Here is a 144,179-nt window from a genome sequence, read left to right on the forward strand (position 1 = left end):
CATTATTTTCTAACATTTTTGGGCATTTTTTAACATTTTTGACCATTTTTGGTAGACCCCACTCATCTTTTTTACTATTTTTATTGCTACCCTCGGCGTCTGCCACCAGCCGCACCCCTCTGCTATCATCAACCTCCCAAATGAACACCCTTCACCCTCCCTTTCTCCTCTCTCCTCCCCAACCTCCCATTCCAGCATAATCTCCATGGCCAATGCCTGGCCCACCAGCCAAGTCCTTTTCTAGGGCCCCTTCCTTTTGCCCTTTGGTTAATACCCCCATCCCGAGGTAATGATTGTTTGTTTAACATAATTGCCTGCATTTGTACTTGAGCATAAGGTTACTTGATCTATTCACTTACATGTATAATTTGTCTTTTAGTGCTTCTTTCATTAAACCAAATTGATGTTCATAATAAACCTTCTTTAGAAACTTGGGGTCATGTCTTTGCATGCCTTTGGGAATTTAGAAGTGAGGGAGGTTTTTGTCTTGTGCAAAACTTCCTAATATTTAAAGGTAAAGTAAATGATTCACGTAAAATAAGCAACGAAAAAACATTCAATAAAGAATAATTCCTCTTGGGGGTTATGTACATGCATGCCCTTGCAAGATGTTGCACAATTCATTCATACATTCTCATAAGCGCGCAATATCATTTGTAAATATATATGTTAAATCCCGAACAATAAGAATATTCTTATAAATTGCATTATAACTATTTTTAAAGAAATTCTCATGGATCTCAAACAAAATTGATGTCCGTAGCCTATAGTTCAATGAATATACTAATCCATATTCCCATTGTCGCTAATTTATGGTCTAATATAACTATAAATTACTCATAATTTTAGATTACCATGCACCTCTGGAGTGATAAAAGTAAGATCCCAATTTAAAACATCCCGTAATTACCTTTCTCTAAAGGGATTTGAAATATATCAAACAACAGATTATCAACATACTATATAATCAAAATTTATGATCAAGTGATATATAATCTATGAAAAAAAAAACATTTTAAAAATGAATAACTATTTATAAAACAAAAAATTTTAATTTTCGACCTATGCTTCTTTAATAATAATAATAATAATAATAATAATAATAATAATAATAATAATAATAATAATAATAATAATATTTTTAATTGATAAATATTATTTATTTGTACAAAACATAAATGGTTGGTCTTACTACAAATTTGGACATGTTAAGGTGATAAAATATTTTCTTAGAACTTTTCTTAAAACCTATATAAACATAAGACAAAAAATAATATAATGAAAAATTATAAAATAAATAAACAAACTATACACTAATTAAAATGAATTTGAACGAAATAGAATCAAATTTACTACTTAATTTTTTTCATATTTTTTATTTAAATTTTCATTATATTTTATTCTTATCATATTCTATTTCGTAAACCAAACATGAAATAACATGTAAAGCAATTTGAATTGTCAGATTGACAAATGATAATTTAGAAAATGCATCCAAATATCTTTTACCAACATATCAAAAGATTTAGATATATGCAAGGGTTCCTGCATCATTCTAGACGTGAGCAGGTAAAGACGTTAGTCCAGGAAATTAGGATTAGATTAGCAACTTGGAATATAGGGACACTTACGGGTAAAAGCATGGAAATTGTGGATACAATGATTAGAATAAGAATTAATACAATTTGCCTTCAAGAAACTAAGTGGGTGGGGGAGAATGCTAGAGAAATTGATAAATCAGGATTTAAATTTTGGTACACTGGAAAAGAAAAGCATAAGAATGGAGTAGGCATTATTATATACAAAAACTTAAAAGATAGCGTTGTGAATGTAATTAGAGTAAGGGATAGAATTATAAAAATCAATATGGTATTAGGACAAAAGATAATAAATATCATTAGTGCTTATGCTCCTCAAGTTGGCTTTGCAGAAAATCTTAAGGGACAATTTTGGGAAGATATGGATAGTATTATACAAGGCATACCAGGGATTGAGAAAATATTTATAGGAGGAGATCTGAATGAACACGTTGGAAGAGATAATAAAAATTATGAGATGATACATAGAGGATATGGATATGGAGACAAAAATGAGTCTGAGGAGATAATCTTAGACTTTGCTGTGTCATATGATTTTAGTATAATGAATACTTACTTTAAGAAGAGAGAAGAACACTTAATAACCTTTAAAAGTGGACAAAATAGAAGTCAAATAAATTTTTTTTTTTTTTTTTAACTAGAAGGGTAGATCGTTTATCATGCAAGGATTGTAAAGTTATTCTAGGTGAAATTCTAACCACACAACATAGAGCCTTAGTGTTCGATATATATGTATTAAAAAATGGAAGAAAAAAGATAAAATAAATCAGTGTAGGAGAACTAGATGCTGGAACCTAAAAGGAGAAAATATAATACAATTTAAAGATAAAATGATCAAAGATGGGGATTGGACCATAGACGATGGGATAGATACAAATACCCTTTGGAATATATTAGTTAGCTCTATTAAAAAGATAGCAAAAGAGGTTTTAGGTGAATTGAGAGGAAGATTCTTGAATAGCAAAGAGTGTCGCGACGTCCCGAGAGCGCGAGTGCTCCGGGCGGCGAACTAAAAATCAAGTTTTAATTTTCAAGGAAAATATGGAATGTCGGAGTCGCCACTAACCTTTAGTGTGGTTAGAACACGTGATGACTACCCCGTTAGGGGTAAAATAGGTCTACATTACCAGAGTTAGGCTCGAGAGTTCGGTTACGCGAGGGGAAGGTACGAGCACCCCCTACGCGCCCGTTCTTACAAACGGTACCTAATTAATTTGAAATTATCCCTAAGTTAATCTAATAAGTCCTTAAATTACTTCTTTTTGTGAATTTATAAATACCTATGAAAAATAAATAAATAAATAAATATATACATATATTCCCTCAGATCTTAAGGTACGTAAAGCCCGAAGGCTCATACCCCCGCAATAAAATCATAGGGATTAAAAATCAAGAAAATACTTAGGAAAGTATACTCCCAAATTTTGGAAATCTTATAGATTTTTTAATAGAAAAATACTAGCATGGGAGGTTTCAATACGTGATAATAGGATAATCAACAACTACTAAAATATAAAAAAAAAAAAAAAGGTAATAAAATACCATATATATTGAAAGTACTAAAAACACCCTAATATGTAATACTAAATATCCTAAAGATACCATATGAAGTAGTACCCTATATGTTAAAATACTAAAAATACCCTAATAGGTGATGGTAAACATAGTAATAATACCATATAATTCATAATTATGACAATAAACATATAATATGAACTTAAATACTAAAAAAAATACCATATAAACTAATAATAATACTAAAATGCCATAATAATAAACTAAAATTATAAACTACATTATAAATACCACCATAAGCATAATGTAAACATAATGATAAAGATAAACCTAATAAACTACGCCTAAAGATAAACATAATAATATATAAACATAGTAATACCTATAAATACCACAATATATATTAGATGAACATAGGAACAATATAAACATGATAATGAACAACATACCAAAACATCACACGCTAATGAAAATACTACAATAAAAGACAACTATATTCATTATTTAATATACATTAATATAAACAATAAAAATTTAAACCTAAATTAATACTATGACAAAAACAAACCCTGCAAAAAAAATAAAAATAAATAAATAAATAAAATAGAATAAAATAAATCAACGTCAAATATATATATATACTTATATGAAACCTGAATTAATATTATTGCAAAAGGTGGAAAAATCCTGCGAAAAATAGAATAATGTTAGATATACACATATATAAAGCTCCACTTAAATGTACAAAAAGAAAATAATAATAATAATAATAATTAAACTTTACATGTCAAACACTAATGAAAATACTACAATAAAAGACAACCATATTCATTATTTAACATACATTAATATAAACAATAAAAATTTAAACCTGAATTAATACTATGACAAAAACAAACCCTGCAAAAAAATAAAATAAAATAAAATAAATCGATGTCAAATATATATATATATATATATATATATATATATATATACATATATGAAACCTGAATTAATATAGAATAATGTTGGATATACACATATATAAAGCTCCAATTAAATGTACAATAAAAAAAATTAAACTTTATATGTCAAAACCCCACAAACAGGCAGTGTGTGACTGTGTGAGTGCGTGTGTGTGTTTTGTGTGTCTACATGCAGTGGGGCTTACAGAGGGGGCCGGAGTTTGGGTCATGGAGCAAAGGAGACAGTCGGAGTTGGGGTTGGAGTTGCTGGGTTCGGCTTTGCTGGTTCGTCGGAGGCGGTGAAGGCTGGCGCAGAGGTGCTTAGGTCTCTGGTTCGACGAGGAGTTGCAGAGGAGGCGCTCACGTTGGCTGGTATGGCAGTAGAGATGTCGATGGTGGAGCTGTGGTCGGGTCTGCACTGGTGCTGGCAGCAGGAGGTTGTCGCGGCTAGAGCTGTGTGGATTTCTACAGAGGATCTGTTGTGGACTTCGGCTGAACAGAGGGCTGGAGAAGAGGAGCAGAGTAGGTGTTGCCAGAGGGAATGGCTGGAAAGTGGGGAGCTCCGGCGATTGCAGAGTGGGGAAGGATGAGGATGGAGATGGTGAGGTTGAGGGAGATGGGAAGCAGCCGTCGGTGCTGTGTGAGAATGAGAGGGAAAAGAAAGGCAAGGTTGTTTTTTTTTTGCTGTGCGCTGCGCTGCCCCCTTCATTGGCAGTGTGCCTCATTGCCCTTATATAAAAAAAAAAAAATTGAAAACCCTAAAACCAAACTTCCCTTTTTGAATTTTTTTTTTTATGCCTTTATTCTTATAGTAATAATGAAAAAGGAAATAATAATGATAATAATTATCATAATAATATAAGTATCCATAAGATAATAATAATAATACTACTATTAATAGTAAATAATAATAAATAATTATGGTAAAAATAAAAATAATAAAGATATTATCAGTAAAATAATAATAATAATAATAATAATAATAATAATAATAATATATCAAAAATAATAACAATAAAATAAATGGAAAACAAAAATAATTATAGTAAAGTAAAAATAAAATAAAGATAATAAAAGTACTAGTAATAATAATAAAAATGAAAAATAATAATAATGATAAAAAATATACCCAAAATAATAGTAAGGTAACACTAATTATAATACTAGTAATGAACAATAATAAATAATATAATGAGAAGGGACTCCTTTGTTCTGTTTGGTTAGGGCAAAAATAGGGTGTCTACAAAGAGAGTTGGTGGTGGGATAAAGATGTACAAAAAAACATAAAGATAAAAAGAATTTGGTATAAAACGTGGCAAAAATGTAGAAACAGCGATAACTTTGAAAAATATAAGGAGGCAAGAAAAAAATGCAAAAAGAGTCGTTAGTTAAGCTAAATATAGATCATTTAATAGTTTGTATGATAGATTAGGTACAAAAGAAGGGGAGAAAGATATATTTAAACTTACTAAAGTTAGAGAAAGGAAGAGCAAGGACTTAGCAAATGTAAAATGTATAAAAAGTGAGGATGATATTGTCTTGGTTAAGGACGAAGATACTAAAGAAAGATAGCAAAGTTACTTTAGTAAGTTTTTTAATGAAAATCAAATAGAAGGCTTAAATTTAGAATTATCAAATGAGGAAAAGACTAAAAATATAAGATTTATTCGCAAAATTAGAGTTAACGAAGTTAAGTTTGCACTAAAAAATATGAAAAATGGAAAAGCTATGGGACTAGATAACATCCCAATTGAAGTTTGGAAATACTTGGGTGGTAACGAAATTATATGGTTAACTAACTTATTTAATACAATTGTGCAAACTAAGAAAATGTCTTATGAATGGAGGAAAAGAACTTTTGTTGACCTTATAGGTCATACCCAGTTTTGATAATGACAAATACTACTCTTGGTATTTGATGATTTTTAAATTTGTGTGCAGGAGCATACTAAGCTCGATCATGTTGATGGCATGCGGCAACTTGAAGAAGAATGAAGACCCCGACGTGTTTATCTGTTGTAATTTATATATTTATATTCTTTCGAGTCTTTAATATCTATTTAAGCCAAGGTCTGTAATAATTGATACATATCATGCATATAGGAACCATAAGCTCAAATGGCCTTAGACAATACTTCGGTCGACCGACTTGGGACTAACTCAAAGACTTTAGAAAGACCATAGGTCCCTACACTTTAATAGCACATGAAATCGGACCTTAGCCCAAAAACCATGAGCTTTTGGGCAACCGAACTTGGCAAAGCTTATTTGCCTCAATCGACCAAATCGAGGAAAGTCAGTATCGTTGACCTGACTTCGGGCGACCAAACTAGAATGAGCGTATCTTCCTCAGTCGACCAAACTTGTTTCTGACTTTCCCCCAACTGTTCGGGTGCCCTATTCACGTGTAAAATACCCTCGAGTGACCAAACGTTGTTGTTCAGGCTATCGAAATTATGTACAGGTGACCGAACCTTGAACGATTGGAAAATCGCCTGGTTCAGCCAACCAAACCTTGACCCGGGCACCCAAACTTCAAAAATCACCTTTTTTTCGTTGAGTCTGTTCGGGCGACCAAACTGTGGTTCAGCCACCCGAAACTCTCGGGTTGGCAAATTTTTAACTGAGGTAATTTGGGGTTAAATGGGGTTAATTTTCTAAAACATAATTAAAACAAATTTTAAAATTACCCATGAGTCCTCCACAGTCATAATTTGCCCCTTCTCTATATATATGCCTTCATTTGCACAAATTAGTGGGGATTAGCATATAGTATTAAACCAAAACTCTATCAAATTTTCAAATCCTATTTTGTTCATACTACTCTCATACACTCTCTATCATACACCTATTTCTTTAATCATCCAAGCCTTGTGAGAATGCCTTGAGTGTTTATACTTCATTTTGCTTAATACTTTCTTTTGTATTGTTTGTTGATTGATTTTGATATTGAGAGTCAAGCATAAGTTTTCCCACTAATTTAATCTAATAAATCTTGTGTGGGGAAAACTTTGAGGCTTGTGGGGTTTTGCATTCATATTGCAAGGCACCTAAGGCTTTTTTTTTTTTTTTTTTTGTCGTGCAAAAATATTTTTTACAAGCTTTTTCAAACATCTCTTGTGTTAAGTATTTTGAGAAAATATTTTTGAGATTGTTTGATTACTCTAGCTAACATCTTTAAAACCTAAAGTTGATATTGAGATATATTGTTTATAGAAAGTTTCAAAAAAAATCTTGTTGATACACTCTTGTGCATGATTGAGCATAGAAATTATATTGAGTGTTGATTGCACACATATACATCACTGAGCTTATAGTTCCTACATCATTGGTGTGCATTGATTATATTGTGCATAGTGGTACATGCTTGTGTAAGAAGCATTTTCGTGTATGTAAATTTTCATATATTTTGTATTCCAGGCGCGGGCCTGAAGAGGGAGACTAGCCCTGTTGAATAATCCCGGATTGGCTTAGACCCGGTTAGGAAAGTTGGTGCACCTTATTGGTAAGGTGTAGGTTGAGGTCAGCCCTGCTAATTGACCTGGTTGTAATCGGTGCTGCTCCACCCGTTAAGTGAGCATTAGTGGAATCCTCGGCCTTACAAGCTAGAGGCGGGGACGTAGGCACAGTTGGCCGAACCCCGATAACATATCGTGTGTGCACTTTACTTTTTCGTAATTTATTTTCTGCACGTGTATGTTATTTTATGAATGTTGCGCATGATTTAATTTTCGCATATTATCTATGCATTTGGGTTTACGTGTATATAGAAAGACCCTAGGTTGTGAAATACTTTTGTTGGATTAGTTAAACCTAGGACAAAATTTTAAATACCTATTTCACCTCCCCCCCCCCCCCCTCCCCTCTTAGGAATACACCAAGACTAACAATTGGTATCAAAGTCTCATAGCATTAACTTAAACGTTTTTGCTAAAGATCGGGATGGCTCACATTGCTAAAGATCGGCATTAACTTAATGGTGTATCCTCCATTATTTTGTGGTGTTGATTACACTGCCTAGAAAATTAGAATGAGCACATTTATAAAATCAATGAACTGGAGGGCCTAGCAGGTGATTGTCAAAGGAATTTGTATGCCTGTAAACGGAAATGATACTACTTTAATGCATGCAAATTCATATGCCATGGACATGTTATATCTTGCATTAGATTCTAATATTTTTGTTGAGTTTGTGGCATGTCAGAGTACATAGGAGATCTGGGTTAAGCTGGAAAAGAGATATGGAGAGACCCAAGAAAAGGAAACCATCACTCCCGAGGTGTAATGCTCATATGATCAAGGAGTGGTAAGTGATAAGGAAATTGCATTAACAGAAGAAGATGTATATGATTCTAACTCAAACTCAATTGATGATTCTTACATTAAATGTTGCGATATGTTAAATGCTGAATCTTTTGTTGAATACCATGATAATTTTGTTGATGATGCAAGTGATGCTTCTTATGTTGAATGTTGTGTTGCGTCATATGATGAATCATCTAATATTCCCTGTGATAATACTGTTGACATTGCATGCAATGATTCATATAATAACTATGATATATCGTATGATGAATCATGTGCTGAATTGATAAATGAAAGCATGCCTTCGTATGAAAAGTTAGATAAAACTATATTGAAAATGAATAAATTTCTAGCGAAATTATCTAAGCAAAAATCCTATTTGAAAAAGGAAAATAAAAGCATGGCAAAGCAATTAGGAGAAATAAAAGATTATTATGCCATCTCAAAAAAGAGAAAGATTAAGAAGATCTTAAAAATTATCTACTTAGAAGAATAAATGGATAATTATTTTAGGGTTACACAATCCTTAGAGATTAAAAAGAAAAATAGTTTCAAAAAGGATTTAAGATTGTCATATAATTCCCACTATCATGCCTCAACAAGTAATCATAAGAATTGCAAGCATAACCCTTCACATATTTACAAAACTTGTTTACATTATAAAAGAAAAGGGCACAGCCGATTTACTCTCTCATCCAGAAGTGCCAGAGGGTTAAAAAAATAAATGATGTGGGTAATCATGAAATCAAACCCTGTAGGGTCTAAGGAAGATCGGATTTCAATAGAAATTGTATAAATATTTTAATCTTCCCTTAGTTCCTAGGTTTAGGGGTAGTGATGACCAAAAGGCTAGAAAGTGGTATATGCCTAAAATGAAATATCTTAGTATACACATTCATTACATTCCTCATTATACTAAGAATCTTAGAGTTAATCAAGCCAATATGAAAATTCAAGAAAGATATCCAATCCAAGCTTAATGCATTTATATCACTGTGATTGGGTAAAATATGAAAACTTTGGCTATTGCATATCAAAGTAAAATCCACTTCCAAATGGACAATACATCCTGCTATAATCAAGATTAGAGGCATCCACTAGGAGATTGGTCCCTTTGAGTTTAAATTGTAAATCCTTTAATTTTGGTTTAATCCCTCCATAGGAAATCTTTACCATACCACGATCACATCAGGTAGAGATTTTGTCTATTCCTTGGTGTGTATCCTTACTCTAAAAATTGTGATCATATTTAAAGGATACTTTCCATCGTTCCAAGAGCATTGTTCATGAAATTTGTATACTCATAAACGCTCTTTGCCTAAGTCGTTGGACATATTCTATTCCATGCGAATATCCTGAATCTTGTCCACTCAAAATGAATACTCTTCAAACTTAACATAAATTTTAATCCTTAAGAGTATTAAATTTATTCTTTTCACTTCATAAGCTCTCAAACCTTAAACTCAAATATTTTAGAGCTTCATCTAATTCCATCAAGAAGAATGGCTAAGTTGGTTGCACTAGGTCTTAATCTAAATGAATGCATAAACTTCAAGGAGACTTATGCACATACATTTAATATTCATAGCCATTTGAAATCATGCCTCTCACACGCATTGAGATTCATAAGAAATGAGGCAGTTATAGGCTTTTTACATTGAAAGAATATTGATTATGACTTTTTGGTCCAATAAGTCTAAAGCATTCACCACCAAGATTAAATCAATGATAATCTTAAGAATCTTGGCTAAGATATTTTGAGATGAAAAAGGTATAAAATGATTAAGTGCATAACTCAGGGGGAGCATTACTCTTTGATGGTTATATAATATAAAATGCTCTCACATTTTTCTATTTCATGTCTAAATGTCCATATGAGTACTCCACTGAATTCCTAACTATCCATAGTAATTTACTGTTCATGGTATCTAGTTGGATGGTTTACATTTTATATGGACTATTGATTATACTACTAGAATGCATGCTTAGTCTAGAATGCCTCCAGTATGGCGGATCCAGTAGATGTGAATTGCATGCTGGTAGTGGATTATAGGTTCTTGCATGCTTGAATTGAATTATATATTACTTGCTTGAATCTATTAGGTATAGGTTTTATGGGAAAATGTCCGATTTACAGACGGCATGTTGCCAAAATTTCGATAGATTTTTTCCCAAAGTAAAACCTTGTATAAAGATGATTATGTTAAAATTAATGTTAAAATATTTTTGAAATGATGAGTGAAAATCAATTGAATAATTAAATTTCATCCTGGCATAATCATCAGACATTTAAAGGAGCTCAGCTCCATCCCTATAGAAAAGGCTTAAAGAACTCATATGCATCAATTCGCTTATTAAAATATTGAGGCTCTTCTTATATCCTTGAACATTATATCATGCACTTATTCGAAGATTGACCTCAAATCCGGCTATCATCAAGTGAAAGTGAAAGCAGAAGACGTATCGAAGACGGCCTTCAGGACCAGGTACGGGCATTACGAGTTCCTTGTTATGTCGTTTGGTCTAACAAATTCTCCTGCTATATTTATGGATTTGATGAACAGATTCTTCCACCAATACCTAGACCAGTTCGTTGTTGTTTTTATTGATGATGTACTGGTCTATTTGAGGAGCTATGAGGAGCATGAGACACACTTGAGGCAAGTTCTACAAACGCTACGAGAAAAGAAATTATACGCCAAGTTCAGTAAATATGAATTTTGGCTTAAGAAGGTTGTGTTTTTTGGGGCATGTTATATTTGGAGACGGTATTTATGTGGATTCTAGTAAGGTTGAGGCCGTAGTGAATTGGGCTAGACTGAGGAACGTCTAGGAGATTAGGAGTTTCTTAGGGCTAACTGGGTATTACCATCATTTGTAGAGGGATTCTCAGTGTTATTGGGGCCTTTGACACGACTAACTAAGAAGAATGTAAAATTTGAGTGGGACGACAACTGTGAGCAGAGTTTTCAGGAATTGAAGCAAAGATTAGTCACAGCACCAATATTGGTCATCCCATCAGGGGGTGAGGGGTATGTCATTTACAGTGATGCGTCCTTGAAGGGACTTGGTTGTGTATTGATGCAGCATTACATTGTGGTGGCATATGTTTCCAGGCAGTTGAAAGAATATGAAAAGAACTACCTTACACATGATCTTGAATTGGCTACAGTAGTACATGCCTTGAATATTTGAAGGCATTACCTATACGGAGAGCGGTATGAGATCTTCTCCGACCATAAAAGTTTGAAGTACTTTTTCACTCAAAAGGAACTTAATATGAGGCAGAGAAGGTAGTTGGAGCTAATTAAAGATTTTGATTGTACGATCTGTTATCATCCAGGGAAAGCAAACATGATAGCTGATGCGTTGAGCAGGAAGTCCAGGGAATCAACGTTGGCGACTATGGAGATCCAGTATCCGATCATGATGGATCTGGAGAGACTCGGCATCGAATTAGTTGAAAGTGGTTCTCAGGCTCACATTGCCAGTTTAGTGGTGCAGCCTATTCTGTAGGAGAGGATTAAAGCCAACCAGAAGGAAGACCTAGAGTTAGCAGAGATGATAGACAGAGTACAGAGTGGTCAGGGGGAGGAATTCAGTATTGCAGATAACAAGGCTTTGCGGTTCCATTCCAAATTATGCATTCCTGCCGATACTGAGATCAGAAAGACTATTTTAGAGGAGGCTCACTGGTCTTTGTATACAATTCATCTCAGTAGTATGAAGATGTACAGGGATCTACGAGAGTAGTACTGGTGGAGTGGTATGAAGAGAGAGATCACCGAGTATGTAACCTAGTGTTTGACGTGCCAGCAGGTAAAAGTTGAGCATCAGAGGCCAGCAGGGCAGTTGCAGTCACTATTTATCCTAAAGTGGAAGTGGGATCATATATCTATGGACTTCGTGTCAGGATTACCGACGGCGTTACATGGCCAGAATACCATTTGGGTGATTGTTGACTGTTTGACTAAGACAGCCCACTTTTTACCTATCAAGATCAGTTACTCCCTTAACCATTTAGTAGAGATCTACATTCAGGAGATAGTTTGTTCTCATGGGATGCCAGTATCGATTGTGTCAGATCGAGACCCGCATTTTACATCACGTTTCTAGAAGAGCTTGCAAGAAGCTCTAGGGCCTCAGTTATCATTTAGCATGACGTTCCATCCTCATTTAGATGGGCAGACTGAAAGGACGATACAAATATTAGAGGATATGCTCCATGCATGCATATTGGATTTTGGGGGTAGTTAGACTCAGTTTATGCCGCTGGTAGAGTTTGCGTATAATAACAGTTATCAGACCAGTATTGGCATGGCACCATTTAAGGCTCTATATGGTAGAAGATGACGTTCTCCTTTATTTTGGGATGAGATGGGTGAGTGGCGAGTTGTGGGACCAAAGCTAGTACAGAAAGCATGTGATAAAGTTCGACTTATCAGAGATAGAATCAGTGCGGCTTAGAGTCGACAGAAAAGTTATGCTGATAATCGCCGCAGGAATCTAGAATTTGATGTAGGTAATCGTGTGTTTTTGAAGATAGCTCCGTTGAAAGGGGTTATGAGGTTCGGCAAGAAAGGTAAACTTAGTCCTAGGTTTATCGGTCCATTTGAGATTCTAGATAAAATGGGGCCGGTTGCCTACAGGCTAACTTTGCCACCTATGCCATCAAGGATCCACGACGTATTCCATGTGTCTATGTTGAGAAAATACACCTCAGATCCTTCTCATATCATCAGTTATGGTGAATTAGAGCTCAGTGATTCACTAGTGTATAAGGAGGTACTAGTATAGATTCTAGATAGGAAAGTACAGGAGTTACGTAACAAGGAGATTCTTTAGGTAAAATTTTTGTGAAGGAATCATACAGTTGAAGAGGCTTCTTGGGAATCTAAGGAGCAGATGAAGCAGAAGTATCCGCACCTATTCCAAGAAGTCTAAACGGGTAAAATGTAAGTAGTTAGATAGTATTTCTTTTGCAGGTACATGTAATGGTTTAATTAGTGTAGCATTTTAATTTTTGGAGAATTTTTCTTTTGTATATGTAATCTCCTAAGCCTCGGAATGTAACCACGGTATTCCTCCACCATAAGTGAGGGTAAGTAATAAAATAAGTAGACCGCTTTGTTTTAAGGGGTATTGAGTTATATGAATAGTAAATTTCGAGGAAAAAATTCTATAAGGAGGGAAGAATGTAACAACCCGAAGAATAATGGTATTTAAATAATAAAAAGAAAGGAAAATGGAAACAAGAATAGAAGGAGGCAGCCAACTTCGTCGATGAGAAGATACCGAGAGAGGGTTTTTGGTGATTCTGAATTTTGTCGACGAGGAGAGAGTTCGTTGACGAGTCTTCTTCTTGGCCTCGTCGACGAGATGACGTGGCTCGTTGACGAAGGTCATTGTATAAATAGTGTTAAACGTGATTTTTCAGTCCATTTTTGCGCAGGAACCTCTCTTTCTCCTCTTCCTGTAGTTTCCCTCTCTTTTTTCTTAATTTCTAGGCCAGATTTACGCCGGTTCGATGATCTGAAGCCACCACGACACTCCTGGGAAAGTTCTCTTTAAATCTGCTGGAGTGGATCGTCGAAGGGGCTGAGTTGGAAACCATCCCAGATTCAGGGTAAGACTTTCTACTCAATATTTGTCTATTTGACAGATGTAGAAAGCATAATATGCGTAGTAATACTGAACTTTAGTTCTGGGGAATGTCATTTTCAAGGTGTTGAACGAGGAACCCTGTGGGTGCGGGGCTATTTGTTTTAAGGGATTTTCAGGACTCAGGTAAGGGGATAAACTAAGCTAGTATTTTATGAAAAATATGTATATTATTACAGCATTTGACTTCAGGAAAATAAATATTTAATTATATATGTTTTATATTTGGGAAATATTGTTGAAAATGATGGTATGTTAAATATACGAAAAAACCTGTTTCGTGTGGCATGAGTGGAAAATTATTATGAAATATTGTCTTCTGGGAATATGATAAAGATATGGATTTTTATAATGGAAAACCGGCGTACGGGCCAAGATTTTTATATGTTGACGGCGTACGGGCCGTGCTATGGTAAAATGTGAAATACTGGCGTACGGGCCAATGATTTTCATGATATACATATATATATATATATGCAAAATGATATGATTGATTTGATAATTAATGGTATGAAATATCCATATATCACAATTTCAATATATGCTATATGATATTAGAACCTAGTTGGCTTGGTCTAAGCTAGTACTTGTACTGTACCGTTGCTATGTGTCCATGGTCATCATGATCATGATATTTGTGTTAACGCCGTTGTACAGAGTGGTGTGAGATTAGATGATCGATGTGGTTTTTAAGAAGTGTGTGAGAGTCCCTAGTGTACGGACAAGGTCCGGCAGACCCATCAGACTTACAAACTGTACTTTTGACTTTGGAATGGTCGGCCAACCATTGTCAGGTCCTGCCTTCTGGCCTTACAACCCAGTCATGTGGGGGTAATACATGACAACAGTCAGCTAACCTACCAAGAATGTTTTTGTATTATTATTATATAAGATGAGTTATGCTATAAGAATACAGTATGCTCTATCATGTTGTGATTATACATGTTTTCCCAGAAATATATATACAGTTTTTCTAGTTATGTTCATGATTATATATATATATATCACAGAAATGCTCATGTTGTCACATACTAGTGTTAGTTTATTTCCCTTACTGAGAGGTGTCTCACCCCAGAATTTCATGAACTTTTCAGGAGCCTTCTATGATTTGATATGGAATGTTCTTGGGTCATGAACATTATTGCATGCCTTAATATATACTCTCTGGTGCATCTATGGTCTATAGGGACAACTATACTAATTAAGTGACAAATGTAATTGACAAATACTCAGTATAGTTGATTTTAAAAATTTGGATTGATGGCTTATACTACTAGGCACAATGAAATAATTCTCTATCTAGTATAACTAGCTTATTGTATCTAAGCATGAATTCAAATCGATAAGGGGAGCATCCAAAATTAAATCCCATTCTGTTATGTTCTCGAATATCTTCAGCTTAGATCTGGCTTGAACTCTTTGTGGCATGTGCCTAATTGTTAGGATTTTATTGAATATTTTAAAATGAAAATATATTGATTTGCCACAAGTTGTTTGTGTTTGCCAGTGATCCTGCATTTAAATTGTCTGAAATTTTTAGGATTTATATGGTTGTCATATTCTAGTTATCTTATGAAATTATGCCTAAATGTTAAACCAGAACATTGATGCTTGCTTGTGCCTTATTTTAAAAGATCTCTTTTCAGCAAGCAACCCCCAATACCTTTTTGCAAATATCATAAAGGGGATATATATTTATTATATACATATGTTAGAATTGGTGTATTGCCAAGAGGGGGGGTGAATTGGAATTTTAAAATTTATCACCTAGGTTGAACTGGATAAACAGCAGTATATACACAACCTAGGGTCTGCCTATTCAATTTCCAAATGCGTAGATAAGTATAAAGTGAAATTTAAGTCATACGCATCATTCACCCATAACATACATGTGCAGTAAATATAAAGTGCGAAAATATAAATGAACACACGATATGTTATCGGGGTAGCTCACTTAAGGGTGGAGCAGCACCATTTACAACCAGGTCAAATTAACACAGGGCTGACCTCAACCTTAACCAGGTGAATTAGCGGGGCTGACCTCAACCTACACGCCTTAACAGGACGACGCACCTAACTTTCCTAACCGGGTCTAAGCCAATCCGGGACTATTCCAGGGCTAGTCTCCCTCTTCAGGCCTGTGCCTGGAAATACAACCAAAGTGTATTACAATGAAATGGTACAGTGATTGTGCTTTCAAGTAAAGCAGATATGTACCCAAATTCGCGCAATGATATACACCACAAATATGAAATAATTTGTAAGCTCAATGTGGTCTAAGATGTCAACTCTCAAATAGATTTACTATCGTTGTAATGAGTGCGTGAGAGTGCAAACCTAAATGATCTTTGTATCACAGGATATTCAATTTAAGTGCTCAAACAAAGATATTATCCAAACTTCATATATTTCAATCAATAAGTTTTCTCAATACATACATGTATATGAAGCTCTAGAAATATATGAGTTTGGTTTGCAAAAAGAATTTAATCTTTGTATTCAAGTATAGATATATATCAATGAATATTGCAACAAAGATTTTTTTCACACCAACAAATATCTCTTTAAAGATTTATCAAGACAAAGCACATTAGATATTTGAAAGTATTTTGAAAATGTTTTGCAACCAAAAACAAATACAATCTTCTTAAGATGTTGCAATGAAGGTGCAAATCTTAGAAGATTTATCAAAGTCTTCTTAGGATAGACTTATTAACAAAGTATCCTAAGAATACTTGGGTTTAGCTCTCAATGAAAATAAAACAATCAACTATGAATGGGAGAGCAAACCTACTAAATAAGAACACTCAATCGACATACAGAGGATTTAGGAGACCGAAGAATGTAAGCATGAGTGAATGGGGATTGAATATGAGTATTATAGGGTTTTTATTTTTCAAAGAATTTTCCCTAATCAAAGTGGCTAATCCCTTTTCTTAATTTTCTCAAATGAACTCATATATATAGGCAAGGGAGAAAATATGACCGTTGGGGACCTATAGGGTATTATTAGAAAAGTCTAATGATGTTTAAGGCATTTTAACCCTGTTTAGAAAAATATTAACCACGGTAAAAATAGGACCAACCCGAGAGGTCCGGTCGACCAGAAATGGTTCGGTCGACCAGGACTCAAGTGGCTCGGTCGACCAGGGGCATTTTGAACTGAGTGGCTCGGTCGACCGGAGAGGGCGATTTGCCAAATTTCCGAGGTTCGGTCGACTGGGGCTATTTTGAACTACATGGCTCGGTCGACCAGACCTTTGGGAATCCTCCCAAGACCCTTCGGTCGACCAGGTAGTTGGAGTACAAAGTTGGTCGGTCGACCGAAAGGTCAAACTGTTGACTCCCAAGTGGTTCGGTCGACCGAGGTCAAATGACCTGTAAGTGCTCGATCGATCGGACCTGGGTCAAATAGTTGACCCGGACCGGTTTCGGTCGACCGGGCCAAATTGAACTGAGTTGGCCGGTCGACCAAAAGTGCACCAAGTGTGCATTTCGGTCCCTTCTTGCAACATTCAAACCCTATTCAAGTGCCTATTACATACAAGTGCAAAAGTGAGTGTCCTAAGGTCACTTGGGTCCAATTTGGAAACACCGAAAAAGTCCAGTGTCGGTCGACCGAAGGTCGACCGATGGTTCACCCTAAGGTCTTTCTATGGTTCGGATTGAGCTTGCAAATTAAATCATGCATGTGATGTGTGTGAGCTTATTACAAACCGAAAACCCTAATTATTACAATTAAGAGTTATGAAATTGTCGTCTTCAAGCCTTTCTTGCTTTGTGCACATCTTGATCTTATCATTCTTGATTCCTGCACACAACTCAAATGTTTATTAGATACAATGAGTATTTGTCATAATCAAAATCGGGCGTGACCAATAAGGTCAACAACATATATATTTTTGCAAAAAAAAATTGCATAACTGGTTCGGTAACTTCATATGAAAATACATGCGAACTTGTTAGACTATTTTTATGATCAAACCAATTATTTGATATTATATGTCGTGTGCTTTAAACTCAAATCTTCCACAGGTCTTATGATATGTTTCAATTGCAATGGTTTGTGTATATTTATGGTCTAGCCTTCTTTACATGTCATTTAAATCATTTAAATGACTAATTGTATTGTTTGTGTGCTTAATTGTTATATTTCATACTTTGTCATTCATTGTGCATTGTATGATTATATTATCTTTTTGGATGCTGAAAGTAATAATTTTTTACCATACTGAATTGTTTGAGTCAAGTAGTTATGGATAAATTGTTAATATTAAAGGTCAATCAGGTCATTTCTATATAGGTATTTTTGGGAAATGCTCTATTTTCAAACGGCATCCTGCCGAATTTTCTTAAAATTTTCCCAAACCATATTTTATATATGAATGATATTTTCCTCTTATTTGCCTATATATACTTAAATGTTTATCTAGGCCCATTTTTCTATTGCCAAAAGGAAAAGAAGTAGGAAAGTATTTGTCATCATCAAAAAATAGGAGATTGTTGACCTTATAAGTCATACCCGATTTTGATAATGACAAATACTCTTCGTATTTGATGACTTTCAAGTTTGTGTGCAGGATCATACTAAGCTCGATCATGTTGATGGCATGCGGCAACTTGAAGAAGAATGAAGACCCCGACGTGTTTATCTGTGGTAATTTATATTTATATTCTTTTGGGTCTGTAATATCTATTGAAGCCAAGGTCTGTGATAATTGATGCATATCATGCATATAAGATCCATAAGCTGAAATGACCTTAGACAAGACTTCGGTCGACCTTCGATCGACCAACACCAGGTTTTTTGGACTAACTTAAAGACCTTAGAAAGATCCTAGGTCCCTACACTTTAATAGCACATGAAATTAGGACCTTAGCCCAAAAACCACGAGGTTTCGAGCGACCAACCTTGGCAAAGCTTATTTGCCTCGGTCGACCAAACCAAGGAAAGTCAGCATCATTGATCTGACTTCGGGCCACCAAACTGGAATGAGCGTATCTTCCTCGGTCGATCGAGCTCATTTCTAACTTTTCCCCAACTGTTCGGGCACCCTTTCACGTGAAAAATACCCTCGGGCAACCAAAGGTTTTTGTTCGGGCTACCGAAATTATGTACAGGCAACCGAACCTCGAACGATTGGAAACACCTGGTTTAGCCAACCGAACCTTGACCCAGGCACCCGAACTTCGAAAATCACCTTTTTCCATTGAGTTTGTTCGAGCGACCGAACCATGGTTCAACCACTCGAAACTCTCGGGTTAGCAAATTTTTAATTGAGGTAATTTGGGGTTAAATGGGGTTAATTTTCTTAAATATAATTAAAACAAATTTTAAAATTACCCTTGAGTCTCCAACGGTCATAATTTGCCCCTTCCCTATATATATGCCTTCATTTGCACAAATTAGTAGGGATTAGCAAATAGGATTAAGCCAAAACTCTCTCAAAATTTCAAACCCTATTTTGTTTATACTACTCTCATACACCTATTTTTTTGATCATCCAAGCCTTGTAAGAGTACTTTGAGTGTTTATACTCCATTTCATTTTACTTAATACTCTCATTTGTATTGTTTCTTGATTGATTTTGATATTGAGAGTTAAGCATAAGTTTTTCCATTGATTTAATCTAATAAATCTTGTGTGGGGAAAACTTTGAGGCTTGTGGGATTTTGCATTCATATTGCAAGACACCTAAGGCTTTTATTTTGTGGTGTAAAAATATTTTTTACAAGCTTTTTCAAACATCTCTTGTGCTAAGTATTTTGAGAAAATATTTTTGAGATTATTTGATTACTCTTGCTAACATCTTTGAAACCCTAAGTTGATATTGAGATATATTATTTGTAAAAAGTTCCAAAGAAAAGTTTGTTGATACACTCTTGTGCATGATTGAGCATAAAAATTATATTAAGTGTTGATTGCACACATATACATCATTGAGCTTATAGTTCCTATATTATTGGTGTGCATTGATTATATTGTGCGTAGTGGTATATATCTGCTTGTGTAAGAAGCATTTTCGTGTACATAAATTTTCATATATTTTGTATTCCAGGTGTGTGCCTGAAGAGGGAGACTAGCCCTATTGAATAGTCCTGGATTGGCTTAGACCCAATTAGGAAAGTTAGGTGCACCATCCTGGTAAGGTATAGGTTGAGATCAGCCCCCCTAATTGACCTAGTTGTAACTAGTGTCGCTCCACCCATTAAGTGAGCATTAGGGGAATCCTCGTGCTTGAGAGCTAGAGGCGGGGAAGTAGACACAGGTTGTCGAACCCCGATAACATATCGTGTGTGCACTTTACTTTTCCGTAATTTATTTTCTACACGTGTATGTTATTTTATGAATGTTGTGCATGATTTAATTTTTGCATATTATCTGCGCATTTGGGTTTATGTGTATATAGAAAGACCCTAGGTTGTGAAATACTGCTGATGGACTAGCTAAACTTAAGACAAAATTTTAAATACTCAATTCACCCCCCTTCTCTGGAATACACCAAGGCTAACAACTTTAATACCTATATACAAAAATAAAGGAGATATTCAAAATTGTAATATCTATCGTGGAATTAAATTTATGAGTCAATATGATGAAACTATGGGAAAGTTGAACAAAGATTAAGGTTAGAAACGAAGATCTCAGAAAATCAATTTGGTTTTATGCCTAAGAGATCTACCACAGAAGCTATTTTTCTTTTAAGATTAACGGAAAAGTTTAGGGAAAAGAAGAGGGACTTGCATATGATATTTATTGACCTTGAGAAAGCATATGATAGGATACTTAGGAAAGTTCTATGGTGGGTTTTAGAAAAAAAAAAAAGGTATATGTTGTAGGTATACTAATGTTATTAAGGATATGTACGATGGAGTAATGACTAGTGTAAGGACTATAGATGGAGAAATTAGAGAATTTCCAATTACTATAGGTGTATATCAAGGATCTGCTTTGAGTCATTATCTTTTTACTTTAGAGATGGATCGACTGACTAAGAGTATTCAAAAGCAGGTTCCATGGTATATGTTGTTTGCAGATGATATTGTATTAATTGACGAAACTAGGGACGGAGTAAAAACTGTGTTAGAATTATGGAGAGAAGTTTTGGAATCTAGAGACTTTAAGATAAGTAAAAATAAAACAAAATATATGAAATGTAATTTTACTAATGATAGGATGAATATTTGAGACAAAGTTAAACTTGATGATGAAAAAATAAATAGCACTTATAGATTTTGGTATCTTGGATCTATTATGCAAGCTGAAGGAGAAATTGAAGATAATGTAATGCATAGAGTTAAAGTAAGTTGGGTAAAATGGAGAAGTGCTTCAAGTGTGTTATGTGATCGTAGAATACATTTAAAATTGAAAGGGATGTTTTATAGGACAGCTATAATACCAGTTATGCTATATGGATTGGAATGTTGGGCGACGAAAAAACATAATATTCAAAAAGTAAAAGTTGCGAGATGAGAATGTTTAGATGGATGAGTAGTATAACATTGAAAGATAAATTAAGGAATTAACATATTCGAGGTAAGTTAAGTGTAACTCTTATAGAAGATAAGATAAGGGAGGAACGACTCAGATAGTATGAACACTTACAATGTAGGTCACATAGTGCACATGTGAGGAAGAGTGACTTAGTTACTGTGGGAGGGCAGTAGAAGGGGTAAGGGGTAAACCTAAAATAACTTGGAAGAGATAGTGAGTAAGAATTTAATATCCTTGAATCTATCAAAAGAAATAGTCCATGATCGCATAAATTGACAAAAAATGATTCATAAAACCGACCTCACTTAGTGGGATTAAGGCTTGGTTTTGTTGTTGTGTCGTTATTCTATGAAAAAACAGGAAAAAAAATTTAAAAGTATATTCAATTATAATTTTTTTTTTATTTTTTGTAAAATTATTTTTTCATATAATCAAAGGATATCACCTTTTTCTTATTTTTCAAGCATTTATATATAATATTTTTTTAGTTATTTGAAAAATTAAAAATAAAAAATAAAATTTATTTTCACAACTAAACATACATTTATGCACACACATACACTAGTCGGGACCATGTACTATGCATGAGATATGATTTTATGAAATAAGTTTTAACTTAAAATTATTAAAAATAGGGTTATTTTTCTATAAATAAATAAAAATTCCCATTTCATAATATTTAAGTCATAAAATTAATTTAAATCACATTATTAGGAGACTACTGAAATTTCAACGACATTTCCCCTTTAAACTGGAGCACCACCTTGCCTTAAATAATTTGAAATATATATATATATGAAATAAGTTAAGTTGGTATCAAATTCTTTTAATAATTTTAAAAATTAAAATAATAATCAAATTATTTTTCATAACTAATAGTGCACAGTAGTTCTAAACTTCTTTTTTTTTTTTTTTTTAAATAATAATAATTTTCAATACATAATATCTAGGTAAAATTTTCATAAAATTACTAATATTGAATTGGGTAGGCAACCAAAAAAAAGGGAAATGTAAGAAATTGAATACATTTTCCCTTGGAAACACTAAGGAAAGAAACATAAAAGATGCAAATAGCATTTTTTTTTTTTTTTTTCTGATTTGAAATTCAAATGTCAATTAATCCTTCATGATTAATTATTTAAGAAATAAGATGCAATACACGGAAGGAAACTTGCATATTGAATAGATGCACAATCGATCATCTTTTCTTTAGCTTAATCAAATAATAAATAAATAAAAGAAATAAAACTCAAAATTCTTATTTTCTTTCAAATTTTATCTTCTATTTCCCCTTTTACCAAAAGTATAAAATTTAAATGAAACTAAAATAGATTGAAATATCGAAAGTCTCTAATGGGGTAATATGCATTTGGAATCTTGGTAATGCAAATGTCATAAGAGGAAAGAATATAATCATATCATTTTATGCATGTTGTAATCCATAAAGATCAAATTTATATAAATTCCCGTCAAAATGATAACTAAATAAATAAATACAAAGATAAATAAAGAAAATTTGGGAAAAGGAAAAAAAATGAAATATTCATAAATTGACACAGTTAATTGTCATTTGGAAATTTGCAAGTCACGTATACTCTGAACTCCATCAATTCCTATTTGTATGAAACTATTTTCACAAAATAAAGTTAATGCTGCGCAAATCTTTCAAACATCAAAGACAAATATTTCGTTCATTTCTTGGGTTTCAGCAAATGACAAACAATGCATCATATTCAATAAAAAAGTATCATTAGTAAAAGACAATAAACAATAACCTATTTGCATTTAACTTGCCCACTGGTACAAATGTGTTGAAGGCGTTACCCCAGTAGTGGAGGGGGTTGACGTGTATTTTTTACCCTTCTTTACTTTTTAATTTCTTTTCCCAGATCAAATATACACACACCAAAAAGAAAAACCTGCAGTTTCTCATCTTTTTTAAAAAAAAAAAAAAAAAGAGAACAATATAATTGAAACTTCATTTCTTGCATGACAAAATCCAAAAATTAATTGTTTCCTCTGAAGGGGAGTTATATACATACAACCTTGAAATGCTGAATCTGCACAAATTGGGCCAAATAGATTTACATAACTCGCACAGAACAAAAATATTAGGAAAAAAATGCAGGATTTTATATAACCGAGACAGATGCCATCAACTGAAGCACAAACATACTGTGCTGGTTGCTTCACTCGATCTTCTCCAGTACTTCCAACCTGGTTTTTCGCTTCCAACCTTTCATGGTCGCCACCAGGTTAATCAGCCCTGTAATCTGATTTTTACTGTACTCCTGCAAAAGGGGAGAGTGGAAAGAAGAAATTTTCATAGCTGTTGAGTTGTTTGAGGTATGGAAAGAATTTCAGGTACCATTTCAATGTCTGGCAATTGCCTTACCGGATGAGCTCGTGCCCAGTGCACATATTCAGTTTCAGGAAGGTAATAAGCCTGTTTAAAGAAAAGAAACAGAACATGACAATTAACAATCATGATAGTTCCTTAGGTGCCTTGGACACTCCTAAATAAGGGAAGCATCCATCCCAGACACAGGCCCAACGCACATCCTGTAAGGGTGTAAGAAGACATGGAAAACCAAAATATAGATAAAACTGAACCACATTTCCTTTTGGTTCAGTCCTCCAGTTACACAGTGCATTGTGTGCATCAAGGGAGGGTAGGGCCCTCATCCCCGTGACATTAGATGGGGGACAAGGGCAAGGGAAGTTGGGTTCAGCTCATCCCATATCGGAAGTAAGAGGGATGGTTCCCCTACTGTAAATTCCTTTAAACCTCCTCTTAGCTTAAGCCCATCTACTCATCTGCAGTCAACTCTTCCAACCCTTAATATTTTTGCACTTCATATTATAAAAAATTTTTGAAACGTCAAAAGTTGAACCAAAACCAGTTAACCAACTGTTAGTCTTTTAAAATATAATTGCCACAGGTTCGATTTCAGTGTTAAACTATGCAAACCAAATTGTTTGGCTGGGTTTACGGATTTGACCAAAACTGGATCGAGTTGAACCTACGACACCCCTAACCTCCAGTGATTTGGCACATCACACAAACTTTCCTCTTTCAGTGATTTCCATGAATCAGTAAACAAGATTTACCACATGAACCATGCCCATGCTTACCTTGATGAAAGTTTCAACAACTTGTAGCTTTGGCTTCACATTTACAGAGATGAAATGTTGTAGGCCATTAATTAAAACCTGCAATGGGCATATAAAGTACTCAACATCAGGAATATAATATAACAAGCTTGTGGATCCCCTTTTAAATCCCCACCCTCCCTTCCCAATACAAAAAGAAAAAAACAAATATAAATATAAACCTGAAGATCTAATGACATGAGAGCCCGTCCCTCATCAGTACATTTCTTCACTCGAGACAAGCCTTCAATGAGAGTTTCTGCAACAATGTCAAGTCCATGTTCTAGGAGGAGGTCCTGAACCTGGATTAACAGAGATACAATGATAATATCATTCCTGAGCTTCAAAATACAAGCTTAAAATTTTAGGTAAATTAGTTCCCTGACATGGTACTAGAGCCTCTAAGACCAAAAGGACAAGAATTTGAACCTCACCACCCCCATTCTTTTAATTAAAAACTTGTGTATACTTTATCCACTCTTTTATGGTTTTAAATGAATTTATTCTTTGACATAACTGTCAACAGCACCACACAATTGGAGATGAAGGCTAACTGGCTTTGGTGTAATTGTCAATCTATATTTTAAAATGTTTAGGACATTTCGCTTGTGGAAACCTTTCTCATTTTTTCTTTTTTTAGTTTTTTTGAAAAATTAAAAAATGCCATTGTCTTTTTTTTTTTTTTTCAAATTTACAAACATATGTTTGCAAAATGGAACACTAAAAATGGAAACATTTGGAAAATTGGGGTAAGAAAAGTGTCATTTTTGTAGTTATTTGTTAAAAATGGAAAGTGGAAAGAATTTTCCACAAATGAACAGGCTCTTGAGTTTTAAAAGAAGAGTGCAACTAAAGATGGACAGATTTATATCATGCCAGTGCTTGCAACTCAACCCAGCAAAGCCTTCAACTTTCAAAGGGTATCTCCCTACATCATGTAGAATGGTAGAAGAGGATTCATATCAGCAACCCCAACTAGTGAGACTTGAGGCTTGGCTTTTTTCTTGTTGATGTTCTAACCCATCAAAGTCATGAAGCAACAAATATGGGATTTTCATAGAACTCATTGATATCTCAATGTATAAATAGCTTACCAATAACAGAGATAAATACTGGAAGTAACAAATCATTGGACCAGTTTTACCAAAACATTTTTGCACCCGTTACTACTGTCTTTCCAAATCCAGGATCAACACCAAATAACAACAAAGGAAAATCACCAAAAAAAAAAATTCCATTCAATAAGAACAAACTAGAGGAAGTGGAATTCTTCCAGATTGCAGCACAAACAGTAATAAAGCCATCAAGATGTAAAGATATTTTGTGAGGCAATTCTAGTCAACCCGCTTTATGCCACAGAGCAGATGTCAAGCTGCTAAGAAACGCCTGGATGTGCAAAATCTTGATATTGATATGGATGAATAGCAAGAAAAGAATGGCAGAAAACAGAGACATGTTGCATGTTCCAAAACAAGGGTTGAAGAGAACAAAAAGACATCGGCAAGAAGTTGAAGGTAGCGCTAATCAATGACAATGCAAAAAATCATGAATGGTGTTCAGCCATTTGCAACAAAGAAAATTACAAGCAACACGGGGACATGTTCCATGTCGCAACAAAGGAATTGGTTGAACACAACAGAAAACAAATATTGTCCTATTAGAGTAGCATGGTCAACTAGGATTTATGTCATGGTTTGTGTAAAGCTCGCTCGGTTGGCTGAGTTGTGCTAACACTATCTTTCCTTGTGCTAGCTTGAAATTGTTATTTTCATTAGTGCAGTGTCATGTCATTACAATCATATATATCAAAATCATCACATTCATTGTTTTCTTTTTCTAAAAATGAAAAAGTTTCAAGTTCTAAAATAACTTTTATTTTATATACTCGACCATCTATGGCCAGTGTATCCATAAGAGACTCAAGAATGTAACTTCTTTTTTTATTTTTTCCTTTTCCCCTTTTCTGAACAATAGAGAATTTTATTAAACAAAACAGGAATTTTTATATGCATTCTATATGAGACGCAGGTCATTTTTGTTGTTCAAATATAGGATTAAGTCAAATATTGTTAACAAGAGCATGTGTCTTATGCAAATCCCAATCCTGTTTTCCAAGATTAGGAAGAATATGCTATACGTTGGCATGCCCATGCCATCCTATGTAAATGTTTGAGCAATAAAACAGTTAGATATTAAATTGATATATTAAGATGGAGATATTATTCATTAGTCCTAGAATTTCAAAAAACTTGTTTGAGTTTTACAAAGACATGAGGCAATAATGATAGAAATTATTTTTAACATTGGTTTTGGGATTCAAAATTTTACTTTATTTTTTTCCCTAAACCTTGGGTTCAAGAAAAATTTATTATCTCATTATCTCACCCACAGTATTTTCATTAAAGGTTCTAACAAACTTGTGCTTGAGATTTATAACTATAATAACATCACTCAACGCACATTAGATATATTACACTCAGCATGTATGCTGTTTTGAAACCGATGAATAACCTAGTTTTTTTCCTTCTCAAAAAAACTATACTAGACTTTTGTTATCCAATTTCTACTAAATTCTTTTGGGTTAATTTGTAATGCGAGGCAGTTTAACCCTCCAGAGGAGAGACATAAGCCTCGTGGCATTAAGGTATAAGGCTTCATAAAATTCAAATTTCCATAAATAAATAAATTACAAGAATATCTAAAAATAAAAACCAGGTAAAATACAATTAAATTTGTAAAATAAATCAAAAATAATTTTCAAATCAAGTTTTCAGTATTCTAAACATATTAATATATTATCATTAAGTAAAGAATGCTAAGAGATAATCATAATTTTACAAAGTTCAACTGGGTTCATGATTCAAGAAGCAATTTTCAATTGTTTTAAAAAGTTTTAGGTTCAATACATTAAGAGATTTCCTTATATTAGAGAATATCTTGGTCCTTTTGTTACATAGACATGATCCAGTTTTGCTAGACTGGTCTAAAATTAAATTGACATAAAATGCTCAAACTATGCATAAGCCTCAACCAAATGAACACAAAAGACGCATTCTGTGCAAATGCATAAGCCTCATTGTACTACGCATTTTCCTTTTGAAAGTTTGGTATTTAGACTTCGCCTCAGGGCAGTTTTGGATCACTTTAAAAGCCATGCCTCATCTTGAGGCCAGCCTCAATCCACCTTTTAAAGCATTGGTCAGTAGTTGTTCAAACAACGTGATGTGCAATTAACTTTACTTGCTTTGACATAAAAAATTCCCCTCATTCTCATGATTTGGGCTCTCTAGGGTCAAGATTAGAAGATGAAACTGTGGATTCAAAAACATTGTACAAAAATATGTTGATTGGTGAAATCATACAATTACATATGAATATATTCTGATAAAAAATTTTAAGGTACTGGATAAAAAAGGAAGGAGAGCATATCCGATTCATGATAAATTCACTTGGGAATAACCATAGGAGTCTGCGCTCATTGGAAAACCAATGCTAAGAGGGGCCATGATAGACAAGTCTGCAGATCACACGCCCTTCCTAGGGTCCAGCCTCGAGGCCACAAACACTCCTTCAAGGGGGTTGAGCATAGCCTCACCCAAGGCCCAGCAAGCACATAGCAGTAGCAAACCCGAAGGCTTGAGATCAAGGGCTCATGAGTCCATGTATTGCCCCTTGGGAGTTGAACTCATGAGCTCCTCCAAATCACATGAGAATAAGACCTTACAGTTAAGCAACAAAACAAAAACAAAAAAGGGAAAAGTCTTTGGTTCCACTCAAATTAAGATGACAGTATTTTGCTATATTTGAAGGCAAGGACAACTTTTGGAATAAATCCTGGATTAATAATAATAATAATAATAATAATAACAGTAACAGGTACCCAATCCAATAACAGTCAATACCTCCTTGCGGATTCCTCCATGGACCAGTCTCGTTTTATAATGCTTAAACTCCCCCAATAACAAATCAACATACCTGCAAAAAGACATGAACAAATGTCACACCATTAGTCAAATATTAGTTTTGGATTACATACACATGGAGTAAACAACTAGGGACTTCTAAGGATACAAATATGAACCTTCCAATAAGAAACCTATCACAAGATTTCATAATTTCCTTGAAAAAAGTGAGAAATTGTTTTCAGATGCAAACAAAAAATAATAAAATCAAGTGTCTACTACTTTTTATTAAAGCTACAACAAAAGTGTCATAAAATCTTCATCCATTTGTAATTAATATCAAATTAGTCATGTGCATTGCACATAAATTTTGCAAAGAACTAATTTAATTTTTATAAATGGCTGTATTTTATCATATAATAGGAAGTTAGAATCTAAGGTAATATTTAAGCATAGTAAAGAAAAAGTAATACTAATTAAATTATAAGCATAATATAATAAGCAATAATTTATTTTTATAGTAGTCAAATATCTAACATAAAAAGAATGTTGAGATTATACACTACAGACATTCTCTTAATTTTATAAGTTATTGTTTTATTTAATATTTAAGATTTTAATGGTTTCCGGATTAATTATATTACTTAATTAATATAATGATCTTTAATTTGATAAATACAATTATAATTCTATTTGAATTGTATTATTCGACTAAATTATTTTATTAATATAAACTAGTAATTGACGAGGGAGCCTTTTTATATAGAAAACATAGTTTTTGCATAAATTTATAATATTTTTTGTGAAAAACTTTATTACGAGCGCCAATACTCATGGTCATTTTTTCAGTTAGTGTGTTTGCAGAGTACAAACCATACTTTCTTCATTACAAACTTGTACTTCACTAGTGTAACACAAATTGTCTTTGTACACATAGCAAGCCCCAAACCTGGATAAAGGAGCAGGGTAGTGTTAGGTAGCTGACAACCAGCGTAAAACTTTGTCAGATCTTATCATCATGAATTCTTACCAAATTTACCTAGGTCAAGGGAATAGACCCGATCAGTGTAGAAGGCAAAGGACTAAGAACTTGGAATATATGAACACTTAAGGGAAATATGGAAATAGTGGAAATAATTTTTAGAAGGAAAATTAACTTAATCTACCTTCAAGAGACAAAATTAGTAGGGAAGAAAGCTAGAGAAATTGAAAATTCAAGATTTAAACTTTACACTGGAAAAGAGAAACATAAAAACAGGGTGGGAATTATTGTACACAAAAACCAAAAAGATAATGTAGTAGATGTTAAAAGAATAGGAGATAGAATCATTAAATCACGATAGCTCTAGACCTGGAGATAGTAAATGCAATTAGTGCGCATGCTCCTCAAATAGGCTTAGCTAAAAATCTTTAAAAAAAAAAAAAAAATTGGGAAGATATGGATAGTATTTTACAAGGGTTATCAACATCTGAAAAGACATTCATAGGAGCTAATTTAAATGGACACATTGGAAAGGATAATATAGGTTATCAGAGGATATATAGACGCAATGATATGGAGATAAAAATTAGGGTAGTGATACAATCTTAGATTTTTCCATGTCTTACGATTTGGTTGTATTGAATACTTGCTTTATAAAAAGAGAAGAACACTTAAAAACTTTCTAAAGTGAACTTAATAAATTTTCAACTAGAAAGGGGGATCGTCTATCTTATAAGAATTGTAAAGTTATCTTAGGTGAAAGTTTGACTACACAACATAGATTCTTTGTATTAGATATACATACTAAAAAATGGAAGAGAAAGAATTAACATAAATCAACACAAAAGGATTAAGTGGTGGAACTTGAAGGGAGATAATATAGTAAAATTCAAAGATAAAATGATCAAAGAGTGTGAATGAACAGTAGGGGAGTAAGGTAGATGTAAATAATGCTTGGAATAAAATGTCAAACTCGGTCATAGGATAGCAAAACATATTTTAGGTGAATCAAAGGTAGATACTAGGGTAATAGAGAAAGTTGGTGGTGGGATGAAGAAATTCAAAAAGCTGCTAAGACAAAAAAAAAATGGTATAAAATATGAAAATTTGTAGAAATATAGAAATTCTTGAAAAATATAAAGAGACGAGAAAAAAATGAAAGAAAGACAATTAGTATAGCTAAACATAGAGCTTAAGATGCTTTATATACTAAACTAGATACAAAAGAAGGAGAAAAGGACATTTATAAACTCGCTAGAGCTAGAGAAAGAAAATGCAAAGATTTAGGTGATGTAAAACATATAAAGGACTAGAATGATAATGTAAAAGAGAGGTGATGAAGATATATTGATAAATTGTTTAATGAAAACTAAAATGAAAGATTGAACTTGGAAGTGATCAATGAGGAGAAGTCTAAAAATAGGAGATTTATTCGCAAAATTAAAGTCCTTGAAGTTAAGATGACATTAAAAAAATACAAAGTGAAAAATCTAAAAGACCAGATAAAATACCAACTAAAAATAAATAAATAAATAAGGAAAGCCTGGTGCACAAAGCTCCAGCGTATGCGGGGTCCGAGAAAGGGGCGAACCACAATGGATCTATAGTACGCAGCCTTACCAACTAAAGTTCGAAAATGTTTAGGGGGTAAAGGAAATATTTGGTTAACAAATTTATTCAACATTATTAATAAAAACCAAGAAAATGCTAGAAGAATGGAAAAAAAGTACATTAATACCTTTAAATAAAAACAAAGGCAATATTCAAAAATGTAATAACTATCATGAAATTAAAATTATGAGTTATACGATGAAATTATGGGAAAGGATAATTGAACATTGAATAAGACTAGAAACAAGGATTTCAGAAAATCAATTTGGTTTTATGCCTGGGAGATCAACAGCAAAAGTTATTTATCATTTAAGAAATTTAATGGAAAAGTTTAGGGAAAAGAAGAGGAACTTAAAAAGAAACAACAACAAAACCAAGACTTAATTCCCACTAGGTGGGGTCCGCTACTGTTTTTATTTACCTAGAGAAAGCATATGATAGAGTACCTAGGAAAGTTCTTTAGTGGATCTTAGAAAAGAAGAAGGTATATTAGATATATAGAGGTTATTAAGGATATGTATGATAGAGCAGTGACTAGTGTTAGGACTGTAGGAGAGGAATCTAGAGATTTTCCAATCACAATAGGTGTACATCAAGGTTTTACTTGTCCTTATCTTTTTACTTTAGCTAATGATGAACTTACTAAGAATATTCAAAATGAGATCCCTTGGTGTATGTTGTTTGCAAATGATATTTTGTTGATTGATGATAGTAGGAGCGGAGTGGAATCTAAGCTAAAACTTTGGGGAACCGCATTAATGTGTAAAGGCTTTAGGATAAGTAGGAATAAAAAACAATATATGAAATGTAATTTTAGTAATATAAAGAGTAATAGTGGAGAGAAGATTAAACTTGATAATCAAGAAATTTATGAACTAATAGATTTAAATATCTTGGATCTATTATGCAAGCGAAAGCAAAAATTGAATAAAATGTAGTACATAGAATTAAAAGAGGTTGGGTAAAATGGAGGAGTGCGCCAAGGGTGTCATGTGATTGTAGAATACCCTTAAAATTAAAAGGAAAGTTTTATAAGACGGCTATAAAGTTGGCTATGCTTTATGGTTTCAAATGTTAGGCAACTAAGAAACAACATGTACAAAAAGTAAAAGTTGCTGAAATGTGAATGTTAAGGTGGATGAATGGTCCAACATTAAAAGAGAAAATAAGAAATACACATATACACAATAATTTAGGCATAACACCGGTCGAAGATAAGATAATGCAGAGGTAGCTTAGGTGGTTTAGACATTTGAAATGCAGGCCTAATAGAGCACTTCTGAGGAGGAGTGAGTTATTGTTTTTAGCATAAAAAAGGGCAGGAGTAGGCTCAACATAACTTGGAATGAGGTAGTAAGGAAGGATTTAATAGCCCTTAATTTAAAAGAGGAAAAATGATAAAAAGTTGAATGTGACATAAAAAAAATCAAGTAAGGACTAAACTATCAAGTGCAATTATCGAAATAGTAGATTTTCAGTTGTCACCATGGTCTTCAATTTCCGCAAAATCTATGCAAAGTAAGGAGTACTTCATAAGACAAGTAAAGTTATAGATTTCGTACGTTGTCAATTGTCACCATGGTCTTAAATTTCCACAAAATTGACAAAATATTCGTCTAGATTTCTATTTTCCACTAGCCTCAAAATCAAAGTGGAATTTAATTTCCTTTTTACAAAATTTCCATAGAAATTCTTTTGAATCATCCAAATTCCATATTTCAATCTTTAATATTTTCACTATCGAACAAGAATTTTCTTTCAAATTGATATTTGAGATTTAAAACCCAAAATTGAAATTCTTATCTTAATAAATCTTCGATTTTATTGATAATAAAGACTACTACAATTTACAAGAAGGATATGAATGACAACATTTAGACTTTTGAAATTTTATCCCAAAAAATTGAACTTAGATATTAGCTACAATATTTTATGTTGAAAATAATTATATTTGCACAATATCTAATATTTAATAGATTTATGAACTTCATCGATATTACATGATTATTTTAACATAGATATTACACCTAATACATCATACTTATCATTGACGTACTTTTTTAACAATATTTTAGTTCTAAATTTGGCAATATAATGTTTATTAATAGTTTTTCAAGTTTTGATATTAAAAAAAAAAGAAAAAAAAAATCATGCTTTACTACTATTTCCATCATTTTTTTAAGTCAAATGCGGCGTCGACATCCTATACCTTTTAAGATTTGAAATTTTAGCCGAAATTGAAGTTTAAAACCTTGGTAGTACCAAAATAGCATGTAATTAGGGTAGCTTAAAAAGTGTACACTTAGTAACTAAACTATTATAGATAAGAGTATATGTTCATGATTATTTTGAAAAAATTTTAAAAATACTTATGTCATACATAATGTTTCACAATTTAAACACATTGGTAAGGTTATGTTGGGTTTGCAGAATGTCCATTCCAAGGAATACAACAATCATAAAAAAAAGGTTTTGATACAAAAGATTTATTGTAATCATAAAGAAACTGAAAACACAATTATCTTTTTTTTATTAATCCATAACATAGAATAGACAAGGAATAACATTCCCAAATTTTACCATGGAAATGGAATTCCCATCCAATTCAATGTTAGGTGGAATAACACAAGTTTTTGTGTGAGCAACCTTTTATTTTTTGATAGCAGAAGATGATGATTTTTATCAGAAAAAGATGAACATACAAGAACAAGAAATCCTCCAAAACAAAAGAAGTAAAAAAGAGAAAAAATAAATGTATTTTAGAATACGTTTTCTAAATTAGTACCTATACAATTTTTATTATGTTTTCATCTAATTCCATTCCATTACTAGGAATAGACATTCCATGAACCAAATATAACCCAATTTTATATATAATATACATTTTAAACAAAGTAAGAATATGAAAATCGTCCAAGTAGATGAGGTGACTTGAATTCAAGTAAATTTCTATGCAGAAACTCAAACAAAAATTTAAAAAAAAAAAAACAATAACCAAAAAAAAAAAAGATTGGGTACAGGAAAATAATAGTTTGTTTGACATTTGTTATTTGTTATTTTGTTCAATTAGCATGTGCCATTGCTAAGTAGGCTAGTAAGGGTATTGTGATCATCGTTACACTTCATATAAATTATAAATAGAGGATGAGGCCCATCATTATGATTAAGTCTTCGAACTTATCAACTATATCAACATGGTATCAGAGCATGATCCGACCTAAACCCTACTTCTAGCATTTCAACTTTTAGCTCTAAGAAGACTCATTTTTGTTACACACTATAATTCTGGTTTTAACCAAACAATTTTAGAAGTTCTTGGCGTGGTTCGACCGCTTGTGTGGAAGGAATGGACATGGTAAAGGTCCCCACAAGTGCACTCATTGTGGACAAGGAGGTCACTAGAAAGTGTTGATCTTCGTGGTAAACAACTATGCCAATGCAGCCACAACAAATTCTATACCTTCAGGTTTCAAAGGAGCACAACATAGTGTACCTATATCCGAGGAGAAAGTATTCCAAGTTCCAGCAATATCAAGCATCTCAACAAGTTTCTCTTCCCATTGCATCTCTTGATCAAATAGGTAACCCTACAACTTACCTATCATCAAGTATATCTCACACTAGTCTTTGGATTATAGATTTAGCCATTACTGACACATGTATAACAAATTTCTTTTCGATCGGCTGTTCACCCTCCAATATTTTGAAAGCCTACCTCGTGTAAATCCCACCTCTATTTCTCTTTCTTTTGTTTTGTACATCCCCAAACTCCTCTTCAATATTATGTCAATTTAAAAATTCATAAATTGTTCATTAACATTCATTTCCTGATTCTGTCGACATTTAGGATTTGAAGGTGAGGAAGACGATTGGCGAAGAATATGAGGTTGATGGACTTTCCCACTTTGATTCTCTATCACCTGCACTACTGCTGCAACACCCCTCCAAATCCATTGTCAACTTGGACATCCTTCATTAGAATACGTATATATAACCAGTTCCTACTTTCAGTTACATGTCTAGTCTTGAGTACAGGTCATGTCAGTTAGGAAAGCATCATCCGCTAGGATTCCACTTGTGTATGTGAATGATATAGTGATTATTGGTGATGACAATCAAGGTATCCAATGCCTAAAGTATTTTCCACAAACTAAATTTCAAATAAAAGAATCAAGATCATTAAAATATTTATTGGGTATAAAAGTATCCAAATCTTGCATGGGAACTGTTTTGTCATAGATGAAGTATATCATTGATTTCTTGGATGAGACTGGACTATTAGGATCCAAACCAATCAATTCGCCCATAGATCCTAACAGCATGGGTGCCAGATATGGGTGATGGGCACCATGGGGTTCACATCATTGGATCATTTATTGGATGAGCATGGATCATATCGAAGACATGTTGGAAAGGTGAACTATCCTATAGTTTGCCCACAGGGATTGTTCTCTTTGCAGGATTGGAGCTTTTAAGCCACTCTATGGCTGGCTATCAAGGATTAAGCCATTCGAACTTCCGACACAAAAAGGAAAAGGGAAAAAGCAATTTGCACAAGGGAATCTCATAGGGTGAAAGAATTGAACAGTCAACCAAATATCTTTTGCGATAAGTGTTATGACCATTTTATAGATTCTGTGAGAACAAGTACCTGAATGTTGTAATTCACGTCTTGAGATACCTCAAAGGTGCACATAGGAGCGGTCGCTTATATCAAGATCAGTGTCACACTTAAATTCAGAGATATACATAAGCATATTGGATTGGGTCACTTTCTGACAAACAATCCACAACTAGGTATTGTATTTTTGTTGGTGGTATTTTGGTATCCTCGAAAAGTAAAAAATAAAATCTGGCCAGGTCAAGTGTTCAGCCAAAGTATCGTGCTATGGCTCTCTACATATGAACTTATTTGGTTAAAGAATATGTTGGAAGAACTTGGTATTCCATATTCTTGATCTATATATGGAGATATGAACAGATTTTTAATAACACCCATTATAGGAAATGAGGTAGTTTTTTAACAACCATACAATATACATGGGCAACAACACAAGAACCTAAGACCTAATGCAACCACGACTCTAATACCATGTTAGCTTACCACTTGGCCTAAAAGCTTAAGTTGTTAAACTTGAGGACTAACAATGTATATCAATCCCTAATAACACTCTTAATACATGTACTTCCATATATAGTATGGATAGAAGTCTACCAAACACATCACAAGGTTTCCTAATTACAATGAAAAAAATGTGATTTATGTTTTCAGGGGCAAATAGATGAAATTAAAATAAAGTTTTCATTGTATTAGTTTTCTTCAAGCTGCAAAAAAAAAATTAAAGAATATCCATCCAATTGTGACTATAGAAAGCCTACCAAAAAAAAAAAATAATAATAATAATAGTAATAACAATAAAAAAATGGTGGTGCAAACTAATCAAAGAAAGAGCATTTAGGTGGTCTACAACAACTTTGCAAAGTTTGCTCGAGACACATCCTATGCCTCTCCTCTTCCACTTTATGATGGTGGATAGGAACACACAAAATTTCATAGGATCCTGATCAAGTGGCCAAAAAGACGTACGAAAACCAAACATGCAATTACTTCTGTTTTATGTTGCCCAGCCTGTTCATTGTAATACATGGTGCCACTGACTGGAAATGATAACCCCCAATATTACACCAAGAAAATTTTTGTAGATCTGTCTTGCCCAATTAATGCATGAGTATTCTTTCATAATCAAGGTCTTAAACTTCGATCTCGACTCAAATTTCGTAGCTCCAAAGTACACAAATTTCGACAGAAGCTTCGATTTCAATTCGAAAAAGTAATGGAAATCAGTAGTAAAGTATGGAAGTCTTTTAAGAAACTTTAGAAACGGTTAATAGACATAATAATATAAGTTTTAGGACTAATATATTACAAGTTAAATGCATCTATGTTGTGTATGAGGTGCAAAAGTTGTAATATAATTTGTGTATTAAACATATTTGTAAGATAATGTGCATCACACATATTCAGTTAATACAAATGAAATTCCTAAATCATTTAAATATTGTCAATTATACAAATAATGATAATTTAGACATGAATGTTGAGATTAAAAATGCTGATGTAAGTTTATTTTTCATATAATTTTCAAAGCCCTTATAATAATCTTTTTGTTTCAATAAAAAAATAAATTAAATTAAGAGAGAAATTTCACTTCGCTCCTAAATCTCTCATTTGAATTCTGAGTAAATTTCGTTTTATAGTTAAAATTTCGATAAGTTTCTCTAAAATTTTGAGATTTCAATAAATTTCAAATAGTGAATCGAAATTTCAATGGAAATTATGTAAAATGTAAATCGAATACCATTTTGATTTCGAGAGTGATCGAAATCGGAAATTTCAACAGAAATTTGACAATTTTGTGGAAATTTAAGACCATGTTTACAATAACTATTTATAAAGCATTAAATATTATACCTACTGTCTTTTGATAGAATGGTTTCCCACCCAGTGAACAGAAAACACAAGTTCTTAGCTATTAGATTTTGTTTCTTTAGGAGATGAATACATATTTTCTCTCACGAGAGCTTACCAACAGCAAATCCACCAACAACAAAAAGGATTAACAAAAAAGAAGCTTGTCTTATCACTTGTATAATTTATATTAATGGTTGTATTTAACATAATCCCATATAGAAATCTAACTTTGTATTAGTTATATGAACTTTGATTGAAACATATAGGTATAACTTTTGATAACAAAACAAATTTTAATGGGAGACAAATATAAACTAAAGGAGGCCAAGAGTGCTCTATAATAAAAGAAGAAAAATGGAAAAACAAAAAAATAATGAAATGTTTCTTCTTAGGATTAGTTATTCACAAAACCCATTCTTAAAATCCCTTCCCATCGTAAATGAAACTGAACTTGAGGTTATCCAACTCTTTGACCCTTCTTGCTTAAGATCTGAAAACCTAACCATCTGATTCTGGGCCCTAATAGTCATATCGTTTGATATTGATTCTAGAAACAAACTCTGCTGCATATTCACCTGCCACTATCAACTTAGGCTTCTTCTTCTTTGTCTAGAAATAAAGAAACCCCTTCTAAATCTACTGTTACTGTCAAAGTCTCTGAGACATAGAAGCATTTTTTAACAAGGAATTACAGCCTTATATTGATTAACAAATAATTATTCAAATTTGATTCATGTCCTCAAATTTTGCCCTAGCATCGTTCACCGCCATTAACATTCTTTAGCTCCAAAAATATCTCAAACAGGCACAAACCATGCAAACTATTCACTAGTGGAAAACTCTCATCTCCATTCCTTCTAAGAATTTTTCTTGCTCACAATTTGGACACCTAATTCGTTCCTTAAAAAACTGATGCAATTCAGGTGGCCCTGATTGAGTTTGCGCCCAAGTCTGGCAACCTCCTTAGCACAAATAACTTGAAATTTTTTTAACAAAAAAGAATCACAATCACCATTCTGTTCAGCTCCTTGTTGATAACATCCATGACTCAACAAAGGCAGCGGTTGAATCCTCTCATTTCAGAGATCTGATTAGCCACGCCCATCAATGAAGCTACCCTTTTGCTGTAAAGGACTCCACCAACATGATTCAGTGCTGCAACCCTCTGATTCTTCTCTTATCCATTAAGAATCCCTTTATTGTTCCTGTGTTGCCAAATTTCTGTTCTTGTAGAATCATCCCGCGGAACTACCTTACCGCAAAATATCATATCTTGCTGGCAACCCAGAACATTGAATCTCATTCAATCATCAAACATCCTGCCACCTTCTTTAGCATCTTTAACAATCCATCTCACTGAAATCTTGTGATTCTCCAAATTCAGTAGTTGATCCGTAAACAAAAGCAATATTGGTGTCATGTGCTTCAGTTACTTTAACCATATTACCCCAACCTAGACAACCCTGTGAGATACCAGCCTCCCCTGTGCAGTACCACCCTTGCAGGCTTTGACTGCTCCATGGACTTCAAACAGCTTCGCCGGATTTCACCACTGATTAGGCTGTATCAGGGATTAGGTGGGCCTTAACATTATTAACTGACCTAGGTGTCTTCACTTATTAACAGCTCAAGATCCACATACTTTAAAATACTACCCAGAGGCCAAATCCAATACCATGTTAACATTCAAGAGCTCATTTAAGATGATCCTTGCCCCAAAGCGACAAACATTATCCCCTTCCTTCTTCCATGTACCAGGAAACTCTAGCAACTTATGCTACCTGCTGCAACTTTTTCATCGACAAAAACAACTCCACACTTCCAGCTACAGCGACACCCAGAGATGGAACTTTACGGGGATCAAAGCACTCCATGTTCAGTTCACATCTTCAAAACCAGCTTTCTGACAATCAGTTTCTGCAACTCTGCAACAGATCACAGCCTGCATCACCAAGAATCCCCCCCTTCAGATCCCCATTGGATGTAATACAAGTGAACTTTCCCATGAATTTAGCCCCACCTCAACAAACTCAATCATTCCAAAAGATTTAACAGCCATCCAATCACGAGATCTGCCGAAATTCCTTCAAACTAAGCAATATAGCCTACAGAACAGTGAACATGCCAATACAGATCCATCCTGCTGCTGTTAACAGAACCGTGAACTATTTTTTTCATTTTAGATATCTTTCCCAACAAACAAACAGAACCCCTCCTACTCTAGTCCAAGATCAAATATCTTCCCTTACATCTAGTTTGCAAAGATTGCTCCCCGCCATGTCTTTTCAGTAGTGAGAATTCCATGAAAGAATGAGACCACACATCAGAGAACAAAAGGGAGAAGAGAAGAAGAGAAGAGGGGCGAGAGGGGTATGGCGGTACATTCTTTTTAAAGCACTAAAGAGATTTGTATCACACATCCCCTTCACCAAAAAAAAAAAGGTATATATTATGTTTTCTCATATTGCTGAAGAAATAGTTATGCATTGGAATATAAAGAGAAGAAATGGCTTCAATCAATTTTATTTTTATTACCAAAGAGAAGCAGCTTAAAGGAAAATAATGACCATGCAGAAAATATGGTAAGAAACCAAAGCAGTTACAGAACCACATAATGTTTCAGAAGCTGGCATGCATCCAAAACATTAATGGCATACATCCAACTGCAGTTCTCAAACATGCCTGCCAGAAAATGGTAAATGAAAGTAAAAAGATACTCCCAGAGAAACATACCCATTATGCTCTAGTCCAAGTTCTCTTAGTTCCCATTTAGCATTAGCTATCCTATCAACATACCTGAAAAAGCACTTCCCCCATAAAAACTACAGACAATGCATTAAATTGAAATGAGAATATAAGTCGATCAACTTTTCAAGTGTACTAGAAAACCCAAATAACAAAGTTTCTTATATGTTCTAAGAGGCAATTATACACACACACACACATAATGCATGCTGTTACTGCCACAACCCACATATCAACTGGTAGCAGGAAATAAAGGACAAAATAGGAGCTCAGACCAAATATGTACACCAAGCTGCTTCTAAACAAAATCACCTTAAATGTGACCCTAAAAATGAAGCTTCGAGGCCTCGAAGGGGAAAATTTAAAATAAGCGTGCGCGCGTGTGCATTATGCATGTGATTACTACTTCGAACCATTTCTTAGCTGTAAAAGAAAATGAAGAGCAAATAAAGAATTATGACCAAATAAGCATCCCAAGGAGCATCCAAATTTCTATTTAACCTTCTACACTACAAGATTCATGCCTATGCACCCTCCAAGGTTTTATTCTTCTTGTCAAGGAAAAAAAAAGGCAGAAAAGAAAAGAAACTCTTGAATGCACAAGTGAATGCATTTTTCAGCCTCAAATAAGGACAAGCAAATAAACATGAAGTGCCAACTAGGGAAGTACAAAACTTACCGAAAAATCAAAAACTGGCCTGAAACCAGACCAAAATAAGTCTAGGTTTCAGTTTCAGTTCTTAAAAATAGAAAATTTTTGTTTCCGTTTCGGTTTCTGTTTTGGTTTTGACCCCAAAACCAAACTGGAAAACGAAAAACCTAAATATCTATAATAAGTTAATATATATTAATTCTGTCATGTAATATAATGACAAGAGGTTTAACTAATATTTATATATTTATTAATAGGTTATTTTACTGATAATTTCCCTTTTATACAAAATTATTACATTTTCATTTTCTCAGCTTACCTTCAAATTTTAATCCAAGTAGAAGAACAAGTGAAAGAGGGAATTGGTGAGGTTTAAATAAACTGGAGAAGCTCTGCTCCCTCATGAATATTTGATTTGGGACAAGGAGTAGGAGATCACTCACCGCTCAAATCATTGCTTCCCCATCCATTCTAGCCCCACATTGGATATGCTAGAGATGTTCAGCCTCTCCCACCTTATTAATAAAGGCAGCCCCATCAGCTTGTCCATCAACCTAGCAGGGCTTGCATGCAGTGCGCCTGGCCCATGTTAGGCTCCTAACACTCAGGTGGAGTCCTTGAAGTTTAAACTCTTCTAACTTTGGATGCCAGGAAATTTGATAGGCTGTCACAGTAATCAGTTTATTATCTGAACTGAACCATAGAACCCCAAATTTCAGAAATTGCAGAAATACCCCTAGAATCCATATATAGCAACGCTTGATATAAGCAGAAAATTAAATAAAGACTGCTGATTGCTTCAACACGAAACAAACAGTTTTAAAATATACTTATTTCAATGAATTTAGGGCCGGCTTCTTTGATGCTTTGGTTGATTAGAGGAAGGTTGCACACCTACATCTCTGCTCCATTGGCAGCAACAAAGGCACTAATTCTGTCCAAGGCAATGGTTGAAGCTCTGGTGATGGCTCACAGCCTCAAAGTGACAAGTGAGTGCAGACCGAGATCATCAATGGTGGATGATGTAGGTTAAGGAGTTGTTGGTGGATGAGACACAAGGACCTTTGATCTAGATTTAGCAGCGATCACCAGGTTAATTGCTTAAAAAGACAACAAAATTTTCCATCCTTACAAACAATGGCAGGGCCCACCATAGAGATAGACTGAGATGAGCTTCTGTTAGGCAACAACAAAGGCTTCGATTGTGTCAAAGATTTGATGTCCTTGTTGGTTCACTTGGGGTTGAAGGGTCTGGTGCTGCATGATTTTTCATAATATTCCCACACCTGATTGAAAGTGGAGGGGTGATAGGTCAATGTTGAATGGTGGTGATGGTGGTGGGGGTCGTGGAGATAGTAGCAGATGTAAGTTAATTTGAGTTCAAATCGCAAACCCTTTAGAAGTTCACAGACAACCCCCATCAAACACTAACAACTGCAGTGACTTGAGTTAAAGTAACAACCCTACCAAATAACAGGGTCAGATTAGAGTCCGCTCTAATAATACTTGATGCATGACTGAAGTCCAACAACATTAATTCTTGATTCCAATCTCCTAAAATTAATTCAGGGGGGCCTATTTATAGGCTAACAATGCTTGGAAGATAAACAAACTAATTTAAGAAACTTAGATAAACTAAAATACTAGTTTTCAAAAAAAAACTAAAGTACTTGTTCCTCAAATAATAATGCCCTAAAATTTTTGTAACATTCAAGAATCTTGAGGATATGACACTAATAAAATTCCCCTAAATAAAACAAATGAAAACAGAATGAAATTAGGAAAGTAAAAATGGCTCTTTTTCTTGTGTATTGCATTCGGTTGGATCTATTCTAGAAATGCTTGGAAGATAAACAAACTAATTTAAGAAACTTAGATAAACTAAAATACTAGTTTTAAAATTTTAAAAAAAAAAACTAAAATACTTGTTCCTCAAATAATAATGCCCCAAAATCTTTCTTCCCAAATTATAACATCCAAGAATCTTGAGGATATGACACTAATAAAACTCCCCTAAAAAAAACAAATGAAAACAGAATGAAATTAGGAAATTAAAAATGGCTATTTTTCTTTTCTTGTGTATTGCATTCCGTTGGATCTATTCTAGAAAGCAGCAGCAGTCATATTTGATCACTACATCATCATGCCAAATACATGTCAAACATGCACATTACATGTCCATATGGCATTAGGAATTGTTACTTCAAAAGAGCACTCAAAATTCACAAGTGGCTTTCTAGGATGGCAATTAATCCCATGGAGATACAATGTGGGCAGTTCCAATATTACTTACAGCTCAAAGCTTAAAATCTCAAGAAACCATACAGAAATCATTCAGCAATTCAAGCAACTTTTATGAAACTTGACCACAAATGGCAATAAAATATGACTTATAATACTATACATGTAGCAACAAACTTGAACATCTAACACCCATATCAATTAAATTAAGTTTTTCTTTACCCATTAATGTGGAGAAGTAATCTCCCAGTGGTCTTATGAATTTGCTCGATAAGATCCGGTACAGCATCCACCTGGTATCAACCATATCTTTGTATGATCATCTCATCCAAATGAAGCAAATTTGAATAACATATAGGATGTATAAACACTTCATAGGAGAAAATCAAACTAGTAGATAGCACAATAATAAAATATAAATAAATAAATAAAAGATAAGAAACCAACAAATCCCATTAAAAAGGCAGTTGCAACAAGACTTTCTGATTCAGATATTTATTGTAAATATTTTACTAAACTAATCCAAAGAAAAAAAAAAGTACTAAATTTATGGTAGGAAAATTTATGAACAATGAGCAATTATGTATGACCAAATTCCAATAATGGACACGATTAATTAAATAAATTGAAACAATAAAGTATCTCCAATCTTTCATTCAAGACACAACAGACAGCCTAGACACTCCAAGATCCAATAATAAATTGCTTCAAGTAAGGAAACATTATATAACAATTTATACAATCAGAATCACACTATCCTAAGAACAGAATCACATTTTTTTTTCTTTACAACAGAAGAATGACATACTTATCTACTTCAATCAAAACATAACTATTTATATAATCCAATAATTTGCTGCAATATCTCACTTGACCAAAATTTCATCGAATTTTTGATTGCCATGTCAAGTTAAACTGAAACCCTGCCCTAAACTTCTTTCCATATCACAATCCAGCAAGAGAAATCTTACGAACTTCAAAAAGTTCAATAGTAGTACCAAAAAACTCACCAAGTTCCTGTAGAAATCTTCAACTATAGCAACACTGTTCTGCAGAAGCATTGATTGTAGATGAGCTTTGGATCTATGCAATATTCGAGCAACAAGAAATATAGTGTCAGCTCCCGCACATCTTTCCTGCAGCATCAAGGTAATACTATTTTTACATAAACCAACCTGACAGTTAGAATCATTGCAACTACTACTGGGGAAAACGAGCACTTCTTCATTAGTGAGAAGCCAATACGCATTCAATATGATAAAAAGATCTAAAAACTCTGGTAATATGTGTGTGTTGCACACATTTCATCCACCATGGTGGCAGACCATGTCTACATGTAATAGAATTCAACTATTTCACATGATATAACTAAGCTGATTCCCAGAGTCATCTGAAACTAAGGAGTAGCCAGCTATTCTAGATCTGTAGATTATTTTTTTTATAGAAAAAGAAGAAATTCATTTATAGAGAAGAAGAAAAAACAAAAAGGACGAGAAATCTTTAAATTAAAAAAGAGAAGCAAACACCAGAAACTATTTCATGCAGAAAAAAAAAAAATAAGCTAAAAGGGTCAACCAATCCCGCTGAATATCAAAGAAGGCCGTACAACCAAAAGATCCAGTAGTGAATACCCACAATGATGCCAAAAAATAATTAACACCCAAGTACGATGGATGAAGCACGATCACAAAAAATACAATCATTCTCTCCAACTAGATAACCCAAATAGCAGCAAAGACAGAACACTGGCACAAAATCTTCACTCTTCTGTTTCCAAAACCAACAAAAACAACCAATGAAAAATCCTCCAAAGACTGAGAATAAATCCAACAATCACCCAACAAACAAAAAAGGTTACCCCAAAAACACCAAACCACAGATCAATGAAGAAATAAATGTGCATGATCCACACAATTTGAAAAATGCATCAGGCGAAAGGGAAGCATGTGGTCAACAAATCTGCAACTGATTGTTGGTGTTTGTTAGAAGAAAATAGATCATTTTAGTAATTTCATGATGCGAGTGGCGTATTCTTGTCTTCGATCTTTTATTTTTTATTTTAATATATAAGAGGGCAGATGGAGCTGTATGTAAGTCTCCAGGAAGCTGCCACAAAATTTCTCTCCTTCAATCCTCTTCTTCTCTTCTCCATCTCTAATTTTAGAACATGGCACAAAAACAGTGACATCCTGTAAATCTGACTTATCTGAGTTGATTTTAGACTCTGTTTTTCTTTTCGCACACACTGTTTTTCTCTTTTTTTCCATTTCTTTCCCTAAACAGTTTGAGAAAATTTGATTGGTTGTTTTTAGAGTCATTTAGGGACACTTCCTCTCCGTTACGTCATGCACCATCCTTGGTTGTTTGCTGTCTGTGCTCGTGGTAGTATGCTGACATGAAGTCAGTCACATATTAGTTCAGTTACACCACTGTTGTTCTGATGTTCCACTGGCTGGTTGTGGATGATGTTGTTTTGATTATGTGTTTGTTTGCGATTAATTGATTGCTGTCTTGCATCAGTTTCAAATTGGTTTTGATTGGTTTTCAATCACTGCTTCCTGTCCTTCTCTGCACTGGCTTCTAGTTGCTTCAGGTCATAATTACTGTAGCTGCTGACACTCTGTGGTGCTTTGTTGTGGTCTATCCCTGTTCCATGTGATCAAGTAATTCCTCCTGGAATATTGTAACTTAATTCTGTGCTCATAGCTGCCTCTCGAAGTTCTGGACCTTTTAAGGTCTGAAGTGTTGTCCTGTGCTAGTTTGTGCTGCCTGATTCGGCATTGTCACTGTGTCATTCATTCCCGATATATTCTGTACTGATTGTAATGTATTTTGGGTGGCTCTGATGGTCCCTACAGAGAGAGCTTCTCTTAATACTGTTACCGTATAAATCACAGACATGAAATTGTTTGAATCTTCTAACTACTTCTTGTCATCTCAGGCAGTGTGTGTATATTAATGCAAAAAGGGAAGTCAACATATCTGATGCATTCTCCTCCATCTCCAGACTCCAAGGTTTATGAAGTTTGGATGAAAAAGAATGACATAATGTTTTTGTGGTTGTGGAATGGCACAGAAACATGAATTGCTGCAAATTTGATGTTTCATAAAACAACAAGGCAGTATGGGATGATCTTCGTGAAAGCTTCTCATTAGATAAAAATCATACTCATGCTTTTAATGAAGTTTTACAAATACCAAGAAGGTAGATCCATAATGATTATAGCATTCTAAGAGGTGTTTGGTTCACAGCATCATGAATTCCTGAGAATCACACTCCTACGGATGGATGCCTGCCTCATAGAAATATTTGGTTTGGTTTGTGTCGAAAGATTCAAGGAATGTACACAGGATTTCCATGTCAATGTTTGCTTCAGCAAAGAAATGACCATATAGCCTTCATATGTAAAAATATTGTTGAGTAATTGGGTAAAATGGAAGACCTAAACTCAATGATAGGTCTCTCCCTCTATTAATAAAATAAGTACACTAGGAATGACCACAATACCCTTACTAAGTCACACTTATTACTAACAAAACTCTAACACAATAATAATGCTGAAAGACTAAATAACCATTAACACTCCCCCTCAAGCTAGAGCATATATATCATATGCACCCAGCTTGTTACAAATGAATTTCACACGAGCACCTCCCAAGGCTGTAGTGAACAAATCAGCAAGCTGAAACTCAGGCATCACATGAGTGGTCCTAATGAGCTTCTATTCAAGTTTCTCTTGAATAAAGTGACAATCAACTTCAATGTGCTTTGTCCGCTCATAGAAGACAGGGTTGGAGGCAATATGAATAGCAACTCGATTATCATACATCAACTCCATAGGCTGAGAATGTGGAAAACCTAGTTCTTTCAACATGTTCTTCAGCCAAACAAGTTCACACGCAGTGTGCGCCATAGCCCTATACTCTGACTCAACACTCAACCTGGTAACCACAATTTGTTTCTTACTTTTCCAAGACACCAAATTACCACCAACAAAAATAAAGTACCCGGTTGTGGATCTTCAATCCGAGGGTGATCCGGCCCAATCGGCATCTGTATATCCCTGAATATGTGTATGACCCCGAACCTGATATAAGAAACCTCTCCCTGGTGCACCTTTGAGATATCTCAAAATGCGAATTGCTACATCCTAGTGACTTGTTCTTGGGGAATCGAGAAATTGACTCACAACACTTGTTGCGAAGGATATATCTGGTCAAGTGACTGTGAGATAATTCAACTTTCCAACAAGCCTCCGATACTGACTTGGGTAACGCAAAAAATCACCCATATCTAGCATTAGCTTACTATTGGGATCCATGAGTGTATCTACAGGTTCAAATCCCAACAGCCCCATCTCATCTAAAAGATCAAGAACATACTTCCTCTGTGACACGACAGTTCCCGTACGATATCCTGATACTTCTATACTCAAGAAGCACTTCAATGGTCCCAAGCCTTTGGCCGGAAACTTACTCTGTAGAAAAAGCCTTAGGTACTGGATGCCATGATCATCATCACCAATGATCACAATGTCATCCACATATACAATAAGCAAAATACTGCCCAATGGAGTATGACGATAAAATATAGAGTGATCTACTGCACACCAATGAAGGCCAAACTCAAGTACTACAACACTAAAACGGCCAAACCATGCTCTTAGAAATAGTTTTAATCCATACAATGACTTCTTGAGCCAACATACTAAGTCTGACTCCCCCTGAGCAACAAACCTAGAGGGTTGCTCCATATATACCCCCTTATGAAGATCACCATGTAAGAAAGCATTCTTCACATCTAACTGATGTAGAGGCCAATGACAAGTGGTGACTAAAGATATAAACAAACGTAATGAGGCAAGTATGGCAACCAGGGAGAATGTGTCTGAATAATCCAAACCATGCACCTAAGTATACCCTTTAGCACAAGGCGGGCCTTCAAAGGAGCCACATAACCATCAGAATTGACTTTCACATTGTTCACCCAGCGACAACCAACCACAGACTTATCATGAGGAAGAGGAACCAAATCCCAAGTATCATTATCATGCAATGCACACATCTCTTCAACCATTGTCATCCTCCACCTAGAATGGGATAAGGCTTCAAAATTAGATCTTGGAAAAGCAACAAAAGACAGAGTACTAACAAAACAGCAATAAAAGGGTGACAAGAAATCATAACAAACAAAATTGGAGATCGGATGTTGGGCACAAGTGCATTTACTTTTTCAAACAGCTATTGGAGGATCAAAATCACGAGAAATAAGATCATCCGACAATGGAAATAAAGGCACAGTCGAAGAAGCTAGAGGGGGCACTTCCCACTTGAGTCACCATGTGTATACCTACAAATTGGGATGATTCAAGTGACGAGAAGGACTCAAACTAGATGAAGATGTAGAAGGATTGGGCACAGATACTAGATTTGGATCTGGAAGACAAGGGAGAGGAAGGGACTCATCAAGGTTAATAGAACTCAAAGAATCATAGTAGTATCGTCAAAAAAGGTGACATCAACAGAGACAAAGAATCAATATAAAGTAGGATTATAACATTGATATCCCTTTTGAGTATAGGAATAGCCCAGAAAAATACATTTGATAGCACAAGGATCCAACTTATCCATTCTTAGAGATAAATGATGGGCAAAGGACACAGCCAAATACACAAGGAAGGGAGAACAAAGGAGCCTTAGGAAAGATAATTGAATATGGGATTTTACCACCAAGGATAGAGGATAGCATTTTATTGATAAGCGTGCAAGCTATGAGCACAGCATCAATCCAAAAAACTTTGGGGACATTCATTTAATACAATAGGGTACGAGTGAATTCAAGAATATTTCTGTTTTTCTGCTTTGCAACTCCATTTTGTTGTGGAGTGTGGGCACAAGAGGACTAATGGATCGTACTAGAGTTAGATATATAAGTACATAATTGGGTACTGAAGTACTCTTTAGCATTATCATTATGAAGTATCCCGATTGGCATATCAAATTGAGTCTTTATTTGGGAACAGAAAGCACAAAAGATATCAAACAACTCGCAACAATCTTTCATTACATATAACGAAGTCATCCTAGAGTAGTCATCAACAAATGTAACAATATACTGAAACCCCAACTTTGATGTCACACGACTAGGACCCCAAATATCATTATGGACAAGCATGAAAGAAAGGAGCATATAGACTTGTTTTTCACTCCTAATCCAAAGAAAATGTTTCAAGCTAGGAAAGAAGGGAAGATAAAGCAAACATCAATAAATGAGGCATGCAAGAAAGAATTAAGACAAAAGGCAATGGCAGATTTTGCTAGGTGGATTATGATGCTGGAATACCATTTAATGTTGTACACTTGGACAGCTTTGCAATGGCACTTGAATCGATTGGGCAATATGGTCTGGAGTAAAGTCGCTTAGCTATCATGAACTGTTAGTTCCTTTCCTAAAGCAGAAAGTTAATCGAACAAAAGAGTTGATGGAGGTCCATAAGGAGGAATGGGCAAAATATGGGTGCTCGATTATGTCTGATGGTTGGAGAGATTTGGTTGCTAATAAGGACATAATAAACTTCTTAGTGAACTCTCCAAGAGGATCAGTGTTCATCAAGTCTATTGATGCTTCTAATATTGTCAAGAATGCAGATAGAATGTACAAATTATTTGATGAGATGGTGGAGGAAATTAGAGAGTCAAATGTGCCTCAAATAGTAACTGATAATGCTTCAAACTATGTTGCAATAGGTAAGAACTTATTTCTAGAACTACATTCTATAGTATATGTATTTTTTATTTTAATATTTTAATGGCTTCACTCCTTGATTTTTGAACAAGGAGATTGTTGGAAGCAAAGAGGCCACATTTATATTGGACACTGTGTGCTACCCATTGCCTCGATTTAATATTGGAAGATATTGGGAAGATGCTTTCAATTCATGCAACTTTGAAAAGAGCAATATTTTTAAATGGTTATATTTATAATCGTGTGGTGTGGTGAACTTGATGAGACAATTCACTGGAGGAAACGAGTTACTAAAGCCTACAATTACAAGATTTGCAACTACCTTCATCACTTTTCGCTCGACCCACCTTCAAAAGAACAACTTGAGGAAGATGTTTACTTCTGAAAATTGGAATACTACTAAATGGGCAAAGGAGGCAGCTGGCAAAAGAGCAGCTAGTATTGTTTTGATGCCTACCTTTTGCAGTACCATTGTCTATGCTCTAAAATTGATAGGCCCACTTGTCCGTGTACTCCGTTTTGTTGATGGGGGGAAGTAACTTGCCATGGGATATATTTATGAAGCAATGGAGGGCTAAGGAAGCCATAGCTAAGGATTCGGTGAGAGAAGATAAATTCAAGGAGGCATTTGAAATTATTGATACGAAGTGGGGATGCCAACTCCATCAACCTTTGCATGCAGTTGCACACTACTTGAACCCAGAATATTTCAATTCAAAGATCCATAATTAGCAAGATGAAGAAATCATGGCAGGTTTGTACAAATGTATTGCAAGGTTGGTGCCAACCCTTGAAGTACAAGATAAAGTTTTACATGAGTTGGAAAATTACACTAGCGCTAGTGGCCTCTTTGGAATTGATCTGGCAGTGAGACAATGGAAGATAAAAGCACCAAGTAAAGAGGTATTTTTACTACCTCTTTCTATCTAAAATTATTTTTGCTATTTAGTTAGTAGGTATTCATTTAAAATTTATTTTATAATAGTGCAGATATCATTTGGATCATCGGCTCCAAACTCGCAAAAGTTTTCTGTGAAAATCCTTAGCCTCACGTGTAGTGCTATCGGCTGCAAAAGAAATTGGAGCATATTCCAACATGTAAGTCATTAGGATATTGTGAATTAAAGAACATGAGCTACCAATCTACTGCTTTTTAGAATCATTATTTACCATAGTACTTTAAACTTCTTGCAGCTTCATAGAGAAAGGAGAAATAGGCTAGCCCAGCAACGCTTGAATGATTTGATAATTGTGAAATATAATCGAACTTTGTGGCTATCGCGACATTCCCGGACACGAACTTAGGACGACTCAAAAATGAAAATGAAGAAGCTGTGTGGATTTTGAAAATGTGATTTTCGTGGAAAGCAAGGTGTATGGAGTCACCACTAACCTTTTGAAGTGTGGTTAGAACACTTGATTACTACCCAATTAAGGGTAGAATCGGTCTACGCTACTAGAATCAGGCTCAGGAGTTCAATTACGCGAAGGGAAGGTATTAGCACCCCCTATGCGCCCATTCTTACGAACGGTACCTAATTAATCAAAATTTATCCTAAAATAAATCTAATAAGCCTTCCTATTTTACTCCCTAAAAAGTGTAAAGAAAATGTACAAAATAAAATACTATATAGATATTCCCTCAAAACTGGGGCATACCATACTCCGAAGAGCTCCCATTGCAATCATCGGAATGGAAAATCAATAAAATAGTTTACAAAAATACACTCCCGAGATTTTGAAATTTTATAGAATTTTCTAAGTGAAAGATAATATCCCGAGAGGTTTGGAATTTACTTGGGGATGAAAAACGAGTTTTCCAATTCAAAAATATTTTTTTTGTATTTTTTGTGATTTTCCTAAATTTTTATATCTTCCTTAGATTTTTCCCCAAAAAATTTAAAATAACCAAAAGGTAATTAAGCAAAAAAACAACGAAAATCAAGTCAAGAGCATTTTTAGAATTTTTTCTGATTTTTAGGAATTTTTCTGAATTTTTTATAAATTTTTTTGTGAGTTTTATGAATTATTTGAAATTCAAAATCAAATAAAAAAGTTAAAAAGAGAAGAACCAAGTGAAACGGGCTCAAGGGGGAAGATTGGTCAAGCTTTGACTGGTCTGAGGGAGACCAGTTTAAGGTCCAGGTCAGGACCGAACTGCCACGTGTTAATGGCCTAGTGGAAGAGGTTGAAGCATGTGGATTGCTGAGGTGTCACCATCTTGAGCGTTCAAGGAGAGTAAAGATTTGACGGCAGATAAGCAGTCACTTGAGGACCACTGAGCGCATGGGGAACAAGCTCGCCACGTGTTGAGAAGCGGTTAGGGTAGGCACGTGTAATTGATGAAGGCTTTCGACAAAGGAGGAATCATCACCATTGATGCATGGAGGAACTGCCACGCGTCATGATTGAGTGAGGGGCACGCAGGCGATGTACAAGTCGGGGTTGTGGCCAACTCTCAATCATTCATCGTGGGGTGATCAAACGGCTGACATGGAGGGGCTGCCAGACATTAATGGAGAGGGGGACAAGGACGCCAAGCGTCAACGCGTGCGGGTAAAGGGGCAGACACACGTGCCAGCTGCAGTTAATGTCTCTGACACCACGAAATCGCCACCGTTGATGGTATGCAGAGATCCAAGGGTGGAGGCTTTGATTGACACAGATCACCTACGTGGGCTAATCATGACCATACCCGGAGAGGTAATCCAATGGTTGAGGGCGCTCCATGTTGACGATCTAGATGAAAGGACAGGATGCCACCATGCATCAAGCAACGGACGGACGGCACGATCGTCGGGGTAGCCTCTGATATTATGCGATCCAGGTCCTTGATGAGATTAGAGATCTAACAGCTGCAAAGGGACCCAGTACGCGGCTAGATCTCTCTATCTCTTGTTCTCTCTTCTCCTATCTCCTGCAAACCCTAAACCCTAACTCAGAAACCTTGGGGTTTCTATAACCCCTGTGCTCGTCACCTCCTCAACCTCTCTCTTCCCTGCAATCCTAAATCTGAACTCCTCCTCTTCTGTGTCCAAAACGCCAATCCTTGATTCTGGATTCAGATCTCTCTCTACTCTTTTCTTCTCTCTGTAGCCCTTCCATTCTTTGCTCTTTCTTTTCTACCGCCTTCTTTTTATGGTCTACACAGGTGGGAGTGTATCCGAGACCGTATCGATCTTTCACCCCTTCTAGTAGCAAAGGAGTCGGCATACCTTGAAGGTGTTTTCCCTATCCCCAGCCTGGGCAGAATCCTGATCTGATCATCTCTGACGTCATCTTGTACACTGCAGAAGAGATCTGGGGCCTAGGAACAGGAAGGCCCTCCATCATCACAATGGCATTGGCAACTTCAAAGGCCCGGAATGAGGCCTCGAGAGCTTCTTCAGCCGCCTCCACGTAAGGGGTGGAAGAGGGTTTGGAAGAGGGTTTGGTCACCATCAAAACCGTCACCCCGTCTACACATACCATTTTCCCATCCACCACAAATTTCACCCGCTGATGCAAGGATGACGGAACTGCCCCAGTGTTGTGTATCCATGGCCTCCCCAACAAACAACTGTAGGACGGCGTGATGGCCATGACTTGAAAGGTGCTATCAAAGATGACAAGTCCGATTTGTACGGGGATTTCTATGGATCCCACCAATTCTCTACGGGTTCCGTTGAAAGCTTGCACGGTCAAGTTGTTCTGTTTCATGTAGGAAAGATCAATGGGTAACTTCTGCAAGGTCGTCATCGGCATAACATTCAGGGATGACCCATTATCTATCAGTACCCTCGCGATCATGTGGTCTCGCCATTTAACAGAAATATGCAGCACTTGATTGTGCTTTTGTCCTTCTACTGGGATCTCCTCGTCAGCAAATGTGATGTAATTGGTGGTTGTGAGACCCCCAATCACATGATTGAAGATATCGATGTTGATGTCTTGGGGGATACAGTCTTGGTTGAGAACTTTCAGCAAAGCCTCCCAGTGAGTTTCTGAGTTTAATAACAATGACAGGACGGAGATGCGTGCGGGCATTTTCTTGAGCTAGTCAACAATGTTGTACTCACTATGTCTGATTATTTTTAAGAACTCTTCGGCCTCCTGAGGTGGAACTGATTTCTTTACATTTCTGTTCTGCTCCACTGCCTTTCCTGAACTCATCTTTTCCATGTGCTCTGGTGTGTACACCATTCCGCTCCACATTGTTCTCATTCCTTTGGAGAACAACTCCATTATAAACTTGAATTTGACAATTGCTTATCACAAATGTGATAGATATTGGAATCAAAAATCATTAGTCACCTGTCCTTTTGCTAATTATGTATTTTAACTCATCTTCCTCTGGTTATTCATTCTTTTTCCTAGTCTATTTACTATGCTTCTATCCTATCTCACCAACATTGATTAGAAGCATGCTATTGTTGAAGAGATGGAGGCCTTGACTTCTCAAGGGGCATCGAAATTAGAGGATCCTCCTCCAAGTAAGGAAATGGCTAGGTGTCATTGAATGTATGCTATTATAATCCTGACAATACCATAGAAAGTCTAAAAGCCCTGTGGGTGGCCAATAGGTATACTCAAACTTATGATGTGGGTTACTTTGTGACTCTCTCTCCTAAGGCTTGATTGTATGTTGTTTGGGTTCTAATCTCTTTGTCTGTTAATTTCATGTTATGTGGCTCTTGCACTAGTTAGATGTTTAAAATGCATTCCTATGGTAAGGCAAGTAGAGGTGTAGATGGAACTCAAGGAGAAAGTAGTAGGTTTGCAAGTTGCATGAGGCCATATTTGGTCTTACACAGTCCCCTAGGACCTTGTTTAACAATTCAAGCATGGTAGAGTTTGGGATTTCCACAGCATTATTTTGGTCACTCTATCAATGTCAGGAGGAATGAGACAAGTGTGGTACCTTCAGTTGTTTATGTTGATGATATCATCAATACAGGTGCTGAACTCAAAGGGATTGTAGGTCTCAAGTATTGGATTCATAAGCAATTCCAAATTAATGATTTGGGGCCCTTCGCTATTTCCTTGGCATTAAGGTTGTCAAGTGCAGCAAAGGCTTAAATATATTCCAACTGAAATCTATTGTGGACTTATTGAATGAGCTAGGTAAGTTGGGAGATAAACCAGCACGTACTCCCAAGGGTCCAAAAATGTTGTTAGAGATATTGTAACAAACCTTAAAGACAAGCATCAAAATCCAAAGTTGGTTGGAAAGCTGATATAACTTACTGACACCAGGTATGACATATCTTTTGCTATTGAGGCTGTTTGTCAATTTCTAGAGAATCCCAAGCAGCCAAACTAGGATGCTCATTGAAGGATTCTTCAATACCTCAAAGCTCTCCTAATAATGGGTCAGCGTACAAGTGTACCGAGCTATTGCACATATAATAAGTGATTACTATGCTGCGATCTCTAATATCAAAGATGTTTTTTCTTGTAATGAAGTCTACAAACATGTTTTATGATAAATTGATAACTAAGCTTTTGCAAGCAATCATGTGTTCCATGAGACAACAAAACAGGTCGAAGTTGACAAACATTTCAAAGAGATTCTGTGCTGAAAAAAGTTGTGGCTACCCCAATTGTGAAGTCCCCTAACACTTGTTCACAAAGAACGTGATTTTTTCGATAAAGAGAGAGAGAGAGAGAGAGAGAGAGAGAGAGAGAGAGAGAGAGAGAGAGAGAGAGATTACAACCTAGGCTAGAATACAAAATCTTCCAAAAAAATAAAAATAAAAAAAAAATACCAAAATTAACCAAGAAATTCCCTCTTTAACCTCTTATAATTCACCAAACATTCCAAATTTGCTAGTTCCCTCTAGCCCTCCTTCACCGTAGTTTTACCATCTAACCGAATTTCATTTCCTCCACAATCAGACATTCGTAAGCTTAATTTATCCATTAAATGTGAAACTTGAAGATTCCTCCCAATCATCTCTTCTACAGGGTTGTGCAAAGTTCCATCCTCACCCATTTGCTTTCTAACCATACATCATTTTCAAAAATGCTAATTCCCTTCAATCCTTGCATTGGAGGCAGCACATATGTCAATCCCCAAGCATATCAAATGAATCAGAATCACAAACATGATGTCCCAAATCTTATCCAAAAGCGGACCCCATCTCAATCAAAATCACTAAGGTCTTCATTATCCGAAATAGCCCCCAAATTCTTTTTTCCTTGCAAATACTAACCCTATCACCGGTAACACATCTGAACAAATGGCTCTTCTAAAATACTTAAATCTTCCTCCTGAATCTCTCCTCAGAACTTTTTGTTATCTCATCAGAGGCAGCTGGCTTTTCTTCAAATTTTTTACACATTTCAACACCCATCTGAACTCTCTTCTGACAAGCATGGACCTTTCAGCCCATGAACTTGTCAAAATTTGCTTCCTTACCATTAGATTTTCCCGCAAAACAGCATTATTTACCCCAGTCTTGGCCTCATAAGAATTCTGGTTCTTTATAGAACCCCCTTCCCCTTTTATTTTCATCCACTGCAGAAAGCCCACTTAAAATCCTTTCTACTTACAGAATTTCCTCTCCCACAAACAAGAACAGAATATCGACTAAACTTCCAGAACTATTAGAGTCGAACAATTCTTTCACTGCCTCTTCCCCTCTAATCCTGTAATACTGTTTGTTTGTAAGGAAGAGGAAAAACCCTTTTGGCCATCATGAGTCTGCTTCGAAGACATACATTACAATGTCAGGTTTGCGCCTATATTCTGCTTTGCAGATTACAAACCTACTGAATCTCTTGGCTGCCTACAAGGCTACAACAGTAAATAGGAGAACTCTGGGCTTGATCAATTACTCCAACTAAGAAATTCCTTCCATTTCTTAATCTGTCACTCCTAGACAAGTATCCCTGCTCTTTAGACATATGACTTAAGCCTTGTGTTAGGGGTTGAAAGTGTGACCTCGGTTAAATGGGGAGGAGAGATGTCTTCAATTGCCCTCACCAGGGATTTTTATACTGGATGTTGAATTATTCAGATGATGGCTTGTGTGGTTGTCTTGTTGATTGAATATAACTACTAGTTCCAAATGTCATTGAGTATGAAGGTCGCTTGTCTTCATGAATTCATTATTATTCGAACTGATATTCCATGCCTATGATGGCTTTCGGAAACCTCTCGAGTGTTCATGACAGCCGAATTGAACATGCAGTTATTGGCTGAACCTGTCGAGGGAGAGCCTCGACGAGTGCCGCGCGGCCCGTTAATTGAGTTGAAATTGGAGATCCGTGACACCTAGCATATTATAAAAAAGAAGATTTTTGGCAATCCTTGCTACCTTAAACCTCACAAATAAAAACCTCTTGGGCCTTGTTTGAGATCTGCACAGCTCCATGGGCTATTGCACCAGCCTCCTGGTTCTGTTAGCATTATTCAAACAATGAGCCTGCTCAATAGAATGACCTATCAAGGAAGAAAAAGAACCCTCCTTCATTTCCAAACAATGCTCCAAGCCCGAACCATTTTTACCATGACTATCGGCCTATTCAATTAACTGGCCTCCTCCTTTTTCAAGTACCTGGCCCAATTCCAAAATGAAAACCAACCACACCATCCCAATATTCTTCACCTCATCCTCCCCAAGAGCAACCCTACCTGCTTTTTCTAACGCCACAGCCTCTTCCATAACCCTAGCCACCTTGACTATACAGAAGTTTGCACCCAACTGGTCAACTGCAGCTTCCAACATATAATTGCAAATCACCGCCACACCAGAAACAGATCTGGTCTTTCCCTGCCACCACATTGTAAATCTATGTCCAAACACTATATTTACAACCTTCACCTTCACCTTCACCATTCTTCCCAGCCGTCACCACTCTGTGATATGAGAGTAGGATTACTTACTTCACCTTTACCACCCAAATTCTGGATTAAATTACTTAGCTATTTCGCAAAAGCCATTCACAAAACTTTGCTCCCATCACCTTTTGGCACCACCTAGGATGAACACTGAAAATGACGTTCCTTTCCACCCCAGCCCTAGCTCTAGAAACTTTCCCACCTTCATCAACCTAATCGAAACCCGCTATCAAACACTTCCTAGACCAACACAGCAAGAACTGAGAACACCTTCCTAACTGATTGAAAATTGACAAACCATCAGCAAACCAAATAACATCCATAGGGAACCTCACCAACGTACTGTGAGAGATTTTTCCCAAGCATGAATAGTTAAGGAATCTCCCCAACCTTGTCCAATCTCTGATTAAAAGTCTTTCCTTCAATCTTGATCAAATGATTTTGCATCTCCCTTGACTACAGCTGTCAAAGCCATAGTTCAATCCTTTGCGAGAGAGGAAGGAAAATTTCTCAAAAGAGAAAGAGAGCACTTCCCATCGTGAGAGGAATCTTCACAAAAGACTTGCCTAGACAACAATCTCACCAAGCTAGGGTTGGATGACATTTATACACCTCTAAAGTTGAGGGGGAGTGTTAAGAGTGCTGGAATGGTGCAGGTTATTGTTATCAAATTGTTTCAGGCATATTTTTTTCATGTTATATTTATACACCTCCCAAACAAAACATCTCTCTTAGTTTATTCTCTTTTTTCTCCTCCTTTATAGAACAAATGTGAACCCACATATTATCAAGATAATCAAGTTGAATATGTCAGGCTAACAACAGCCTATGAAATTGATGAAACTAGCACACCCTAGTTACCACGAGTCTCATAAAGTCTTTCCTAATAAGTTCCTTAAACATAACAGAGCATAGAATAGCACTCATTGTTCCTTTCACAAACAAACTCAGTGAGAGAGGTAGTCAAATAGGTTCAACATCAATATATATGTGTGTGTGTCAAAACATCATGGTCAAATGAAAAATTCTCTCTCTCTCACAGACTCAGATTGAACGAGGTGCGGGAGATCCCTTATTTGTTCGTATTCGAGAATAATATTTTTCCAAATAGATGGCTAAGATTCTCCAAAGAGGTTGTGATTTGATTTGCTGATGTTTTATCAATCTTCTATCAAATGGAAATGGGTTATCAAAGCGTTCATAGTACTGGTTGTCAATTAGGTGGACAAAGGTGGGGAAATTTCAAGAGTTAGGACTCAGGTGGGAAGGTAAGAAGTTTTTGGTGTTCATCCCTGGTAGTGCTAAAGGCCGTGGCATGTGAACCTTTGCAAATGACTTTTGCAAGATAGTTAAAGAATTTCATCATGAATCATGTAGGCGAGTTGCAATAGAAGGAAACAAGGGCTTCATTGCTGGAAAACACAGCTGATTGGAGAATGTCCATAGAGTCAATGTATCTAGGGTTTTGGAAGGAGCTGTGAAGATAGTAAAGGCACCTAGAATTGAGCTTGGGGAAGATGAGGCAAAGATTACTGCGCCAAGATGCTACGTTTTCGTTTTGGACCTGGGCTAGGTAATTGAAAAAGGAGGATCTTCTTTTTTAACTATGCTGGGCCAATTAATTCAACAGGCCCATAGTCAAGGTAAAAATGATTCGGGTTATTCCACTGGAAAAAAAAAAAAAGTAGATTTCTTAGATGGCTTATTCTCAGATGGGCCATTCGTTTAACCAGGCCCATTGTTTGAAAAATGTTGATAGGGCCCAAGAGGCTGGTGCAAATATTCAAGGAGCTGTTTAGTTCTCAAATAAGGCTGAAGAGGATCCTTTGTGTTTCTAAAGACCAGAGCTGTTTGGCTTGGAGTGATGGATTAAAAAGAGAGCACTTGGAGAAGCAGTAACAGAAGGAACTTCTCAGCCAGAGCAGTAGCTAACATCAGTTGGAGCACAAATTGAGGGAGTTCAAGAGATGCCTGCATTTCAACCCCAGTTTTCTCCCAGTAACTGCTATAGGAAGCCCAGGGAGTCAACAGGTATGTTGACTTCCAAGCACACTCCAGGTACAAACCCTATCTTGCAATGCTCATTTTCTAAGCAGATTCATGATGATCAAGAAGGTTTTTCATTTTCCTTAGGATAAAGCAACAGGATTAAAATGTTTAGAGGTAAAGAGATCATAAAAAGGAAAGACTTCTTCCAAACAGTTCTGGAGTTTTGGTTGATTATTCTATTTTTTCAGCTGGACAAGAGATTCCACTAGAAGAAAAGACCTCTAGTGGGTCTTCTAAAGTGGTTATAAAGGAAGGGATCCCATAAAAAATTATGATTCTTGCAAGGCTGAGAGTTGGGGGAAATGTTGTTTAGATAAAAAAAACAAAATGTGAAGGAAGAAAATTCTGATAAGTCTAGGGTTTACACACATCGGAATTAGGGCAGATGGATGGGTGTCAAAATGAGGAAAAAACTTGGAAGAATTCAGGAGAGCTGCAGGTGGCAATTTAGGTATACTGGAAAAGGACCACTTTTTGAGAAGGGTGGGACCAGGAAGGGGGTCAGTAGTTGCAAGGGAAAAAAACAATGGGGGGGGGGGGGGGGATTTTTTAGATAATGAAAATGTTGAAATCAGTAATTTTAATTCAGATGGCCATTTGCTTGTGGACAAAATTAAAGAACAGTATGGTTGTGTTTCTGATTCATCTTATGCATGGGGGTTTAATGTATATGTCACCTCCTCCATTGGAAGGATTGGAGGGAATTAATATTTTTGGGTGAAAGCAATTGTATAAGGATGAAATTTTGCCCTCCCCTAGAGAGGAGGTTTCAAGGAAAAATCGTCAAACTCAGCATTTGTTGGATGAATCGGGTTTACACAACTCAAGATTGTGAAAGAAATCAAATTAGGATGGATTGGAACAAATCTAAGGATAATAAGGTAAGAAGGAATTAGCACAACTGATGTGTTTGGTGAATTAGGGACTTTCTTGGTTAATGTTTGTGTAGTTTTATTTTTATTTTTTTTTTATTTTCGATTTATTTTTTTGATTAGTTCATCTCCTCATGTGTGTTGTAATTTCTCTCTTAATATATCTTCTTTTATCAAAAAAAATTCATATATACATTTATATGTGTGTGTGTGTGTATATATATGTATAAAATTCCTCAACAATTATCAAGAAATGGAAAATTGGCAACATGAAACAACTGCATTTACCTTGAGGCTGAATGATGTGCCTGGCAAGTGGCTGTAAGCTGTACTGGATGGACTGGTAGGCATCAGATCCATATGTGCAAAGGAAGAATTCAATGCAGTGGGTGAAGAGGAAGAAGATGATACGACCAACTGGGGTTTTATCCACTGATCACAGTCTTGTGCAATTCTTGATAAGGCTGTTTTCAACCGATCTGAGCACAATAAGAATAATATTCAAACAAAAAAATTCCAGTGAAAAGTAGCTTAGTCCAGATATAAATGTTCAATCAGTGAATGATGGAAAAGAATACAAAAGACTGAAAATGGCATGGCAAGGAAAGAAATAGAAAGCATGAATCAGGAAATAAGTAAACAGAGAAATGAGAAATGAAAATCGCTTACAATTAAGAGAGCAAGGTAAGCCTTTTCCAGCAGGATGGGTGTTGTGATGACCAAATGTTTCAAACACAAAATGAAAAAAGACCTCGAACAACTGGCATATCCCCTGCAACAATCTACAGAATCAGGAGAAAAGGAAAGGAGAAAATGAAACATCCTTCCAATTGTATTGCAATTTAGTAAAACAGAAATGAAACTGAGGAAACTGTCAAATAGGGGCATACCTTAAAGAATTCAACATTTATAATTTCTAATTTCTGCATAAGCCTCGCATATTTATCCATCAACCTAATGCAAAAATCCACACACAACTCAATTTATCTAAAGACACTGATATTTTAAGATTCCAATGACAATATAAGATCACAAAGGGTGTAAACTACAGGCATCTCACCTTAAAAGGCATAAAGATGATCCTGTTTGAGCCGTAACCTCTTCATCATTACAATGAGAAGAGTGATTTCTTGGAATATTTTGTTTAGAAATCCGACTAGGAAGTTGACTGTCCTCATCAATAAAATCTGCTAGAAGATCTTCGTTTTCATCTTCTGAAATAGAACTATTGCCATTCATCTTATTTGCATCACTGTTTCTTGGAGAGAATGCATCGCCAAGAAACATTTCATTACAATTTCCATCAGTTTCTCCAGAGATTCCTGTCCCATTAAGCAGGGAAGTAGTATGACATTCTTTGGAAGTACATGTCAATTTTAGAAAAAATGGGTTTCCATTTTTAATCCAATAAGAAAATCCACTGTTCTTGGCAACAGTTTCAAGAGCGTCTGCTGATCTATTGGAATGAATCAGACGGGCATTCGTAGAGTTACTATTAGAAGAAACAATTAGAGGTGCTCCATCACCAACCAGGCCAGCAAAACTGATTACTTGTATTGTGTCTGGTGGCATTTTCAGCCAACTCTCCTTTTCAAGAACCATCTTTAGTGCCTGGAAATAAATTTTTTTTATATTATTATTACTATAAGTATGTACATATGTATTTCTATATATATACATGTGTTTTCGTGTAAATAAGATCCCATTCATATTTGCAACTACATCTAAACATTGTGAGGAATGTAAAGCATAAATTTAGAGTAAACCAAAAAATATGGCCTAGCAGAAAAAAAAAAAAAAGTGAGAACAAAAAAACCAACTAATAAAATAACTATAACTAGTCACATATAATGACAGAGAATACAACTCCAAAAAGAGTATGCAAAAAACATACAGCTGAAAAGATAAGGAAAAAGTTAGTTTTGTTTTTTTTATAGAAAAAAAAAATTCATTAGATAGAGAAAGAATTTACAATCAAGAGAGGAAAAATCTCCTCAACGACATTTTAGAACCCCGAGAAAAAAAAACAAAAAACACAAAATGTCAAAGGCAGCGAAAGAAAATCAGCGCGCCCTAAGAAGATAATGCCAATCACGCTGAACATCTGAAAAAATCATCCCCTTAAAGCGTCCATTGCCCACACACCATAAAGAAGCCATGAAATGAACCTTTTCCCACGCCAGAAAATATTATAACTTCTTCCCCAAAAATATATGCAAGTTATGTTCCTTCCACAAACCCCAAAAATAAAGCACAATTACATAATACAATTCTTTCCTTCTTCCTACCAAACCCAACAAAAGATATTGCCAAAAACTCCTCAGTTGTCCTTGGGCAAACCCAGCTTTCTCCAAAATAATTGAATAGCTTGTTCTAAACCTTCCATGCGAAATCGCAGTGCAAGAAAAGATGTGAAACAGATTCTGAACAAACAAAACAAAAGCATGCATATATCTAGAGAGAGAGCCTTTAAAGGTCTCCTAATCTGTAGCAAGTCATTAGTATTTACCCTATTTAGCACAACCAACAAAAGAAATGCTTTGATTTTAGGGGGGATTCCAAATAACTTTGTAGAGTGCAAAGGAGAAATTGATGCCAACCAAGAATTCCCAGAAAGATTTACATGAATAAACCCCCAAAGGATCCAACAACCAGGATAGACTATCATCTTTTGAAGATACCCTACAATTATTCAACATGACCAACAAATAAGATAACTCAAGCATTTCCCTATCATTCAAGGATCTCCTAAAGTGAAAATCCCAAGAAGGTGAAGGACCACCAAAATCTACTCTAAAAGAAGAAATGGGATCATTCTGCTTTGAGCTCAAGCGAAATAGGCAAGGAAAAGGGGTGGACAAAACAACATTCCCCAACCAAAGGCCTTTCCAAAAACAGATATTACAGCTCTCACCCAAAATAAATTTAGTATGGGGAATAAAGAGAGGGTAAATCTAGGAAATAGCTTTCCACGGACTTTCCAAAGAACATCTAGAACCCAAATTAGTATCCCACCCATTCCCATCAAGTCCAAACTTGTTTTTGATAACTTTATGCCACAAGGAAGAATCCTTTAGCGGGAAACACCAAAACCATTTAGCCAAAAGAGCCATGTTCTTAGACACCAAATTTCCAAGACCCAAATCACCCTCCCTCTAAGTCCTAAAAACCACCTCCCATCTCACAAAATGATCCTTAAAAACCCCTATCCCTGACCAAAGAAAATTTCGAGTAATTCTCTCAAACTTACTAGCAACTCCTGCTTAGTAGTTTAACAAATATCTAAACAGTATAAGAAACAAAACAGCGAAAATTGTAATTGTATTTATTTTTAACAGTTTCTACTAAGTGCCCATGGAGAGATTTAAACCATGGCTCACAAAGAGATGAAGATTATCTAAGAAACAATTCTGAACATTTGAGCAAACAGAAATCTGCAAATACATGCATACATAAATATTTAAAAGATGTCAGTATTGTCTCATATCAATACAAATGAATATCAAGGAAGACACCTTGACATCAAAGTCTTACTAAAGGGCGAAGTGCCAAACAATATGAACAATCCTACAATGCATTGTTCTTGAAAATTGCATTGTTTTTCTGAGAAAACTACAAATTGCACAAAAGTACAGTTAACACATAGCAACAATTATGAAGATATTGAGACTCATTCTTCACTCACTTCCCTCCATGTCTCTTAGTCATCATTTTGTATGCTTCCTCGCAAAAGGAAAATTCTTTTATATTTTGATCATCTAAACTAAATTCAAGATCCATATGTGGATATCATCATGTGTTATTCCTTCTTTGATCATCTTGGATACGTACATACGTATTAAATTTGTAAGAACACCATATTATAGCATACCATCCAACTATATATTCATGAATGTGCATGCCTCTGCATCCGTGCATTACATTTCACTTTTAATCACAATCTCAGTCAAGTTAATGCATTAATATTCATAATCAAGTCATCAGTATCATCATTCCTTCATAACATATCCATAGTGAGTATAGTTGTCAAAATCACATATTATTATGTGCATTCATTTCCACAGCATCATTTTTCCTATAATTTCATAACATTTCTCTTGAACTTCACAGCAAAGTACATACCAACACATGGGTAGAATAGGCTAGCAAGACAATGCAAAATAATGCAAAATAATCAAAAAAAAAATACACAAACCAAACACTCCTGCACCTGGACAAGACATCATGCATGAGTCTGAGCAGCACAGGTTGTAACTATTATGTCCTCCAAATATATTGCATTCTACACCTTAAAAATGATATATTTATACAGCAGATATCTTATCTCAGCATAATATTAGATGAATTATAAAACGCTACAAATATGGCTGCTTTTAGTTCATACTATAATTTGACTACATAATATCAACAGCATAGTGGTCCACCCCTTCCCTAGACCCTGCATATGCAGGAGCTTTGTGCACCAAGCTGCCCTTTTTTTTCTTTTTTTTAAAAAATATCAACAGCATTCCTCAATAACCCAACTCCCTCTCAAAGGAAAAGGAAAAAACAAATTGCTCTCATAAAAAGAGGTTTATGATTTTCTGAAAAACGAAAAAGGAAGAAAACAGAAGAAAGAAGAGGATTTTAAAAAAAGATTAAAAACTAGTGAAGTAATGCCCACAACTCCCTTCGCATATGAACCATATGGACTCCCCTAAGCAGTCCCTTTGCATGTGAACTAAAACTCGTGCTTTTTTTCTGCCACACATTTTTTGTACTATCATCAATTTTGTGTATTATCATCATGCTGCCCCCATTTTTTTCTCTAAAGATTGAACACATGCAAGATTGCACATGTGCAAGAAAATATTAATTTTTCAATCAATTTGAATGGAAATTTAAAAATAGAAGAAAGAAATTGCAAGATCCATTGCAGAGTAACAGAAGCTATTACAGCCCAGATCCCACTGTTCAATAAATAACCAGAAGACAAATGGTTGTTGTTGATGTGCTGCGTGTGTATGTGTCTTTGCATCTGTGTGCATCTCTCAGTGACAGACTACAACAGCAATCTCAATCCTAGCTTCACAGTAAAACTGGAAGAATTTGCTAGGAGATTTGACAAAATCTTAAGTTCCAAAGATGTACTGAAAAAAAATTTTGAGAAATATACAAACAAAGACTACAAATGCCTTGTTTTCCTTTATCCAACTATTACATTTATAATTTGCCATTAACCAAAAACTCCCCATTTTTTATGCAGAATTTTTAAGCGCGCCTGTTCCAAATCTCCTACAAAAAAGAGCAGCACGCGCTATTTAAAGTACTCTACAAATTATGATAGAGGAGGGATTGAAAAGACTTTTTGATTTAATTGCTTTTTTTTTCCTTTAATATTTTTCTTTTTTTTAATTTGGAGGACTTCTTATCCTTGCCTAGTTTGCAATTCTTCTTTTCTTCCCTCTCTTCATAAATTTCTTTGCTGTCTGTAAAAAAACAAATTAAATTTCTGTACATGAACTCCCAAATTGATTCAAATTTAATTATGTACCAAGGAAACAATTAGTTTCTCGTGGGAGATATGGTACAGTTGTTCGTGTTCTGGAGGAGCAGTGGTTTGCATTTCACAATTTGATGAAATGTGCTCTTTTAAGGACTTTGGTGAAAGGACAGAGGAAGGTGCTTTGGAGATGTTCTATGTTCGTAATATTTGGTGCATTGAGTCGGAACATAATACTAGAATTTTTAGGGATTTTACTCTTTCTATGGACCTTTCATGGTGTTGGGTGGCATTTTAACATCAGTTTTTGTTTCAGAAATTGGTCACTATAGGGGAATTTCTTTGATACACAAAATGAATGCTACCTTTTCTGTTTCCTTATTTATTCTCTGATTTGGAGGATGCCTCATTCTACATACATACTTTCTTCTCTCTTTATGATATATTTCTTTGTTATCAAAAAAAAGAAATCTTGCCCACATTGACCTTTTTTCATCTTGAATTTACCACAATCCATCCTAACTTCATGACCTCCAAGCTCCAGGAACAGATAATAAACTGAATATATGAGTTCGTGATCTTCAGTTTCCCTTTCATTAACCTCCTCCTCTGGAAAGGCAGGAGAGAGCAGAATTCCATCCCCTTTTAAATCAACTACCTGCTGCTCAACAGAATAATTATCTAGTTCTTTACTCAACAGCCGTCATCCTCAAATAGAGGAACTCCTTCCAAACCTTCTAAAAGAGACACATACATGAGAAACACCATCTACAAAATCTTAAGGGTTTGAGTTAGACCCATACTGCTCACGAAATTCACACAAGAATGAGTTACCATACCATCAAGTGCAAACTTACTATCCAAGTGACTTTCCTAATCTGAAGCATCACTGATTTCTTGTACATTGTTGACAAGCCACCCTTACTAGTCTTCTCTCTGGAACCATTCGTTGTATCAATCAAGCTCTTGAAAAATCTCTCTAAATTTCCTTCAGTACAAAACTTGAAATTAAGGCATTGTTCTACAAAACTTTGCACTTTTCAAAACCCAACTGCATTACCGTTCAACAAGCATGGTCTTAAATTTTCACAAAGTTGTTGAAATTACCAACCCCCTAAAAATCAAATGACACTCAATTTCCATTGAAACTTCCACCCATTATCTGTGTTAGACTACCACTTCACCTAAAGCTTAATCTGATAGGTTGTGGGCTAACAATGTATAACAAGCTTTAACACTCCACCGCACATGCAACCTGATAGCATGTGGAGAGATAACAGATGATAAATAACACCCATTAAATACCAAATAATAAATGTGGGCAACAAGACTAGAACCCAAGACCTCCTAATAATTAGCTCTGATACTATGTTAGATTATCACTTTACCTACAAGCTTAAGTTGTTAGGTTGTGGGCCAACAATGTATATCAAGCTTTAACAATTTGAAATTATCAAAACATTAAAATGTCAAAGAAATTTTTCAAACAATTAAGCATGGAATAAAACTTCCCTAAAGTTGAAACTTGAGATTAAAAAAAACCAAGTTGCAATTTTTCTCTTGAAAATCTTCCTTTTCTATTATAAGTTAATTGCATAAATGATATGAATGACAACACTCATACTCTTGAATCTTTATGCAATTTTGAAATTTGATATTAACTACAACATTGTATTTGACCCTTTATGCCTAAATTAGATGTATTTGCATAATAACTAATTTTTAACTATTTATGAATTTCATATGTATTAGTTGAAAATGCTTAATGTTAGAAGATAATATGTTGTTTTAATAATTAGGTTGTGTTAATGGGGATATTTTTGTCCTTAAGAATTTCTTACTATTAATAATATATAAGAGGGCAGGTGGTTCAGTTACACTCTAAGGTTACTCTTGGTGATGGTTCAGTTACACCTGTATCCTGTTCTGGCAATATTCTCTCAGTTCATTTTATTCCTCTTTCATCTTTGTTATATGTGGCTAAATTTCCCTTGAACCTGCTATCAGTTAGTCAATTAACTAAGTCTGATAACTGTTCTATAACCTTCTTTCCTTCTCATTGTGTTATTCAAGATCTCCAAATAAAGAAGAGGATTGGCGGAGGGATTGTCATGATGGGTTCAATTCTTGTCATACGGCTTCATCAATTTCCACTCATGGTGTTTCTCTTGATCAATGCATGCTTGTTTGGGTCATCCATCCCTTCAAAAACTGCAAAAAGTTTTTCCTATGTTCAAGTCCGTTTCTCGTTTTGAATGGTCTGATGTCATTTGAGAAAGCATACTAGGACATCTTTTCCATCTAGAGTCAAAGTCTCCCAATAAATCATTGTTTTCTCTTATTCATTTAGATAATTGGGGTTCGTGTACAGTCAAGAATTTGACTGGTCATCAATTTTTTGTGTCCTTTGGATAATTTTTCACATATGACCTGGATCTATTTGTTAAAAGATAGGAGGTAAAACTTAAGCAAATAAGGGTCAGAGTGAACTAGCAAATTTGAAGTGCTCAGTGAATTACAGTGGCAAGGATTTAAAGAGGGCATTTCTAGTTTTTTTTTTTTTTTGGGAGAACTTCGTATCCTCATCTAGGCTGTGAGTTCTCTATTTATATATATATGTATGTATGTATTTATAATAGAAAAACATCCCCTCATTTTTTTTCCCCTACATTAAATTATTTACCCACTAATTGATTTTTCTATCAAGAATATCTTGCATACATGTGCATGTCATTGCCAAGTGTCATATCTTATCTCAAAAACTATCAGCAAACAATGGCTAACAAGATAAATCAGTTTATTAAATATATATCAATACTTCACTTACTGAATCTCATATGATATCATCAGCAATTTAGAGAATAAAAGGTCGTTAATTTGACTTACACATATATTTTGCCGATGAAAAGCTACAAAATAATTTTCACAAACAACCTTCAACTTCTGCCTGAAATCAAATGCTTCAACTCCACAGAAAGCTTCCCCAGCCAAGATGAAGATATTTAGATCTTCGTAGTTTCTCAAGAATTGATGAATGCTTGTTGAACACACAGCAGCTGAAGAAAGCAATACTGAGACGCGACTAGTTGTAAGTTGCCAAAGATTTTTGCGCCCTCTCTGCAGAGTTTGAGAAACAAACACAGCAGCGTCTTTCCTTAGCTGATACCATGGGGACCCGCTGCTAGATGCTTCAGTCCCATTGTTTCTTGTTTCATTTTGTTGATCAGGAGAATCAGCACAAGTGGAGCCAACAATTCCAGTATCATCAGCCGAAGTTATGGCTGATGCAGACTCCTCAGTATGAGATGAACTGGACATTTCTGCAACTGTTTCAGAGGGAAGGCTATTATCTAATTGTGAATTATCAGAATTTCGTTCTACTGCATTAACTGGCTGAACTTCTCCTGAGCATGAAGAGATGTGGCTTGACACTTTTTTGATGCTAGACGCTTCGCAAAATGAAATCTGTAAACAACATGTATAATTTCTGAAAATAAATTAAATCAATAAATACATCTGGCGACAGTTAAGTCTGTCAAACAACATTTAAGATTAGGATAATACAATAAAAGTATAAAGACTAAATAGCCAATAGGGTGCTCCTTCTTAGGCACCCTTAAGTAAAAAAGTTTAGAATTCCAATCAAACTGAAAAAAATAAAAAATAATAAAAATAAAAATAAAAATCCAAGGCAACTTCGCTACATCAACCTTCAGGAAACCCCTCAGACCTTGAGAAAAAAATATGTATAGTAAAACCTTAGAGCTCAGAACACTATCAGTATCCATCCCAAAGTAAACTCTCCTAACTTCCAGCTTAAAAGACCTCTCCAACCAGAAAATTCTATCCCAAGGAATGGGGCTTCAATCCAAACCCTCAATTATAGGACTACACGAAACCTACTCCAAATAAATATTTTTAAACAACTAGAAATATTCTCAACTATTGAATCCGAACCACAGAAAAACTCCCATGCACTAATCTCCAACTCTTCAGTCACATTCTCCTCCCCTTTCAATTTGCAACTTCAAGAAAAAACAAAAAAAAAAACAAAAAAACAAAAAAAAGCAAGACTCAAGTATCCTTCCCTTATCAATTTAAATCTAACCTCCAACCCATTACTTTCTTAAGAAGCAGGCTACGCTCTTTATACTTGGGGTCTTATTAAAAACAACTTGTATCGCCAATTAGAGTTGATATGAACATCATGCTAAAAGTGTTTATTGTATACATTAAATATATGGATTTACCAAATGCCAACTGGGTGAACTTTTATTTTAATTATCATTTCTCCCCAAGGGCAAGAGAAATCAAGGAGGCTTCACAAATTTGCAGAGTCATCAAGAGAAAATGACAACATAGTTCATTGTTTGCGCCACATCTTGATATATCCATCAAACTTTTCATGCTTGATTCACATAATTTCACTTAATCAAAAGGACTAAATCACAAAGCAGACTTTTCTGAGAAATCTTCTAGCTAAAGCTACACCTTGCAAAGGAACAAGTCAATTATGAAGGACACAACCACCTCATAGAAATAAATAGCAATATCATCCACAATATAAATCAGAAGACTAATTCTTTTTTTTTTATAACAAAAGAAAGTATATAAGATAGAAAGAATAGAAGGTACAAAGGAGGGACAAGGAATTCACTAAACAAAAAAGAATGAAAAAGAAAATAAAAGAAAATAAAAGAAAATAAAAACACTAGATCCCTAAAAAAACAAAACAAAATTAACCAAGAAACCCCCTTTTCAAACCCTTTCCATCATAATTTACTAAACTTTTCAAATTTATTAATCCCCTTTAACCCTTTACCTTTCGACTTTTGCCACCATCCAAACACACTTCATTTCCTCCAATATTTCTCAACCTCAAATCCATTTTATCCAAAAGAATTTGAGCTTCTATATCCTCCTTCAAAACTTCCTCCACTGGTGTGGGCAAACTTCGATCCCCACGCTGAAATTGATTCGCTAACCCATCATTGTCAAAAATAGAAACACCCTCCAAACCTTCCAAGGAGGCGGGTAAACATAAGATAAATCCCCTAACTCATCGCAAGAGTCAGACACGTACCCATATTGTACCCGAATCTCATCCAACAACCCCCCCCCCCCCCCTTTTTCACCTCCTTACCTTTTCTAATCTCATTAGAACCTCCAACAATCTTCTCAACTTGAGGAACTTCAAAAATATTGAAATCACCCTCAAGTGTCTCTCCTTAGTACCTTTGTATTTGACTCACCCGAGAGACTGGTCCTCTTCTAAACATCGTAGTATATTGCCATTTATATTGATTTTTCAAAATGGAAATATACAATTAAACTAGAAAAAAAAAAGAACATTTAAAATAGAATTTCTATATTATCATTTTTTTATAACAAAAACACTATATTATAATAGATGTAAGGCTCTTGAATTTTCCCCTCTCATTTAGAGCAAATGTGACATATAGACCACCATTCTCAATGTGTTCTTCCCAACAGGCTTAATTCATCTTCACAATTGACTATGCATTTAACAGCCAAACATGGAAGTAGATAGAATGAGGATAGTCAACTTGGTTTGGGGCCAAGTCAACCAGACTTCTAAAACTATGACGCCCTTGCTGACTGCTATCATTTCACACGCTCCCTCTTATGAGCGCACATTTCTCTTCAATCTTGGTCGATGTAGGATTTGGGTCGAGCTGCTTCACTACCCAGAGTGAACAGCTACTCCACTAATTTATATAGTTTTCACTCTTCCCAGGCCCAGTCAAAGGCCCTCCTATAATGAGTCGAATGTCCTACAAGTAGCCCATCATTTGGCTGCTGCACACTCTGATTGCAGGTCTGCTACATCCAGGGTCCTTTCCTGACTTTTCCACTGTATCATCGGCTGTTCAGTAATGCACCTTGCACAGAAACCTTCTGCTCCTTTAGTCAGAGACCATGCTTTGCCTGCAAGATCTCTGCCTTCAGGGCCTCACAATACCGTTTCAGCAGTATTTAATAGGAGGACAAAAAATCATGGAGCAAGGAAGATAGAAAATATGAAAAAACAAAAAACTGTAAGTAAACAAAAGATATGGCCCTAAAAGATATGGCCCTAAACAGAAATAGAGGCTAGATAGGATTCTTGTAGCCATATCCAAGTAGTTAGTGTATAAGGCTTTGCTAAGTTGAGTGAATTGAGTCATACATCAGAGGCAGCATGCAAAAAAGGAGCCAAATAAATTTTCTGGCTTGTATCTGAGATAGCAAAAAAAATAAACTATTTAAGTGATAAAATTCAGTTTCAATGGGAACCAACTTTTCCCCATTCAGTGAAAAAATATATAATGTCAATTCAGCGAAATTACATTTCGGTGGGACTGTACCCTTTCGTTTAAAAATAATAATAATTAAATGCATAGACAAACAATCAATTACAATGCTTGAAACATGCAATTGCCAGAGTATGGGTGTGGACACAAGGTTCAAAAGAACTTGAAAATTGATTGGACGAAAATACAGAACCATTACCCTGAGGAGGCATTTGGTTTGCAGCATCTTTCAAGATTCCCAGGAGTGTGATGCTCATGGCATCTCATTCACACATTTGTTTGAGCATGGGAATCTGATGTGGCAAGAACATTCCAAGCAATGAAAGGATTCCTATAAAACATGGGCATCCTATTCCCACTATCCCGATGGGAAAGTGTCTTGGGAATTCCATTCCAACGGGAATCCTACTTTTTGAAACAAATTGACCTCACTATTTTGGCAGGTTGGACCATCAGACAACAATGCCTCTATAATGTAGTGTTATCAGACACTATTATTATATTTAAAATAATAAATTATTAAAAAAATGAAACCAGTACTATTATTATGTACAATAGTATAATGGTTAATATTTAGACACCATATTCCCTTCAAAATTTTGGTTAACTAATTATTTAAATGTTGATTTTCTTTTAAAATTTATGATTGTTGAAAATTTTAGGATATGGATTTAATAAAGTACGTAATTCTTTGTGGTTTTGTGTTGAAAATGTAATTATCAATTTATTATTCATTTATTTGTTATCCACATGTCAAGGATATAATGGTCACCTTCTTGAAATGCCTGCCAAAGATTCCCACCCGTATACATTCCTGAGAATCTTACAACATGAACAAAACAAAAAGATTCCCATGAGGTGCCCCCTAATTACTTATTCATGATATCAAAAATACATCTAGATCATATAAAAATAGTAACAATAACAAAAACAAGAAGAAGAAGCAAAGTGTGATAAATTTACCTTGTTCTCTGGCTGAAACACCATTATTGCACAATATGACGACATCAATCTAAATAGGACACCTAGTGTCCTTAATAAACACTGCCTAAACTTTGATTCAGGTATCCGAAGGCATAGATCACTGTAGGTAAGTCTGAAATTGGATTGAAATATATCATGAAACTGAAACAAAATCTGCTGTCATAGTATTCTGTGATTTTAAAAATGTATAAAAAGGGAAAAAAATAGGACAAGAAGTCTCAGAAAAAATTTACCTGTTATTTTGCATGCCTGCCTCATGATCCTAGCAAAGTAAAAAGTCATCAAAATAAGAAAATTTCCTTAATAAGAAAAATGACAGCATAAATGATATAGAGCTCTTAACAAACTTAAAACCCTATGATAAAAATAATAGGGCTAGAATGTTGATGTATGTGTATGGTTTGGGCACGAATGGTTGTGGTTTACAACTTTACATAGACACCTATACCTCAATATAAAATGCAGGGGTGGGGTTTCAAAAAACCTCTTATCCCAGGTCCTTCAAGTGGTACAGAATCCACATCCAGATATCATAAAGGGAAATGCCACAGCTGTGGTTGAGTACCAAAAACTGACATGCGTGGAGGGTTTAGTTGTCAATAACAATAATAGTGGAATGTATGAAATTAGAAATCACCATCACATGTAACAGATCAAATAATGGATTTCCACAACGTCAAATGTTTTTTATAGAAAAATAAAATCATTTGAAAAATAAAAATGTACAATTAGGTGAAGAGGCATCTCCTTAATTTTAGGGAACCCCAGGGAAAACAAAATAAGAAAACCAAAGTGTAAAAAAACAGCCCAAGGAATTCAGCACAGCCTAAAAAGTCCAAAGAAAATGCCAATCCCGCTGCATATCTGAGAAGCATATCCCCTTGAAATTACCATTACCCACACACCACAGAGAAGCCAGAAAATGAATATTCTCCCACACCAACAAAAATGCTAATTTCTTCCTTGAATGCAAGTTAAGTTCCTTCCACAAACCTCAAAATAAAGCAAATAAAGCACTATCCATAGCGCTTCTCCTTCCATCTTACCAAACCCAACAAAATATATTGCCAATAACTCCTCCATTGTCCCTGCACAAATCCAACTTTCTCCAAATACCTGAATAACTTGTTCCAAACCTTCCATGCAAAATTACAATGCAAGAAAAAAACATGCGAGCAGATTCTAAGCAGTTAAAAACAAAGCATGCATATATCTGGAGAGAGAGCCTTTAAAGGCCTCATAATCTGCAGCAAGTTATTAGTATTTTTTCCTATTAAGCACAACCAACCAAATAAAAGCTTTGATTTTAGGGGGGATTTTGGCCTTCCAAATAGTTTTGTAGAGTGGGAAGGAGAAGTTGGTGCTAACCAAGAATTCACAAAAATATTTGCAACAATAGAACCCCAAGCAATCCAACAACCACAAACGGCTATCAACTTCCAAGCATACCTGACAATTATTCAATAGGACCAACAATGAAGATAACTCATCTGTTTTCCTATTAATCAAGGATCTCAAAAAATGAAAATTCCAAGAAGGTAAAGGACCATCCAGATCAACAAGGAAAGAGAAAATGGGATCATTCTGTCTTGAGCTCAATCAAAATAGGCAAGGAAAAGAGGCAAACAAGACAATATTCCCCAAGCAAAAATCTTTCCAAAAACAAATATTACACCCCTTACCTAACACAAATTTAGTATGGGGAATAAAGAGAGGGTAAATCTAAGAAATAGCTTTCCATGCAATTTGCGAAGAACATCTAAAACCCAAATTGGTATCCCAACCATTCTCGTCAAGTCCAAACTTGCTTTTAATAACTTCATGCCACAAAGAAGAATCCTCTAAAAGGAACCACCAAAGCCATTTGGCCAAAAGAGCCATGCTTTTAGACACTAAATATCCAAGACCCAAACCACCCTCCTGTTTAGACCTACAAACAACCTCCCAATTCACCAAATGATCCCTAGAACCCCTAGCCTTTACCAAAGGAAAAATGTCATAATTCTCTCGATCTTACTAGCAACACCCACTAGAATTTTTTAAAAATAAAAAGAAAATACAACGGGATACTAGAAAGACAAGCCTGGATTAGAGTATTCCTACCTCTCAAGGAAAAAGGAAATCCCTTCCACCCATCTAGACACCTAGACACTCTCTCAACTACCAGATCCCAAAAGATAACTTTCTAACACACTCTGCAGGCACATTAATTGTTGCAATACCACCCTTCCCCATATTAATTTTAAGCCCTGAAATCCTTTCAAAAATATGGAGAAGCCTCAAAATATTCAAAAAAGAGCATATGTGTTCCTCTAAGGAAAAGATGGTATCATCAGCATACTGAAAGTGTGAAACCATAATCTCCTCCCTCCCTAGTTCCAAACCTTTCACTAAACCTCCTTCCACCAGCATCAACCAACCTACTCAAAACATCCGCCACTAAAACAAAAACAAAAAATGGGGAATGAGGATCCCCTTGTCTAATCCCCCTCATGGCCCTAAGCGAAGATTTAAGTTCGCTATTTACTATCACTGAGAAAAACACGTCAAACATGCAGACTTTCACCCATCTTCGCCATTTCTCTCCAAAATCCTTCCTCATAAAAATTTTATCCAGACAGCTCTAAGTCTCCAACTTACTCTATCATAAGCCTTTTCTAAATCCAGCTTAAAGAAAAAGCCCTTCTTCGTTGTCGTCCTAATGTCTTCAACGCTTCATTCACAACCAAAATGGCATCCACAATTTGTCTATCAAACCAACGGGGGGCCCAAAAAAGCACTTTGGGCCTTAGAAATAGTCTTGTCAAGCACCCCACCCAACCTATTAGCTAGTACTTTGGTGATTATTTATAAACACTAGATACTAAACTAATAGGCCTATAAACAAAAATCTTCTTCAATCTACTTTTCTTCGGCACCAAAGTAATGAAGGTAGAATTAATATTCTTACTTAAAACCCCATTCCCATTAAATTCATTGACAACCTTCATCAAGTCATTCTTCACTACCAGTCAACAATCTTGATAAAAAATTTAAAAAATTAAATTAAAATTTAAAATTTAAAAATAAAAATAAAAAAGCAGCTGAATTAAATCCCTCTTGCCCAAGAGCTTTATCCTTCTCCATTCAAAAAATTTTAAATCTAACTTCCTCTTCCTCAAAAGGTCTCTCTAACCACGCTATATGTCAATAGATAAAGGATCCCACTCCAATCCTTCCACCATCAGTCTACTATCATCCTCCTCAAGAAACAAGTTGAAATACAAATCAATGATCTCAAAGGCAACCCTAGTAGTATCTAAGATAATCACACCCCCCCCCCAAGCCCCGGTCCACCTCCAACTCCCTAATTAAATTCCTCATTTTTCCACTGACTATCCTATGAAAAAATCTAGAATTACAATCGCCCTCTCTTACCCATTTAAACTTCGTCCTTTCCTCCAACTTCCCATCTCCTTAAAAACCATATCTTCCAACTCATTCTTCAAAGAAGCCCTTCTAACCTCCTCCTCCCTTAAAAGAGTAGTGCTTTCTTCCTTTCTATCTATCTATTCCAATTCACCTAAAATGCTTGTCTTTTTAATCCTAATATGACCAAACACATCCTTATTCCATTCTTTTAGTTTTTCTTTCAACCTCTTCCACTTCTTCATAAATCCAAACCCCTCCCAACCCCTTTCCACAACCTCAGACCAAGAATTCCTAACCAAAGTTTGGCATGATCCAACCATATATTTTTGAATTTAAAAGGAATGGGACCTAAAGCCACCTTCCTTGATTCCAATAAAATGGGAAAACAATTGAAGGTGAGTCTATATAGCACAACTTGGGAGAGATTAGGGAACACCTCCTCCCACTCGTTTGTACACAAGAACCTATCAATTCTACTAGCCACCTTCCTAGCTCCCCCCATCGACCATGTAAAATTAGCATTGCCCAATGGAAGGTCACTCAAACCACACTCCCTAACAACCAAATCAAACTTTTGCACAGTGCCAGTAACCCTTCCACTCCCCCCCCCCCCTCTCTCTCTTCTCCTGCGGGAATTTCAACCCATTAAAATCACCACCTATAATCCACCTAGGCAAACAAGACAAAATAAAGCTCATCCCAAAAAGAATCCCTAAAAGATGATCTAGAAAGGTCATACACAAAGGAAACCCACCATTGGCCCTTTTCCCTAAATTCTAGCAAGACTGAAAGAGATAAAAATCCCACTAGACTATCCACTCTAATAATAGAACAGGTATCCCACAACAAAAGTATGCCTCCCGCAAACCCCTTGAACACAACATAAACCCAATCCCTACTACGCCCTTCCCAAATCCCTCTAACAACCTCCCCGTCGACTAAGTCAAGCTTAGTCTCCTAGATTAACACAATATCGGGAGAATTCCTAACAAAAACCTCCCTAACCAAACTTCTCTTCCTAACATTCTCTAGCCCCCTCACATTCCAACATATAATCTTCATAAGCTAACATGTTGGCTACCTTTCTCGGTACCTTTACGACCTCTATAATTGATGAAAGAAACCAAATTCCTTAATTTTTTTTCACCTTCTGTTTTTCACTCATACGTTTTAGGACTCATCTCCAACTTAACCTCAGCTCCAGCAGGACTTACTAATTTCAAACCCATGTCATTCAAAAGTTCGTTTGGGTCTTTATAGTCCTTCTTAGTATTCCTTAGGCCAAAATCAAAGGCAATACCCCGAACAAATCCCTCTTTATGGAATAAATCATCAAAAGGAGAAAAGGACTAAGGAAGAGGAAGAATACCTTTTCCAACTTCCGAAGAATTCAAAACATCCAAAGGAATTGCTATCTCTTCATCATCACCTTTCCCAATATCAGAAGGAATAGCAACGATATCCACCTTATTAGAAATAGGCTCAGAAACATGGGACAAAGACCTCCCTTCAACCAAAGTTGTATTTTGATCTCAGTGTGCTTTGCAGAATCTTCCAACCCTTGCCTAGTGGCAAACGACATTAGAGGGCTCTCTTCTCCTATATGCTGACTTCCATGTAGGGGAATCTCAATATTATTTCTCCCTTCCTTTCATATAAACAAAGATCTCTTGAAGGTTCTGCCCTTTTGCCTTCTTCTTCCATATCTAACTCACCTTCAGATGATTAACTAGCAAACCATTGCCAGAATCACAGAAGTTGCTCAGCTCATCTTCTAAATCTTAGTTCGCCTCATCTTTACTAATCTCTTCCCCTTGAGTCTCTTCAATTTCTATTGAATACTGGAAGCCAATTCTAAAATGGGAAGAATCAGCTTTTTATTTTGTCAATTTTTCATTCCTTTCTTCCAACGCAATCTGTGACTCTCCTAAATTGGTAGCAGGATTGCAACTATCCATCTTCACAAGATCTTCCTCCCCTTTAGAGAACACTAGCATCTCCACTTCCCTATTCTCCTTAACTAGTAACTTCGTTGGATCAAATCGCTCATTCAGTTCTGAGTGTCTATTTGAAATGGACTTCTCCTTTCCCACCCAAGCTAGACTGGTCCCGCCCATTTAAAATCTGTTGGGCCTATTGGAAAAGCAAGCTTCAAAACAAGGCCTCCAGGTCCAAATTGAGCAACATAAAGCTTCTTGTCCACTTCCACTATCTTCAGCCTAGGCTTCATTCCACTAATTGTAGTAGGCAAGACTTAATTAAAGTTAGAATAAGGATTAGTCCTACGAAATACCCAAGGGTGGTCTCTCTCCTGCCACTCTGTTCTTTCCATATTCATGGGTTTGATTTTCTGAAAATTCCAACTAGACCCAACAAGGTTTCCCCATATCCAATCAAGTGCGGCTCCTTTCACCATCCCTGCAAATCTAGGTTCCTTGGGCAGCCTATTATAAATAAGACTATTTACTTCTCGCTGCTCTATGTCAACAACACACTTTTTGCACAACCAACTCAAAGCTTTCTGATTTCTCTGTTGTCTTTTACCTTCATCCCCTTTCAACGAATTACAAAAGATCCACCAACCTGATGCTTCCTTACCCTCTAGAATTCTCAAAGAAAATATGCCCCCATAATATAACAATTTCTAGACAACATCATCCTGCTGAAATAATTTGACACAAATTTGATAATCAACGATTTTCCTATAAAAAAAAAAATTATTTATCCAAGGAAATTCAGTATTTTGTGTCCAAAAGTCCGGAAATTGTTCTTGGGTCCATAGGACCTCACTGTCTAGTGGGACACAGAGAGAGCTTATTTCCCGCATGCTCCAAAATTCTAAGAGCTTGTGTTGAGGGAATCCATTCAAAAGAAAAAATTCTATCTTGACTGAAGAATACCTGGTGACATTCTAGTAAATAAAGAGAACAAAAGGGTATAGATTTCAATGAGTGAATGAGGGAATGAAAAATCGGTGTTGCTAGATATGGCAAAGTTACTTGTGGAAAACGAAGGTAGGGAGGTGAGAGTGCTTGTTGTGATGGACCCAGGAAAACAAGATTCATTAGGCATTGATGGCTGGATGTTTCTGGAGGTATCAATGGAGATACATGTTATTTAGGTTTTGAACACAATACTTTTGGAGATCACAAACCTGTTTCTGATACTTCCAATGATATTCTGCCACTAAAAAGGGAGTATGATGAAAGGTGATCAGTTTTTCCGGTTCCAAGGGGTTAGAAAACAGCCATAAGGAGGAAAACAAAGTCTACAGAAATCACTTTGAAGATATGATGACGCAGCAAGGTAGCACAGGAAAGAGGCTTCGGGGATAAGAGTTTTTAAGGAAGGGTATCAGGGAAGTTTGAAGACGCAATGGTGCGGCAAGGTAGCGCAGGGAAGAGGCTTTGTTAGATCAGAATTTCAAAGGAAGGGTATCAAGGGATGAGGGTAGTGTAGGGAAGAGGGGAAAGGGAATCAGCATGCTTTCAGTCTCGTAGAGAAAGTGCTAGAAACAAAGCATCGCACAAAGCCTCAGTCTAGTACAAATACAGTCCACTACATTAAATATCAAAACAACATCAACAACAACAAGCCTTAAGTCCCACTAGGCAGGGTTGGCTACATGAATCCTTTTACGCCAATTCACCTGATCGAGGGCATCCCTCCGCTAGCTTAAGAGCTATTAAGTCTTTCCTCACTACCTCGTTCCAGATTATTTTAGGTCTACCCTACCCCTTTTAATAATTGAAATAATAACTCACTCACTCCTCACAGACGCATTGCTTGGCCTGTGTTTCAAATGCCCAAACCATCTAAGTTGCCCCTCCCTTATCTTGTTTTTGGCCAGTGCTATGCCTAGTTTATTGCGTAAATATCACAAGAGCATTGAACAAAAATCCTTTTTGATGTGCAATGTTTGAACTTGGGATCTCCCAGTTCCCCACTGTTCCTTTCTACCACTTGGCCCAAGCCCCAGGGGAATCATTAAGATGTTAATTAATAATACAGCTCTATATAGGGTACTGAAATCATCCCTATTGGTTTGAGTGTGACAGCTGGTATAGATGAAGAAAGGCAGACTGCTTGAACGAAACCTATTCTCCTAGTACACTGCAAAGTAGAATAAAGAACCTAACTTATAAATGCCTGTTTACCCTTCAAAAAAAGGAGCTTCCGCGAAGCTAACATAGCTAGCTAAGCACAAGTACAACCAAATGAATATGAGGCAAAATGGATGGTTATCTTGCACTACTCATTCTGATCTTCCTACCTTGTTCTTTTAATACCTAAGTTTTTGTAGTGCTAAATTTTCATTTGAGCCAGCATACCTCTAGCACAATATTCTTCAGCACAGAATGGGTTTCCGAAAGAACTTCCTGCATAAAAAAGCTTTGTATCTTTTCACCAAGACCAGAGACATCCCCTATTAAAGCATACGCATCCACCACCTACAAGACAAGTTAACTTGCATCATCACAATCTTAAATTTGCACAAAAATTGAAAAGTAATATTAGAACACCCAAAATGTAAAAGCAACTTATCCTTCAAATAAATAGGGAAGATTCATACTAACCACAAAATATAGACATTTCAAATTAATAATTACAGCAATGAATGACAGTAACAAGTTTATCACGAGGGGATAAATGAATGATGGAAACAAATGATTAGGAAAATGATTAGCATAGTCACAAACATTGATAACAATTTTACAAAATATTACAATTTGAGAACATGATTTCTAAATGATGAAGGGGAAGGAAACTCAGTTTTTTTAAAGCATTTTTATTTACTTAATGAACGACTCAAATAGAAGCAAAATCTTACATAATTGTCAAGTAGCTCAAATTCCCAAATGCAAAGAGCATGCCCAACAGCTAAAAAATTGTGTCAACTGGGAGCAGGAACATGAATTAGAGGCTCCCTTTTGAAGTCACAATCTTGATTCTATAATTTTAATAAGTGGTGTACAGCTGCCATGGATGTTAGCTAAAGGTAAAACAAGTTGAAAAATAGAGATTCCAAAGGAAATTGGATGACCTTGACAAACAGGGATATTTCTAGTAGTTAAAACTCAACAGTTTAGTGCACAAAAATAGGCATAGAATGTCAAATTTTAGGAGTGTCGTATATTACCAAGTTAAGACTGTCAACCCATGATAGCATTAGTAAGTACCTGAATCAGCTCACATTTAAATAGTTTTCCAACCACTGACCCCTTTTCTGATATTCCACATGAATTAACATCACATAGATACAATTCTAGTCATCAAGGGATTCATCAAAACAGAACATTTCTGTATGTATGCACTGTTCCACCACTTAATTACCACCACTTTTGTTCCATACCCGTATTTGATGTAGTCACTTCCATTCATCCATTGTTGCCAACATAGCTTCAACAATTTACACAAAGAAATCGAGGCAAATTGGAAATTCAAAGCACTATTCATCAACCTGCAACTTCCCAGAAAATTACAGCGGCGCCCTCATTTTCAGAAACCAGTTTCCAGTCACCATTTCACAACACCATCACTATTAAAAACAGAACCTCCCAGAAGGCCCTCCCTTGAAATTTTTTTATCACCTTCAGAGCACCAGTGAGCCCCCACATGCCACCTGAAGATGTTCCAGCAACCAACCCCTTTAATTCCCCACCTTGCCAGAGTTATTTTGAGACACTGCCACCACCAAGACATCAACAGACTCACCACCCCTCAATCTACCACCGGCTGGAAGACCAACAGACAAACAACACACAGTGCCAAATTCTCCTACAGGTTCTGTACTCGCTAAAAATTGGTTCTGACCACAACATTTTGGGTTTTTTACTAAAATTTTGATCTGAAGTGTGATCTTTTGATTCGGGACATGACACTCTGCAAACATGCATGATATTTTGATATAAACTGCCAGTGTACCATCAGCATTTTGGAGCATCAACCATGGCTGCCAGCTTCAAGAATCAGAATATAATGCTGCATTTTCCTGCTAGCCCCAGATTCGGACATGCTATTTGCGGGTTGTTTTGTAAGGACTTGAGAAATTGGGAGTTAGTTTGAGAAAATTGCATGACTAAGCTGAGACTCGGTGCAATTTCAGCATAGAGTTATTGGTGATTGGTGAAGTAAAAAAAATTCTCCCACTTGTCTTGATTAATATTTAAATGATTAGAAAAATTAATAATTTGCATGATTCCAAATTTTTTGCTTCCATATATACATATATACACACATACATACATACATACACACACATATATACACATACACATAAATACGCAAACACATACACATATACACATACGCGTACACATACATACATACAAACATACATGTGTATGTACGTATATACATATACACATATATATACACACATAAATACACACACATACACATACATTTATATACATATATATATATATACCATTTTCATAAGAGTTCCTTCAGTTCATTCATTTCCTTATTCATCCCCATAGTCCCTTGCCATGTTATGTAAGACCATGCCAAGTCATGTGCATTATGTTCAATAGCTTAATGAGTTCGCACTGCAGTAATTTAAAGTTCATATCCCTTGTAGTCAAGTTTATTCATCCTCAGCATGATTGTATCGTACCATATTATCCCATGCCCACCAACAGAACCATCAAAACCATCCCCATTGAACCTGCACCAATTGATAGCCAATCTTTGTCTGTCCAAATAGACAATCTTCAGGACTATATGTAGACCAAAAATTAGAGCTTCTCATTGAACAATTTGAACAAGTACCAAAATTGTTGGCTAAATGCCCTATAGTAGAAAGCTGATATCAGTTAGGCTGGCACCCTAATGAGTCCCCATGCTCAATAATGTCAGCCCTGTGCATTCTTCCCACCCCAAGATTACCTATAGCACCCAACAAGATGAATCAGGCCCCTACACCACCTAGCAGACCAGTTCACCCACTCCAGCCTCAAGTTAACCTAGAATCTAGGTTTGAGGAGGGTAGTTTTGATGAGATTGAGAATGCAAGTACCAACCTAGGCATATTCCACATTCACCTAGGCACAACCAAGAGGACTTAGGAGACAGCACCAATATGGTCAAGGCCATGTGTGTGCCTATGACAGAAAATCAAATCCAAATTACTTCTTATATTGAATTAAAGAAGAGAGGAGGAGGAGGAAGAACCGGAGAAGAAGATGGAGGGGGCTGCACGAAAGTGAGCGAGAGAGAGAGAGAGAGGAAATAAGAAGCAGTTCTGAATTCCAAAATATGATAGCTGTCTAATACAACACACGACCAAAGTACTTGTACCTACATCTAGCTAAAACACATGATTGCATAATACCTCAACACAGCAGTAAATTGAACAACACAAATAAAAGCCTAAAATAGTTTCCTAAATCTATACCAGAAATAAGTATGCCAAATAGGTGGCCAAGATGATGTAAAATAGCCCTCCATCACTTACTCTTACCAACATCCAGCCAAACCTCTGCCTCATTGCCATTACCCCTCCTGACATCTGAAGGACTAACAACATCCACCTTATTAAGAATAGGCTCAGGAACAAGAGGCTAAAAGCCCTCTTCAATCGAAGTTGTAATCTGGTCTGAGCTTCAGAACCTTCTAACCCTTGCCTGATATCAGAAGACAATAAAGAACCCTCTTCTTCCATAAGCTGAGGTATTTGTAATGGTTTCTTACCTCTCTTTCATTAGAACACAGATCTCCAGCAAGTTCTTGCCAATTGTCTTCTCCTCCCATCTCTATCTCACTTCTCGATTGATCAACTAGCAATCCGGAATCAGAATCGCAAAAACTACTTAGATTGTCGTCTGCGCCTGAGCACCCCTTGTCCTCACTAAACTCGTCTACTTGTGTTCCTACAGATTCAACTGAATACGGCCCTTGCTGCAACTTGGATCAGTTCCAGAGAAGGTACTGGCCTCTTTCTGCTGCGTAGAATTTATTACCTGTTCATCTAACTGTCCCTCTGCAGAGATTCACCATCTGAAAGCTCTGCATTCCCTTCAACTATTTCACCCTCCCACCCCCCCCCCCCCAAAAAAAAAAAAAAACTCTGAAATAGGTCCTAACTCTGAAATAGGGTCTTTAAGAAGCTCAATCTTGTCCTTTAAGGTTAAAATTCTTCTGATAAATCTCGCTGGAACCACCTACCTCTGGACTTACTTCCGTAGGAGACACTTTAGATTCAGCCACAGTTCCGCCCTCAGTAACTTCATCACTGCTGTCTCTAGTATTCACTTGGGTGTGGCTAACCAAGTATGTTCTCTTTTCTTCTGTGGAAGGCCCAACATGCTGTTGTACTGGGCCTGGCCAGCTTCCCCTTTCTCTTTGATGATCCATTTAGTGGCTATTTTAACTTTTAAGAGGCCCATACGTACCAGGCCCAAATTTCCCTCTCCCAAGCCCAGTCTTCAAATTTTAAAATCTAGGCTGGGCAGGGAGTTAAAAATCCTTTCCTGGTATCACAGGACTCCCCATTCCTTTCCAAATCACTCCTCCCCCCCCCCCCCCAAACCGGCATGTTGCAAACGACTTCAGCGAAGGTGCGCTTCTCCAACAGTCTAGCCACAATTCTGCTCCACCCTCAGCCTCCCATGTCTTATTAGATTCAAGGATCCACATCTAATGACAAATCCTTGCTGTGTTCAGACGAAAGCTGCGGTAGAGCTTCAAATAAACTTCTCCAACCTTTGCTGTTCTTGCTCTCAGGAACACAGAGAATGCTTTGTTTTCCTCTTACGATTCCCTTCCGTAAACAAAGGAATCTCCCCTTATCATTGGATCGCATTTTGATCAAGGCCCAAGTGCCTTCGCCTTTGAGATATAATCCTCCTTGATTGAGCTCATTTGCTCCTCAATTTCCTTTGCAGATCACCCCCCAGTGACTTGACAATCCAGAGGAATTTCTCTCTTTTTAGTAGAATATGAGAAAATTTTCTCCCAGAAAACTTTGAAACCCAGAAGACCAAAGACTCAAGGCGATTAGCACAGAAGGTTTTATGTTCGACCCTGAGGAATGTCCGCCTCAATCCTCTCCTGCTAGTTCTGCCACAATTGGAGTCAGAAGGGAGAATTGCAAGACTAGTAGATACATTGTGGATTGTCGCTGTTGGCCAAAGATGCCTTGCCAAGAGAAGATGAGACTGCCTGTTGAGAAGGATTTCCAGCGACTGAAAGGGTGAGAGGGATTTCTGGTGACCGAAGGGCTGTTCTAGAAGTGTAAAGGAATTAGGGATCGGTAACTGGGTTTTTTTTTTTTTTTTGTGTTTGGGATCGATTCTGGGTTAGTGTACCTATGGAGAAAGGTTTCAATGAGTATGGATAAGGAGAAAAGGAAGGAGAGCATCCCGCCATGCTTGCAGTCTCGAAGGGGTCGAGAGTAGATCATCACGCCACAGGCCTTAATCATAGAAGGAACTCTATCTTGTAAGAGGAAAGAATGAAAAGGCAAAAGGAGTAACAATGGGGTCATCTCTTTTAAATGTATTGAATCAAACAAACTGATGAAAATCAAAGTAAAAATTGAAGATACCAAAGATATAGAGGAAAATATGATAAATGGAAGAAATTAACAAACTAAGACTTTATCACATATTTAATGTTCTTCTCTATTGCCACTTTAAATGTCAGTAGGTGACCCAAGAAACTACTTCAAAGGCACCATGGTTCCAGCTAGAAAACCAATGAAGCATTGAAGCCCACCCCTTCCCACATATCACAATACCAATCAAGTGAAAAATCTCATCCCCAGTCCTAATTAGAAAACCAATGAAGCATTGAAGCCCACCACCATATACCAATCAAAGTGGCTAACCGATTCCATCCCCACACCCGCACCATGACCTGCAATGTACTGCGTTCCAGGTAACTACATCCGAAGTGTCTCAATTTCAATTATCCAAGGCTCAATCCATGACAGCAAAGAAAATATTGAAAAATAAAAATTTTTACCCCCGAAAAAGAAAATGTGGAAGAAGAAAAAGAATCAGTAATTAATACGTCATGTGGTATAATTGTTGAAACACAGGCTTAGACACCAAACCATACCCATACCAATTTTTTGCCAAAATGCATCATATCATCCAACCTTAATACAATGGCAAAGAGAAAACATATAAACTTAGGACGAAATTGACAATTTCATGCTTTGCACCCTCTGAAAAAAATAATTCTCCATTTCAAAGTAAAAGACTCGTACTAACAGTTATATAGCTATCCTCTTTAAAATCTTGGCACACTCCTAACAAAAGCGAATCCAACTTTTGAAGGGTTTTCCCCAGCCAAACCTGCAGCCATGTTAAGAAAAAGACAGATTACAACCGAAAGCCAAAGTAAAAAATCAAGAAAAGCACTCCAGAAAGAACCAAAATCATATAGTTCTTAACATCATAAATGAACTCTGAATTCTTCATTAAAGTCGATACCATGTTAGACAAGGTGAAAAGAAAACTATCACCGGTAGTTTTAATTGAAAATATTTCTCAACAGTTAATCAAATTTCACCTCAACACCACGGCTCATCTCTTGTATTGCAGAAAGATCAGAGAAACTATCTAAGAGCTGCAAATACTCTGATAGGACTTGAAATGCCTGAATAAACATCAAGATGAGAGCATTTAATGGCTATTACAAAGAAAGCTCAATATTACTGCTATATAAGATCCTCAATATAAAACAGCAAAAAGAAATTGAAAGCTGCATTTCTCAACAACTAAAAAAAAAACACACACACACACACCAACAGGCCATATAAACCAACCTTAAAGTAATTGCCTTCCTCAACATGGCTCTCAAGTGCCACTTGCATGTCTAATGCATGACGAAGCTCAGTTAAAATTGGAAGCATCTCCTGCATTAAGACCAAATGCCAACCTATCATAAATCAATTTGTAAAAAGTTCAATCAAGAAAATTTATCATTGATCTATTTCCATAGAAACACACAGATCAAGGAGAAAATTGCAAAGCAACAGGAATGCAGCTTGCAGGTTAGATGCAAGGGGGGAAATGGGATCTGGGGGATTGACGTTGCCTCCGCGTCTCCCTCAATAACAAGCCTATATATTTGGGGCATAATAACAACAATTACTACTACAACTACTTTATTTATAGAACCAGTGCCTATGAACCGATTACAGATTTCTTCCCAAAAAAGCGAAGGACCAAGGGATAAAAAATACCAGAAAAGCCTTTTTCTTTCTGGAATTTGAAGTGACAATGAGATCCCTTGAAACCTCATGCATTGATGAGGTTAGGTACCTTCTCCCATTCTGCAAATACCACATGAACAACAGAAGTGAAAGTCACAACAGCTCCATCCAGGAAACCAAGAAAAATAACAGCAGTAACAAGGTCAACGATAACAAATATTATAATTTTGATACAAAAATTGAACAATATAATAAGACAATAAAGATCACATTTGTTACAAGTATTTTTTCCTGAAGAAAACTAATAAGTCATTACATTGCAACACTATACCATGCTTACCATGCAAATGACATTTGCAACCTTCAAGTCCTTCTCCAATTCCCTTACCAAATGCATCCCCTTCACTGGCCATTGACAATAATTAACATAATATTTGAAGTCAGTGCAGATTGAACTGCAGCATCATGTTGGAGAGTAATATTGTTAGGCAAAAAAATCATGTGAAGGCATCCATTCTATGCCAGAAAACTTCACAGGCATTCCAGAAAATCATGGAGAAAATCATGGCATTTATGTAAATAATCCATTCCTATTTAAGGAGCTAAGGGATTACAGAAGGAAACACTACACAACTTTTTCCAAAGCAACATGAGGCTATCAGACTGCAAAATCCTCCCCCCCCCCCCCCCCCAACAACACCCTTTTACCAGTGCTACATGATCTAATCTCCAATAAGATCAGCATCATACAAGGGTAAGCTAGCATCATATTGACACACTTGGAAACACTACTAGAGAGCTCACAATGTAAGGACAATTATAACTTGTTGCAAAAGGAAATGTATAACACTCTAACCATCCATAGGACACATAACAATTCAAAATGTGGATATTAACTGTAGATTAATAGCTGGTTAAGAGATACTATATAACCAAATTGCAGAACAAGTGTCCACAGCCATTAAATACTAACCCATTTCTTCATGATGCTCCATAACGTGGCGTGATAAACGTTCTGCTATTCTATCCAATTGTGCTAATCTAAGAGTGGCCTGTAAAACAGCAGAATAGAAATCAATTTATCCATACTATTAATCAAAGGAAGGACATGACAGTTTTCAATGTGAGTTATTTTGCCCGTTATGTTCCAAAAATATCATCCTACTTCTAAAAAATTCTCTTGAAAATAAATTTTCACTTAATGGATAATTTAGTGAATATAAATCTTACCTATACCTACACATGATTACCAATGACCCCCCATATCCCTAATTTTTACACATAAATCATACACTATCCATGACTACCAAAAGCTGCAAAGCACACACGTTTCTTGTGCCCACGGCTAGTAATTTAAACCAGATGAAGTTTTTTTGAAACTGTCATTCTCTAATGTATTTTTGGATAATAAAATAAAATTCCATAACATAAAAATGAAAGAAATGAACAATATGTGGAAGATTAGGCATCCTCCAGGAATCAACTAAGACAACTACAGCAATGCCGCCCTCCAATCCTTTGAAGATTAGACAGTGAAATTCCCCCCCAAAAAAAAGCCCAAAAGAACATGCCCAAGAAGAAGCAAGAAAAACAACTCTATCCCCTGGGAAATGGAAAGAAGTTGTTTGAGCCTTGCAAACTCTCACGTTCTGCTCAAGTTGTAGATCCAAAATAGAATACACTGCCATGTCCTTCAATCCCTCCCTTTTCAACTTTTCCAGAAACCCCAGAATCTCGCCAACGAGAAATCACCCAGTATGAGAGACCACCCGCACCTCACCAAAACAAGAAAAAAGAGTTTTTTGTAGTTGGCTTGCAAGCCAACAATGCAGAAAGAGGTGTGCATTAATCTCTTTAGAGATTCTGCATATCAAGCAAATATCTGGGTTCATGGCCTTATAGTGTCTTCTTACCTGCAACAAGTCATTCAGATTAACCCTGTTTATAGTCAAGGTCCAGATGCAAACCTGAATCCTAAAAGAAACCCTACTCTTCCCAACGTCATGATGCAAAAGAGGGAAAACAATAAATAAATAAATAAACCTAAGGATTGAGGATTTCAATAAATGGAGGAAGAAAGGCTTGGAAGGGAACAAACCTGACGAATCCCCTAGGCACTCCTAGGAAATGGAAATCCCAAGAAAGTGGGGCTTCATAAAAAAAGGATGTAATTGGTGCACAATTAATGTAAGATAATCTAAAAAGATGACGAACCAGCATCTCCAACGAGACCAAATACCTTCCCAAAATAAAATCCTATTACAATTACCTGCTCTCAACCGAGTAAGAGGAAAGAACAAGCAAGCAATCTAGGAAACAAACTTCCAGGGACTCACAGGAGAAACATTGCCACTTTCCTGTCATTCTTTAATTAAGAAAGTACAAGCACCTAGTTATACAGTAAAATATTGGTGACAAATAAGTTGAGCAGAAAATATATATAGCAAAAGAAGAGATTTCGTTAATAAGAGAAAAATTTACAAAGAGGAGATGAGACATCTCCCATCAAGATTCTGGAATAAACCAGAAAAAAAAAAATATTAAAAATAAAATAAAAACTAAAAAATAAATAAATACTATGATATATTTTTTTTATAGCAAAATAAATTTCATTAATTGGGAAAGAATTTACAAGGAGGGAGAAAGAAATATCTCTCAAAGGAGGTTGAGCCAGGTTGTGCTTGGGGAAGATGAGGCAGAGATTATTGGGCCAGGAAGTTCTGTTTCGTCTTGGACCTAGGCCAGGTATTTGAAAAAGGAGCAGCTCATTTTTTAACTAAGTTGGGCCAACTTTTTGAACAGGCCCATAGTCTTGGTAAAAACAAATTAGGCCGTTCTTTGGAAACAAAGGAGGTTTCTTCTGAGTTGGGTCATTCCCAGATGGATCATTCATTTAAACAGGCCCATTGTTTGATCTTTGAATAATGTGGACCAGGCCCAAGAGGCTGGTGTAAATGTTCAAGGAACTGTTGAGATCTCAAATAACGCCCAAGAGGATCCTTCTAATGGTGTTTCTAAAGACCAGGGATGTTTGGCTGGGAGTGATGGATTACAAAGAGAGCACTTTCATGAAGCTATTACAGAAGGATCTTCTCAGCAGGAGCAGCAGCTACCAATAGTTGGAGCTCAAATTTAGGAAGATCAGAAGTTTCCTGCTTTTCAAACCCTTCTCCCACTAAGTGGGGTCGGCAAACAAAGGACTTAACAGGTATGCTGCCTTCGAAGCAGATTCCGAGAACAAAGTACAAACCCTACCTTGCAAAGCTCCAGCTACCAGTAGTTGGAAGTCAAATTGAGGAAGATCAGAAGTTTCCTGCTTCTCGAACCCAGAATTCTCCCATTAATTGGTGTAGGCAGACAAGGGACTTAACAGGTATGCTGTCTTCCAAGCAGATTCCGGGTACAAACCCTACCTTGCAAGGCTCAGTTTCTAAGCAGATTCTTGATGGCCAAGAGGGTTTTCCATCTTCATTAGAAAGAAGCAACAGTACTGAAAGGGTTAAAGAGAGAGAGGCAATGAAGGAAAGTTTTGTTTCAAACAATTCTGGATTTTTGGTCGATCATTGTGTTCAGGAGCAAGAGGATGCTGCAGTAAAGGTTTACAAAGGTGAAGGTGTTTTGGGTAGGATATCTGATGCCTCAAAGTCAAAGTAATCCAAGGGGTCCCAAGATTTATACTCTTTGGAAGATTGAGCAGATGGGTGTGGATATGAAAAAATTTGTCCAAAAAGAAAAAAGAAAGCACTCTGGTGAGGTAGTCGCAAAGATTTTAAAAAGGAATTTAAAAAGAGAGTTAGTTATTGTAGAAGACATAAATGCTAAGAAAAAATGGGCAATTCCTGTGATGGAGTTAGCAAAGGAAAGGAGGTAATGAAATGGGGGGATTTATCAGATAATGAAAGTGATGGTCTTAATGAGTTTAATTGTGGTAGGGTAGTTCAATTGTGGTAGGGGTTTGCTATTGGATGAAATAAGGGAAGAATATGAATATGTTTCTGATTCCAGTGACTTTTTAGGGGACTTATCATATGTACATCCATCCCCTTTGGAAGGATTGGAGGGGGTCTCTATATTTGAAAATGACGACTTGGTTAATGAGCTGCAGCGCAAGGACTGTACTTTACCAACACCAGTGGAGGAGATTTCAAGGAAGAATTTTGAAATTCAAGATCTCATGGATAAATTGGATTTAAAGTTTTGTGATCTTGGGGGAAACGAAGTATGTTTTCATGGGTCAAAGGGAGTTGCTAACTTGAAGAGTTCGGTGAACTATGAAGGAAAAGTATTGAAGAAGGGGTTCCTTGTTTAATTGCTAACTTTTCTTTTCTTTTTCTTTTTTTTTCATTTCATTTTATATATTTTATTTTATTTTATTGGGGTGAACTTCTTGTCCTCATTCATTGTAACTTCTCTCTCTATCTGATATACCTTCTTTTATTATCAATATATATATATATATATATATATATATATATATCCCGAAGGAATCTGTATTAAAACAGAAAAAACTAAAACAATGAAAAAGAGAAACATCAAACCAGCCAGTTCCTCCAATCCCTCTGTAAATCCGGAAAGCAAGCTTCCCTAACAATTCCAAAACAGACGCACCAAAAAGACATCATATACTGGATCTTTTCCCACAACATTAACCAATTCAGCTTCCTCCCAGAAAATATGCGTGCATTATGCTCCAAACATATACCCCGTAAGACTGAAAATATGCCACTCTTTCACAAAGCTGCCCTATCCTTCTTTTTACCAAAACCAACAAATGAGATGATTAACAAGTTTCCCACTTAATAAGGGCAAACCCAACTCTCTTCCATAATACCAAACAATTTATTCCATATCCTCGATGCAAAATCATGATGCAAAAAAATGGCATGCGGTCACAGAATTCCTATAACAAAGTACGCAAACATTCGAAGACAGAGCCTTTAAAAGTCACCTAATTTGCAGCAAGTTATTGGTATTAACTTTGGTAAGCACAACCAACCAAGTAAAAGCTTTTATTTTTGGAAGAACTTTGACCTTTGTTAGATTACCACTTCACCTAAAAGCTTAAGCTATTAGGTTCTGGGCCAACAATGTATATCAAGCCTTAACACTCTCCCGCATGTGCAGCCCGACAGCATGTGGGAAGATAAACACACAATAAATAGCACCTATTACAGGGAATACAATAATTTTTAAGGACCACACAATAAACAAGGGCAATGGGACTAGAACACAACCCAATAACCAGCTCAAACACCATGTTAGATTACCACTTTGGCAAAAAGCTTAAGCTCTTAGGTTGTGGATCAACAATGTATATGAAGCTTTAACAACCTTTGAAATTATAGGATATAGAGGAAAAGAAGAGTTGGAATAGGTCAAAAAATCATAGAATAATCTGCAAGTAAACACCCCCGACTGACCTAGAGACCAAGAGCAAACATCACTTCCCCCAAAGATAGGTTACAGACTTACAATTATTCAATAAGGAGGTTACGAACTTATAATTATTCAATAAGCACAGCAAGGAAGAAAACTCCACCATCGCCTTATTGTTTAGGTTTCCCTAGGATGGAGATTCCACAAAACCAAGGGACTATTCAAATTGTCAACCAAAAAAAAAGAGATAACCCTATTCGGCTTAGAGCACAATCAGAAAAGACGAGGAAAGGAATTGGAAATAGAAATATTCCCAAGTTATGGGCCTTTCTGAAAACGAACCCAAATCCCCTCCCCACCTCAAATTTAGCACAAAGAATGAAAAGAGAATAAATCTAGGAAATAGACCTCCGCAGACTCCCCAAAGAACATCTCAAATTAGCACTAGTATCCCACCCATTCTCATCCAACCCATACTTACTTCGTATAACTCTATGCCACAGGGAATTTGTACCAGGACCCAACCCGCCCCCACATTCCTTTTAGACCTACAAAAAATATGGTCCCTACAACCCCCCACACCAAACCACAAAAAGTCTCTCATGATTCTCTCAAGCTTCCTAGAAATCCGCATTACAACCTTAAAAAAAAGACAAGAAATACAGCGATAGGCCTAGATAAGTATGATACTACCCCCAAGAGAGAAAAGGGCAATCACCCTTTCCACCACCAGATTCCAAAAATCGGCCACTCTAGGGTTCCCTCCCAAAGAACCCCCTCAACTAGGTCAAGGGCCAATCCAATAAACCGCATCCCACATTTGTAGCCCAAACACATATTCTCCAAACGGGCACATTTAAAGTTGCTAACCCACTCTTCCCCACAATAATTTTCTAGAAACCCTCTCAAAAACTTGAAGAATACCAAATTTCTCCCAAATGAAGGATTATGATCCTCAAGAAAGAAAATGGAATCATCAGCAAATTGATGATGAGAAACCACCACCCCTCACTCCCCACTCCTATCCCTTCACCAACCTCCTGTCTACCGCCCTATCCACCATCCTGCTCAAGACATCAGCTGCAAGGACAAACAAAAAGGTGGATGATGGATCTCCTTGTCTAAGGCCCCTCGAAGCAGTAAACCAAGATTCGATTCACCATTCACAATAACAGAGAACCACATATCAGACAGAAAGCCCTTAATCCACTAGCACCAACGCTCGCTAAAACCTGTTTTCATGAAAGACCTTATCCAAGAAACTCCAACTTCACTTCATTATAAGTGTTTTTCCAAATCAACTTTGAAAATGAACCCCGCTTCTTATTGCTAGAAATGTCCTGCATCACCTTGTTCGCCACCAAAATGGCATCCACTATTTGCCTACCCCCACAAATGCACTCTGGGCGCTCGAAATAAAATCTTTGAGTACTGCACTCAACCTATTAGCTAACACTTTAGTGATAATCTTATACACACTAGAGACAAGACTAATAGGTTAAAAATCATCAAACTTGGGAGATATAGCTTTTTTAGGCACCAAGGCTATAAAAGATGAATTAATACTCTTACTCATGATCCCATTCCCATAAAAATCAGTGAAAACTTTCAACAAATCACCCTTAACAATTTCACAATAGTCTTGGAAGAAAGGCAAGTTAATCCTGTCCAGGCCCGGTGCTTTATTTCTATCCATCCTAAAAACCACCCCCCTCACTTCTCACCAAACTTCTGAAAAGCTAACTCCCTTAAAGCAACCAAAGCCCATGCACCATGAAGAGGCCAAGTATTGAATCTTCTCCCACACCCACACCAACTGCCAATTTAATTTTTTCCTTGAAAAAATCTGTGCATTACAATCCAACCATAATCCTCGTAGCACTGCAATTATACCACATTTCCAAAGAGCAGCCCTATCCTTCCTTCCTTCCAAAACTCTCAAAAGAAATAGCCAATATTCCTTCGACCAACGCTAGGCACACCCAAGTCTCTCTCAACACATCAAAATAATTTACTCTAGATGCTCCAGAAAATCACAATGTAAGAACAAATGAGATGATATTTCACAATTTAAATATCAAAGCACACAAACGTCTGTAGATGAGGCCTTCAAAAGACTCCTAATTTGTAAGAGATTATTAGTATCGATCCAAGTAAGCGAAGTCAACCAAATTAAAGTCTTAATCTGTGGGGAAGCTTTGGCCTTCCGACGAGAGTTGGAAAGGGTCAAAAACTCAAAAAAAGATTGAACTACTTATATTTCAGATGGTCCAAGAAAATCTTATTCTCCAATTAATCAAACAATGGGGTTCAAAATGTGAAATCAACCATGCTAAATTACACATGATGCAGATCTACTCAACAAATACAAATATTTTTAGAAGCTAAGATTGAAGCTGATCAATAAAAAAGCACAAATACCACGCATCCACAATTCTTGTAATAAAGTCAACCTTGCAGTTCAAGAAAAAAACAAATAACTATGCACAAGCAAACAAAGAGAAGGTTATGCATGTTTAAATTGAGATAGAGGGAAGGTAATGCAAGATTGGCAAAGAGGTAGTGTTTGGTGTGCATTTATTCAGCACAACATAGCAAGCCTTTGGCTCATTGACAGCATAGACTACTTGCCCACCCTATACACCCACTATCAGCTTTTGATGAAATCCAGGCCAATTTAATACAGTGGATATCAAGACCTTGCCATAAATAAAATAAAATAAAGTTTGGTTAACACCCATAAGGAGAAGCCAAAATCAAACAACGAAATATTGATGGGCATATTGATTCTGGGCATTTGGGGTTATATAAGTGGGCTAATCATTACCTCATTGGTAAAGTCAATGTTCATATTGCACGAAAGAAAGCTTCTGTGTAGGCACTCCTTTACCCATCAGACATCAACTATATCCCATCCCTAAATATAAGAATAAAATGAAAATATTTTAACAAACGATTAATACAGAGGGTGTTCGGTTACCCCACGACTATCAATTTAGTCCCCTTTGTTATATGTGGCCATTTAGCAAACAAGATCCAGGACCAACACAATCACCGAAGAAGAACAAGAAAAAGAGGTTAATTGTTGGAATCATTGAATTCCCACATAAAAAATTATTCTAAAAACAACACTCTTTGAAATGCTAACAAAAAGCACAATTACCTCATTTCAAAGTCTAGATGAAGCATAACAAATTAATTAAATTTCAAGAACAAATGAACGCCTTTCAGACACAAAGGATCAGTTTATGTTGTTCTCAATTTTTATAGTTCTCCTTCAGGAGGATGTCTTAATCTTGTAACTATTCTTCTCTTATATTAGTAAATTATTATTTTATGAGAAAAAGAGGAAAAAAAAACAGACAAATTTCAGAACCTACACAAAACATTCTAAATGCAAGTCTCAAAAGGACAGCCAACTGCCCTAGCATAGAACAGGCACTATACATTAGAATTTAAAATAATTTTACAAGAATGGATTTATAATTTTAATAATAGTAATAAGATAAATATGATGAAGACATCTGCTGAAATGCTACCTGTCTCTCGAAATATGCCAGTTCATTTTCTTCAGATGGAATATGCTCTAAAACATGCCTCACTGGATCAAACTCCTACAGACAATGAATTGTAGAGGATTTTATTACAATAACTTGGAAATTTGACCCAAAAATCATAAATACAATGTAGCTGCACAGTCAGAGACTTGGAGCAAGGAAACAAAATAAAAATGGAATTTTCACTATAGCCTGTGAAAGTAAAAGGAAACTTCTAGCACATAGCATGCAAAATTGCAAACCATAACAGCATCCGCACCTGACTATTGTATATCAGACAAAAAAAGGCAAGAAGAAAAACTATTAAGGAAAATGAAGGGAGGAAAACATCTTTCCACTATCCTAAAATATAAATTATTGAAAAAAAAAAAAAGGGCAGCCCGGTGCACAAAGCCCCCGCGTATGCGGGGTCCGGGGAAGGGGTGGACCACAATGGGTCCAAAATCTAAGATATACAAAAAAAAAAAAAAATATCCAAGGAAATTTTGCAAAGCTATCCTTAATAATAACGCATTACACAACAGTACACTGTTTTGCCTCCCCATGCTTCCCCTCAAATTAAAGTATCAATAATTTATCATTTCAACCAGCCAAAAACGTATCATGAAGGTAAGCATGGGTCACTCCTTGGGCAAAATGCAGCCAATGATTGCTCAATCTTTATGTAAGAGACAAACTTTACAAGAGGAATAAATGCAAGGCCGACAGCCAGTTTCTTTCTAGTGACATGGCAATCAACTCCAACATATGAGGCCATCACCTCCTTCAGCCCTATTTTTAAGAGACTGTTTGTAGTTTGGGATTTTATTCTTATTTGGGACATCTGATTTTAACAGGATTTTATTTTAAATCCATCGTGGCTTTGTAATTTTTGGTTACTTAATTATAGGCTTGTGGGGGCATCACACCTGGCTCATGTGGTAGAAGGTTGAGGTGGAGAAAAGGAGAAACAGGGTTCAAATCTTATCAAACAAAAATATTTTACTTTTGTTTGGGACAGGGTTAAAGTGTGTCAGTAACAAGGCATCTTTTATTAGGATGGCAAATAGTTTCATGAGAATGAGTGCAGCTTCCCACCATATTGGATGATTATTAGTTTGAAATGTGAATAATTTTAGATACCATCTCCTCCAACAAACAGATGTCCTTGCGATGATATGGCTCTCCAGTGAAATCTTTGCCGTCAAGTTGATTTAGTTTTCACACTTTTTCAGATTTACAAGTAGCCAGCAATTTTTTTTCAAAGGCAATAAGCAATTTTCTTGGCCGAGGATAGTTTCTTTCTAAAGACTATGGAGAAGAATGCATGATGGTTATTTCATTTGTATCTTCCCTTGGAGGAAAGTAGGTGGCTTGCTGCAGAACTCAGAGCGTTCCTTTGCACAAAAACTGCAAACCCATGGATTAGGAATTCCAGAGCACCCAACCATTTTTTAATGATTTGAGAGAAAACCACTTTGGGCCTTACCTCTAGATAAGTTTCCACACAAAGGCACTATTCAATAGATTTGCAACCGGAAGGGAAGGAGGCAGGAGGCTGGATGAAATTGTTTGAGGTGTTTGATGGCAGTATAGCAGAGGTCAACAAGGAGGAGTCTCAGGCTGAAGAATGATCAGAGAGAGATCTTCCATTGTACAGATTGCAGCTTGACAATGTGCAGCAATACGACCAATCTGCCATGGCATCAGACAAGGCTCTGTATAATCAGCAAAGATCTCAAGGAAAGTTTACAAAAAATGGAAGGACAAGTGGTTTTGGGAATGGGCTGATCCATGGAGGATATCCATGGCACGATCAATGCAACTACAGGAGAGAGATCTCAAGTGGCGGATTTGGGATTCCTGGGCATGGAAGACTTTAGAAGGCCCGCGGCCAAACTATAGGCATGCAAGGCCAAGAGGGGAAGGTTTCAGAGGTTTAAAGCCCAATAGGGGGCCAAATGCAATGGGCCCAAGTGAAGCCCAACAAAAGCTATCCTTCACCGCACAAGTGGAGTTTAAGCTTACTGGGTTACAAGCCTGGGGCCAAGCAAATAGCCAAAAGCCCTCTTCTTCAAGGGGAAGATTCTTTTGGGCCTTTAGAGACAACGATATGGCAAGGCCTTTGTACAACTTCAGGAAATCGAGAGTGACAAGGAAGATGAAGGAAGCTGAGAGCTTTACAAGAGACAATGGAAGGGGTTCAGGGTACAGGTATTCCGGCCCAAACTTTGTGAAGGTTGTCAGATGTTTGCAATTGAGTGAAGAGGAAGCTGGAGGGAGGGGTTCATGACATGGGGAAAGGAAGAAAATGATGTCTTTGGAAAACCAAGACGGGAGACCTTCATATTTCGAAGATAACAAGGTGCCTTGAAACAGCATATCCAAAAAGTAAAAGTTCCTAAAATGAGAATGCTAAGGTGGATGAGTGGTATAACATTAAAAGATAAATTAGGGGATGAACATATTCGCAGTAAGTTAGGCATAGCTCCTATTGAAGATAAGGAAGGGATGGCTAAAATGGTTTGAGCATCTGCAACGTAGGCCAAATTGGGTGCCAATGAAGAGGAGTAACTAGTTACTGTGAGGAGCAGCAAAAGGGTAGGAGTAGACCTAAAATTACTTGAAAGGTGATAGTGAATAAGGATTTAATAGCCCTGAAATTGTCAGAGGAAATTGCCCATGTCATGTAAATTGGCGGAAAAGGACTCGTGTAACCAACCCCACCTAGTGGGACTTCAGGCTTGGTTTGTTGTTGTTGTAGGCTATATAAATTCAATGTATTAAAATTCCATAAGAAAATAATATATTAAAGACATGTCTTATTTATTCAACACAAACTTATTATAAACAGTATGACAAACAAGCTTTGTCATTCTTTGTAAGTTCAGAATGATCTAAAAATAATGGAGGAATAAGCAAAACATAGCTTATGGTGCCTCCAATTCCTTAACAATTTAGTCATTTTAAAGAGAACATCTAGAACTGAACCCTCACCAAACCATTTGTTGAAGTCATAAAAATCCATACCAAATCAAATTATTTATAAATTAGTGGGATAATTCTGGTTATTTAGCAGATCATTCTAGTCCGATTCCTGTTCGTTCCAAATTGGCACCATTAATTGTTGTCATCTAATGCAATTATTGTTTATTATAGAATCAACTATTTCATGAATTAGCAAAAATTGACACCTTTTGCAGCCAATGAATTGCATCAGAATGACAAACTATCCAAAAAAACAGTGGTAGTAAGAGGTAGTTTACTTTAAAATCAAACAATCATGAGCAATTAAAGCTACAAAACCTATAAGATGAGCAAGTAGAACCTCTTCATAGAAGTCTTCCTCTAGCTCCTCCACTACTTGGCCATGAGGCCTGCTTCCATAGATCGAGCTCAATTCTTCAGAACTTGAGGGGAGACTATGCCTCTGATGAGGAGGAAGCCCTGCAAGGGCACGAGCAATAGCTGCCGCTGCTGCAGCTCGAGCTGGAACCTGTACAACTAAGAATAACTTAATGATACTGCCACAGTTTCTCCTTCATCCAACTATTGTCATAGATGTGGAGATGATCAACAAGAAGTGTACACAAATCAGAGCAGCACCTAGTCTTTGAATATGTATGAGATTATGTAAATAAGCATACTTTGCAATATGATTTGGAGATAACTCACATCCGATGCTCATTTATGATTATACAAGACAATGAACAGCAAAAATGTGTCTACCAGCAAGCTTGAAATATATAATAACCACTATGGTCCACTAAGAATTAGCTCAAAAAGACTGCATAATCATGTTCACCTTTTCAATTTGTCTTCTCTCTTAATGGAACTAGGAAAGATATTTATAAGATGGTAACATGCATATATAGTAACATACAAAGCACTGCTGTCCAAAGTACTCATCTAATACAGGGATGGGTCAGCTCAATCAGGTGAATTCATACTTTTGGCTTGGAATTTAATTCATTTATTTGTCCATGTTTTATGTTTTTTCCTTGTATGAATTGAATATTAAATAGTAAGAACCTTGTATTAGCCCCACCATCCCCAAACTTTCAAGCAAGTGATTTTGATGACAAGAAACTAGTCAAATGAATGTTTTTGCAAGATTTAGATTGAGTGAGAATTGCACCCATGAAGACACATTCATTTTATTTTTATTTTTTTTCATAGTAAAAGAAATTTCATTAATAGGGAAATAATTTACAAGGAGGGAGAATAAGAAAAGTCCATTAAAAAATCTGGTTCAAACCAGAAAAAAAAACTAAAGCAACAAAATATCAAGCCAGCCCATTCCTCCAATCCCTATTTAAATCCTGAAAACTAGCTTCCCTGAAAACATGTGGATGAACCACGGGACATTTAAGCCTTTAAGGATTCTTGGGGACATGAGGAAATTAGAACGGCTGAAGAGAAAATGTAATCATGGAATAAGGGGGAGTTTGGAGATGTTAGAAGTAGAAAATCCTAGTCTTATAGGCGAGTTGGTGGGTTTGGATAGAAAAATAGAGAGCAAGGCTCTCCCCAAAAAGGGAGCCTCAAAGTAGGTCTAGAACATCCGTAGACTGAAGAGACCAGTCACTGTCCCCTCCCTCTAACTTTTGAAACCGACAAAGAAAGAAACCCCATTAAAGTATCAACTTTTGAAATAGAGCAGAAATCCTATAAGACGAGAATACCCCCTGAAGCGCCACATGAAGGCAAAACTTCCCAATCCCTATAATGGCCACCCCAAATAGTCTTCGCTATGCCCCATCTATCGATTCCAATAAAGTTTCCTATATAGAATGATATCAAGGGAATTCTTATCCAAAACCTCCTTTATCAAACTCCTTTTCCTCAAGCTACCTAAACCTCTCACATTCCAACTAATTATTCATAATCTAAGACATTACCACCCTTCTCGAGTAGTGTATGGTGTCAGCTCTCCTAGTCCCGACTAGTGGGTGGCAAGTGATGGGTATGTTGACATGAAGATTGTGTTGTGGGGATGAGAATTACCCTCAGTGCTGGCGGAATGTGAATTTAACTGCCTTACCATTCAAGTCTAGGTTCCTAATTACCCTTAGTCCCTTTCCTCAGTGACGACCTTAACTAGATCAAGGGTTTTTGAGCCATGAGACTTAACCACTGAGTTAGACATTTAAGTGTTTCGTTGGATGAGTATGGCTAGGCTAGATTTGGTGTAGTCTCGCTACGGCACGTGACTCCTTGAAACTTTGGGCAGATCAGTTGGTATCAAAGTAGATCTCTCGATCTCGAATGGAAGTGAGATTGATACTATGGGCATCAACTTGATTGCGAGAATTCGGTTTATGACATAAAGTGAGGGAAGAAGCAAGTTATCAGTTATCTTCGTGTAGGTTCTTGTCTTGCGCTCCCCCTTGTCGTCATTTGACTTGTTACACCAATGAAGTGAAATTTGGCCTTTCGTTGATATCTTGTCAACGTTAGGATGCTTGATTGTGCCATGTACCCTTAACAAGGGATGAGAGTTGATTGAGGGAAACTAAGATGAGAATAACTTACGCCCTTGAGGTGCATATTGTGGCCACACTTTGGGAGTCGTCTTATTGTGGTAGGCATTGGAGCTCGGATGTTTATCAAGTGAGACTTTGTGCTGGCCTCGTTCCACAGGACGAGGTGATACTCTTGGATCTAATAGAAGTAGGCGATTGTAGGAATTTGGCCAAGGGTGTCTTTTATGAAACATGGGAAGTTCGAACCCATAGAGAGAGGTGACAATCTTAGATCTATGGGGAAGGATGAGTTTTGAACACACCCTTGACATATAATACTCGAGCCACACAAGTGTCGTTCTATGTTGGTCATGGTGGTGATGTACACCCAGTGGGGTATGAATTTGAAGGGAACCACAAATGTGGCTCATTGGACTTTGTTGAAACCCTAAAATATTCTAATGATTTGCGTTCCATTGGGAACGCGATTGGGGAGCGCAATTGTGGAATTGAAGAAAGCACACTGCGCCATTGGCCCAATTGTTGCCCATACCAACGGGCATAGGGCTGAGATTCCCTAGATGGCATGTGAGCCATGTTGCCAACAGACACGAGTCGTGATAGCCAAAGGGTATTTCTGTTTATTGTTGTTATGTAGGTTCATGCAGCACAACCAAGCCAGAGGGCCACCTTTCAAATGAAAGCTTAAGTTTATGCCAGAAGGCAACGGTATCAAAATGTTAGCCACAATGGACTATGGCTGAGACCAGTTTGTCAAAGGACAAGTGATTGAGAATCATGAGCTTCGATTTGGGTTAAGCTTCGAATGTCTAAGGACACAGAAGATTGGTAATGATCTTGGAGATTTGTCACTCGAGGTGTGACTTGAGCTTGATCCTTAAGGACTTGTGGAAGTCCTCATGTTTGTTGTGTAGTTGGATATTAGACCGAACGGTTAACTTCGAAATTGTGGTATTCTTGAGTACGTTGGGTACATCGAGAGGAACTGGGTTATGAACCCCAGATGTTGAGATTGTTTGTGTTTTGGGGGTTTCCTTGGTGTGGACTCATCCTTGGAGTTGTCTCGTGAGACTAATTGGGTGGGGATTCATGCTTGAAACAATATGTCAATATCATGCTTGGTTGTCTTGCTAATGTAGGACGGTTCTAAGTAGCCCTAGTCCTACGGTTGACCCTCTTTGTAGCACACACACAATATCACAATCTATGGGAAGAACTGAATTAACCAAGCATGAACATCACAAACATATTCTAATGATCACAAGTTGTTGAGATTTTGAAAATGTATATGATTTGATTTAAAAGCCCTTAGTTGATCATTTCATTCAAGTAACCAAGATCACTTTAAAAGATGTTATATTAGAAGCCTTAGATCACAAGTCCTAGCATACAAATTAAATATCCCTAAGCATGGGACTAGCAAGCATGTTCATGTTGAAAATCTAGGAAGAGTTAAAGAGAATGAACAAGGTTTTTCAATCAAGGATTCGGGATGAGTTTCAAGGCTTACAAGGTACTTTTAGGCGTTGTTTTAGATGGTCACAAGCAAGGAATTGAAACGATCTTACCAAAAGGTTTGGAATGTCAAACACCAAGACACACGAGTACTCGATTGCACCATGAACAAGCTTGTTGATCCTTAGGAATCTTGAGACAAGAACGAAGCTTGAGGAAGGTTGTGGCTGTGAGCTATGAAAGAGGAGTGGGTGTGTAGTGTTGACGATGACGTTGATGTTGTCATGGTCTCTCACCACCCAATCTCTGGGGGAGATGTAACGTAGCCTCACACTACTCACTCACAAGGAGAGGAACATAATTCACAAGTTCAAACAACGGCTCTTTTTTTTCAAATTGATAATGCAATGATGCCTTTTACAATACAAGTGATGGCATATTTATAGTCTTACATGCGCATGACTTGCACATGGCTTCTTAAAAGATAAAAGAAAATACAAAAGTAAAATAAAACATTTAAAATATAGGTAATGAGGTTCCTAGGCAATAGTTTGACAAAGGAAATAGATGCCTAAGAACTAGAATAATTATGATAGTGGAGCCTAGGAACTTAAAATGAAATAAATACTTCTTGAAAAAAACAAGACTCTTTGACTTGCAAGTTGTCATCCTTTTTCCAAGCTAACTTCCAAGAGAAGCTTCGATAGCTGCAAATAAAGTTCACATCCAATGGTGGACTTCGGGCGGTCGTCCACATGTCACAATATCCGCAAAAGATACTCGAGGTGCAAGTTGATCCCCATCACTTGCTAGACACGAAACCAGGATTCGACTATGCAATTGTCATGAGGATGGTTTTGGTACGTCTCTATGACTTTGTGGTTGTTCGAATAGTACCTATGGTGGTGTTCTCGAATCTAAGATGTATGATCATTAGATCCCTAGTGGTTACTCATATTTGAAATAGAATACTTCGAAGACATGCCTTCGAGGGAACACTAGGTGAACGGCCTACCTCTACCTGTATCCTCTTGGGTACTAAGTGAGCATCCTACAGAGCACTCAAGGGTAGGTTTTCGACATCCTCGAGGGGTGTCTTGGGCTTCTATGTGGGATTGGGAGCCCATGAACGATCCATTTGAAAATGAGATCACGTCGTACCCTCAGCCTAGAGATTTGATGTCCGCTCCTTCATGGTCATTGGCTATTTACAATTGGGCGGTGTCATTCTAGATTTGATTGGACTATCAAAGGGTGTTAATCCTTCATGTAGTGTATGTTGTCACTTCCCCTAGTTCTCTGTGGAAGGTGTTAAGTGATGGGTGACAAATATTGTGCTGTGGGGATCAGAGTTACCCTCAGTGCTGGTAGGAAGCAAGTTTAACTCCCTTACTATTCAAATCTGGGTTCCTCGGTGATGACCTTAGTTGGATGAAGCACTTTCGAGTCATAATACCTTACCACTGGGCTAGACATTTGAGTGTTTAGTTGGATAAGGATGACTATGGCTAGGCTAGGCTAGACTTGGAGTAAAGGAGGGACAGATGAGATGGTTTGAGCACGTGCAATGTAGGTCAAATAGTTCACCAATGGCAATAAGAGCTAGTTATTGTTTAGTGGAAGTCGAAAGGTAAGGATAGACCTAAAATAACTTCGAATGTGATAGTAAGGATTCAATAGTTCTCAAATTGTTAGATAAATCACCCAAGATTGTATAAATTGATAGAAAAATTATTCATGTAGTCGATCCCACCTAGTGGGACTTAAGGCTTGGTTTGCTTTGTTGGTGTTGTTACTATTTTACTGAAATTGCACCCAATGAATTGACTTGGTCTTGCATAACCTCAATTGTTCTAACTTACAATTAACCCCTGCCTTGGCCTAGTCTACCAAAGTATATTGTGCTCAGAAAGTATGCAGCAACTGCAAGGGACAAAGTCTTGAAAATGCTTAGAACTCTTATTCATAAGCACAAAGAGATAAAAATTCAAAGTGGATCCTTGATGTAAACAAATGGTAATATGAAAATCACTAGTCTTGCCCCTAAACCCCAATAGTTCTAACACTGTGATTGCTCTCTCATAGATATAACAATTTGGGATAGCCTCTAATATGACAAAGTGGACAAAGTGGAATATGGTTCAAAGAAAAATTATTAGGATTTCAATTACCTTTCCTTCTTGTTTGTTTTCGCACACAACTCAGCCCAATAAACCAAACAATTGAACTTCTAACTCTAAACATGGCCTTTTTTCAACTGGTGAACAGTTTGAATTCAAAAAATTGACATGAACACCCTTTTTTAGGGGAAAAATCTCTTAAATTCTATTCCACTCTCAAAGGAAAAGAAGATAACGAGTTCATTCTTAAGCTTTTTTGTTTTTTTTATAAGCATCCCAGTGATATTATTTCATCAGCCAAGAATATTGGTAATAAGTGAAGCCATCTAGCATAATAAAGGCATAAAGTAAAACATAATTTGCAGGAGCTGATGATAGACCTAGGCATCTTTTACAATGAAATTTAATATAATATACAGGCAATAGGTATTGCTTTCATGAGAACGGCTCTAACTCCAAAAATACCATACTGTAAAGCACATAAAATGTACCCGTGATAAGCATGACATTTCTCCTATTTAATAACGAATGAGACATTTATTAACACTACAGCCTAAACAGTGTTTGATGCCTCTGTAGACTTAATCCCCAAAAACAATATAATAACTCAATTTAGCTATCTCGAAAGTTAAAAGATTTACCAATTATTTAACCAATCTCTTCAGATTGATTGCTGAAGGAAAAAACAATAGAAGAGAAAATACAAATTTCTGAAATGCCATATTCTCTTCCTCTTTGCTTCAAAAAATAAAAACTCAATTGAACTAAACCAAATGACAGTCTCCAACAGTCCTAAATAACAGAAATTTGAAATTCACGACTACACTCTTACTAAACTTTCCCGCACCAACCAACCAGTGTGCATCAGTTCAAAGACAACCAAATCTCCGACAAACTGAATTCGCAAATAAACAACATTGCATTCGCAGACACCACTTTACCTCGGGGCGATCCGAAGTAGAAGGAAGAAGGCCAAGCGATCGGGCGGACCGGACCGAGCTCAAAATCTTCTCCCCAACCTTCGACAAATCCATGCCGCCTCCCTGAGCGAACAGAAACGAAAGGAAGAACAAAACCCTGGGGCTCTCGATCCCCTCGCTCAAATCGCCATTCAACAGGACTTGATTGAACACGGAGCTCACAAACGGGAACGGATTAGCCTGCATTTCACCTTGGAACTACGAGATCAGCGCATGGAAACACCATGTTAGCGAATCGTCGAGAATTTGCTTCGATTTTTGGGCCCCGTGGAGATTGGATCGAAGAGATTCCGTTGTCTTTGTTTATGGTGCTGTGGGAGAGCGTCGAGATCACGGGAGACTTACAGGTCTGCTCGAAATTTGTGAGACGAAATTTCTCTTTGTAGTTGTAGTTATTTTGGGTGGTACGAATTAATGGAGTGAAATGCTACCGTCGGGGTTGGGCTTCTGCTCTGCCTCTCTCAGAAGCCAGGGCATTGACCAATTAGTAATGACATTCATTTTGTGAGCCCGTGGAAAACTTTATTCTCAATATTTTTTTTTTCCCGATAATAAATTTCCACGATAATTGTCTCTTCACACACATCCTTTAATCAAGAAATGAAGGTGTTATGAAAAGAGAAAATAACTACAATACAAAGGTTGTGTTACCATGAGATGTCTTACCTCCATCCTACTAAAGTCCCCTTTAATAGTATTATAGACCATTTTTGGTACTCTTAGTGCAAGGAGGTTACAAGGTGTACGCTATTTTATTCTGCCCCTTTACTCAAAGGTTATGAGTCCTTCATTATCCTAACCCTTAATCACCTTAAATTGATATCTTCTGTACTATCAAATATAAACAAATTTTATATATTAATGTGTCAATTGACTAGGTTATTTATTTAGAAGTATAGGGTATGTAGATTTATTTTATGAACATTAATAAAGACATGGGTAATGCTCGATAAGATTTTGAAGATCTCCGACTATTGAGACATAACTCAGTCTTTACCACATAGCTTCTCTTCTTTACCTTCACAACACCATTTTTTAGCTATTGGCCTATAGACTCATCCTAATTGTCAAGACTGATCCATTTGCATTTTGCAAGGTCTGGACTTTGTATTGAAATGCCTCAAAATTCATAATCATATGGCTTGGACCACTTGAATGGTATTCACAAGTAGCATTGGAGTTTTGCCACTTTGGGTAAGGCTCATGAACCATTACCAATGGGATGGGTACAACTAGATTTGCTTTGGTAGTCCCACGAGCAAGTCTTACCATAACGAGTGGCTAATAAGTGGAGATATTACACACTATCTTCTTTTCTTTCATACTTTTCTAACCTTCTGCCCTCTGATCAACACCCTTTTTCTTTTGACCTCCGGGCCTTCTGATTCCTTTATCTTGGATCCTTCTCATTTTTATGCCTAACCGAATTACTTATCCGATCCTTACACATTAGTGAAACGGGAAGGGTAACCCCAGAAGCAGGGGGAACACCCGAGAAAAGGACGATAATGGTGGAAATGGTAATAAGAAGAAGAATAAGAAGAAGCAATGAAAGTATACCAAGGAAGAAGAAAATTTAAAAAAAAATTAAACTTAATCAATATTAACATCTAATGAGATATAAGTAATATATTAATATATAATTATATATATATCTCAGGATTTATAATAAAGTAGTGTATAATATTATATTAATATAATATATATTTTTATATATGTTAGCAACCTGAGGAAGTTTTTACTTCCTCAAGAAGTTAGAATCAGAGAAATAGAGAGGTGTCCCTCTACGCTCACTCTCTCGTCTCCTCCCCCTCCCTCCTCATTTCTCGGCCAATATTTGGCCTATCGGAAAACTAAAGATACCGCTGGGTTCCTATCTCCGCCACCAACATTCCTATCGGAGCGGATTTGTCGTAGGAGCGGCGTAGGCACCACTCTTGGGGAAAGGTATACACCCTCTCTTTCCTCAATTTCTCCTTGAATCTTCGGCTAAATCGATGATCGGACACCACCACGGGGTCCTAATCTCAATCGTCGTCGTTTTGGCTGGAGCAAATTTTCAATTTGGGGGTCCTAGGCACCACTCCAAAGCGAGAGTGGGATTTAGGAAATTAAGGAAATTGGTTATTTTCAGGAGTTTAATTATTATCTAAAATTTATGGGCCTAGGAAATGTTAAAATAATATTTTATTTGAGATTAAATTGATTGAACTATGATTATTGAATCAGGGTTCAGGTGAGCGCCGCAGGCATCGTTTTGGGGTCCCTGCTGGCATAGTTTTAGGAAACTAGCCAAGTAAAGGATTTAGAAGTCCAGTAAATTTTATGGAATTTGAATCAATTTATTGTTATTGTTTACAAACTAGGATATTATGGTATGATAGTTTAAATAATTTGACGGTGAAAGCTTGTTTGTTTGTAATGGTTATGTTTAAAATGTTGAAATCCGTTTTCTGGCAGATGATTTAATGGTATGGATTAGGTATATCGGGATTGGATTTGAAATACAAAATGTTGCGATATCTGGGAAATACTTGTGAATAATGCAGAGGGAGTTGATATGAGGCTTGAGGTCGAGGTTTGTTTAACGGCTGTGGTTGGATTGATTTGTGGTCGGGGACCAAGTTTTTGGAATACAGAAATATATGTGAATTGATGTTTTTTTAAATAGGTTAATTTTATGATCTAAATGCATGATATGCTTAGGAACCTGGGGACCCCGGTCCTGTTGAGCACGGTACCGTGCTAGTGATTGTATGTGGTTCGTGTGCGCCCACCCTGTGCTGGAGAGGGTAGGGTGCCTTGTCCGATTAGCTACGTGAGGTATGAATGTAATTTTTTTTTTTTCTAGCCCGTGAGTAAGGGAACAATCGAACCAGCAGCTGGAGTTGCATATACCGCTGGAGTATGTTAGTAGAGAGCTACAGATGACATGGTCGGGGTGGATCCTCAAGGACTTAGTCAAGCCTTCGGGCCACACAACCCTATGTCATGGGGAAGTAAATGTGTGTTTGTCATAAGGGTGTCTTACATGCATATCGTTTTGATTATGTGAATACAGATAATTAATAGAGAACTCGAGGGCTGTGCGGGAAAGGTGAGTTCCTTAGTAGTGTTAATGGTATTAGACAAAAAGAGCGACTTTTATGGGCAGGTACGCTTCCCTCTCCTCAGCTTAATTATGTGCGTGAGTGTAAATAATACATGATCATCAATGTTGTTTATCTACGTAGTGAACTAGTTATTTTCTTACACTAAATGATTGTGGTAACACACTACATTAACTAATCTTTCCCTTACTGAACTATGTCTCCCCCTACTTTACGAACTATCTTTCAGGAAATCCTAGGATCAGGTCTCGCGGGTAGAGGAGCTGGCTAGTGAGTTTAGTGGTTTTGTTTTTAAATTTAGGTTGGTGGTTGGTACATAAAAAAAAAAAGAATGGACAGAGATTTTATTTTTTTATAGTTAATGGGATGCAATTATGTGAACAATGGAGATATTTGTTGTATAAAGATAGTTAGAAACTCTAGTAATGTAATTTGAGGATTTTGTGGATTTGTATTTCATTTCCGCTGCGTATGTGGGTTTCAATAGATGATAAGGTATCAGAATATAGACGTCACTTAAAGTAGCACCCTAGGGCCCACATGGCGGGTAAGCATTACAAAGTGGTATCAGGCCTAGGTTTGCTAGGTTCTGCAGAACTTTAATGGTTGATAATACGGAGTATAGGTGAGATAAGATAAGGAGGAGAGTGGGTAGATTAGGTTGGGTTTTGGTTAAAGTCTTAGAGGCGGAGTTCTTTGACGATTTTTGTGGTTTCCTGGAAATGGACGAGTTCAGAAACCAGTGTTAAATCTATCGATGGTTTCGTTTCAAGATTGAGAGATTGGAGCTCGAAAATTTAGGTTGGGACGTTGGGGCGGTTGAGTACGTATGTGGAGTCCTAGGAAGAAATTTAGTTCACCCATCATACTCATCTCAAATTTACTTTGCATAGTGCTTGCAAACTCATTTCACAAGTCTTTATTTGTTGCTCTAAATATGATGCATCAAATATACTTGAACAGGAGATGTCATCTGTCTTAGACTTTATGAAAAGGTGGTATAGTGCCTTCTAATAAAATCACTGTATAGTAGAAAGTTGCTAGTCTTCTACCAGCTCTAGGAGCTGCTTAATCGTACAAGCCTTCGTTAGTCTATAAAACATGATCGGGATTCAGATGGTTTCAAAATCTGGGGGTTGTTCTACCAGATAGCTCTTCACTGCATGTAGCCATTAAAAATGTCGCTTTTGACATACATTTATTACCGTTTGAAATCCTTTTAAAGCAAGTAAAGGCTAAAAACTTCGAAGGACTTCCATCTAGCTCAGGTGCAAGGGTTTCTTCAAATCATTCCTACTCCTAGTTATATCCCTGAGAGAATAGTCTTGCCTTATTCTAACAATCTAGCCAGTTCATTTCTGTCTTATATATCCATTTGTGCAATAATTGTCTATCCTCAAGTCAGGAACTTAATGTCCATACTTTTATTTCTCTCAAAGCTTTAACTTTCTTGTATGGACATCACCAAGATTAATCCTCAATTGCTTCAACTCACATCCTTAGGTTCTTCTTTGAACAGAAAAGGCAAAATGATGAATCATATTCCTAAGGAGGAGCGAATTTGTGGCTACTCCACGTAGGGTACAACTATTATTGATCAAGGATGAATCTTTATGTACTTCCATTCTTAGGTGTTCATTAACCTCATTTTCAATTTTGATTAGTTTCACCAGATGTTCCTTAATTCATTCTCTTTCTGAATCATTTTCAATAGACAGTTTTTCCAAATTCCTTATTTATTCTCAATTTCATCTTCAGAGTCTTTAGGAGAAGAGATTGACTCATCGAATACACATGAATAGATTCTATAACGGTTTATGTGCGTTTATTATCGTACTGTAGATTTACGATATAGGCACTATCTAGAAAGGATACCTTATATGATTTTCAAATTCAAACTTCCTAAATGGTCATTGTCTCTAAGCACAAAACATTTACAGCCAAAGACATGAAAATATGATATGTTTGGTCTGTGGCCATTTCCATAATTCATAAGGAGCTTATTAGAGATGGTCTAATCAAATATCTATTTAGACATAGCAGCGGTTATTACCTGCCTCAGCCCAGAAGTACCTTAGGTAGTTTATATTCGATTAAGCATAGTTCTGGCCATTCTTGTATGGGACCTATTCTTCTTTCCACTACACCATTCTCCGTGTGATTCTCGGAGCGAAAAAAATTCTGAGTTATTCTAATGAATTGGGGTATCTTCTATGGCCTTGATTTTAAATTCTCTACCCCCTATAACTTCGGCTTTTAGTGGACAGTATAACCTTTAATTTTTGATTTTCTTACATAGATTTATGAATTGTTACATGCTTCATCTTTGTGACCTAAAAAAATAGGTACCATGTGTTTCTTGAATAATCTCAAACTAGACGAATGCTATAGATTTCCTCTAAACTCTGAGTTGGGTTTGAACCAAATAATCGAAGTGGCCATTTGCAGGGGCCCTCGTAGTAGAGATTACTTTCTTCTTCTTAAGATAGTTCGTTCTTGTTTTCCTGTTGACATGCATTATTAGAGTTTATCGTTTCACGAATTTAGTCTTAGGCAATCCTTAAACGTTCTCACTTAACAAGGTTTTAGATATAAGTCCATGTTTGCATGTCCTAGTCTCCTATGCCCAAATCCAACTAATTTCATTTATAGTAGAAAAAAACAAGTAACATGTGGAAGCAAGATTGTCACGGCTAGTGATTGTAGACATTTTAATGACGTCAGCAGTAAACAATATTTGTTTTCAATTTGTTCTCTATTAGTGCATTTGTCATGTTCAAATAAGACTTTATAACTTTTATCACATAGTGACTTAAACTCAATAAGCTTATGTTTCCATCCATCAACTCATAACACGTTATCAATGAAAAAGTGTGAAGGGTCGTTACCAAACCTACCAACTCCAATGATGGGACCTTAGAGTTATCCTTAAATCTAACAATCCTTTCATCTTTGGTATGATAGATTCGAATTTAGCTTTTATCTACTGTCCATATGTCGCGAGCATCCCTATACATCTACCACTGTCCTGCGAGAGAGGACAATCTCAAGCCACATATCGTGGTTAGCGTTAGCCATCAAAACATAGATTCGCATATAGTTAGCACGGATTAAGGATTTTGAACTACTGGTATTGCAAGTGTTCCCAGCCCACCGTTAGAGACTTCTTCTTCTTTCTTAATTAGACACTTTCCTCGGTGGGGACAATTGGATCTGATATGTCCCCAACTTCTATAGTATAAACATATGGGAGGAGGATCATACTTTTGCTCCTCTACGTGATTCTCCCTTTAGTTTTTGATGCCCGAATTTTTGGGTATGTCTTGTTCTTTCTCATGGACCTATCCAAAATTTCTTAGTGATCAGTGTCATGTTTTTCACTGATTCGAATCACTTCCTTCAGTGGAGCGTGAGATGATTGCCTTAAGTGTTGTAGCGTTCTTTGCTGTTTAATTTGCTCAGTCTCCTCTTTCATTTTATTACCAGCTCTATAGGTATGAGCGATCCATTAGTTTATCAACAGACATCTCCGTCAGATTCTCCTCGCTATTGCAGTAGTAGCTTAAACTTCTCAAAACTGAGGTAGTACACTAAGTATTTTCTTGAATCCAACTCAAAGAGTAGAGTAGATTTACCAAAAGCCTTAAAGAATTTATGATTTGTGATGAACTAGTTATACTTGGATTGGAATAGATTCAATAGCAATTATTGTAAATGTATAACATATCACTAGTAAGCTGTCTCTCCTACTCTCTTTTACTTAGTACTCACATGTAACTTCTAATAATTCCCAATCCTTTTTAGCAGTGTTACAAGCCATCACCTATTAAACTCATTTACTTTAGTGCACAAAATAGCAGTTGCATTGCAGAAGGAACATTTATTTGCACAAATTTCCAATCTTCTTCGTAGACTTATCTCAGTTTTGGCGTACATTTACCTTATCAAACCTTTCACAGGGACGATGTTCCCTTGAAACACAATTTTCCACACTTCCAATCCACATTTAAAAGATATATACATCTTTTCTGTTCCGTAGGTGTATTTACATAACAGAAAATAGGTGGTTCTAGTAGATGAGTGTCCTCACCGAATAGGTTACACCGATGTGTGCAGGTGATCTTTTCACAAAAATGATGGTTAAGTCTTGTAAAACTTGCTATGATACCAAATGTACTTCAGGTGTAATTACCAAGAGGGGGTGAATGGGTATTTAAAAATCTTTAAGTTTATTTTACCACTTAATCATATTTTCCAATTTAAAAACAAATAATTGCAGGGGCTTGAAATTGAATTAAAATATAATTATCTCAAGAAATTCTATTGTCCCAATTATATCAGCGCGCTAATTCAATCAAAACATACAAACACGTGCAAAAACTGATAATGAAATGCAACGGAAAATTAAAAAAAGATATAAGGGCGAAGAGAGAAGGACAAACATGATTTAAAAGGTTTAACCAACCCTGCAGTCCCTCGCTTGAGAAAAACCACTCAAGGATTCCACTATATCTTGCTCCTTAACCGGATGGAGATTCCCTTACAATCTGCTGATTACAAGAGGCAAACTCTTTCACCCGTTGCTTACACAAGGACATAACTCCTCCTCACCAGATCACAACCGGAACCGTGATTACAATTATAGAATACAATTTTGCAAAAAACTCAATATTGCCTTATCCAAATAGTGAGTACAATGAAATAATAACACATATTATATGATAAAAAACTTGAGCTCGGTATGTATTAACGATGTAATCGTTATATGAAAGATATGTTCAAAAAATAACCTGATCAATATCTCCCAACTAATTAATAAGTAGATTGCTTGGGAGATTTAGGGTTTTAGTCAATTACTAGATGCAAAAAGAGCGAAGTGATCCTTTTTTAAAAAAAAAAATAGTCTTGAATGTTATGAGATCCACAATTCTTGCTACAAATAAATACAGCGTTAATCTATGAATAATATAAGAATTTGAATATTACAAAGATTTAAAACACTACTTGTCACCACAATTTTCGCACAACTATATATTGAGGACCCTTAGGCTTTCACTCAAGTTGGATTTGCACTAACCAAAATATCAAGTCTTGACTGAAAATAAGAAACTGAAGATCAACAAAAACTCAAGGTGTAGAATCGGAAAATCTCACAATAAAATTTTTATTTTAAACACAAGGCTTTTCTTATTTTCAATACAGACTAATAATGTATGAGTTATAAGATATGAAAGGCTTTCAAAGAATATATATATGCAACAACGGTCAAAATCCCTCCTTTGTTTTACCAAACCTCAATCCCCAAAAGCTGCTTTCAAGATGGTGTAAATGAAATCCTTTCCAAAAGTGAGGTGATTTTGCCAAACTTCTGAGTACAAGTGGAGTGCAGGGCAATGTATGCATATGTTCAAGTTTCTCAATATATCCAAAAACTTGAGGCACTAGTTGTTTAGAGGTTCTTATATAGGTAATCTCAGCCTTTAGGATAAGTCCAAACCCACTGGATCACATGATCAAGTTATAAACCCGCGTGTTCTCTCGCTAAAGATCAAAATTTAAACTTCACACAGGTTAAATGACTAAAAGATTTGGGTCAGACATCTGATGTTCTTAAAGCGTTGAAAAATGAACTGGGACACATGGGTCAGATGACTAAACTTAGGTTTAGGCCTTTTGAAAGTCCCGGCTGTAGGTGGACTAAACTCAGGGTTCAAACATTTTTGAAGTCATTCTGCCTTTATGTGTGTCATATTAAATCCCGATGACTGAACTAAATCATTTCAGCGTCGCTCAGAGGAAGTCTTCAGACGTCTAAGGATAATCCTAAGTCGACGAGCAGTTCAACTTCGTTTGCTTATTTTGGTTTTAATAAAAAACCCTTTCACTTTCTTGCTTTGACTAATGTCATTAAAACACTTTATGAGGTTTTAAATGAGTCTTCGAACGTCAAATGAATAACCCCGAAAAATTTCATGAGAGCATGAGTCCTAAGGTTAGTTAGGGTATATTTTGAGCTTCAAAATAAATCATAGAAGTATGGTAAATACATCGGTTATAATACCCATCCCAGGACGATCGTGAACTTGACGCTTGCATCTTCATTCTTATACTCTTTGAGTCACCAATTGACTATGCCAATTGTATAGACTTTACTCCATGGGTTTCATGGACTTTCGACCTCAGTGCACTGTTAAATATTGTTTGTCACATCTCAATGCACAGATCCAAATACCAAGGGATTTTGGTCATTATCAACACAAGATTGGACTCATAGAGTAAAGAGGTGGAGGAGATCGTGAGATGTGAAGATGGTTGAGGAAACAGTCGGGGGTCTAGGGGCATAATCATCACTTGAGCCATTCAAGGAAGGTATTCTTCGACCCTATACTTCCATACTGCTACCCATGAGGCAAAGGCTCAAGAGTTCCTGCATCTGACCCAGGGACCCATGACTGTACAACAATATGTGGCCAGGTTCGTGGAGCTATCTCACTTCATTCCTCATATGGTCCCAGATGAGTCGAGGAAAGCTTGGATGTTCGAGAGAGGTCTGAGGCAAAGAATACTCGCACAGGTGGTGGTGTTGTTAACTCAGAGTTTCTCTGAACTGGTGGATAGGGCCATGGCAGTTGAGGCGTGTATTCATGAGGAGGAGAGAGCCACAAACCAAAATAAGAGGCTCTTGCCTCAGGGGTTTCAGACCAGCACTAGTTAGGGCTCATAGAGGCAACCTAGTAATTTCACGGTCCAGCGACAGGATACTGGATCTCAAGCCCGTCAGGGGAGTTCGCAATGTCCTATCTTTCCCCCCCTAGAGTGCATCAGAGGGCATAGGGGACTGAAGGGGGGAAGGGGAGAGGACCAATTGGTCTGCGATCGGTTGCGGTGGGTGCAAATATGGGCCGGGACTGTGGCAACATTGAACTATCCACTTCTAGAGCATCAGTACCGAAGAGGTAATTAGGCACTTCGAGGGGGTCACTAGAAGGGGAGTTAATATTATAAAATATCCCGGTAATGAGGGATTTTCCTGATGTATTCCCTGAGGATTTGTCAAGATCACCTCCTGATCGTGAGGTAGAGGTTACTATTGATCTAGTTCCAGGTACAGTGCTGATTTCTAAAGCGCCGTATAGAATGACACCGGTAGAATTAAAAGAGTTAAAGAAACAATTACAAGAATTATTAGATAAGGGTTTATTAGGCCCAGTGTGTAACCCTGAGAAGTGCCGGTATTGTTTATGAAAAAGAAAGATGGGTCGACGAGAATGTGCATCAACTACATATTTTCATATTTCCATAAGTCGACCAAACTAGTGGGGACAGTTTAATCCTAAAATTAAGATGCCCATAAGAATGTAAGCTACTAAGTGGGCAACAATTGGACTCCTATATTTTGTGGGAATTCTTTATTTCCTAGGAAGTGATGTTATCACCATAATCTGGAAATAAACATGAGAATAAAATGTCATGGGCAGCACATTGCCAAGAATTCTGAAGGATCCTATGAACCAAATAACACCTAACAGAATCATCTTTAGTAACTTACCTAAAAGAAAAATCATAATGATACTTGGACCTTTAGCAAACTGCTATCTAGACGGAAAACCATACATGCTAGGACCAGGAGCTTTATCTTTTTGCTCTATCCTGTGCAAATCCTACTTGGCAATGGGACACTAATTTAACCGCTTAGGCATCAGCGCGGTTGGGATTTGATTCGTATACAACTTAATGTGAAATCTTCTGTGGTGATCTACAGTTGATTGTATCTTTTGAAGCCATCTTCAGAATTTGATCCTTTTACTGTTAGCAACTCTCTAGTACAAATAAATGTCCCATTTTCCTACCTAGTCCATTTCACATAAGATTCATGCTGCCAAATAATGTCTGATCGCTGATCATAGCTGACTAAACAACTTCATTAGTACTGTATTCTGTACCAAAACCCAAGACACGTGTTTATTACATATTTGTCTAGTCACTGGAGTAAGATCAGGGTTGGCTTGAGTCAGTATACTAGGACTTAGACTTACCATAATTGCAATCCCTATTTTTCATTGAGGATATTTTCCAACTATATTTTGATATTCAATGTTTACCAACATAGGTTAGAAGTTGAGTTTTAAAAACTATTTGAAGCCAAAAATAAATCTAGAAACCAATTTGGTAGGAAAATGATACTTTACCCTAATTTAAAAGTGTAAGTATGTCCATTAGTTTGGCATTGAAAAGGAATTAGATGACTAGAATTCCAGGGAATGCTTCGCGTTCATATAATTTTTACCCAACAAATTACAAAGTTATGATGAGAATTTTGAAGTGTCATTTATTCATTTGATATGACAGTATGATCACACATCCTAGTCTGAGATGTCCGAACAAGTATGAATCCTTGATGAGTATAAGTCATCATTACGAGTTCTATGTTTAAAATGAGGCTAACCATTGGTGGTTATTTATTGATCATACACCAATTTGTTTGTTTCCAAAAGGAAGTAGTACTTGGAGATTCAAATGGAGTGACGGTTTCCTTCCAACTAACAAACTCTCATATTTGACATTTTGAGTGCTTGTGAAAGGATAGAATTTGGGCATGTGTCTGGGGTTGTGACAACAATGAAAGAAATATACGAGTTAACGAATTCCAAACTTCTTTACCCATAGGTAATGAAGTTTTAGATATTAATCCTAGATAATTTATGGGGGCTACCTCCAAGAAGAGATTAAATTTAATATTGATTTGGTGCTAGGAACGGAGCCTGTATCAACTGCTTCATATAGAATGACATTAACTAAGCAAAGGCAACCTGGGGTGCAACTAGAAGATTTTCTCGACAAGGAATTTGTTCGATCTAGTATATCATCATAGGTTGCACCTGTTGTAACGACCTGCCTATTTTACCATATTATTTTTTCCCATGTAATAATGATATTAATAATTCTAACATCCTGCTAAACTATCATAATCATGATCAACTTGGTATGGTATTTTTGAATAAATTGAACGGTGGAAAGCTTGTTTGTATATATGGTTATGTTAAAATGTGGAAATTGTGTGGCTGATGATTTAATTGGTATGGATCATTGTATATTTGCATTTGGGATTTTGAAATACTGAACCGCTTGTGAAATTGTTTGCGAAATACTAAAAATACTTGTGAATAATGCAGCGATTTGATATGACGGCCAAGGGCCAGGGTTTTGTTTAAACGGCTATGAGCCGGATTGTATTTGTGGTCGGGGACCATATTTTTGGAATAACAAGAAATATACATGAATTGATGTTTTTAATGGTAATTTTTATTATCTAAATTGCATGATATGCTTTAGGAACCCTAGGGACCAGTGTATTGTGAGCACGGTACCATTGCTAGTGATTTGTTATGTAGCCGTGTGCATCCGCACCTGTGCTGAGAGGTGTAGGGTGGTTTTGTCTTATTTGCCTAGGTGAGATGAATGTACCCCCTGGGTAAGGGCAATCAGACCAGCAGCTGGAGTTGCATATACCTGCGGAGTATGTTAGTAGAGAGTACAGATGACCATTGTCTGGGTGGATCCCTCAGGACATTAGTCCAGCCTTCGGGCCGCATAACCCGTGTCATGGGGGAAATAAATGGCGTGTTTGTCACAAGGAGTGTCTTATATGCATATCTGTTAATTTATTTGAATACGGATAATTAATAAGAGAACTTCGAGGGCTTTCTAAGAAAGGTGAGTGCCCTAGTAGCAGTAATGGTATTAGAGCATAAGGAAGCTACTTGTATGGGTGGGTAATCTTCCCTATCCTCGTCTAATTGTGTGTGGGTGTAAAATAAGAATAATTTCATGAATGTGTTTATCTACTTAGTGAACTGATTATTTTCTGTTCACTAAATGCATGCTGGTCACACACTGACATTAACTTAGTCTTTCCTTTACTGAGCTGTGCCTCACCCCTACTTTACAAACTAGCTTTTTAGGAAATCCTAGGGATCGGGTTTAGCAGGTTAGAGGATCTGGGCAAGTGGTTTAAATTTATGTAGGTGGTGTGTGTGGACAGAGATTTTATTTTTATATAGTTTTATGTGATGTAATTATGTTGAAATGGAGATATTTGTGTATAAAGATAGTTAGAACTCTAATAATGTAATTTGATGACTTTATATTTTATTTTCGCTGCGTATATGTGTTTCATATATGATGAATAAGGTATCGGGTACACAAACGTCACTAAAGTAGCACCCCGGGCCCTATGTGGCGGGTCAGGGCGTCACACAATTAATATGTGTCTAGGAGAGGACCAATGAATAGTGCATGAGTTTCCTGATCGATAAGGGAAGGTTGAACCAATAGTGATATCTCCTTCCACCTATACACATATTCTTAGAAACTTTCATTCAATTTCTTCTTCATGTTTTCTAAGGTCATTCTATCTAGGGCCATTTCCATCACATGCTTATACTGCTTTAACAAAGCTCTTGCTAGGTCGAAGTATGTTCAAATCCAGGGATACAAGCGCAAAGGTACCCTTGTTAAATTGTTTATGAAATAGTGAATGAGAAGCATATTATTCAATGCATGTGTTGCCATTTTGCTGCAAAACATGATAAAGTGAGTGTTTTGGCACTTCATCCTATCTAATTTTTTGAACTTCGACATCTTGAATTTAAGGGGTATGATCACATCTCGTATAATGACCTGCTTAACTTACCATACAATTAATCATATTTAATAGGATCAACCCGAACTCGTGGGTAATGGGGACACACCTGACATACACAGCGGAAACCTAAGCAGCCATAAATATAAATTACATCCATCAAACCATAAAATACATAATACCAGAGTTAACTACAATCCACAATAATACTGTACTCATATACAATCCCCAAAATATCCAAAAATATATCTAGGATCCCACATCAAAAATCTTCTGATCTTAGCTCAAAACTTACCCTCTTAGCGGGGTTGCACAGCTAACTCAACAGCGGCCTCACTCCGCCGGTCTTTCTGGGTTTCCTAAAAATTTATTTAAGCTAGGCTGAGACACCTATCAATATGGGAAAATAAACTAAATACAGCTGTGTGGCAACATGAATATTTAATGCTATTATAGATATGCAATACAATTTGCATATCAGAAAACATTAATCATATAATAACTACATAAGCATATACTTTCATATTTCTAATAAATCATAGTGTTCATGAACTGTCTGGTATAGCTAATAATACTGAAAATTTAACGAGGATGTATAGCTAGCTGATGTCATGTATTACCCCCCCATGACGGGTTGTGCAGCTCGAAGGCAAGACTCGACAATGGCTGGTCGACCACTGCCAAGTCAAAAGTGTCTATAAGTACGATGGGCCCGCTACACCTTGGTCCGGACTGCCAAGTGGACGTCTACAACTCTACACTGAAAGTCGCATCGACTATCCATCTCCCACCCTTCTACTTGCAGTGGGGGTTAGCACAAGTATGAACATAATAATTTGATATGTATAACTACGGTACCGTGCTCCTGAAACTGAATTGAACTATCATTTGGGTTCTGATAATATATAATACATGATAATATACAGTTTAACGTAAATATATTGATAGCATTTTTTGTAATAACATAAATACATATGGCCTTACACCGATTACTTTCACATCTGCGGTCTTGCGCCGAACATTTCATAAATACAACCTGACGCCGAAATCATACATAATACACGGCCTTGCTCCGACTATCAATCACGGCTTTGCACCATACATTTCATAGATAATGTTCTAAATAAACATGTTATTTATCATGTATTATAAAATCGTAATATACTGCATTATTCCATAATTTCTAAAAACATACTTTATCTATAAAATTGTCTTAACATAATGCTTTTCACATAAAATAATATTCATGTCACACAATGCTGAATAAGACCGTATATTCTATACTGAAATCATATTTTCTGGCATTTTATACTAATACATACATTTCAATATGATAGCAGTATTTTCCCAAATAAACATTTTCTTAATAATACTCAAATGTAATACATGCTTTCTAAACATAAATCTACTAGTAATTTCATAATATTTTCATGGAAAAGTGACTGCTTTAGTTTATTCCCTTACTTAATTTCTAAAAAGAACCCCCCCTAAAATATACTCCTCCTGCACCTACAGGGTTCTCCGTTTAACACCCTGAAATCAACATCTCTTAGAACTAAACTTCAATATTTCTTCGTGTAGAACATTTCCTATAACTAGGAAAAGACCAAATTTTGAATTAAAAAAACCTTACCTTAAATCAAGGATGAATTCCAAAGTAGCTCCACCGACGATCTACTCTGATAGGTTTGCAGAGAACTTTCCCAAGAGCGCCGTGGTAGTTTCAGATCATTGAACCGGCGAGAATCTGGCCCGAGATCTTAGAGAGAAGGAAGGAGGGACGAATGGAGGAGAGAGAGGGAGGTTGGTGTGTCAAAATTCAGCCAAAAAATGAAGTTTGGGCTATTTATACGTTGGCCCTCATCGACGAGCCACGTCACTTCGTCGACGAGGTCAAGAAGGCAATTCGTTGACGAACTCTCACCCCTCGTCGACGAAATTCAGAATTTCCAAAACACCCTCTCGGTATCTTCTCTTCGATAAGACATGTCCCCGTCAACGAGTCCCTCATGTGTTCTCGTTGACGAATCCCCTATGTTCGTCGACGAGGCTCTGTTTAATTACTTCTTTAATTCCTTTTTCCTTCTTATTTTATTATTTAAATACCATAATTCTATTGGTCGTAACATTCTCCCCTCCTTATAAAATTTTGTCCTCAAAATTTACTATTCATATAACTCATCATCCTTTAAAGGTAAACAGTCTACTTATTTTATTACTTACCCTCACTTATGGTGGAGGAATACCGTGATTACATTTTAAGTTCTGAGAGATTACATATATAAATTAAAATTTCTCCCAAAACTAAAGCATCACTTACTAACTAAATTACTATATGTACCTGCAACAGAAATGTTATACAATTACTTACCCTTTTCTGGTTACATCTGAACTTTTTGGAACAATTGTGGGTATTTCTGTCTTATTTGTTCCTTGAGCTCCCAAGAAGTCTCTTCTACTGCATGATTCCTCCATAGAACCTTTACTAGAGGAATCTTCTTGTTACGCAATTCCTGTTCTTTCCTATCTAGAATTTGTACTGGTACCTCATTATAGACTAGTCAATCACTGAGCTCTAATTCACTATAACTGATTATATGAGAAGGGTCTGGGACGTATTTCCTCAACATGGAAACATGGAATACGTTGTGCATCCTGAATAACACAGGTGGTAAAGTTAACCTGTAGGCAACCGACCCTACTTTCTTTAGAATCTCAAACAGGCTGATAAACCTAGGGCTAAGTTTACCCTTCCTTCCAAACCTCATAACCCTTTTAACCGAGCTATCTTAAAAAATACATGATCACCAATATCAAATTCTAATTTCCTGCGGCGATTATCGGCATAACTCTTATGTCGGCTCTGAGCTACATTAATTCTTTTTTTGATGAGCCGAACTTTATCGTACGCCTGCTGCACAAGCTCTAGTGCCACAGCTCGCCGCTTACCCATCTCATCCCAATTTAACGGAGAACGGCATCTTCTGCCGTACAGTGCCTCAAATGGTGTCATACCAATGCTGGCCTGATAACTATTATTATACGCAAACTCTATGAGCGGCATGAACTGAGTCCAACTACCAACAAAATCTAGTACGCATGCTCGAAGCATATCTTCTAATATTTGTATTGTTCTTTCAGTCTACCCGTCTGACTAAGGATGGAATGTCATACTAAAAGACAACTGAGATCCTAGAGCCTCCTACAAGCTCCTCCACAAACGTGACGTGAAGCGTGGGTTTCAATCTGACACTATAGACACTGGAACACCGTGAGAACGGACTATCTCCCAAATATAGATCTCTGCCATTCTGTCCATGGAGTAACTAATATTGATAGGAAGGAAATGGGTAGTCTTAGCCAAACAATCTACAATCACCCAGATTGCATTCTGGTTGTGCAATGCCGATGGCAGCCCTAAAACAAAATCCATAGATATGTGATCTCACTTCCACTCTGGGATAAAAAGTGGCTACAACTGGCTTGCCGGCCTCTGGTGCTCAACTTTTACCTGCTAGCATGTCAAGCATTGCACTACATACTCAACAATCTCCTTCTTCATACCACTCCACCAGTAAAATTCTCGCCGATCTTTGTACATTTTCGTACCGCTGGGATGAATTGTATACAAAGACCTGTGAGCCTCCTCTAAAATGGTATTCATGATGTCAACATCGGCAGGAACACATAACCTAGAACAGAATCGCAAAGCTTTATCATCTGACAAATAGAATTCCTTCCCCTGACCATTCTGCACTCTAACTAATACCTCTGCTAATTCTGGGTTTTCCTTCTGAGTAGCTTTAATTCTTTCCTATAGAGTAGGTTGTACCACTAAACTAGCGATACATACTTAAGGATGACTCCCTAGCAACTCTATGTCGAGTCTCTCCAGGTCCATCATGATCGGATACTGGATCTCCATAGCTGCTAACACTGGTCTCACAGACCTCCTGCTCAACGCACCAGCCACCACATTTGCTTTTCCTAGGTGATAATTGATGGTACAATTGAAATCTTTAATAAGCTCCAACCACCTTCTCTGTCTCATATTCAGTTTCTTCTGAGTGAAGAAGTACTTCAAACTCTTATCGTTAGAGAAAATTTCACATCGCTCGCCATACAGATAATGCCTCCAAATATTCAATGCATGTACCACTGCAGCTAAGTCAAGATCATAGGTAGGGTAGTTATTTTCATATTCTTTCAACTGCCTGGAAGCATACACTACCACCCTGCCATGCTGCATCAATACACAGTCAAGCCCCTTCAAGGACGCATCACTGTAGACAACATAACCCTCACCCCCTGATAAAATGATCAGTACTGGTACATTGACTAGCTTCTGCTTCAATTCCTAAAAACTCTGCTCACAGCTGTCGTCCCATTCAAATATGACGTTCTTCCTAGTTAGTCGTGTCAGAGGCCCTAACAAAGCTGAGAATCCCTCAACAAAATGACGGTAATAACTAGCTAACCCCAAGAAACTCCTAATCTCCTGGACGTTCCTTGGTCTGGCCCAATTCACTACTGCATCAATTTTACTAGGATCCACATAAATTCCATCCCCTGAGATAACATGCCCCAAAAACACAACCTTCTCGAGCCATAATTCACATTTACTGAACTTGGTGTACAACTTCTTCTCCCTGAGCGTTTGCAAAACTTGTCTCAAATGTATCTCATGCTCCTCATAGTTCCTCAAATAGACCAGTGCATCATCAATAAAAATAACAACAAACCGGTCTAAATATGGATGGAAGATCTTATTTATTAAATCCATAAATATTGTGGGAGCATTCGTCAGACCAAACAGCATAACAAGAAACTCGTAATATCCATACCTGGTCCTGAAGGCTGTCTTCGATACATCTTTTGCCCTCACCTTCACCTAATGATAGCCTGATCTGATGTCAATCTTAGAATACACCCGTGTACCCTGGAGTTGGTCAAACAAATCATCTATACGGGGTGGAGGATACTTGTTCTTGATGGTCACTTTTTTAATCTCCCTATAATCTATGCACATCTTCATAGACCCATCCTTATTCTTCAAAAATAATACTGGAGCTCCCTATGGGGATACACTAGGTCGTATAAAACCCTTATCAAGTAAATCTTGCAACTGATCTTTTAATTCTGCCAGCTCTACTAGCGCCATTCGGTACGGTGCTTTAGAGATCGGCGTTGTACCTAGAAGCAGATCAATGGGAAAATCTACCTCACGATCAAGTGGCAAACTCGGTAATTCATCTAGAAACACATGTAAATTCTTTCACTACTGGCGTACTAGTAAGCTTCAATTCATTCCCTGACAATTCCTTCACAAAAGCCATGAATCCCTGACAACCACTCTGAAGCAGTCTCCTCGCCTGAATAGCTGAAACCATCTGAGGAAGAGATTGCACTCGTAACCCTATAAATCTGAATTCTAGTTTTCCTAGAGGTCTAAATATCACTTCTCTCGAACGACAATCTATACTAACAAAATTAGCTACTAGGCAATCCATGCCGAATATGACATCAAATCTATGCATGTCTAGCACTATTAAATTAGCAGATAGAATCCTCCCCTCAACATCAATTGGACAGGCATGGAGTACCCTACTACACCTCACTATTGACCTAGTCGGTGTAGTCACTAACAGTTCAACATCTAATGATTGTGTGTCTACCCACATAATTTAACACACCTCGAAGACACGAACGAGTGTGTGGCACCTGAATTAAAAAATGCAATGAATTTAAATAAAAACATACTAACCATACCTGTCACCACATCGCCGGCTGCCTCAGCATCACCCGGCGTTAGAGCAAAAACGCTGGCTGGAGCCATGCTCCTCTACTAGCCTCCACATGGTGCCTGATAGCCTCCCCGAGCAAGTCTAGTATATGGAGTAGCACCAATCTAAGCCTAAAAATCTCTCATCACATGTCCTGACTCCCCACACCAGTAGCAAATACCTCGCCCAGCATGACACTCCCTCGGGTGTCTCTTCCCACAAGTCGGGCAAGTTGGAAGTGGCTGCATACCCTGAAAACCACGATTCCCGGTCTCCTACCTTCGATCTCTTTAGTAGCCACCTATTTTCCATGAACCATGACTAGACCCCTGCTGGGAACCAGACGGCGTGGATCTCTTCATTTGTCTCTGCTCCTTAGCCTCCAACCGCTCTCCAATCTCTGTTATAGTGGCCCTATCTACTAACTTAGCAAAATCCTGTAATTTCAGTATCGACACCTGCTTATATATTTCTCTACTCAGACCTCTTTCAAACTGTCATACCCTTTTTGCCTCATCTGGAATAATGTACGGGGCGAAGCGAGATATTTCAATGAACCTCGTCGTGTACTGTTGCACCATCTGTTGTCCCTGTTTCAAATTCAGGAACTCCTCAATCTTAGCTTCCCTAAACGAGGCTGGAAAATACTTATTGAAGAATATCTCCTTAAATCGCTCCCATGTCATCTCCATAGGTACTGTCCTCTGCTGTTCTAGGAGTTTCATTGCCGTCCACCATCTATTGGCCTCTCTAGTCAGTTTATATGTAGCGAATAGCACCCTCTGCTCCTTAGTACACTGTAGCACTGCAAACACTTTCACAATCTCCTGCACCTAATTTCTAGTGATAGCAAGATCAGTTCTTCTGAGAAAGCCGGAGGATTCATCTTAATGAATTTCTTAATCGAGCTGCCATGGCCTGCAGACGAACCACCTAGCTCCCTAAAATTCCTGGCAATTTCAGTCATAACTTGCTGTGCCACACTGCATAAAACCGCATCTGAATCACCGCCCACAGCACCTGAGGGCCTAACTCCCTCTTTTCCACTAGCATGGGCACTACTGCCTCCAAGGTCCATCTTGAAAACAAATAACTTAACTTAGAACCCTATCACTATAACATATCATTCAACTAGTACAATATCTCCTTAATTAATTCATCACTCCTGATCTTAATTCAATGTTCAACCCTATAATCTAGATACCTAACCAGACGATAGTTTAACATGTCTTTCCTGAAATCGTCATCCTAGGAAAATCACACAAGCCACCAATAAAGGTCTACATCTAGACTACAAAACCAAACCTCAAATTCCCTTATCCTATACTTCGGTATTATTACTACTGCATTCTAAAGTTTACAGAACCTAGTATCCTAAGCTCTGATACCAAACTATAATGACCTGCTTAACTTACCATACAATTAATCATATTTAATAGGGCCAACCCAAACCAGTGGGTAATGGGGACAAACCTGACATACACAGCAGAAACATGAGCAGTAGAAAATATAAATTACATCCATTAAACCATAAAATACATAATACCAGAGTTAACTATATTCCACAAAAATACTGTACTCATATACAATCCCAAAATATCCAAAAATATATCTAGGATCCCACATAAAAAATCTCCTGATCCTAGCTTAAAACTTACCCACCTAACGGGGTAGCATAACTAACTCAACGGCGGCCTCGCTCCGCCGGTCTTTCTGGGTTTCCTAAAAATTTATTTAAGCTAGGCTAAGACACCTCTCAGTAAGGGAAAATAAACTAAATATAGTTGTGTGGCAACATGAATATTTAATGCTATTATAGATATACAATACAATTTGCATAGCAGAAAACATTAATCATATAATAACTGCATAAGCATATACTTTCATATTTCTTATAAATCGTACTGTTCATGAACTGTCTGGTACAACTAATAATACTAAAAATTTACCCAGGATGTACTACTAATACTGAAAATTTACCCAGGATGTATAGCTAGCTGATGTCATGTATTACCTCCTCATGACGAGTTGTGCAGCCCTAAGGCGGGACCCGACAATGGCTGGTTGACCATTACCAAGTCAAAAAAGTCTGTAAGTATGATGGGCCCGCCACACCCTGGTCCGGACTGCCGGGTGGACGTCTACAACTCTACACTAAAAGCCACATCGACTATCCATCTCCCACCCCTTCTACTTGCAGGGGCGGTTAGCACAAGTCTGAACATAATAATTTGACCTGTATAGCTACGGTACCGTGCTCCTAAAACTAAATTGAACTATCATTCGGGTTCTGATAATATATAATACATGATAATATACAGTTTAACGTAAATATATTGATAGCATTTTTTGTAATAACATGAATACATACGGCCTTGCGCCAATTACTATCACATCTGCGGCCTTGCGTCGAACATTTCATAAATACGGCCTTGCCCCGAAATCATACATAATACACGGCCTTGTGCTGGCTATCAATCACAGCCTTGCGTCGTACATTTCATAGATAATGTTCTAAATAAACATGTTATTTATCATGTATTAGAAAATCGTAATGTACTGCATTATTCCATAATTTCTGAAAACATACTTTATCTATAAAATTGCCTTAACATAATGCTTTTCACATAAAATAATATTCATGCCACACAATGTTGAATAAGACCGTATATTCTATACTGAAATTATATTTTCTAGCATTTTATACTAATACATTCTTTTCAATATATTAACAGTATTTTATCAAATAAACATTTTATCAATAATACTCAAATGTAACACATGCTTTCTAAACATAAATCTACTAGTAATTTAATAATATTTTCATGGAAAAGTGACTACTTTAGTTTATTCACTTACTTAATTTCTGAAAAGAAACCCCCTAAAATATACTTGTCCTGCACCCACAGGGTTTCTTGTTCAACACCTTGAAATCAACATCTCTCAAAACTAAACTTTGGTATTTCTTCGTGTACAACATTTCCTATAATTAGGAAAAGACCAAATTTTGAATAAAAAAAAACCTTACCTTAAATCAGGAATAAATTCCAAAGTAGCTCCACCGACGATCTATTCCGGTAGGTTTGTAGAGAACTTTCCTTGGAGCGCCATGGTGGCTTCAGATCGTCAAATCGGCGAGAATCTGGCCTGAGTTCATAGTAAGAAGGAAGGAGGAACGAATGGAGGAGAGAAAGGGAGGCTGGTGCATCAAAATTTAGCCAAAAAATGAAGTTTGGGCTATTTATACACTGGCCCTCGTCGACGAGCCACGTCACTTCATTGACGAGGTCAAGGAGGCAATTCGTCGACGAACTCTCACCCTTCATTGACGAAATTCAGAATTGCCAAAACACCCTTTTGGTATCTTCTCATCGACGAGACACGTCCCCGTTGACGAGTCCCTCATGTGTTCTCGTCGACGAATCCCCTATGTTCGTCGACCAGACTCTGTTTAATTACTTATTTAATTCCTTTTTCCTTCTTCTTCTATTATTTATATACCGTAATTCTCTAGGTCACTATATCTTGTGTTAAATAGAGACTAAATGCATCAATTGGTATGAATTTATCAATCCTCGCTATGGCTCATAGACTTTCTTTGATCAACTCATATTTGGTCTACATTTTTTATTCTTTCATGGTTTCTCTAGTGCCTAGAACTATAGGAACGTGCCCAATTTCTCCCTTTACACTAGATGTCAAGGGAGCATGTGGGTACTGTCGCAATGTTTGAAGATGGGACTCGAGACCGCGAGGGAATATATATATATATATGATATTTGAAAATTTTGATTTGGAGTTGCTACTAACCTATTATTTACCTAGGTGCGGTTTAATCGCCTAATTACTACTCATTTGATTGGTCACTAGACTAAACATAGGTCAAGGAACCAATAGTCTCGGTCTGCTTATACTAGAGTTTGGATCGAGAGGACAGTTATGCGAAGGGAAGGTATTCGCACCCCCTGCACACCCGTTCAGCGAATGGTACCTAATTAATTATGAACTATCCCCAAATCGAATTAAATAACCTTTAATTAACTTGTTTTTAAAATAAACAAATAAATAAAATTAATATGAGGTTAAAAACCTCAGTGTGATTTAGGAATGCCTAATAAGACCTCCAAATGAGGGGATCTTATTAGATAAAACTCCTCATGGCTAATACAGGTGGGGTCTAAAATATCTCATTACCCTTTTTAAATCACAGGGACTCACACACCTACGAATCAAATAAAATCATCATATTTTTTTTAGCAAAAAAATCTTTAAGAACATTCCTAGATTTTCCAAAATTTTGTAGAAATTTTCTAAATGTTTTCAACATTTTTCCTAAAATTTTTTAAAATTTTTAAAGACTTTTTCTCATTTTTTGGTAGAAAAGCCATATCACATGGTAAAATACAAGAGAACCTAATTTAACTTCCAAATGTCTAATATGCAATGAATTGGATTTTTAGAACATGCATGCATCGATGAGCAAACTAAAGCCATATCATGTGATAAAAAGAAGAACATTGAAGCATTTAAAAGCAATCAACAATATATTGTGTTGATATATAAGGAAACTTGGTACAAAAAGAAACCAACATCCATTATGGTCATATATAAGGAAACATGAATAAAAAGGAAACCAACAACACGTTGTGGTAAAATATAAGGAGACATGATTCAAAAAAAAGGAAACCAATAACAATGGTGGTCACATAAATGGAAACATGAATCAAAAGGAAACTAGTAACCATTGTGGTCACATAAAGGGGAATATGAATCAAAAGGAAACCAACAACCATTGTAGTCACATAACAGGAAACTTGAATCAAAAGGAAACCAAGAACCATAAATCAAGAAAGCAATTTAACTTAATCCATAAACATCCACGATGCAAGATTTAAGTCATAAAATAAGAAAAATCCAACCTTAACTAAGTTGCAAACCTCAAAAGCAGCAAATCAAAATTGATTAGATCAAATAAAGTTGAGGTTGCACATTTTAAATTAAGAGAAAAGAAGAAGAAAGCCTAATCCTAGCCCACTTGGCCACCAAAGCTGCCATGCAAAGTTGCTAAACTCCCAAACTCCCTTTAAAGCTCACTCCCTTAAACACAAATACACAAGATAAATCAAACAAGAAGCAAGTAATCATTAAAGTATAAACATAAAAATGCAATTTTGCATGGAACTAATACCATCAAAGTTCATTCCTTTAAACACAAATACACGAGAAATCAAACATGAGCAAGCAATCATCAAAGTATAAACATGAAAAAGCTATGAAACTCATACCTTCAAAGCTTACTCCTTTAAACACAAATACACAAGAGAAATCATATATGAAGCAAGAAATCCTCAAAGTATAAACATAAAAATGCGATTTTGCATTGAACTCTACATTTTGAAGATGTACTCCTTTTTGTGTGCCTTCTTCTCTTTCTTTTCTTTTTAATGGTTTGCAGCCATAGCTTCCCTTTCCTCTTTTTCTATTCTTGATCTCTTCCCTCTAATCCTGAAGCTATTGTCGTAATGGGGCTGATGTTCAAGCCACTAAACCAAATTTACAAAACTCCAAATGACAATCCGACCAACCATAAAAAAGAAGGATAAGTTATGAACAGCTTATCTAAATTTCAGCTCAATTAAACGGTAAATCACTATCCGATCATCAAGATCAAGCTAACTGCGCAGGCACCTCAAATCCTGAATTTTTAGCAAACAATTTTATTCTCTCCCTCACTCTATCTTAGTCATCCCAAGGATGCATGAAGCTTTTTTTTTCTCCTCCTCCCTTCTTGTGTGTTCGTGCTCCTGTTGTGTGGTCTTCACTCCCCTTGCGAATGCCCCCTTCTTATAGGACTAGGGTTTCATTCATCATTAAAATCAAATCAAACCATCTTAAGCAACTTCCTTTCTTTCCATGTGTGTGTTTTCCATTCACAGAGAGTTCTCATCATAGGCTCAACTAGATGTCTCCTACTAATTTTTTCCATGTAAATCTCAAGCAAGTCAATTGAATTAGAAAACAAATCATCCTTCTTTATTGCAAATCATTCAATTTTGAAAAATAAATCATTCAATTTAATTGAATATTCCATCATATTCCTTTTTGTATTTTTCTTGTATTTCACGGTATTTCTTTGATGTATTTCTCTAAAATTCAGTATCCCGGACCCCCTCTTTGGTATTTGTATGAACAATGAGAATGCCTAAATTTTTTATATTGGACCCTGGACAAAATAGGGTGTCTACAGGTACTCTCATGCTGATGCGACGTGCGAGTTTTCCATATTTAGTCCTTACATGATAAAGGTAAGATGAAGAGGCACAACACTAGGGTGGAATAATGGGCTCTCTTTCATTGATGTTGGCATGGTTTAATTACTCTGTTTGGACTGCTTTCCCTTTATTTATAGCTATAAACATTTCCATCAGTTTGATCAACTATTCTTTAATTACTTTTACGTCCTAATTGGCTTCCTCTTGGCTTTGCTCAAATCCAAGGATTCTCTTCTTCATTTGTTTAACTATTTACTTGATTCAGAGGCAAGTTCGATAATGTACAATGATGGCTTACCCTCATAATGACTATATTGAGATCAAAGTGCCAACAAAGTTGTGGATGCTTATGATTTATAAGTGGATGCATATTGTCATGAATGACTTAATGCATGAATGAATTATGCATGAGTGTATGTATACATGCATACATGAATATAAAAATGTGTAGATGAATGAACTACTAAACATTTATAAATGCATAAGTGCTTTTGTATAAGGAGATGAATGAAGGAGTAAAATTTTCACCATTAGGAGATTGGAGACATGACTTGGGGTTACCCTCATATTAGAATAATGAAGGATGGTGCTCATAGGTTGAGCATATATGGAAGAAGTTGGATAGATGTCATGGATCAAGTATAAATGCATGCTTACAGATTTAGTATGAAAATACACCTTTAAGTATGGGTACGAAAATGTTCTCATGTTGATCATAGGCCGATGAGTGCCCCAGCTTAAGCATGCATATATGTATAGCCCCGAACTCGCTGAGTGGGGCCCGGGGTGTTATGTGATCCATACTCCAATCTCTGATACCAAAAATACTATTCATGCAGCGGAAATAATTAAACAATCTCCATTAAAATACCATAGTTCTATTTTATACAACCCAAAAAGTGTATCAATTCACTTTATATTACATAACCAGGAATTTAAACATAACCTTTATATATTTCAAATCTTACAACTACTCACAATATCAAAACTATACCCCGCCCAGGTGCTTGCTAAACTCGATCACCTGAAGGACCTGAAAAGTTAATAATTTGCTAGGGTGAGACATTTTTCAGTAAGGATAGAATAAATTATAACAGTGTGTGACAAATGAGTTTTAGTGTGGACAAAAATATATTTATTCATTAATCAACAACAATATCAGCTAATACATTTATATACTATAATCACACATACATAACAATATTTATAGCGAAAGTTCCCGAGCATTGGGGAGTTTACACGCCCATACATGTAACACCCCTTTACTCTGATACCGTTTGTAACTTTACCCTTTTAATTTAAGTAAGGCTCCAACTGATACTTATCAGGGTACTCACCTTACTCAGTAAGCCCTCGGGTGAAGAGTTTTACTTCGCCCTAAATATTCATACATTTAAATTCATATATATATATATATATATATATATATATATATATATATATATATATACCCACACACATTCAGCATCAATCACACACATCCACATAGGATACTGCACACGTTTCTCATCCACACAGGATACTACACACACATCCACACAGGATTAGTTGCAAGTTCACCCAATCGACCTTCCAACTTCATTTCCCAATGACCTATTCATAGTATATCAATAAAACAAACTCCTCAGGCCTGCCAATGTTTTACCCTATTTATATAAATGAAAATATAACGAACTCCTCAGACTTGCCAACGTTATATCATAATTTATATCCTGACAATATAACAAACTCCTCAGACCTGCCAACGTTATATCGTGATACATACAAATAACCATACAAAACAATTCATCCAAAACATATCAATCATTCACCACAGTAATTACAACCAGCTTATTATGAAGAGTTATTCTCATGCCACACGGTTTGAGTATTAATCATACTATTATATACTGTAAATAATTAATATACCCCAATCACATTGGTTTTTCCCCAAATATGAATTATAATCAAAACCATTGTTTTCAAATTCCTAATCCTTTCAGAAAACATATATATATATATATATATATTTATATATATACAAGAGCTTATATACTTAAAATTAACCGGTTCCAATTTAATAAAAAGTTGGCATAATTTATTCCCCTTATCGGATCCTAGAAATATGTCTAATACGATGGGAGGATGAAAACCCTAGCTTTACGAAACCGCCACCAAAACTATTTCGGCAACCTAAGAGAGAAGAGAAAGATGTTCAGGAAGCGAGCGCGGCTTCGGGTAAGCATAGAAGTGAGAGAGAGTCACGTAAGGGATGAGAGAGAGAGAGAGAGAGAGAGAGAGAGAGAGAGAGAGAGTGAGATTTGGAACTTAGAGAGAGAGAGAGAGAGAGGAGTGACTTTTTTTTTAAAAAATAACCTAACATCTATTTATAAGTAAGTTTTCCTCCCCTTTTTTAAAAAAACTCTCAGTAGTATAAATCGTTGACGATTTTCAGAGAGGGCTTGAAATCGTCGACAGTTTGGTGCTTAACTAAACCATCTCCATCCTTTTTCTTATTTTCCCTTACCTTTATTTATTTCCCTTTTCTTTCATTTTCTAGGTTCGGGTTATTACAACATAAATGGATGCTTACAAATTTGACATAAATGGTTGCATGTTGACAACATTATCTTGAAGGTAGATCATAGATGGGTTTCTTTACACGTTGAACATATATGATGGTATGCTAAGGGTTTAAGCATAGGGATGTGGATGCTCACTACTGAGCATGGTCAGGGAAATGCTCACAACTTAAGTATAAATAGAAGATATCTTAAACTAGGCATGGAAGGTAAGATGATAAGCATATAGAAGGATATTCCAATAAAGCATAGATAGATGCTTGCAAGTTTACTATGGAGGGTTTAAAGCTCATACATTGAGCATGGAGAGGTAGATTCTTGAGAGATCATTGAGCATAGTTGATGGTCAGCCAACATATTTAAGCAAGAAGGATGTTCACAAGTCGAGCATAAACAAAGATACTTTGAATTAAGCACAAGTAAGGATATTCCTGATGGAGCATAAGTGGATGCTTGCAATGTTAGAATAAAAGGTCTCAAGCTCACATATTAGATTGGTCTTCGCAAGTTGAGAACAGATAGGTAGGTTCCTTAGTTGTGGGAAAACAATGAGTGCCTAGAAGGATGTAATTAGTGGAGCATGAATGGATGCTCAAACATTGAGTATAAAAGGCCCTAAACATATAGATTAATCATGAGATAAAGGTGCTCACAAATAAAACATGAATGAGACCATGTTTTAGATTACGAATGGATGTCCATAGATCAAGCATCAATATATGGATGCTACTAGATGGAGTGAGCTTATGATGGGTAGACCTCTGAACAAAAGGGTGCTCTTGGTTTGAGGATGTGTATATGAGGATGGATACTTGAGAAATCTTTACTAAGGGAGATAAGGTTGAGCATGTTGCCCATAGGTGATGGCTATATGTTCCTAGCTTGAGCATGGTTTGATGGATGCCCCTAAATTGGGTTTAGGGTGATGAATTTGATGCTCAAGATTGAGTTTATGGTCAAATTGGATACGATGCACTATGCCCTATCTTGTTATGATTGACCTCCCTAAACCTCAATTATATGTTAAGGGATGAAACATATTGCACTTTAGAAGTAACAAAACTATGCACATTCACATGTTTAGGTGTAATCAAGACAAATTGAAAAGTAAAGTGTAGTCCCAAGAGGGGGTGAATTGAGATTAAAAAGTTTCTTTGAATTCTTTTGATAAATTGTTTCCCAACTTATTTTATTCTTAGCAATCACACAAGGATGATTTTGAATTTCAATTATAATATTAGCTAAAAACCAAATTCACTTTCAAATCTTAATTAGAAAGTATATTAACTTGATATTGCTGCAATTTAAATCCACACCCAATCAATCAATCAATAAGCCAACACAATCCACAAGTTACTCAAATAATATATGAATTGTAGCAGTTCTTTAAAGATTCAAACTTTGTTATCAATTAGATTTATTGATCAATGTTCTTCCTTTAATTAAGGTTTCCACAAACGATTAATCAATGTACTCCCTTTAAGGTTTCTGCAATTGTACTCTCTTTAATTAAAAGTTTTCCTCAATATCAATATCAATTTAATTTCCAGCACTTAAATAAAAATCCACGCAATTTATATATGTAGAAAATTAAAGAGTAGGGAAGAGAGTAAGACCGAGATTTTTACGAGGTTCAGCTATACCCCCTTACGTCCTCGCCTTAGGCAACATACCTAAGGATTCCAATATACCACTCCTTTACAGGAAGGAGCAACCTTACAACACCCCTTTAATAGGTTGGAGCCCTCCTCTCCAAGCGATACCTCACGTTCGGTACAACGATTCAATAGCCCTGAACCGTCAAGAAAACAGGAAAACAAGAAAGAACTTCTTGTGTACAAGAGTCACACTCAAAAGAGCAGATTAGTACAAGTTAAAGCACATCTAAGAATACTTCAACTTAAATATCAATGAAGAATATCATGGTCCAAGTGGGGACCGTGGAACGTGTATATCCATATTATACCTATGCAGCAGAATATAAAAATTCATATAACCACATTATATACAATACCAGACGTTAGCACTTACCCAAAATATACATACAAAATCTTACCCAAAATGCTCCACCCGATCACCTAGGGACCACTTAAAAATATCTCTCCCAAAATACTCACCCAACAGACTAAGCGGCACAAGATCCCCTTTATCTCTGTGCCTGATCTGCTTGCCTAACTGGATCACCTGAAAAGTATTAAAGTACTGGAATGAGATAACTCTCAATAAGACGAAATATGCTATTACCAGTGTGTGGCATATGAGTTTGCATAACGGTAATATCTGATTTAAAAGTACTATATGTTGTAAAACTCTGAGTCTAAGAAAACACATGCAAATAAAATACAATATAATTCACACCTATGTTGCTTAACATAAACTGTTTTCCTGAATATTCTATTCAAAATACTTTTAATATCTATAGGTATGACTGCGGTTTTTGTAAATCTAGATATATAATAATATCTGAGAAAACTTCCCTCGATGGATAACTGAAAGTCATGAATTAACCCCTAATGACAGGGTTGTGCGGCTCATAGGCAGGACTTAACACTGGTTGGCCGACTAGAATAATTCAACTGAACTCTGATAGTCAGATCGGCCACCTCAACCCTAATTGACAGGGAGCCTGTCCACAACAAAGGCACGATCGTCTGCTGAAAATCCACATACTATCTGAGATATCTGGTTGCACTCTGAACTGAAATAGCAACGGTATCGTGCTCTAAAAAACCAATCTGGTCCATCAGGGTCTAATACTATATATATTTATATAACTGATATTTCTATATTACTATTTAACCACGATTCTATTTAACTGAAATAACCATAACGTTGTAATTAACTTATCTGAATAAATTGAAGTATTTGTATGTTATGGTTCTAAATCTGTATATCATGGTTTACTGGAACTAAATTTCCTTTTTTTATATAAGCTGTAAAAATCATAAATTTGCATAAATCATAAATCTAGTTAATACTGCATCTCGTGTTTTCTATGTAAACTGTATATTCATAGTACTAAGAAAACTGAATATTTTAACTCTGTAAAACTACATAAATCCCGATAACATGAAAGCTGTATAAATTTTGTACTGTACTAATAATTTCTCATGCCACACAATTAATTCAATAAACACATATACTGAAATCTGTAAAACTATATAATTTTCTTACTCTGAAAACACCCATAATCATATATCATATTTCACTGGTAAGTATTTCTAAATCAGCTGGCATAGCATATTTCCCTTACATGGCAAATTAAGCTCGTCTGCTAGTTCTAATTCACACCCACGATGTACATAATTTCAAAATTCGGAAACTATATACATATATATTTCCCTATCAATCAACTGAAAACTCAAAATAATTTTCATACCTATATTTCCTAAATTATAAACTGTTCATCATCTTACCTGAGTTCCTGGGAACACCCTTTAGGTTCCTTAACCTTCCTGGAGGGATCTCAAAATTATACTCGCGGCGCTCACCCGAACCCTGAATTCAATAACCCTAGTTTAATCCATTTAATCTCAAATAAAATACTATTTCAAAAATTCCTAGGTCTATAAACATCAAATAAAAAATTAAATTCCCAAAAATAACCAATTTTCTTAATTCCCTAAATCACACTCTCGCTTTGGAGTGGTGCCTAGGACCCATACATTGAAAACTCGCACCGACCAAAATGTCAACGATCAAGACTAGGACCCTGTGGTGGTGCCTGATCGTCAATTAGGCTAAATATTTAAGGAAAAATTGAAGAAAGAGGGAGAGGTTACCTTACCCCAGGAGTGGTGCCTACGTCGCTCCTACGACAAATCCATTTTGGTAGGAATTTTGGTGGCGGAGATAGGAACCCAACGATATCTTTCATTTTCCGATTGGCGGAATATTGAAGAAAAAATCGAGGAGGAAGGGAAGGAGCAATGGAGGAGTGAGACGAGAGAGAGGAAACATGAGAGTCTTAGAGAAATTGCAGAGAGGCGCATAGGCCATTTCCGATTTTGAAATTAGAAAGCTTCTTCTGGAAGAAGCTTTGCCAATGTGTATGTATATATACATTTATACTTTAACTTATATATTATAATAATAACGTTACATATATATTTATATATCCATCCTAGTACTTATTTAATTAAATTAATTTAACAATGTTTAATCAATTAATTTAATTTAATAATATTAATTAATTAATTATATTTATTTATTATTATTGTTGACCTTATAGGTCACACCCGATTTTGATAATGACAAATACATATTGTATTTGATGGCTTTCAAGTGTATGTGCAGGTTCATTTTAGTAGATCAAGTAATGGCACATGAAAGCAAAGCATAAAGACCCTAAAGATTGGTTTCATGTTGTAATTCGTTTTATGTAATGTGGGTTTGTAATAGTAATTATGATATAAGGTTTGTAATAATTATTTGCATGTCATGCATATAGGATCTGTAAGCTCAGAAATGCCATAGACTGAACATAGGGACCGAATGACCTTAGGGCACCCTTCAGTCGACTGACGCCAGGTTTTTGGCCGTACTTGAAAAGACCCTAGGTCCCTACACAAAGGCACAAAACAATCCCCATATTACATATATTCTCAAGGGAAATAGTTGAATTAGAAATTGGACTTAATAGGCATAATTGTGAGAGGTCGAGCGACCGAACCCCAGGAGTTTAAAACTCCTCAAGCACCCGAACTGTTGAGAATTCAACAGTTTGACCAGGCTTCGGGTGACTGAACCTATTTTGACCCTATCTCCCTCGGGCGTCTGAACCCTTTGAAAAAGACATTTCACCAACTCAGGCTGCCAAGTATTTTAGTTCAAATCATGCCCCGGCCGACCGAATTCCTGTGTTCGGGCTATCGACCTCAGACCTGGGCACCCGAACCTACGAACAAAATGCTACTAACTTTTGTTCAAGCTGCCAAACCATTTTCGAAGGTTTTTAAAAAAGTGTATGTTTGGGCAACCGAACCTAGGTTCAACCACCCGAACCTTGTCAGGTTAAAATTTATTTACCTGAGGTAAACATGAGTTAATTTGGGGTTAACATTTCCTAAGCATTTTAGACTTTTCTAAGAATACCCAATAGGTCCCAAATGGTTCTACTTTTGACCTTATCTATAAATATGAATTCATTTTTTAGGATTAGCAGGAGATTAGCCAAAATTATTATCAAAAATCCTCTCTATCTCAAAATTTCATTTTGTCAAAAATACTCTCAAATATTTATTCCCTTGATACATTTTGATATTGTGAGAGTTTATTGATTGTTCTTGTGTTCATTAGATAGTGCTAAACTCCCATTTGTTTGGTTGATTGTTTGATTCATTTTTTGGAAGTTTGGCTAAGGTTTATCCCACATATTTCAATATTATAAATCTTTTGTTGGGATAAACTAACAAGCTTAGGGATCTTTGCATTGTTATTGCAAGATTCCCTTAGCTTTGATTTTGTTGTGCAAAAACATTTTCTACAAGCTATATTATTCTTTCAAACAACTTTTGAGCATATTACATTGAAGAAAATATTTTTGAGTTGATTTAAAAATTATTGCAGCATCTTTGAAACTGTGATTCATTATTGAAATTTGATATGACTTGTTTCAAAGAAATAGCTTGATTAGAACACACTTGAGCATTCTTGCGATCATATCTTATTAAGTGTGACTTGCACAAAATTCCACATCATTGAGTTTACATTTCCTATATTGTTGATGTGTGGTTGATTGAGTATACCGTGCATATTGTAGTACATACTTGCTTAGTTGAGAAGCACATTTCTTTGTACGAAAATTTCATATTGATTGTATTCTAGACGCGGGCCTAAAGAGGGAGACTAGCCCTATTGAATAGTTTCAGACTGGCGTAGACCCGATTAGGAAAGTTAGGTGTGCCATCCTGGTAAGGCGTGCTGGTTGAGATCAGCCCCTTGAATTGACCTGGTTGTAACCGGTGCCGCTCCACCTGCTAAGTGAGCATTAGTGGAATCCTCGGGCTTGCGAGCTAGTGGCAGGAACGTAGGCACAGTTGGCCAAACCCCGATAACATATCTGGTGTTGATTTTATTTTCTGCACCTGTATGTTTATGTTTATCGTTTAAATATTTTATTGGGATTGTGAATACATGAAAATACCCTAGGTTTGTGAAATACTGCTTGTTAGATTTGTTGAACCTAGGGGATTAATTTTTAAATACCCAATTCACCCCTCCTCTTCGGAATACACCAAGGCTAACAATTATTATTATTATTATTATTATTATTATTATTATTATTATTATTATTATTATTATTATTATTATTATTATTATTATTATTATTATTATTATTTTTACATTTCCATGTATATTATTTTTGGGGTCGTTACACTCTCCCCTCCTTTAAAAAATTTCATCATCGAAATTTGTTGAATACAACCCTAAGTCAACTCCATCATTAACCTAATAAATTTTGAGTTAATCTTTTAAACAAGTCCATTAGAACTGATAACTAACATAAATTGATTCTACATCCTATGTTAATGCACCTTACTTCAATACTAACACTCAACAACTTCAATTTTCAACTCCAGTCTTCCAAATATCTAACGCCAACATAACCTCGAGGCCCCATTATGTTTTTTCGTGAATAACACAAGTGCAACCTATGATGATGTACTAGATCGAACAAATTCCTTGTCGAGGAAATTTTCTAGTTGCACCCTAAGTTGCTTTAGTCGAGTCAATGTCATTCTATATAAAGCAGTCGAACTAGGCTCCGTCTCTAGCACCAAATCAATATTAAATTCAATCTCCTCTTGGAGGTAGCCCCGATAAATCATTTGGGAAAAATATCTAAAAATTCATCAACTATGGGTAAAGAAGTTGGAATTCGTTAACTCGTATATTTCTTTCATTGCTACTACAATCCCCAAATATGTGCCCAAAATCTATCCTTTCACAAGCACTCTATATGTCAAATATGAGAGCTTGTTAGTTGGAAAGAAAACCCTCACTCCATTTGGATCTCTGAGTACTATTTTCTTTTAAAAACAATCAACTAGGTATATGATAAATAGTTAACCACCAATGGTTAGCCTCATCTTTAAACAAAGAACTTGCAGTAGTGACTCGTACTCATCAATAATCGTACATGCTGGGACATCTCAGTCCAGGATGTGTAATCATTTACCCGTTGTGTAATGACCCAGAAAATTTTAATGATAAAATAATTAGGAAAAATAATAGATGAAAAATATAAATAAGGAATAAAGAAAAAGAGGGGAAAAGAAAAGTTTAGAAGAAAAAGGGAAAAGAAATTGTAAAAGGATATTAAACAAGTTCTCGTCAATGAGCAAGATTTTCTCGTTGATGAGAGATTTATAGAAAATTGTTGCCGATCATGTATATCTCATCGACGAGGATTAACTGAGAGGGTTTGAGATGCTCTGAAATTCATCGACGAGCTCACAGCCTTGTCGACGAGTCTTCTTCATGGGATCGTCGACAAGTTAACGTGTCTCGTTGACGAGACCCTGCCTATAAATAAAGTTTCTTTCATTTTCAGTGAGAAACTTCAGAATTTTACTCTCTCTCTCTCTCTCTCTCTCTCTCTCTCTCTAAAAATGGATCCTTAACCCTCTCTCTTCGATTTCGAGCTGGATTTGACCTGGTGTGACGATCCAGAACCACCACAAGGTTTGTAGGATTGTTCTCTGCAAGGCTGAGGGAGTTGATCGTTGAATTGAGAGGTTTGGGAAACATCCAAAAATTAGGGTAAGTGAGTTATTTTGGAATTTTCTTAATGAATATTATTATTTGGAGCCTATAAATTATTTAGAGAAGCTCGAGGTTGATAGCATTTTTGGGTTTCTAGATAAAGAAAAGGGTATAAATATTTTTGATGATATTTTGGGATGTAAATAAATTATGTCTTATGTTTTATGTTTTAAAAGTTTTCTGAGGTATGGATGATTGTGGAACATACTGGTGTTTGTGTATACTGAATATTTTTAAAGATATGTGGATATATGGGAATACAGGTGATGAATGGCTATTATGGTTTATGGATAGAAATAGTAAACTCTGGTATTTATTATTATGATTGAGGATCATAGTTATGTTTTTCGCTGCAAATGTATTCATTTGTTTATGGAATATCATGATTTCTAGGAATAACGCGCCAGACCAGGTTTAAGGCTTCGTTGTTGGAAAAGAGTATCCAGAGCAGCACAGAGCCTTCAGAGTAAAAGAAGAGACCTGCACCATCTAGTTTTTAGTCTGAGGCCAGTTAGGGATCAAGGAAGAAAGGGAAAGAGGTAGTGGACTCTGTATGCCAGAAGTGTAATAAAACGCATAGGGGCGAATGCTGGTTTGGCACTCCGAATTGTTTCAAGTGCAGTAAACTAGGGCATATCAAGAAAAACTATGGGGAACTGTAACCTATGGTATCTGTTCAGAACCAGGATTGGGGAAAACAGCAGATACCTCTTGGAAGAGGTGCTTCACCCCAACTGTATACACTTCGGGCTGAGAAGGATGCCATTAGAGAAGCAGGTATGGGTTTATGATTAAGAAAATTATAAATTAATTCGATTATAGATGATTGAGCAATATATATGATGATGTGATTAATTGTAAATAATGTAGGGATTTGGGTGATATACATATTGAATTGTATAACTTAATGAATTCTAATGACGTGAAAGGATGATTAGTAGGTAAAATATCGAGGACAAAATT

The 144,179-nt window shown here is 36.4% G+C and overlaps 1 protein-coding gene across 5 annotated transcripts; it reads right to left on the reverse strand.

Annotated features, from left to right (window-relative positions):
• Nucleotides 1-23,488: 23,488 nt before the first annotated feature.
• Nucleotides 23,489-107,576, reverse strand: LOC131149520 (uncharacterized). Of its 5 annotated transcripts, none has more exons than XM_058100034.1 (25): nucleotides 107,043-107,576; nucleotides 100,369-100,536; nucleotides 97,044-97,118; nucleotides 89,102-89,180; nucleotides 88,469-88,533; nucleotides 88,159-88,248; nucleotides 87,739-87,828; nucleotides 87,483-87,569; nucleotides 87,182-87,265; nucleotides 81,293-81,412; nucleotides 73,784-73,812; nucleotides 73,530-73,662; nucleotides 69,139-69,717; nucleotides 61,831-62,381; nucleotides 61,661-61,724; nucleotides 61,440-61,542; nucleotides 61,059-61,249; nucleotides 44,290-44,415; nucleotides 43,502-43,572; nucleotides 40,375-40,437; nucleotides 28,577-28,649; nucleotides 24,857-24,976; nucleotides 24,657-24,734; nucleotides 23,917-23,967; nucleotides 23,489-23,812 (listed from the first exon to the last, which is right to left on the reverse strand). In XM_058100034.1, the coding sequence occupies exons 1-25, from the start codon at nucleotides 107,265-107,267 to the stop codon at nucleotides 23,711-23,713; spliced, it is 3,417 nt and encodes a 1,138-aa protein (XP_057956017.1). In that variant the 5' UTR covers nucleotides 107,268-107,576; the 3' UTR covers nucleotides 23,489-23,710. The 5 variants fall into 5 exon arrangements, with proteins under 5 accessions (XP_057956017.1, XP_057956018.1, XP_057956019.1 ...); XM_058100035.1 differs by having other exon boundaries at nucleotides 61,059-61,234; nucleotides 107,043-107,548; XM_058100036.1 differs by lacking the exon at nucleotides 40,375-40,437 and having other exon boundaries at nucleotides 107,043-107,548.
• Nucleotides 107,577-144,179: the final 36,603 nt, after the last annotated feature.

The sequence above is a fragment of the Malania oleifera genome, chromosome 2 (assembly GCF_029873635.1).
Source record: "Malania oleifera isolate guangnan ecotype guangnan chromosome 2, ASM2987363v1, whole genome shotgun sequence".
Classification (NCBI taxonomy): Eukaryota; Viridiplantae; Streptophyta; class Magnoliopsida; order Santalales; family Ximeniaceae; genus Malania; species Malania oleifera.

What these genes read in the sequence shown, in the direction of transcription:
- LOC131149520 (XM_058100034.1), bottom strand. Translation starts at nt 107,267, where the DNA reads ATGCAGGCTAATCCGTTCCCGTTTGTGAGCTCCGTGTTCAATCAAGTC. An exon ending in TGTTTCAGCCAGAGAACAAG is followed by an intron (nt 69,718 to 73,529) that starts GTAAATTTATCA and finishes TGTTGTTTACAG; the next exon opens with ATTTCATTTTGCGAAGCGTC. An exon ending in ATGGAGGAATCCGCAAGGAG is followed by an intron (nt 24,977 to 28,576) that starts GTATTGACTGTT and finishes CTGTTAATCCAG; the next exon opens with GTTCAGGACCTCCTCCTAGA.